The 118,848-nt window shown below is 36.5% G+C and overlaps 3 protein-coding genes and 4 long non-coding RNA genes across 16 annotated transcripts; 3 read left to right on the top strand and 4 right to left on the bottom strand.

Annotated features, from left to right (window-relative positions):
* Positions 1-9,687: 9,687 nt before the first annotated feature.
* Positions 9,688-41,862, bottom strand: septin8a (septin 8a). 3 transcript variants are annotated; one of them, XM_073871066.1, is made up of 11 exons: positions 41,704-41,862; positions 33,210-33,324; positions 32,914-33,109; positions 31,523-31,709; positions 27,561-27,722; positions 26,143-26,239; positions 21,047-21,215; positions 19,569-19,699; positions 18,810-18,981; positions 16,546-16,591; positions 15,493-16,296 (listed from the first exon to the last, which is right to left on the bottom strand). In XM_073871066.1, the coding sequence occupies exons 1-10, from the start codon at positions 41,731-41,733 to the stop codon at positions 16,588-16,590; spliced, it is 1,263 nt and encodes a 420-aa protein (XP_073727167.1). In that variant the 5' UTR covers positions 41,734-41,862; the 3' UTR covers positions 15,493-16,296; positions 16,546-16,587. The 3 variants fall into 3 exon arrangements, with proteins under 3 accessions (XP_073727165.1, XP_073727167.1, XP_073727166.1); XM_073871064.1 differs by lacking the exons at positions 15,493-16,296; positions 16,546-16,591 and adding an exon at positions 9,688-12,287; XM_073871065.1 differs by lacking the exon at positions 16,546-16,591.
* Positions 41,863-44,274: 2,412 nt separating this feature from the next.
* Positions 44,275-48,327, bottom strand: LOC141366036 (uncharacterized). 2 transcript variants are annotated; one of them, XR_012370976.1, is made up of 4 exons: positions 48,165-48,327; positions 47,845-47,918; positions 45,906-45,991; positions 44,275-45,268 (listed from the first exon to the last, which is right to left on the bottom strand). It is a non-coding gene; the product is annotated as an uncharacterized lncRNA (long non-coding RNA). The 2 variants fall into 2 exon arrangements; XR_012370975.1 differs by lacking the exon at positions 47,845-47,918.
* A 100-nt stretch (positions 48,328-48,427) lies between these two features.
* On the bottom strand, positions 48,428-55,212 carry LOC141366037 (uncharacterized). Of its 2 annotated transcripts, none has more exons than XR_012370978.1 (4): positions 54,969-55,212; positions 52,284-52,499; positions 51,264-51,296; positions 48,428-48,510 (listed from the first exon to the last, which is right to left on the bottom strand). It is a non-coding gene; the product is annotated as an uncharacterized lncRNA (long non-coding RNA). The 2 variants fall into 2 exon arrangements; XR_012370979.1 differs by having other exon boundaries at positions 51,264-51,293; positions 52,368-52,499.
* LOC141366034 (uncharacterized) lies at positions 52,457-72,718 on the top strand. Of its 4 annotated transcripts, none has more exons than XM_073871063.1 (17): positions 52,485-52,639; positions 57,208-57,268; positions 59,695-59,910; positions 60,035-60,131; positions 60,453-60,673; positions 60,745-61,014; positions 61,089-61,148; positions 62,268-62,345; positions 62,446-62,499; positions 62,971-63,039; positions 63,472-63,537; positions 67,322-67,390; positions 67,473-67,532; positions 68,424-68,480; positions 68,563-68,771; positions 68,925-69,084; positions 72,508-72,718. In XM_073871063.1, exons 3-17 carry the CDS (start codon positions 59,718-59,720, stop codon positions 72,609-72,611), a joined length of 1,767 nt encoding a protein of 588 aa, XP_073727164.1. In that variant the 5' UTR covers positions 52,485-52,639; positions 57,208-57,268; positions 59,695-59,717; the 3' UTR covers positions 72,612-72,718. The 4 variants fall into 4 exon arrangements, with proteins under 4 accessions (XP_073727161.1, XP_073727164.1, XP_073727162.1 ...); XM_073871061.1 differs by having other exon boundaries at positions 60,742-61,014; XM_073871062.1 differs by lacking the exons at positions 52,485-52,639; positions 57,208-57,268 and having other exon boundaries at positions 59,571-59,910; positions 60,742-61,014.
* Positions 72,719-72,834: 116 nt separating this feature from the next.
* On the top strand, positions 72,835-74,333 carry LOC141366035 (uncharacterized). The gene is made up of 5 exons (XR_012370974.1): positions 72,835-73,001; positions 73,105-73,146; positions 73,442-73,510; positions 73,654-73,698; positions 74,233-74,333. It is a non-coding gene; the product is annotated as an uncharacterized lncRNA (long non-coding RNA).
* A 783-nt stretch (positions 74,334-75,116) lies between these two features.
* On the top strand, positions 75,117-76,249 carry LOC129415918 (uncharacterized). Its single transcript, XR_012370977.1, has 3 exons — positions 75,117-75,272; positions 75,385-75,488; positions 76,028-76,249. It is a non-coding gene; the product is annotated as an uncharacterized lncRNA (long non-coding RNA).
* A 4,923-nt stretch (positions 76,250-81,172) lies between these two features.
* shroom1 (shroom family member 1) lies at positions 81,173-118,580 on the bottom strand. Of its 3 annotated transcripts, XM_073871058.1 has the most exons (9): positions 118,394-118,580; positions 100,799-100,971; positions 94,630-97,181; positions 93,055-93,107; positions 92,306-92,731; positions 91,419-91,931; positions 88,506-88,614; positions 86,530-86,802; positions 81,173-83,728 (listed from the first exon to the last, which is right to left on the bottom strand). In XM_073871058.1, the coding sequence occupies exons 3-9, from the start codon at positions 97,045-97,047 to the stop codon at positions 83,474-83,476; spliced, it is 4,047 nt and encodes a 1,348-aa protein (XP_073727159.1). In that variant the 5' UTR covers positions 97,048-97,181; positions 100,799-100,971; positions 118,394-118,580; the 3' UTR covers positions 81,173-83,473. The 3 variants fall into 3 exon arrangements, with proteins under 3 accessions (XP_073727159.1, XP_073727158.1, XP_073727160.1); XM_073871057.1 differs by lacking the exon at positions 100,799-100,971; XM_073871059.1 differs by lacking the exons at positions 100,799-100,971; positions 118,394-118,580 and adding an exon at positions 98,816-98,952.
* Positions 118,581-118,848: the final 268 nt, after the last annotated feature.

The raw sequence follows: 118,848 nt of genomic DNA, 5'->3' as shown, positions 1-118,848 counted from the left end.
TGTCTTTGTTCTGATGAACATTTGAGGAAGATATTTTGAGGAATGTTTGTAACCAACCATTCGTGTAAGCCCCATTTACTTCCGTAGTAGAAAAAAAGAATGAAAGTGAATGGGGCTCGCGAATGGTTTGATTATGAACATTCCTCGAAGTGTCTTCCTCGGTGTTCATCAGAACAAAGACATTTATACAGTTTCATAACAACTTGAAATTAAGTAAATGATGACAGAGTTAAAAATTTTGGGTGAACTAGCCCTTTAACAGTTAATGCATTAGCTAACATGAACTACACTGCAAAAAATGATTTTCAAGAACAAATGTTCTTAGTATTTTTGTCTTGTTTTCAGTAAAAATATTCAAAAATTCTTAAATTAAGATGCTTTTTCTTGAGCAAAACGACTTAAGAAAACAAGTCTAGTTTTTAGACCAAAAATATCAAATAAAACAAGCAAAAAATCTGCCAATGGGGTTAGCAAAAAATCTTGAACATTTTTCTTAAACACTAAATGCAAGAAAAATTTGCTTAGCCCATTGGCAGATTTTTTTTTGCTTGTTTTATGCACAAAATCACTTACATTTGATATTTTTGGTCTAAAAACTTGACTGAAAAAGCATCTTAATTTAAGAATTTTTAGATATTTTTACTGAAAACAAGACCATCATCCAAATCATTTTTTGCAGTGAACAATATATATTTGTACAGCAGATATTGATTTAATAAGATTAGTTAATATACATACAGTTGTTTATTAGTTTTTTCTGCACTTTGGTCTATGAGCAATATTTATAGAAATACAGTGAAAGAAGATGCACTGCAAAAAACTACTTTAGTATTTTTGTAACTTAGTATTTTTGTCTTGTTTTTATTAAAAATATCTAAAAAGTCTTAAATCATGATGCATTTTCTTGATAAGCAAAATGACCAAGAATTTGTGAAGAATTTGTGTCTGAAACAAGCAAAAATATATCTCGGTGAGGTGAGAAAATTTAGCTTGAATTAAGTGATTAAGAAAAAAGAAATCTTATTTCAAGATTTTTTTCTCACCTCATTGGCAGATATTTTTACTTGTTTTTTGCACAAATTCACCTAAATTGTATATTTTTGTTTAAAAAAACTACTCTTATTTTTTTAGTTCATTTTGCTCATCAAGAAAATACATCTTGATATAAGAATTTACTAAAAACAGGACATTAAATACTAACAAGAAAGTAATTTTTTGCAGTGTGGGATTTCTGCACAGAGTACTATTTGTGTTTAAGCACATTATAATGGTTCACAGACTGCGCAACCAGCAGGTCAGGTGAGGATCTCTGTTGTTGTTGTAATGATTACAGTTCCTCATGAGATCAATTGTGAACCCTTCCTGTAAAAACCCAGCTAAAGACATTTTATGTGATTTACTGTTTTCTACATCCTAGATAATAATAATGGCAAAGAATATTTTGTTAAAACATAACCTTGGTATCTTTAACATTGACCGAGATTAAAGATTTTAATGCTCAGAGATAATTATGAGACTTGAGGCTCACGGACAGGCTTGTCATATTTTAGACTGGCCATTATTTTCATAAAGTGTGTGACACTACACATATAAATAAAGTTCCTCACACTGTTCAAAAGATGCCTCTGAGTTATAGGTACCACTGTTGGCAGGAAATTATTTTGATACATTTATCATAAAAATACACAATTATAGTACTGTAATACCATTGTGTGGTATTGCTTGACCTGTGAATACGTACAAATGGTAAAAGTGAAGAGTTTGCTTCCAAAACCAGATAACTATGTTTTTAAAATGTTTGTTATTATGCAATCATGTTTTATTGTGCTCCTTAGCTGTATTATTTTTTTAGTTATGAAGCCTTAACTCAAAACAAACCAACTGCAGTTTGATTGATATTAATTAGAATGCCCATTAAAAATAGATTTTTGAACAATTTAAAAGTTATCTAGTTGAGTTATGTAGTTTTGGAACCAAAGTATTATTTTTAATTCAGAAATGTTGACATGTGTTAATCATCATGAATTGCTGGTGAAGTCTGGACACATTTGACTGAATTGGTTTCATTTTTATTTAAATGCTAGGACACTGTATCAAGAAGACATCTATGTCGACAACAACATATCTTAACACTGATATTACCTGTGTCTCCTGTGGAAATACATGATCTTTTTGTGGAGACTCCTGATGTGTAATGCACTTTTTTGTGATGCCACATGTCCATCTACTTTACAAAAGCATGCATTACTGCAACAGTGCTGTAGATTCACACAAATTAAACCCAGACTATTGAATGATCTCAATACCCTAAGGTAGATGGATGTCTAGCAAAAGAGTCATTGTTATCATTGCATGTGAGACTGCAGTTAAAGAGAGCCTGCACAGCAAACAGATACCTGTAGGAGACAAAAAGTGTCAGGATGAAATTTGTATATGAAATGGAGGTGTCATGTCTTGCTCTGCTGTTATATTATAAGGTATTGACTGTTCAGATATTTCTGCAGTTTTCCTGGGTGTCTGGAGAGTTTCACTATGAAAGAAATGTCAGATCAGTTGTTTCTGTTGTTGAAAGGAAGAGAAAAAATATTTTGCAGCACAAGGTTGAACTAAATGTGACATAAATGTATATTTTAAAGAAAGTTCTCAGCACAGCAGTAACAGATTCATAGGAATTTAACCCCTTGCTATTTATTATATGTGCAAAACAAAAAAAGTATTTTTATATGAAACATTTATTTTCACACCCTTCAGTAAAATAAGAATAACTTTTGAATTCGACATGCTAAGGATATCATTCTTTTTTGGGGTGTTTACTGTCTGATGCTGGTAACGACCAGAAATGTCTGCAGTCTGCTACACAGAACCAGAGTTATACACTATCAGAGACAGTGTTTACAACATAAAAAGCACATTTGGTGTTTCATCATATGAAAAACAACATAAATAACAATATTTGTCACAAACAGCAGCTTTTATGTAAAATGATACCAAACTTTTGTATGTACACCTCTGCATGTATGGGAAGCTTTTGAAATTGGTTAGGCCAAATCCAGGCCTCAGAGTGTAAGAAGTGTATAACTATAATCTGTTAAGCCTTTATATCTAACACAATTTTGATTGAAGGTTATTTTAGTGTGAATATCTGAAAATATACTGTGGGAAAAAACATTTTAAATATGACAAACGGTTAAACTTTATAATAAGGGCCATGAATCATAATGAACTAAGACAAAAATGTATTTTTACTTAAACATGAACTTATGCTGTGTTAAGGCATGTATAACTAATGAAGAGTCATGATTAAGTGCAACATGTTTTTTTGGGTGTTAGTTAATGTGTTAATTAACAATGAATTAATTTGTTGATTTATGAGTCATGTTGTAGTTAATGATGAAGGATGATTTTAGTACATGCCTTGCCTTAACTTAGTAAGAATTATTTTAGGTTTTCATCATGATTCATGGACTCTTATTATAAAGTGTTACGCATTAAACAACACTGCTGTGAATTTTAATCATTTCTTTGTTTAATTGCATTTGTAAGCAAATTAACGTGTTTAAAATGTAAGTCAGAGTCAACAATAACGTAATAAAATAAATATTGTATCTACAGTATGACTGAATGCATGCAACCTGACAAGGCCTTTACTTATATCTGATGTCATGACATAACTTCCCCTTGTTCCTCTGTCATGTTTTATGGTTTACTCATCATGTGTACAGATGTTGGTGACCGTTTGTAAATTGAAATGGTTGGGTGGACTTGCTGCATCTCTTAACCATTACAGATGCATTCCTGAACGATTTGCCTATATCCTCCTGAAAAATAACTCTGTTCTGTCTGGTAACTGTTAATCTGCTGTCATCAGTATTGTTGAATAAGTTCAAATCAGGTTTTTGATGCAGCTCTCCAATGTTTTTCTCCTGTGATAGCTGTGATAGGCCATTCTCCAGCAGCCCCAAAGAGGATACAGTATGGATGCATGGATGGATGGGGATGGATAGATGGGTTTCTGAGCCTTTGTGCGCCCCCTGGAGGAAACATTTGCGCCCACTTTTAGATAAATAGTCATTTTAGAAAACGTCCACTAGATGTCAGTAAACACACGTCAGTGTAGAGAAACTGCATTTATCTGTGAAGGCATGATTTCAAGGTTAATAAACAAATCTATTAGTTATTATAATATTTTAAATAATAAGTGATCAGAGTCAATATATTTGACACTCTGTTGTGAATATCAATATATATGTCAATAATCTCAGTATTGTGAGGCAAATCCCAAAATGTGATTTATAAAAACAGATTTTTTTTTAAGTAAATGGACTTTATTATAATGTCTTCTCTCACAAAGAGAAGTTTATTTATTATTTATAATTCATTAGATATTAATCTTATAATCATGTTATGTCACCGTGAAATCTGAGTAAGATAAACGGAGGCGTCTGCACTCAAAACGCCTCCTCATTTCAACCATTTTATATAACAAGACCCGTATGTGCGACCCACTAACACATATCTGTACGTGCGTGACGAGTGTGTGGGCGGGAGGAAAAGATGGGAGATCAATGTGTGGGCGGGGTTTGGCGCGTGACGTCCTACAAAAAGGCGGTATCAAGAGCTTGGCGTTAAATATGTGGGCGGAGTCGACCGCGTTCAAAAACAGGACGATTGTGAGTAGCTGTTGAGGTTTTTACGCCGTTTCCCTCCACAAATCATACAAAGGTGATTTTTGATTTATAATCTTTGTTAGTTTGTATATATTGAACTGTTTTCTTCAGCAAAATGTCTTTCGTTTGGTGTCTAAAGCTGAATAATTTTTCAATCCTAATTTTATTTCTCTGTAAGCAATGCAGTTTGTTTTTTCAGATATGGTGGAATTACGTTTTGCACACAAATGCAGTGAACTCCAATGACAGCAGCTGTGTCTCCTTTTTCAAAGGTAATGTTTTGTGCTAAAACTTTTCATGTCTTTGTTTACAAGTCGATGCAGATTGACCCGCCCATACAGCTCTCGTGCAGTTAGTTGCAAGTTGTGTTGCACAATAATGTTTTCTTCCTCCTGGTGCACTTATAATATTATGCATCTTGCAAAATAACTCAATACAACCTTCCAGAAATAAATAAGAATGCATTGATTGTATTCATTGCGCTTTGTGTAATGTTAGGCCTGGGACAGTTGTAATGTTGCAGTAAATTTACCATTCATGTTGTCATAGATGAAATAAAGGCTTTTATGAACAAAACCCCAGTGACATACCAAATTTGCAATTATACTATGGCTTCTTTTTATTTTATATTTATCCGTCTTTCAATTTTTATGCTGTTTTTGTCTTGCATCTGTACTCTTTGTGCTAAAATGTATTTTTTTTCTGAAGCCACTATGCAACAATGCAAAATTGTTAAAAGCACTGTAGAAATAGATTTTTTTAATTAAATTGAATACCATTTGCCTTCATTGGTCAAAGATTTGGGCTGGTAAAGTGCATTAGACCAGTGGTTCTCAAATAGGGGGCCACGATATTGCGCCAGGTAACCCAGTTTTATGACATTTATAAAATACATTCATTTATCATAAATGTTGTGCAATTAAAATAAGATTACTAACCAACAACCACTACATTTGTATAATGAAATATGTTTTGTTTAATTAAAATCTTACAATGTTTTATGCTATTTTCTTTGGGGGGGGGGGGGGGCAAAGGGATGCAACGTACACAAGGGGGGGCGCGCGCCGAAAAATGACCATCAGACCCCGTCTGTGAAACTTCATAATCTAATGATGAGATTAAAGAGCATCAAAGTTGATTTTCACATTGATTTCAATCTTTGACATGACCTTAACCAATATTAAAGATATCACGGTTATATTTTCACAAATGACTAGCTGGGTTGTACAGACCTTGTGGATTAAACCTCATGTTACTGCAGACTGTTGAACCTCTCTTATTTTGGATAAAAGCAACTATTAATAAAATTACTTTTTTTTTAAAAGGCGTTCCTTCCATTGGAAAAGAGTTTCCAGAATAGCCATGAAACCCCCTGGCGAAGAAGAAAATCAGCGTCTGGGGACGTTGCTGTTAAACACCTTGGCGAGAGAAATGCGTCTGTGGAGGACACCGGTCTTAAAGAATGGCTTCATTCAGGTAGGAAAATATCTTCGTAAACAAACTTATTTTAACACTTGGTAAACTGCTTGTTAACATTAAACATAATTTCACTAACCACTTATTTAAGTGTTGAATATTACATAAGCTGAAAATATTTGAAATATTAAAGGACTTTTTAAAGGTTTTTGGGGCACTTAAGGGTGCAGTAAGCAAGATGTAGTTTCAGTGTTTCTTTCTTTTCCCAACTCGCGTCTATGGTGCTACCAAATGAAGTACCAGTGGGCACCCCTCACAAATTTTAGTCAAACGTTTTGAAACACTAGACTGAAATGTTAAAGAGCAACAATGTTCTGATTCACGATTTTACATTTCCTTTGGTGTGTAAGTGTGTAATACATGTTAGCGATATGCAAAATCCCAAAGTAACCGATGACGTGAGTTATCGTCTCCAACGTAAATCTCTTTTCTTGGACTACAACAAACAAACACAGATTGTAGGGATCAGTTTACTTCCTGGGCCTATTGTAATGGACACGACGGTCATTATCATAATTTTACGTGCTTCTGTCTCACAGCCTGTAGGTAGTCGACGTTTCGATCTTGTGCAACAAGATCTCGCGAGAATATGTCACAAGATTTTTCGTGAAGGTGAAATGCTGGCCGTTTCTCAAACAGAAGGCTACATCTTTCGGAGGTCGCATTTGTAGTCTGCATACGTCTTAACGCTGTCTTCTTACAGAATATTAACAATTATAAAGTTTACTGTCATACTTAGTTAATCATAAATTGTTGTAATATGCTTATGACTTGCTCAGTTAACTTAAATGAACCAGGCTTGATGACATATGCGACCTCCGAAGGATGCTGCTTTCCACTTCGGCTGTCTCCTGATATCAGCATAAAGTTAAGTTTGTGGCAAAACCTTTTACAGTGCATGCATTACATGTACAAACATTAAAGGAGTAGTCCACTTTTAAGATGGGGTCATTTAACTTTTTATAGTAGGAAAAAATACTATGGTAAGTCAATGGGCCCCATCTTTAAAGTTGACTACTCAATTAAAGACTAAAATAAATTTAAACGTTGTTTGGCTAAAAGTAAGCATTTTCTCAATCTAAAGTGAAAGTAACAGTTAAAGAGCAGCGCTAGCAGACCTGCTTCTATGATCTTAAAAATCATTTAATCTGAAGGTGTATGGTAAAATTACTTACTTTTGTTGACAAAAATATACCTGTGCCAAATTAATTTCTGTTATTAAGACACTAAAATTGTATTTTTAAATATACTTTTTGAAATAGATGACAGTAAGAGCCCATCAAATGTGAACTCCTTCAATATTCTTTAAAATTAGTTCTAAGGTGAAACTTCAAAAAGCTTCTTCATAAAGTCTTGCAATTTTTACGGAAAAGGGTGACTGCACTTCAGGTGATAAAATATAATCTTTTTGATTTATTTTAGAAGCTTTTAGTCATCATGCCCACAGTTCAGTTGTGTTTTATGCCATAGTTTGGACAATTTTATTATTATTATTATTATTTTTCTGTAATGTGGAAAATGTATAGATGAAGAACAAATGAGTGTTTTTAAAACTTTTGGCTGGTAGTATATATTTATACCTTGTGTACACCGGTTAACTCTAGTTATTTGTTGTCATCAGGGTTCAGATATTGGCCCATCGCAGTACCAGGAAGTGATCGTGTGGTTGCATGAAATGAGCACAGTTTTCCAGTTCAGCTCGGAGACGTTTGCTTTGGCTGTGTGTGTTGTTAATAGTCTGCTTGCAACAGTAAAGGTAAGTGCAAATGAAGCATGTTTACAATGTATAGTACTGCCTGTACAACGTCTGTGGTTGTGTTTGTTACAACTTCGGACTAAATTTCTTCACAGGCTCAGTTGAAATATCTCAAATGCATGGCCATCACCTCACTGATCCTCGCAGCAAAAATACACGAGGAAGACGAGGCAAGATTTGCATCTGTAATTTGTTATGTAAGGGATCATGTACAGGCAGTCGGTTGTTTATTGCAGAAATTAGCCCTGACAGTGTGATCAGTGTTATATTTCATGATAACAACCTGCTGCCTGTACCTTATCCTGCTTATTACACGGCTATTTATCTCATAAGTAAAGCAAGAAACAATAAATATTGATTTTAAATCATTTTTAATGAATGCAAACACGTTTACCTTAAGATCTGACAAGACGTTTAAATGTCATGAACATGCCATTTGGTTTAATCATTAGTATATATAATGTCATATATGTTATTAAAAGAAATATTTATATTAAATTTTTGTGTAATATTAAACCATACCTGATTTGCAGCATCAGGTTACCGTGTGTTTTTAGTATTGATCAGTTGTTATCTGGGAATAACAAACCTGCAAACGTCACAACCAATCAGAATCAAGCATTCCAAGAGCCGTGTAATAATAATGACACCTCACATCTGTTTGAATCATTCCAGTGCTTTTATTCGTGTGTTTTTATTGGCTTACAGGTGATCGCATCGGTTAAACACCTGCTGGAGCAAAGCGGATGCAAATTCTCCACAGCAGAGATTCATCGCATGGAGCGAATCATATTAAACAAACTGCATTGGGACCTTTACATCGCGACACCCATCGATTTCATTTACATCGTGAGTGACATCTTGACTTTATTCAGACCAAAACATAACGGTACAAAAAGCACAAGAAAACACGTAACGTTTTTCTTTCTTTTTTTCTTTTTTTGACGCGGCCATTGCAAACATTAGCAAAAAACTACTTTTGGTCCTTGACATTGTGCATGTAAAAACTGTCAGCCGTAGGTGATGCGAATCCTCATCACCATTGGTCTTTAGGGCAATGAGTGCAGTGCATATTTGGCCAAGGCACTAATCTGTCTTTAACTTTAGCAGTAAAGCAGATAGATGACCCTGCTAAGACGAGAAGAAAACCCTTTTTAAAGCAAATAAATCCTCTCGGTAATTATCAGCATTATCTTCCAACGAATCATAGATGGCACGAGTTATTTTAGTGCAGACATGGGTAAGGAGTTAAGGCCATGAACAAAACCATAACATTTGAATCTATGTTTCTTTGCTGCGTCTGTAATTGTGTTGAATGGCTAGTTTGGCACACCATAGAGAGCCATAAAACTGCTATTAAAAATAAATGACATTCAAATAAGACCCCATTAAAATACCTCTGTGATCTTAGAAAAAAACTGATAAAAACATCAAATTAATTTACAAATGGGTGAAACTTATCGCACTTTCCCCCTGTGTGGTACAGCTCGCTTAACTTTGACTCCGTTTGCTTTTCCACTTCAGTTTAGTACCACTTCAAAGTGGGTGGGATTAAATAGACTTCTCTTTACAGTTGCACCACCTCTACTAAGACACAAACACAGAGCAATGGAGCATATCCATGTTCTTGATTCTCACTAGGTACATTTACATGCAACCAAATAATCCGTTTGTAATCGTATCGATGGCTCAATCGGAGTAAAAAGTCTCCATGTAAACGCCTTAATCTATACGATTGAGGTTGATTGGATGCAAATTTCAATCGTATAAAGAGGTGGCGTAGTCCGATTTGTTATCCAGTCATCAGGAGAAAAGTATGCATGTAAAAGCGTAAACCGTAGTATTTTATCAATCGGGGGCCTTGAGCACATGCGCAAAACATTTGTGTTTAAGTTCACGTCTTATATTTACCTCTTATTTACGTATTGCATGATTCACGTCAATGGCAATGGCAACACGCATTAATAAAGTAATGGGGTCACACGCTGTACATTTTTCATAACATTACATAAAGCAATAAAATAGCATTGTGTCTTTTCGAAAAGTTTTTTTTTTTTGCCTATATCTGATAACCTCATAAGAACTTTCTCCAACTCAACTTTGTACTTTAATCCAGAGATAAAGCATAAACTTGATGAGAGATGCTGTGCGCTGCGTTGCCAAGTCCTCTGCTTTTTTGCAGACTTCAGATGTGGGCTACTTTTAAACCGTTTTAGCGAGTTTATTTTTTTCTGTGGGTTAAAGATGAAAGGATTTTGTTGATGGCACTTGGTTTGCTCAACGGCACACAAGGGTTAGATAATCTTGCATTTAGCAATGACGCTGGTTGTGGTGATTCTCTCTGACCAATCACGCACCACACTCTCAAAAAATAAGGTACAAAAGGTGTCAATGGGATGGTATCTTTTATAAAGGTCCTACCATTTTGGTACAGATATGTACCTTTGAGGTACCAGTATGCACCCTTTAGGCCTTTAAATGTATTTTTTGAAAAGGTACTGTCCCAGTGACAACTTTTGCACCTTTATATCTGTGAGTGCAGGTGGAAAATCCCCCCAAAATGAGCCGTACTATGACGTGGAAAAGCACCATTACAAAACTTTTCAAGACTCGTGGTGTATTACTCTAAAATCTAAATGAAATAAAAGTTTTTATATTTTATTTTTATGTACGTGCTGAGATTCACCCATATAGCCCGTATATGGATATTTACTTTTACCCTAGAGTAAATAAATATAATTGCTTGCAAAATGAAAAAATATCTAACAGCATAGAAAAATAAATATCCTCAAAACTTCTCAAATAAATATCCACCTTTTCGATTGATTTAAATATCTTCCTGTTTAAGATATGTGTGACTCTCCTTTACTTAAAATTTCCGGCATGCCTTCACATTACGTTTCAAAGGAAAATCACATTTCCACAAAACACAGAATGAACAACCAGTCACATCTCTCCTATTAATCTGCATGGCTTTTTCTGTTCCCAAGAGGTTAAATCTATAAAACGTCAACATGAAATCAAATTGAACCCCATGTACTTTCTTCATACACGTTTAGATTTCACTGTAAAGGAAAATCAAGACCTTGTGCCTTTAAAGCAGGGGTGTCAAACTCATTTTAGGTTAAGGGCCGGATGGTAAGTAACGCCACCATGTGAGGGACGCTTTTTTTAAACCTTAGTGTGCTGATAATCTGGTTATATTAACTAAACAAACTACAAATTATTTAGAAAGAAAACTAGAAAAAATATTCATAAAGAAAATGCTACAAAAAGCATTACAGTACCTAATACAGTTTGAAGTCACAAAACGCAGGCATTATGCTTTTAATTCGTGCTTTCTTACATTTCTTCGACCACTGGATCAACACCAATTTTGGGACAGGTGCTACTCTCATCTAGACCTCTGTGTGTGTGAGTCCAGACCAGCCATGACATTTAATAAAAACACTTTTCAAAACTAGAACCCAACAATAGAAAGAGATTTTTTTTATTTATTTCTTCCAAATCTCACCGTGCGGCTGCAAAGAGCCATCCCGGCGGAAACGACAGGCTTTTTGGATGCACGAGCACCGCGTTTGGTCTGTGCTCCCGCCTGTGAAACCCTCCTTTGCCACACTTCTATTGAAAATGAACTAGACACACGGGCTGGATTAGACGCCTTTGTGGGCCATGTTCAACCCGCAGGCCGTACGTTTGACACGCTTGCTCTAAAGCTACTTTCCTGTTCTGCTCATCACACGTTTAATAATGTTAACCAATAGCAAGCAGTTTGAGAGGGCGGGCAGTCCTCCATAATCCACAGCATTCACTACAAGATCCACACTTTTCATCAGCCAATCAAATTTTCTCATTGAAAATCTTATTTTGTTAGAAAAATGCGTCACACTGCGAAAGTACAATGGGTTGCAAATGCGGTTTCATGTTGACTCCGAGATTAAAACTGAGACGGTCACCTCAAATGTTAAACTTCAAAACATGGAGACCAAAAACACGACAACATTCCAGTTTTTCATGTCTCGCTCATCATAACACAGAAAACCGTTTGTCACAGGAGTAAAAGTAATACAGATCCACACCTTTGCAGTGAATGATTTGAGTTTGTTTGTTTGTGTCGACAGTGTTGTTGTCTCCATTGGTTCAGCTTTTGTTGATTTGTTGTTAACTTTCAGTTCCACGGGCTGTTGATGAGCAAGTATCCACACCTGATGTCAGTGAACTCTCAGAAGAGCCCTTGTCTCCAGGCTTCATTGTGGACCAGACAGGTACAGCATTGTATGGCTTGCCACCAACTCTGGCAGTTCAAGGGCTCCATACTGGCTTTGGCCATCATCACTTTAGAGTTGGAGAGGTCGACACCCGATTGGTTCTCGGTTTTTACTGGCCTGCTGAGGAAAGCACAGGTATATGCATGAAGTACACATCAATATCAGCAGCGCTAAACTCTGTTGCTCACTATTTAGTCACCCTTGTGTTGTTTCGAACCATTTGTAAGTCTTAAAAATGTCTACTAAGTTAATAAATGTAAATGTAGATATCATGTGTGTTGTCATTTCACTCACATTGGTGGTGTTTGAATTTGTTTTAGATTGAAAGCACAGAGTTCATTTGTTGTAAGGAGATGGTGGACGAGTACCTCACGGGTCTCGAGCTGTCGCTACCCAGCAATGCAGTGTACATTTTGGACACCACCAGCATGCTGATGTTTAGGGGATATGACATGCAGGATGAATACGGAGATGGGAACAGAAAGGCAGACGTCCACGAGGACCAAGAGATGGACGACTTCTGTGATGGATTCTGGTACCTTTATGATGAAGCCACATCAATGAAAGCTGATAAACGTGGACCTGAAGATACGAGCGAGACTTTTCAAGAAAAAATCTCACCGTGTCCTCCTCTCCAGCCGCCTTCTTGTGAATAAGCTAACAGTCATTTTTGTAAGTCGGAAGCGGATAAGTCGCTGAATAGCACTTTCATTTTTATTTTATGAAACGGCACTTTAAGTTTTTTTTATTTTATATGAAGTTACTTCCTTTTTGTATTTTGGTCAATTTTTTTATTATACTTATTGTATGTATTATATGTATTGTGTGTTTTTCAGAAGTTTCATTATGGCATAATGCTTTAATGTTAATGGTGCTTTAACAAAAAATGGTTTGGATTTATTTTATGTTATTGTTTTTGTTATTTGTGTGTCAGTTATAATAAAACGCTTTAGACATTTCATAACTTCCAAAGCAATATAACTGCCTTAAATTTGATGTGTAAGCTCAATGTGAAAGTGAAATGACAGTCTATGCAGATGTTACACTCGTTGTTTTTCTAATGTTTTAATGAAACTTTGTTTTCTTCCTGTTTTTTTTTAAAGGCAGCTACAGTTGACATTTACTGCTTTGAAATGAAGCAAATGTGACTTGTATTATTTTTCCCTAAACCGTTACAGAAGGGTTAAACTGAGAATGACTGTATTTCATTAAAAATTGCAGTTTTATTTTACTTTAATAAACATTAAATACAGCTTTTTTGCACCTCACATTGTGTATTTGTTTACTGTACATTTGAAGAGTTTGGTTCCAAAATGCAATAAACGCCTTTTTTTTAATGAGTTACTGCCAAAATCAGTATTATATCAGGTCAGTATTATTCTGTCATCTTTTTTCCCAAAACGCAATAAACGCCACTCCTCCTTTTCTGCAGAATGCAATAAATCCACTCCACAAATCACAGAGCACCATTCCACGCATTGTAAACAATAATGGCGGTGTGTTGAGTACACGGAGTCCTAGTTTTCCTCATCTTGTACTTCGTGATCAACAAACAAACAAAATAATACTTTAATGGCATTGATAAATCTGTAGTGGGAAAGAAACGCAAGACATCAACATCTAATATTTTACGTGAGGCGAAGGAAAAATGTCAGCCGTTGCTTGTTCCCAACAGCATCAAGCTTCTGTCATGCTAACACATTGTTTTGATTAATGACATTAATGTTTATTTTTTTAGTCAGTGTATACCACTAGTCAACTAAACTAATATAACATGGCAAAGATGAATGCACATTTATATATTGATTCAATAGATTTATAGCATTTAGAAAAAAACTTGTCATGGATTTATTGCATTTTGTGGAAAAAAATCAGTGTTGTAATAAATCTTTGAAAATCAAATTATGCATTTGAATTTTTTATGTTTTTATAACCTAAAGATGCTATGTTAATGTTTGTAAAAGAATATAGTGGTTTTCATCTTGTCACTTTCTTGGTATAAAAAACACGTTTTTACAGAAATTAGTCATATAAAAGTAAATGGTATAAAGCACACTATTAACCTGCAAAATATGAAAAACATCCACTGCGACGCTTCGATCACAAGATCCTCCCCAGGCGCATATACATGACTATAGTCTCACAAAGCCCCCAAAAAGTGCATTGACCAATCACATGAGATTTTGCATGATGATTATTTATTCTAATTGTTCATGCAGTATGCCTATTGTGTTTTGATGTTTTTCTATTGTCATTATAGACCTTTTCTGATTTGTGTATGATGAAGGTTGTTGATGTGATGAGAAAATTAATATACAAATGTGATTGGTCATTGAAGGTCTAATACTGTGACTAGTCGGTGACTATTGTCTCATGCGATTGGTCAATGCACCCCTTAAAAACTCCGTGAAACTACAATCATGTATATATGCCTGAGGAAGATCTTGTGATCAAAACGTCGCAATAAATATTTTTCATATTTTGCAAGTTAATAGTGTGCAGGATACCCTTTGTTTTTATATTTGGACGTCATTGTCTCTTTATCCAACGCACCTATCCGGAACTAACATGTGTGCGACATTGTTCTTCTTACCTTAATTAGTCAAAATGAATTTATTGCGTTTTGGAACCAAACTCTTCATTTCATATTTACTTAAAATAAGCTGTTCCCAAACCCATTCCTAATACAAAACCATTTTTATGTCATTGTATTTCTATAATATATATAAGTCCCCCCATCATTTCTAGGTCATCCAGACTCTGACACAGAAAATAATTGATAATGCAAATATGTAAAAAATGTATTCTCATGTGGAAAAAGTGCACTAACTACAACCATGTACTAAAATTTTGTCTCTGATACTTAATATAAACTGATCTTTAGTGTGTTTACATCAATAGCGTCTCAAAATGGCAAAGTTGAGTAAACTTTGATATTCTTAAGTTTAAGTATATGCTACAGTTTCTTTGGGGCATTTCTCAAATCATTTTTAAAGTTTGCAAAATAATGCGTGCATTTCTCAAAATGACTCTTACAAACTGCACAACATGTCCCTGTAACCTCTCAAAAGTACTTCAGTAAACATGTCAGTCCTATCAAAATGACAAGTCTGTGTGTCATTGTTCAAGTGTGCTCAATTCTGTAAAACCGGGGGTAAATATATTTAGCGTATGAATCTTATATCTGCATGTCAACTTTAAACTTTAACTATATTTTTCACACTGTGCTGGTTTTGGTTTTATAAATGAAATAAATTCCCTACGGTGCTGCTGGATCTAAGATTGTTTAAGGTACATCAGACGACACAAACCATGCTCCAACTGGTGAAGGAAATTAGAAAAGTGTTTATTTTTAATATCAGTTAATACAACCGTTTTCATACTCTTAAAGATGCTCGACTTGCAGTCATTGCCCCGTATGCAAATTAGGACGTGCCAGAGGATACATCAATAGTTCAGATGTTTAAACCTCTACATTATGGCTTGAATGAACACTGTTCAGTCTTGTATGCTCTACAAGTAATACAAAAAAATATATTTTGCATATCTGTTATTCTGACAATAAAGCTATTAATATATCGGTCCTGGATTACTATCAAAACAGTACCAAAAATACCATTAAGACGGTTTGTTGAAGCTATACCAAATGCATGCTTATATAAATTCACAAAGTATCATCACTGTACTGTGCTACTGCATTTGGCTCAGATCTTAAATACTACTGTACATCATGGCAATAGAAACATGTGTGTAACATGTATGTCACAATATTGGCCCAACTATAACACAAATGGGTAGTACCGAAAACAACTATGACCACAAACTGAATGTTTCAGTCTGGTTAAAAAAATAACACATACACACAGTTAGAAACAAACAAATCCTAAAAAATAAAAATGAGGGAGATTTAAAAAAATAACCAAAAAATGTAACCCGAATGAATAAACAAACAAATAACTGTGGCAACACAAGACGTAATTCAGTCTCCATAATGCATCTCTATGGCTTCCCATCAGGATCTTTGGTCCATTTACACAATGTCAAAAAAAAAGTTTTAAAAAGTATGCTGACGTTGCAATGATGGTGAAGGCCAAGTCCATGGTCGGCCTGGAATGAGCTCATAAATTAACTGAAAGAAAATAGACACAAAACAAAATGAATGACAAAAAGAAAATGGAGTGGAAACAAGCAAATAAACAAAAACAGACAAACGTGTCCTGATGATGTGTATTATAAATTAACATGAAATAAAAGTCTGACTTGGTGACAACGGGAGCATAAAAACTTTATGAACTAAACATATTAAAGCAGTAATGACTGGAATAACCTGCTTAGTGATATTTGGTTAATAATGTTGAGTTATTACATCCATACATACTGCATACAATACATACTGCTGGTCCTGGTGTCAACAGTGGACTCATCTAAAAGATCAATTACAAAATGAATGCCTTGTAAATAGCATCAATAACCACAAGATGGAGCTAATGAGCTTTATTTACAAAGACAAGCAGCACGAGAAACTACATTTCCCAACACACGACTAAAGGTTTGTGCATGTATTCACTTAAATCCTTATACATATTGCCTATTTTAATGTACTGTATCCATACTGTATACAATACATATTATATCATCTATAGCATACAAAATAAATAAGATTCTGTTTATCAATCACTTAATCCATTGTTATCTTCTGGGCATTTTAACTTTAACTTGCCCATATTTTAAAACTGTGGTGTGCATTTAGTAATTAGTGAGTGGCAAATTTGTATTCTGTAAACAACATAAAGATGAAAAACATATATAGGAGAAGAAAGCAGACAGGAAGTATTCTCGTCTATGACATATTTCATTAGTATAGTCGTATGCCCCAAGGAATCATAACAGATTCGTTTTAAGATAATAGAGAAAAAACATCCAAATGTATAAAATTTTCCTGCTATAGAGGGTATGCATTGACGTCACTTTTCCACGTGACCACGCGAGAGCTCGCGAGTGGCAAAACGTGCAACAAAATGGCTGGTTTTCATAGGGGCTGCTGCGAAAATGCCAGTTAAACTGACTATTATCAGCTTAAATTTAATTTAGTTGGACTTGAAAGCAAAGGTGGACAATACTTAGTTACATTAATAACATTTTCCAAGCATCTGTGCTTTATAAGGATGTTTGACTTGGGAAAATTTTTACTTCCCTACATTCTAAAGCATATAATCATACTGTGTATTCTTTAATATTGCATATTAAAATGTATTTAATACCTAACTACATTAACGTACTTTTACTCAAGTAAAAGTACACGATTTTAATGTAATTAGGTATTAAATGTAAAACAAAAACGTATTATTTATGAAATGTAATAGAATAGAAATAATGAGAATATGCTTTGGAATGTCTGTTTTCCAAAGAAAAACACGGATAAAATACAAATACTTGAAAAGTAAACCCTCTGCTTGATAGTGACCCTAGCAACTTATCAACCCACCTGTGGTCTGTGGACATTGGCATGAATGATCAATTTACTTTTTTTTGGCAGTCTGTAAAACGATAGCTCCAAAATCTTGTTAATCTGTTAGGACAGTCTATCGCACAACAGCTGTTTCCCATTTTGACACGGTTTCATCACCGATGTCACGCTGTACTCAAATGCTGCCGCTCTGTCTTTTGCCACTCATTGGGCGTAACCGCAGTCCCTCTTGCCGACGATGACATCATGTACATACCCTCTATTTACTTTGACCACAAGATGGCGCTGGCCCTAAACTTTGCAAAAACATTTAGGCATGGTGCTGAAGAATCATACTCATGCCTTTTCAAACCGCATTGAGGTACAAAACGTGAAACTAATCGGCGCTTAAAATGGCCGACCATTTACTGCATAACATTCAACTCAACATCAAGCACCACTCTTACATTTTGGCTAAAGTCTTTAAATGATATTAAAGTGACAGTGCGCTAATAATGTGCAAATGCTCTCAAGACATGATTATAATGACATACAACAACTTCAATGTCAATATTGTATTGACATATAACCTCAGGTCCATTTTGGCAAGTTTGCGGTCAAATTTGTTGACGTGCTATACAAGATCAGTTTGTTTGGCCCAACACCTTTTGATAACTTCTTGTTGTGTTTCATGATGCTAAATGCAAAACTACATGCAAATCGGACAAAGGTGTCAGAACACTCTTAGAAAGGATGTGTTAATTTTTTACACATCTTTGTGCGTTAAGCTTTTAACACATTATGTGTAGTTTTAACACATTATGTGTCATTTTGTGTTAAAATAAAACACAAGTTGTGTTAAAAGTAACACAAAATGTGTTGTTTCAAAATAACACAGAGATGGGTGGATTCTAGGACAATGCATTTAGTGTGTTGTCCCAGAATCAACACTAATGTGTTATTTTTAACACAATCGTTCTAAGAGTGAAGATTGAAAGAGTAAATAAAAATTTTTGGGCTTATATGCATTTTAAATGCATGTTGAAGATGGGCGGCACAATCCTCAACTATCAAGACATCTGACACCGATGTTGTATTGAATCTGATGTCTTGATCCATCCATCTCTACATCACTGCAGGTTATCAAATGAAGTGTGGCAGATGACAGGACAACAAGACTGAACTGAAAAACTCACTTTTTCTTGTCTTTATCCTTCTTAAGGGGCTGTGCGAGGGACAGAGTTTCGGCCGCCACCTTCCTCCTGTTAAAGGCGTTCATCTCCTCCTCCAGATCTCGTCGCTTCTCCTCCACCTTCCTCTTCTCTTCCTGATGCATGCGCTTCAGCTGCTCAAACTTTTCATGTAACTGAAGAGAAAGAGACGAATGTTAATTGTGTGTTTCTGAAAGCTTCTGGTAAATGGAGGCGAGTGCTCTTAATGTTTTAAACATGTCTGCTTCCTAAACTACTTCCTCAAGCAGGACACTTCATTATCTTTCTACATGTGGATTTTCAAAAACACAGCTCGTGGCTAAAACTTAAAAAACATAACTAACTATAAAGGAATGTTTCAGGTTTATTACACAGTTGAGTCTTATGAAGAACATCTATGGAATGTTGTCTTTTATCTCTTAAAATATTTGTACTCCTCCGTGTAAAATCCCAAGAATTTGTTTACATTTACTTCACATACAGCAGAATACAAAAATGGCACCCTTTAATGGAGCAAGCTGTGCCGTGTAAAATAAATAATAAAACATTCACAACTAATAATCAATAATAGTATTATTAGTAGTATAATAATAATGGGTGATAAAACCTTTAAAATCTTATAGTAGTCATGCTCAATAGATTTCCATTGTGAACGCATTCATAGTAAATGTGTTGTATTTATACACCGAGAGATGACTGGACACTATCGTGTTTCAAATAAAGCTGAATTTATTGATCGTAACTCTCTCTCCTTCTCCTTCAGTTCAGACTCGGTCTCTTTGACTTTGTTAACAAACATCTGTCTCATCTCCTCTTCCTTCCGCTGCAGATCTCCAAGAAACTCCTTCCTCTTGGCTTCATATGTCTCCTGAAGACTGTAAGATGACCGCATACAGAAAGATTACGTTGCTTTGGGATACATTTAAACATGAATACTAAGATAATCTGAAAAAAAAATAAACTTGAAGTAAAAAATATTTTATATGGATTTAATAAACTACTATAAGGGTGATTCTCGTGAAATTAAACTTATGAGGTGTCATGAAACACTTTTTTTTATAAAAAAAAAGTAAATGCAAAGTAAGAGTATCAAAATAAGAAGCATACAGTTACAAACATCTCTTCATGTACTATTTTGCACATGATTTCAAATGACATCATACAAACAAATGTTGTTGTTTTTCCACATTTAAGGGGAAAATTTTCATGTCCATGATTGGATTTTGGTTCTTTGGCATGAAAAATATTTATAATTAAAAATCTAAAAAATAAAAAGCTTCAGTGCATGTTATACTATAAACATTTACAGTAAAGAAACATGTTGTATTTGGTGATCATTGGTAAATGTAGAAAAAATAATAAGGAATATAAATGTGTCCAAGAAAAATGTTCTCATCCTCCGCAACAATTTTCAATCATTGTTTAAACCCTCAATGAACTAATATTTAAAAAAAAAATAGTCGGAAGGGACATAATTGACTGTGACACTCAAGATGGCTACCAGGTAAGCAGTTCTTATTTTTTTCTCTCTAGATAAAAGTTGAAATTTTGTTTGTCATAGTAACTAGACAACTTTTTAGTTCTTCTTTAATGTAATATCGTGTTACGGTAATGATAATTTTTTATAAATGATAATCTAAAAAAATTAAATAATTCTATAGGAAATATTTTTTAAATCCTCCAATAATGGTTATAGTAAGTTCAGACCTTAATCTTAAATGTGCCATAAAAATAGCCTTCAAGGGCTTTTAAAAAAAATCTGATGCTGGACACCTTCTAAGTCTGGATTTCATGAGAATCACCCATAAAGTATAGCTAGGCTGCGTGCACACTGCCAACAATTGTGTCCCTGTGTGTCGCATGTCTTCTACAATGAGGTCGCTAGGAGCCCCAAAAATTCTGTCATCATTTACTCACTCTCACGTTGTTACAAACTTTTATAAATGTCTTTGTTCTGGTGAACACAAAGGAAGATATCTTGAGGAACGTTTGTAACCAAGCCGACAATGAGCCCCATTCACCTCCACAGTATTCTTTTTTCCTACAATGGAAGTGAATGGGGCACATGATCGGTTTTAAACATTCCTCAAAATATCTTCCTTCATCAGAAAAAAATAAATGTATACAGGTTTGTAACAACATGGGGTTGAGTAAATGATGAGAGAATTTTAATTTTTGGGTGAACTACTGTATCGCTTTAATAAAGACCATACTGATCTCACCTAAAGGGCTGACTGTCTGGATCTGTGTCTTTAAAGCCCATCTCCTCCAGTTTACAGCGTCTGTAGAGCTCATAGTGTCTGGCATGGGTCTGCTCTCTTAGGTCCTCCATGTTCACTCTGATCAACATCTCTCTCAACTTTACAAAGTCACAGTGACTCTCATTCTCCACTGCAACATACAAGCACAAGATCCACATCAATACAGACATTCCTGATCGAACACAGATACACACAGCCACGGTTATCGATAGTTTACTTTAAAAAGTCAAGTCGTGAACACACACACACACAACCGGAGCAGTGCCAGCCCGACTCTCTAACCACTAGGCAACAACTGCCCAATAGATTGGATATGATCCACAAATCTGTAAGCAGGAAAAAGCACACCGATTCTGATACTCATATCAGTTTTTCTTCTCGGGTTCAAAGAAATGTACCCGACCCAAAAGAACCCGAAAAACATTTTAAAAACCCCAAATTATTTTTTTTTAGGAAAAACCCGACCTGAGATAAACCCAAGAAAAGTAGACCCGAGTCCGACCTGACCCAGTGTAATTTTTTTTTAAAAGATGGCATTGTTATCGGAAGCTAGTTTTTATAGCTAAAGGAATATACCATTTTTTCACCACCATGTCATCCAGGGTGTTGATGTCTTTCTTTGTTCGGTCGAGAGGAAGTTGTGTTTTTTGAGGGAAACATTGCAGGATTTTTCTCATTTTAATGTACTTTGGGGGAGCCCAGCATTTGATGCTTAACTCAACACTTAACAGCTTTTTTCAAAGGACTATAAACAATCCCAAACGAGGCATAAGGGTCTTATCTAGCAAAACGATTGTCATTTTTGACAAGAAAAATAGAGGATGTGCTCTTTTGGACCACAACTGTTCGTCTAGATCCGGTCCGGCGCGACCTAACGTAAATGCGTAGTGACGTAGGGAGGTCGCGTGTTATATATATAAAACGCACATTTGCGGACCATTGTAAACAATAAACTGACACAAAGACATAAGTTAATATTATTCGACAACCAACAACGTAGGAACGGTCCTCTTTCTCAACACTTGTAAACACTGGGGCGGTTTCGCATTCGTCTTCTGTGACCTCTTGACGTCATGACGTATTGCGTGGGGTCACGCTATCGCATCACGACCGGATTTAGACGAGAAGTTGTGCTTCAAAAGTGGACATTTTCCATTTCTCTTGTTAAAAATGACAATCGTTTCGCTAGATAAGACCCTTATGCCTCATTTGGGATTGTTTATAGTCCCTTGAAACTCCGTTGAAAAAAACTGTTAAGTGTTGAGTCAAGCACCAAATGCTGGGCTCCACCAAAGTCCATTAAAATGAGAAAAATATAATTTCTTCTCGACTGAACAAAGAAAGACATCAACATTTTGGATGACATGGTGGTGAGTAAATTATCTGGATTTTTCTTTTAAGAAAATGGAATATTCCTTTAATAAAGTTTAAAATATGGATATTTTTCTTACAATATCGCATCAATTACCCGCAAAGACCTTTATTAAACCCTTGAAGGCAGGTGGACTATTTCTGTGCAGGATAGATGCACAAGTCTGAAGTTTTTCTATTGTTATAGGGTTGGAAAAGCAAGGAGATTTACTAAAACTCCAATGTGTTTGTCTAAAAGATGATGGACATCTCAAATTGCTTAAGGGTGAGTATATCATTGGGTAATTTTGATATTTGGCCGGAGTATCGCTTTAAGTTTTATGTCCTGTTACAGAAATAAAGCTGTATAATAAACCTTGTATACTCATTTTGTCTGCTTCCTTTGCACATTTTCCTTCCTGTGTGGCCTTGAATTGTTTGCCAAGTATGTAGTGTAAATGCAAATATCGTATAAAAGTCACTTGTAAAAGATGATGTGAGTCATCAAAAAATAAAAATAAAAAGTTAGTCATCAAGACTTACAGTGTAAAAACAGCCTATGAGGCATCACACTAATAAATAACACAAAATGTATTATTTTCTAATTAACAATATACCTTAAGCAAAATGTGCCATTGCAGAGTGAAATGAATTAGTACACTAATCAGGTGTTGTTTGGTGGTTTACAACACCCTAACGCACAAAGATATTTTGGTCTCTACAAGTTCCTCCTTCAACATGAAACAAGACACCTTTAAGCTAAGTAGGTGTTACAGTAATAGTGATGCTTGCTTTAGCCGTCTATTAAAGTTAGGTGTGAAATGAGAAGTTACTCTTGAGAACATGCCAAACATGTGCAGGAAGTCAAGCAGTTATGAAAGGCTACTTAAGTTTACCCATCTGGATATAATAATGCTAGTGTCTTCATGAGAAGATCCTCCCCGGACTTTACTGTAATGCCAAAACATTTAATCAAGTCTCAGATCAGCGCCTTCCAGATAAAGTTTCCTATGCGAGTAGGAAAACTTTTTAATGACCGAATCAGATTTTGATGACAAAAATGCCATGCAGAGCGAGTATCACCTTAGTTAAACCATCACGCTAGCCGACTCCTGCTTTAGTATAGTTTGTGCACTTGAACTTTCTCACGGTTAACCAAAAGCATTTCCTGTTAAGTGATATCAGTGAAAGAGAAGTGTACAAATAACCTACATCACATGACATCGGTCAAGATGGACTTTACTGAGATAAATGTGAGTGGCGGCTTGGTTTTGTCAACGTTGATTGCTCAGAAAAGTGCACTTAAGTGATTCTTATGGATTGCAGGGAGTATTATGGGGTGGATGGTAAAAGAATTGTAAGAAAACACATTGCATAGTTCGTCTTGAATGGGCGTTTCGCTCGGATCGAATTCCACATTTGAGAGCCTGAGAGCAATTTACTGACTGTTGACTAAAAGACTCATGGGAGCCACCGTCCCCAAAGACAAGAGCCGAAAATAGCAAAAAGAAAAGAAATACCAGCTAGCGTTTATCCATCTGTCATACTGTCAGGACACAACACTTTAGCAGATAGTGCTGTAACATTTACAAGAGCATTAGTGTTTCGAACTAACGCAGGCCTTAGCTGAAAGTTCAAATGGCACAAAGAATGTTTCTTTTTTAGGACCTCCTTTCTAAGATTTATTACAATGTTATTTTGTTAGCATTCCACTCTTAAAGGAAAAGTGCACATTTTTGGATAAGCAAAACGCAACTAGCACAATTAGCAAACGATAAAAATGTGTATTATTTTTTGTTTTAATAAAATGAGATGCTATTTCATATCTTGTCCTCTATTCACCTCCCAAAAAGTACTTTTTTGGTATAACAAATGTCTTGGGTGTACCGTTTGCTTTAGCTGTGTGTTTTATCATTTTTGTGCCACCAAAGGGATTAATGGAGAATGTGGTTTTATTACACAATACTGTTAAATTTATATTTCTGTTTATGTTTTCACAATGTCTTTATCAACAATATATAAAAGGCCACATGCTAAACTGTGTAGTCATTGTTAACAATGTAATCATTTTCCAACACTGTGGTGTTTTTCATATGCATGCATTTATGACATGAAGTTTTATTACAACACTACGAGAGCGTCTCTGTGATGCAGTCTAAAGCCAAACGGCCAATTAAACTGAAAAACATTTGTGGTTAATGATGTGACCTTATCTGTGGCACATCTGTGAGAACACAACATCATTAGACGCCGTCTATAGTGCTATTTATCATCGCTTTGATTGATGAGTTTCACATGAAAGTAAAACAACCCTCAACCAACATCCTCAGGGGGCTGAAGAGATGAAGAAAATGAAGAGTAGGGTTTCAATAAAAGTCCCAGTGTGGTTGACATATTTAGCTCATGATAATCACCAGTGACAGACTAACTGAACTCAACTGAGGATTACACCACAACAATCTAAAATAAATATAAACACTCCTCAAGGGTCACTTGTGTCACTTCTGGGCCACAGCCGCCACAAGGAATTGCAAAAATAAAAAAATAATCCAAATGTTTTAACAAAACAACTAACCATAGGTTGAGCTAAAAGGTTGACAAACAACAATGTGTTTGAGAATCACCATAAAGCCGCAGAGTTTCCAGCCCTTATTAATCTATGAATGCCTTTCTTACACAGTCATACTGTCAGATTTTCATGCGGTTAAAACCATTTCTCATAGCTCTGAAATAGTTTAAATATTTATATTATCAATGACACAACATATTTCTATATGAGTGTTAACATACCAAAAAATATTTTTAAGGGGAGCACATCTTCAGTTGCCGTCCATGAATGATTCATTATTTACCAACTTACAATGATTTTTTTACATTATTACCAACTTACAACTTACAATTTACTTCTAAAATATATTATTAAAAGCAAAAGAGTTCCCACACCTTAGTTAACTTCAAATTCAAGGACCTTTCAAGGACTTTCCAGGTCCAATACCCTCAAATTCAAGGACTAACTTAAAGTGAGAGCAAGGTTACATCGTGTTAGCTTTTAAGATATATTGTTACAGTTCCCTTTCGAGGGAACTCGCGCTGCGTCACTGCGGTGGCACTTTGGGGACGCCTCCAGGGGTAAGTGCGTCTGAATGTGTATATCAAATTCAACCAATGGTGAGGCTTAACGTCAAAGACAGGGTGACGTGGGAGCCAGTCTGAAATATTGCCAAAGACGCGTTACAGGGACGGATGAAGTATGGCAAGGGAGATGCAGCGTCTCGTTCCCTTCTCAGGGAACAACAGTTACATACGTAACCCGAGACGTTTTCATGTGTCAAACACAACTATGCAAAAAAGCATTTTGGTATGAATCAACATTTGCATTTAGAAGATATAAGAATTTAAAGTGAACAGTTTAGCATGTGTGCTTAAAAAGTCTAGAATTTTTATCCTACACCACACAGTGAATAATATGGATTTTTTCTAGAAAATATCTTGCATAAAATAGATTCAAGCACTTTCAATGACCTGTATCTTTGTATGTATATTTTCAACAACTTCCCTGGGCCTTGAATCCCCCCCCCCAACTTTCAAGGATTTCAAGGACCCGTGGGACCCTGAAGCAAATACAGTATTGAACTACAGCTGGCATCAGTGTAGTAAAACCATGGTAAATGTTTAATAAGGGATCATTGAGAATCTGTGACACTCACCTTGAACTACACCCCATGGGTACTGCCTGGCCCTCACTGTCTTATTGCCCACTTTCACCTCCTCCACACTGCCTACCACAGCAAACGGAAGATGGGCCTAAAATAAAGACCAGTAGGTTCAAAACAACTTTAGTAACGTGGTTTCCTGTTTTACAGCATTTTTACTAATACCCAAGAGCATCAATCTTGCTTTACGCAACTTACAATGTGAATTACACTGAGTTTTAACTGTAAGAAATTTAATAGACACTTTTATTCAAAGTTTTACTTTTGGTTTAAAGCAGTGGCTCTTAAACTTTTCGGCATGCAATAAATAAAATTTGATTTAAAAAATAAATAAATAATAAGGAGCATCCCTTAAAATGCTTTGCACATGGCCCTGAAGGTGCCTACAAAATGCATTGTAATAATCTGTTAAATTGTTCTCTGATATCTACACAGAAGGTTTGTGACTTTATTAAGTGCAAAATTATCCAGACATGTTCATTTACAACGCTAGGATTTGCCTTTAGAATGAAATGGTCCATTATTACCTTATTTGAACAGGTCATGAATAATAATGTTGAGCTCTGCTCTGATTGGCTGCTTCTTAGAGCAGCTCCTTCAGTAGCTCTGTGTTTATATAAACATATCTTATGTTTGAGTCTGTATCAGATGAAGATACAGATTTTGAAGAATAATCAATTGTTTGGATATTGTTAATGGACGTTTCTGAGTGGTAAGCTTTTTTCAGAAACTTTTTTCAAAGCGTAACTGTAACGTCAATTGTAGAACTTCAGCCTAAACGTTAGCATATAGCATTAACTAGCATTTAACCCTAACTCAACAGGGGTGTACATCTCGACTGTAACATCACAATCAGTGTTATGCTGAGATTTGTCTGTCTTTTGCATGAACAAGGTTTACATAAGAAGAAGGAAATAAACCTGTTTGAGGCTTACGATATGTCCTTATAGGTAAATACAGTTTTAAATTCTACGGCACCTTTAAAGCTCAGGACTACAGTTGCTCCTCATGGGGCTCAAACCAGCAGAAACATTTCTAGTTAAAAGCCATGAGCCACAAAGCCAAGCAACAAACAGGTATACAGTTGTATTTCTTGTCTGTTCAGGAATGGGATTAGTCTGGTGTGTGAATAAGCCAGATCAAGTTTTAACATATATTGAGACAAATATCAGGTAAGAAAAGGTCTGGTAGAAGTTCTGATCTAATGGGATATAAAATGCTTGAAACAGATATTTCCTCTCTGGCTTGATTCAAAGCTTAACAAGGACAAAAAAAAACTAATCTGCAGACACAGAATAAAGAGAAGAAAACATAATAGTTTGGCCTACATTGCTCCCATCATTTAAGTGAGTAATGAAAGTTTGCTTTCCACTAAGTGTTCCTTATGAAACGATAAACAGCACATGACTTACATTCATAGAGGAGTTGATTTCTGTGACGGCCTCATCGTCTGTTGGAAACTGATAGATCTGAACACCATTGCTAACCAACTCGCTCATGATTTTGATCTTGAACTTGTGCAGCTCACTCTTGGAAATTGTGTCAGCTTTAGCAATAATAGGGATTATGTTCACCTAAAAAAGAGAAAAGTACATTTCACAATGTGTCATGTATGTTTTCAGTCATATCTATTATCCTTCAGCAAGCTTACCAGATATGGAATAAGTTAAATATGGGGTTTCAATTATGGTTTAGATTCAACATGTAATTAAAGAGCTTGTGCTAAATAAAATGACACTAGTAATAAATTAAAAACTTAAATTAATGACCTTAAAAGATCTTAAAGGAACAGTACACATAAATAACATTTCCCCAGTGTTGTTTCAGACCCTAACATGAAACAAATGAGACATTTTAAAGAATTTCATATACAGTAGATACACCAAACAAGAAAAAACAACAACAAACAAACCTCATTATTTGTAATTTACCAGGTATTTATGATTTTCAGAAAACAATTAAAAATTAGTCATGTCCGAACACAGCTGTTGTATGCCTTCACAAGATCGTGCATCAATGTTTCAAAGCTTCAAAAGTGCATCCATCCATTAGTGAAGTAATCCATACATTACCCAATGATTTAATAAATGTTTTTTGAAGTGAAACATATATGTTTTTAAGAAAAACATGATTCATATTTTGAGCTTTTATTAATAGTTAACATATTTTTCTAGATTCATAAATGGCGGCACGTTAAAGTAAATTGGTATGACACAGAGAACGGCATTTATTAAATACGGTGCTCTGTGGTTACATTGAGCCGGAGAGCTGCAGATGGCTGGTAAACAAAGTAAACAATAAAAAAAGCAATTGCTCCATATTAGTTGCGAGGTGTTGTTAAATTAAGTTCCTTACTTTGTACAGTCAGCAATAAGGAATAAGATGTCAGCTTACATTTTTGAAAAAAAAAATTCATATATTCTTGTTAGTTCCTGGAAAAATGTGGAGCGGTAAATGTAATTGTTTTTCTCAACAAAAACATGTCAAACTAAATAAACAGGATAACTATAAACCGACTTGGTTTTAAACGTGACATTGGAGTAAAAAAAATCTAAAGTTTAGTTTCGCGTGCTCATGTGAGACGTTCGCGTACTCAGTGCAGATTTTTTTTAAAGCTCACGTAACACGCGCTGTTTCTGCATTTCTGATGTTAATCTGGAGTACCTATAGAGTAGTAAGACATCCTTTATATCTCCGAAGAGTGTTTAGTTTAATCAGATTTATAAAAGAAAGATTAGCTTTACCGAATCTTTCCGATTACGTACGAAAAAATGAAGAAGGAGGAATTATACTGCGGGAGGAGCGAGTACGAGTCATGCAACACTATACAACACTGTTTTAACTTATGATTCACTACATGTTCGTGTCATTTATATAATATGAACGCGCCTATTTCCAACATAAGACAGAAGTCTTACTTACTGCGTGCAACTCATCATGACCCGGTTGAGAAAATCCAGCGCATCAAACACACACACAAAACTCCGCTGCTATCCCGGATAATAAACTATATCCATTGTTTTCATAAGGCTGGATTTCTTCTCCTTACATCCAAAAACACACTTCTTCTTTTGTGCCATTGTTGAGTTTTGAAATTAAACAAAGCTGAGTGGCGTGATAAGATGTTTGCAAGCTCCAGCGTCTCCCGCTGATTGACGGGTGGGCAGGGTTTTCTGGGGGAAGTGCCCATATAAAGAAGTGATACGTATAGAAAACCCCTGAAACGTCAGCTGGACCCGTAATCGGAAAAAAAACTTTCCGAAACTTGTAGGAACCCTGGCGAAGTGCATTCGGCACAGAAATACTCTGTAACACGCCCAACTGCTGCTTTGACACTTTGCCTACGTTTAGCATGAGGAAACAACTCTATAACTGTGTTAATAAGTCAGAATGCTTGAAATACCATTAAACCCCCCCTTTAAAGCAACACTATGTAGTTTTTTACCTTTAAATAATGTCTCTAAAATTATTTCAGTGATAGAACAACTTTTAACTGGAGAAATTGTACTGTTGCTGCAACCTGAGCAGCCTCCTAGCTGCTACAAGCACGCTCTGAAAGTGGTGGTGGAGGGTAGAGCACACACCCCCGCCCCTCCCCTTGCCTGCAGAAGAGTGTCTGATACCAGGCACTGTTGCGCTTTTCAACCACATGGGGGAGCTGTGAGTCATTTTTACATGGAAACTACATAGTGTTGCTTTAAAGTTTAGTTTTGCTCCATGTCCCCTTAGGGGCTCCATAGTTTTTCACTGTTTTCAACAAGGAATTTTAAAATGATATAAAAACATAAAAACACATATACAGAATATAATTTTAGCATCTTATGGATATTTCCTAATCATCAACTTGTTGTGAAACAATTGTTGTCTTAAATATGTCATTTAAATAAACAAATAATCGAATATAACTTTTTATGAACTCAAATATTCAAATATAAAATTACTTGAAAACTAGATCACTAGTCACAAGCCCTAACTATAGTTTAAAGATCAAAATATGAATTTTGTTTTTTTTCACGATCATTTTCGTTCAATCGTTTATTTACCCACTGGGTTATATATGGATTACTTTAATGATGGATGAATGCACTATTAGACCCTTTTGATTCCGTTCATGCCAGATATTATTTAATATAACTCTTTGGCTGAAGAAGAAAGACATAAACATTTTGGATGACATGGGAGTGAGCAAATAATCAGTATTTTTTATTTTGGGAGTGAACTAATCCAGTACAAATGATGGATTTCATCTGCACATAGTTGAGCTTGTGTTTATAAACTGATGCTTCACTGGCTCTGATACATAAACATTAGCCTGCAGAAACTCTCAAAAGATGTTTTTCTCAAATAAACAATTAATAACAACGGTCAAACAAAATGTACAAAGACAAATATTACGCCGAGTCAGCCCTCTAAACATGTGAAGATGGGGCTCAATAGAGATGTTTAATGTGCATGTGAGGTTGTGGGGTCTGAGGTCATATCATTATAACAAGTCTGTTTGACAGTCACTGAATCATCTGTGCCCTGTACGTCACCTGAAAAAACAGACACCCACCGCTCCTCTCATTCAGTCTATTACTATCTGATGAAATGAACGATTGATCGACTCTTTTTCTGCAGGCATACTAAGGGAAGCTACTGCCCACTGCCCTACATTTGGCCATATTAAAGATTATCAATATACTCATCAGTACAACCTTATGACCCAGACCCTCATTTACATTCAGACACAAAGATGAAGTTTCACAATACAGATGGACGTTTATTCTGTTTGTAGCTATACTCATCCACAAAGTATTACATTGGCTGTATGTAAAGTATAGAGATGAGTATAGTCGTATTACAATTGACTACAATCTTTATTTCAGACTAGTTTTAACAACACGAGGCACTTCAATATTTCCAAGACACCATTTAGAAAAGAGTCCTAATATCAGTATCAACATTATAAAAACTATACTGGATCATGCCAATATATTGTGACATCTGGCATGTTTAGGTCAATAATATTTTATGATATGCCATTTCAATAATTTTGTACAATATATTTGTGATTTATTGTTTAATCTTTGGCATGTGATTTTCAGCAAAGGCCAATAAATATAATGGCTTATGAGTAAATATGCAGTGTTTGGAAATTCCAGCTCCAGCTCTCTTTTTATTTCCTGTCACTTCTGTCCCTGTCATTGCAAACTTTGAAACGTCTAAAAAATGTAATTAGAAAAGTGAAAAATGAACCGTGCACCCTTCTTTTATGAAATGGCTGACGCCCATCTTAGTCAACCACTGCATAAAAACAATTACTGATTTTTCCAGCAAACAGATCACATTCATCCAGAAGATCTGAGATGAAACCACACAAATGCGCCTTTACCTTGCTGTCCAACTTCTTCATGGTGACTAAATCCAGAGATTTGAGTGAGTGTCCTGTGGGAGCGATGAAGTACAGGCAGATGTGGATTCTGGTGTCGTGGTAGTTGAAGAGAGATCGTTTGATTTTCAACTCTTCCTGCAGGTAGTTCTCAAACTGTGTGTCAATGTAATCCACAATTGGCTTATAGCTAAAAAAAAAGCAACAAACAAACGCACTGTGTCAGGGATTTTGATATGCTGGCATACAGCGCTTAACATATTTATTACAGCACATGTCTATTCGTTTCAAACACCATTCAGCTTCATGAAGTGCTCTAATGTGGACTTTATTCTTTTCAGAAAGCTCTCAACGTTTTACTTTTTTTAACAGGAGTGATTCAATTCAAATTGATTCACGTTTTTCTAAGCAAATTTGAGGTGGCACATTCAACTTCTCTCAGACGTCAGAAATTTATCAAGAGTAACATTCAACCAATAAAACTTTTTTTTAATAGAATAGCAAGTAAATAACTGTAATAACTACAAACACATACAGCTGGATTAACCATTACAGTAATGTAACCAAATTATTTTGGTAATACACCAAAGCGTTTAAAAGTGGCTGAAAAAGCCAGGCGAATGCCGACTGTAGGTGTTTGCCAGCTGTTTTTTCAGATGAGCACTATGGTTGCTCTGATACTTCTGCTTTGTTTATCAGTCGTTGAACGATGCGCTGGTTGGTTGTCGACTCTGGGCAGATCCAATAGGTTTAAACTTCAACAGAGGACCCTCCTTAATAGAAGTAACGCTTTGCAATGGAGCGTGGCCAGACTCTCTTTACAAATAAAATGAATGTACGAGAGTCTGGTTGGACCAGGCTACTTTTTTGTCTGGTCACTGTATGAATTAAAAGTTGTGTCATAAATTTCGGGGTGCTCACAGACAGCTACAGCAATGTCCCCCTTCATTTTCAGATATAACCACACGTCAAACCACATGTGTCAGTAAGCTCTTTGCTGAACGTCATGCAAACTTCCCGCTCGGATTAAAATTTTTCAATTTGCATGAAAGACTCAATCTAATATATAGATAGATACTGTATATATATTACACATACAGCTACGAAATCAGCACTGCGTTTAGTTTGTATATATGAGCAATTTATTTAAAGGCGGGGCTAGATGATCACAATTCAGTGTAAAAGTGTTTCATGATAATCCTGATATGAAAACAGTTTGCTTCTCATTTCTAATAAACTGGGACATGTGTTTGAGAGTGAGAGAAAGCCCCAGGACCATGTTTACAATGGATGACCTTTCCTTGTTTTTTTCGGCATTTTCCCAGCATGCCCTTTACGCTTGAGCTTTCATGACTGTTTCTAGCTTCTGGACACGGGGACCTTTACATTCTTACCTTTCTTCTTTGTTGATCTGGTCCCCAAAGCCCACAGTGTCAACGATAGTCAGCTTGAGGTGGACGTTGCTCTCCTGCAAGTCGTACGTTCTCGGCCGAAGGTAGACGCCGTTTTGGTAATGGCTGGCCTCCTCATTTTCAAACATTGTATTAAAAAGCGTGTTCATTAATGTAGATTTGCCGATGCCGGTCTCACCTAGATGAATGAGAGAAATTCTCAGGAAATGTTTCTACTACAAGGTCAGATTGTGCGACATGATGTGCAGGTTTAAAAAGCGAAGTTAACAGTTGCTTACCCACACAGAGGATGTTGAAACAGAAACCCTGAGTCACCGATTTACTGACCAGCTGATCAGGCAGACTGTCAAAACCAACATGACCGCCAAGGCTGAGGTTACGCTTTTCTTCATTCTAGGAAGGAATGAGTGAGATGTGCTTTATGAAAAGTATGCACAACAAAAAGCTCATAGAAATATTGCACATGTTTTAAATATTTTTGAGAATTTAATACATTTCTAATTGCATTATTCATATTACACACTGGGCATTACAGAAGTAAGAAAGCATTAAACTTAAACTAGCATCCAAGACAGTGAGCCACTTAAAACATTTCCAACAGTATGAAATACAAATATCATCATTCAAAAGGAGGCATAACTAAAATATCACTAAAAGGTTTTTAATTACATTAACAACTGCCCTAAAATGCCATCCTGAGATCAACGCACTCCTCATTTGCCTGGCTTCGTCTCGTTCCCCAATGCAGGCACATATTTGCCGGGTGATGTCACCGAGACGTGCTACTGAGCAAAGCAGCACTTCTGCAGGCATAACACGCATCAGGCACAAAAGGAATCCTAGCTGAAAAACCTGCACCGGCCCCAGTGTTATTTCAAAGCAGAGGCACCAAAGGGGAGGTTACAGACGAAAAGTTGCAGACGAAACATTACACTTGAAAGCCGGACATTGTGCTAGCTGAGGTGAAGGGGAAATGGCCTCTCAAAGTGTTTTTAGAAAACAGGCAATCTGGAGGACGAAAAAAACTTGGGAAGGCCTCAACAATATCCTTATAGGGGCAGATAGCAAATGCCCCCGCCGCAAGGGCAGGCGAAACATTTCCCCTCAGGGGGCAGTAGATCAAGAGGAAATGGTGCACAGTTTGGAGCACTGAACAATATTTTCTCAACCCGCCCTCAAAGTGACGGCCCTAATTACATTACAAGAACGCTGAACGTTGTGTGTGAATCTGTGAACATGCCAGATGTCACTTTGAGAAACAATCGCCCCATAGGAACCGTATGAGAGACACAACATAAATCGGATCTGAATTACTACCGTTTTGACCAGCGACTAACAAGAGTACGATCATAAACATAACTCTACAGGAAAATCTGACGACAGCCAATCGTCGGGGGTCCAACACAAAACAGATTGTTCAAGGCAGATGGGTACTCCAAGCTTTGGTGGAGGAGAGCCAAACTGGGACGAATCCATCTCCACCCCCTCCAAACACATATGTATGCCTGTTTTAGTAAACTCTCATTAGAGATGGAGATCGTAGGCACCCTATGTGGCTGAAGGAGGGGCGGATGTGAAGAATGCAGATGGTCCAGATTTGGTCTCAGCGTGGCATCCGCGGCGCTGAACAAAAGCCGAATGGCCTTTATCTGTTCCCCTACTAGAGTTCTTCATGCATGCACATGCAGCCGTCTATCTGGCTGCCAGTCCCCACAAACACGCCTTTTAAACGTAAAGACGTGTAAAGTTTTGCATTTAACCTTTAAAATTACAAATGAGAGCACAATATACAGTACAAATTTCACCATTAACACATGAAGAGCTAAGATGCAAAAGCTGCTAAACACCACGTCCGTCAAAAAAAAAAAAATGATCGTAACGGCACATACTATACGTTCATCAAATACTTTTGCATCAAATCTGCAGTATCTCGCCCTGAGGACATTCAGAAATGATTAGTTTTAGGCAGAATCCATTAAAGGAATATTCAATTTTCTTAAAAGAAAAATCCAGATAATTTACTCACCACCATGTCATCCAAAATGTTGATGACTTTCTTTGTTCAGTCGAGAAGAAATTATGTTTTTTGAGGAAAACATTCAAGGATTTTTCTCGTTTTGGTGGAGTTTGGTAGAGCCCAGCATTTAATACTTAACTCAACACTTAACAGTTTTTTTCGACGGAGTTTCAAAGGTCTATAAACAATCCCAAACGAGGCATAAGGGTCTTATCTAGCGAAACGATTGTCATTTTTGACAAGAAAAATAAAAAATATCCACTTTTAAACCACAACTTCTCGTCTAGATCCGGTCGTGCTGCGCCAGCTTGACCCCACGCAATACGTCATGACGTCAAGAGGTCACAGAGAATCAACGCGAAACTCCGCCCCAGTGTTTACAAGTGTGGAGAAAGAGGAACGTTACGACGTTGTTGTATGTCAAATGATACAAATTAATGTCTTTGTGTCAGTTTATTGTTTACAATGGTCTGCAAATGTGCGATTTATATATGTAACACGTGACCTCCCTACTTCACTACGCATTTACGTTAGGTCGCGCTGGACCGGACTTAGACGAAAAGTTGTGGTTTAAAAGAGCATATTTTTTTGTTTTTCTTGTCAAAAATGACAATCATCTAGCTAGATAAGACCCTTATGCCTCGTTTGGGATCGTTTATAGTCCTTTGAAACTCCGTTGAAAAAAACTGTTAAGTGTTGAGTTAAGTACCAAATGTTGGGCCCCATTAAAGTCCACCAAAATGAGAAAAATCCTGCAATGTTTTCCTCAAAAAACACAACCTCCTCTCGACTGAACAAAGAAAGACACCAACATTCTGGATGACATGGTGGTGAGTAAATTATCTGGACTTTTCTTCTAAGAAAATGGACCATTCCTTTAAGAGTCTAATAAAAACTGCTAATTAATGCTAATCAAATCTTATGTTTACGGGTTTATTAATGTTATACACAGGATGTTGGCTCATCTTGAACCCCATGTATATTTATATAATAAAAACATCATCCATGCCCTGAAACTAGGTATGGTGCAATAAATGAATTTAATGTTAAACAGGATAGTCTTGTTTCAAACCTTAAGCCTCAATCTTACTTTAAATTTGAAGGAATGGTTCACCTAAAATCTACTGGACTGATTGTTTGTTTAGATTTTAACGTAATAATTGTTTTACTTCCGTAAAACGTAGACCAGAAAGTCACGTAGTGACATGACAAGCTTAAATGTATGCAAGCATGAATGAGATCCCAATGTAAGATCCAAATACAGCTTTTGTCACTTCCTTAGTGCGGGACTAACAAACCAAACCACATCTCCTGGTGTGTCAAGAAATGTAGCTGGCACTACCAGCTATCTGCACAACAATTGCATAATGCTATAAGGTCATTTTAAATTATTACTTTAAAAATATAAATAATGAAATGAATGTAATTTTAATGCATAAAGAATACAAACGATAAAGCAAAGCAGAATCAGAACAGTATAAGATGTTATAACTACAAAACAAGCACTTAATACAGCAAACAAAACTTATTGTTGATATTGTAATCATAATTATTAATGTCAAATAACAGAATAATACAGGCCATATTATTTAACACAGACAAAACAAACTGAGAAGTGTTTATGGATGCTATTTAAAGCATTACTAAATAAAGTTAAGTCTATAGCTTTATAAACAAAATGGTTATTTAAACTGGGAATAAATTGTATGAAAGCGATCAAAGAACGGTCATTGAAACATTCAATGGCTTTAATTAAATCTCACAAAACTCCTGTAATCATGAATGAATCATTCTGCACATATCTAACTTTCATCGTGATAAACGTTGTTGTTTTGATGAAAGCATGAGTGCGCACTTTTATCTAAACACCGGAGTGTTTGTTGGTCTGCTCCGGTGATTCATTAAAACACTTCTGATTGGCCATTACATTCCTAAGCACAACAAATGCGTCTGTGATTGGTTTAAATGCTCGAAGGTGAAAAAAACATATTAAGAAATATGTGATGCAATGTAATACACATTTATGCAATAAATGTGTAATGCTGTAATCGACACTTTTTTTCATGTTTACAATTCATTGAAATCACGAAGGCCTGGTTTGGAACTTGGCATTTTTGTTTATCTTTCCGACCCTGCTTGCCACTAACTTTTAAAAAATGCTCATATTCATTTGCATGACCAACTTTCACATATCTGACGAGGTTGGAAAATTTTTAGGGTGCTTTCAGTGTCTGTGATTTTCTTAGCACAAACATTGCACATTGCAGAACTGTCCCGAAGCCTGTGGTCAATGTAGTCATGTCAGTAGATGGGTTTAACTTCATGCAGAGCTGTGCAGACTGACAGAAGTAGCCTATGACAAAATCACAGTGAGAGCAATACAAGAGCAAACTGCTCTGTATGCTTACGAATCACTCTTGCTGAACTTTGCTGCATGGCGCTTCATGTTGTTGAAGACGTCTAACTTAACAATGAGTCTTGTGAGTTTTGGGTCATCTGATCTGCCTTTACAGACGATTTTAGTAGTAACATCATAAACAAATAGCTGTCGTGGAATGTAACTTCTATTATATAACAATAGAGTCCTTTTAGAGTAGTTTAATTCTGATAACAATCAAAATAAATAACAAGCAGATTACCTGAAATTATAGCTATAGCGTATCAAAAACTACACAGAGCTAACGTTAGTGTGTAAAATGAATGTATACAATGTAAACTACAGCTCGGCTGCCAAAACTCCCTTCCATCATCTTTAGGAAACCAAAACATTTGTTATTTTCGGCGAGGTATTTGTTCCAGAGTTCAGTTTGGCCACTGAACTATGGATGAGAAAACTCAGGTTGCGAAAAAAAAACAGGATGAGAAAAAAGGGGGAAAGATGAAGACAAAAGGGAAAGGGGTAAGACAGAGAAATGAGATTGGCCCTAAGTCCATTCGTGAAATTTCCTCACTACTGAATATTCCACAGTCAACTGTTAGTGATATTATAACAAAATAGAAGCAACTGGGAACACAGCAACTCAGCCACGAAGTGGTAGGCCACGTAAAATCACAGAGCGGGGTCAGCGCATGCTAAGGCACACAGTGCGCAGAAGTCGGCAACTACAGAACTCCAAGCTTCATGCGGCCTTCAGATTAGCTCAAGAACAGTGCGAAGAGAGCTTCATTGAATGGTTCTCCATGGCCGAGAAGCTGCATCCAAGCCTTAAATCACCAAGTTGAATGCAAAGCGTCGGATGCAGTGGTGTAAAGCATGCCGCCACTGGGCTCTAGAGCAGTGAAGAGTGTTCTCTGGAGCGACAAATCTTGCTTCTCTGTCTGGCAATCCGATGGACGAGTCTGGGTTTGACGGTTGCCAGGAGAACAGTACTTGCCTGACTGCATTGTACCAAGTGTAAAGTTTGGTGTGGGGTTGGGCTTGGCCCTTGAGTTCCAGTGCTTCATAATACCAAGACATTTTGGATAATTTCATGCTCCCAAAATTGTGGGAACAGTTTGGGGATAGTCCCTTCCTGTTCCAACATGACTGCACACAAAGCAAGGTCCATAAAGACATGGATAAGCGAGTTTGGTGTGGAGGAACTTGACAGGTCTGCACAGAGTCTTGACCTCAACCCAATAGCACATCTTTGGGATGAATTAGAGCGGAGACTACGAGTGAGGCCTTCTCATACAACATTAGTGTCTGACCATACAAATGTGCTTTTAGAAGAATGGTCAAAAATCCCATAAACACACTTCTAAACCTTGTAGAAAGTCTTCCAAGAAGAGTTGAAGCTGTTATAGCTGCAAAGGGTGGGTCAACTCCATATTAAACCCTATGATTAAGAATGAGATGTCATTTCAGGTTCATAAAGGCAGGTGTCCCAAACTTTTTGGCAATATAGTGTATATCATTATGTAGCTTGCTATGCAATTACAAAGAGAGCTTTGATATAAAGTTTTCTGTCCAACTATTTTATGTAACATTAAATAGCCTAAGTTTTAGAGTCTTTTTACTTCAACTATTAATTAATATTTTTCCACAACTATAATAGCAAATTGTTTAAAACTATGGAGCTATGAAAGTGAATACTGTGACTGAAGAAATCCATTAGTTTGATACCCTTGCATTACAGCATTTTTCACTGACTGACGTTCAGGTTAACTCTATTAATATTCCAGGTGAGCCTTAAAGTCCTATGTTTATTTGACAGTGAGTTTACATTTAATTTATATGAAGGCTAAATACAAAATAAAGATTAACATCAAATTTTATTCAAATTAAATTTTTTTTAATATTATATAGTTTTATATGAGGTGGCTTCATAGACTTGTCAAACTCATTTGTTCAGAAGCTTGTAGGTACAAACATTAGTTGTGGGCATTTTTTGCACTCCCAACCAAGTTTATTTTAAAATCCATACTGTTATCAGATTTATACAGTATCGATCGAAATGTAGAAGTATACCGGCGATAGAAATTTTGGCCATATCTTCCAGCCCTAACTACGTCACAGACTCCTATGGCATTGCTATTTGTTTACACAGAATGCATTCTGGAAATGGGAATGTTACTATGTCCCCAATTTTATGCCAATTTTCTGGAATCAATGCGCTGTGTGAAAGTGGTTCTTGTGTTCTGTAAAAGAAATAAAGTCTAAACTATGGAAAAAACATACCGAATGTGAGCAAATGATGAAACAATCCTTATTTTTTTAGAGGGCTATCTCTTTAAACTTTTCCCACATCATGTAATTGGAATTAACATTGATCCTTTACAGTTCAATGCAGTTGATCAATAACGCTGTAAAACCACACAAACCTTTAATCAGAAACAATGACTGTGAAAGCATTATACTCAGCAAAGCGTGAGGAAAACACTTGGACATAAAAGATGAGTCCATTTAAAAAAAAAAAAAATCCAGATAATTTACTCACCAACATGTCATCCAAAATGTTGATGTCTTTCTTTGTTCAGTCGAGAAGAAATTATGTTTTTTCAGGAAAACATTCCAGGATTTTTCTCCTTTTAATGGACCCCAACAAGTAACAGATTTAATGCAGTTAAAACTTGCAGTTTCAACAGAGTTTCAAAGGACTCTAAACGATCCCAAACAAGGCATAAGGGTCTTATCTAGCAAAGCGATTGTCATTTTTGACAAGAAAAATAAAAAAATATGCACTTTTAAACCACAACTTCATCCTGTGACGAGCCAGCGCGACCTCACACAATACGTCATCACGTCAAGACGTTCCGACGTTGTTGTATGTGAATAATACAAATTAATGTCTTTGTGTCAGTTTATTGTTTAAAATGGTCCGCAAATGTGCGTTTCATATAGGTAACACGTGACCTTTCTACGGCATTGCGCAATTATGTGAGGTCACGCTGGCATGTCACAGGATCGGAGATGTGGTTTATAAGTGCATATTTTTTATTTTTCCTGTCAAAAATGACAATAGTTTCGCTAGATAAGACCCTTATACCGCAGTTGGGATCATTTAGAGCACTTTAAAACTGCATTGAAACTGTAAACTGTTGGAGTCCACTAAAGTCTAAAATATTGAGAAAAATCCTGGCATGTTTTCTTTAAAAACTTACATTTCTTCTCGACTGAACAAAGAAATACATAAACATATTGGATCACATGGGGGTAAGTAAATTATCAGGATTTTTGTTTTATGAAAGTGGAATATTCCCTTAAACATTCCTCAAACAAATCAGCAAATCACGCAATAGATTTTTCATCTATCCTGAACGTACTACAAACGACACAATACAGCTCTTCTACAATCCGTGTCCGGCTTTCAAATACAGAGGGAATTGCTCTGCGTTCCTGAGCATTCCCGGGAAACCTTCCTGTGGAAACAGTGCTTATTTGTGTGCGATTGCTCAGTACTCACGCCACACACCATGCAATAGGACAATAGGTTAGTTTGAGCTCTCACTTAACACCAGGAAGTTTAAACTTGTTCCAAGTCAGGAAACTCAACTTTCATAGAAGCAAGCATGACTTCAAATCACCTACGGCAAACTTTGCTTCTATGATTTCTTGCATCTCACAATCTACTAATCCTGTGCAGGTTATCACCCTCAAAAGATCCTATTACTGTCTGAACACCATCCCATCACCAAACCCCCCTTTGTCACCCTTATCTGTAATCTCACACTGAAGGGAAACACAAGCTGACCCCTAACTCTTGTGTGAATACAGTGAGTTCAAATCCCACATGCTTCTCCCAATCCTAATGTCTGTCAGATACTCTGCGTTTATTCCTGTTTGAATGGGGGTTTGTGTGAGTAAACAGTAAAGCTGTCAGCAAAGTGGTAAATGAGAGAGGAGTTCTAGCAGACCGCCCCAAAACCAGCTCTCGTGCGCTGTGTACTAGTGAAATATTAACGTTAGATTGTGCAGACATCGGTACATAAAAATGGTTTGCATATGTAAACAACAATAAAAAAAAGTCCGAAATGCATTAAATTGACCGTTTCAGATCACCAGCATTGTAGAAATACCTGATCTCTATAATCAAGTTCAAAAAGACACAAAACTAAACCTGATCTGACATGTAGTAAACACACCACAAAGTAAAGACCTTATAGTACATAAACAGCGTTAAATAACTGTGCTGGTTCATGTTGATAGAGTCAGTTAGGCTAAGCTAGAGTAGCGATCGTGCTAGTCCCAATTCATTATAGAAAACCTAAAGTGAGTGTGCATCCTATTAAAAACGGCTCTCTGAAAATTAGAAATCATTCAAAATGAAACTTACAGAAAATATGTCTACATCTGTGGCCGCCATGATGAGGAATGTATATGTTTACTGCCGAGAAAAGGCAAAAGGGAGCTGCCTGCCTTCGTCTCTCTCACGGTCCGCTGACACACACTCTCTGGGTCGGTTGGAGAATTCACTGATGTTACTATGGTGAAGGTCTACCTCATGAATATTACTAAAGTAACGTGACGTTCTTACATTAGAATGAGTTGATTGGCCCATAGGCAGCGGTTATTAGGAATAGCGACCAATCAAAAAATACGCCCAAGGCTTGGCTCTTGAATATTAATTAGGTTGCGTGATGCAAAAAGTAATATTTATGAGATAGTCGTTCGTAATAGTAGGATTCGCGATCGTCTCACTGCGTTAAATATGGCTTCTTCCTGGAAACTCCTATTTTCTTTAGGAATGCATTTTCTCGAGACTTGGAAACAGCCTTTCAATAACGAAATACGCAACTAATCAACAGTTATGCTCTACATCAAACCGTTAAATGAAATTCAGTCGTGGGAGACTCGACTGTACTGTAAAGTTACATAATTTTCATTCAGTTCATTCATACACGCACACAGGACAGCACATCTATTAGAGAAAAACTATATGAACACCTTTATGTAAAAAGAAATAATTTATTAAAAATGTCATATTATTTCTATATACTAATTTTTTAAATAATTATTTAATTAACTCTATTATTTCTTTCCGGCCAAAACTGTACAAAAAAGTACATTTAAATTGTAGAAAAATAAATTCTATATTCACACGTATGCAACGCTAATTAATATACCATTTGTTGTATGATGACATCACAGCACTACCCACATTTAGTTCTGCACTGAATAACTATTTGTGTTCGACTTCACTCGGCGCTGTGACATCAAAGTACCGCGAGACTGATTCAATAGTCTTAAGAGCAGACTGCACTCGAATCCCTCTCGCGGTATCTTGATGTCATACATCGATCACTCTGCGCAGCGCTGAATGAAGTCCAACATATCGGCCGTTTCTCATTATGAAGGCTGCAGCCTGCGGAGGTCGCATATGCAGGCTACATACGTCATCAAGCCGGGTTTATTTAAGTTAACTGAGCATTACATTCGCAATTCATAAGCAAATTACAACAATTTGCGATTAACTAAGAATAATAGTCAACTTTATACTTGTTAATATTCTGAAATAAGACAGTCTTGATGACGTATGTAGTCTGGAAATGCGACCTCCGGAGGCTGCAGCCATCGTGCTTTCATTCCGGAAAACAGGTAGGGTGAGGGCGTGGCTTCAGTTCAGGTGTCGCAGAGGACGGAAGCAAGAGACGTTCTATATGTTAACATTTGGGACGTATTAAAAAAATGGATTTGACTCAAGAGGCGATTTTAAACATATTAATAGAGGGGAAAGGAAAGGTGAAAAACTCTGAGCTTCTGGGCAAGTATAAAGAGCACCTGAATTGTAGTGATCCAGAAGAGAAGAAGAAAAACCGAGATCTCTTCAAGTCTTTTGTCAACAACCTTGCTGTTGTGAAAGATTTTGAGGATACCAAGTACATTGTTCTGAAGAAAGTGTACCATCATTTACTAGAAGCCAATACAGACCAAAACATTCAAAGAGAACAGAAAGAACAGGATGATGAAGATGGATCGCACTCTGAAGAAGATAAGAAAGAACAACAATACGTGGAAGATAGGAGATCAGACGTGAGGAGATCTTCCAGCACGGTGGGACCTTCCCAGATAGCACACGTACGTCTCAGATACGTCTTGTAAAGATCTTTACATCTGCTGACGATCGTCTTTGAATAATACGTCTTCCATATCTCTACAAGACGTATTTAAGATCTTTAAAAAATTCTAAATCCTACCTGCCTGCAATGCATCTCCGTTTGGTCTTGAATCCGATCAAACGCAGACGAATCAGCAAAGACCTCCAACTCATTTCATTTTTTAAATAAATGTCTTGTTTAAATGTTTTAAAAATATAGTCAAACAGGTTTTTAAGGTTTGGCATTCATTTTGAAGCAAAAATATAATTAAATATAATTAATAAAGACAATATCACGTATAAAAAAGCAATAAGCAGTATGTAGACATTTTGCGTTTAGTCCAAAACGTTAAAAAGGCACTTGGAGAAAGCACAGTGCACAAGGAAAGGTGATATCATATTCTTTCTGGCCACAAAATGTTAACAAATACAAAACACACAGGAACATCATTGCCAACAGCCACTGCCCCTCTGACTGTTTTATCAGTCTGAAATGAAAAAAGCTATACATTTAAATAAAACAATTGCCAACAAGCTGATTATCTTAAGGTGACCCTGCTTTAATGCTTACTGCAATTCCTGCTTATTATAATTACGGGGTGTGACTTGAGTGTGTCTGTCATCAGTTATATCACAGTATCTTAGGTTGAAACTTTTCTGACCCCACGGCATCCATTGACATTGTGTAACACACCTTGCATTTTCACATCATTTTAGTTTTAAAGATCATCTGAACAAACCAAAAGGTGATATTGCAAATGTTTATATAGATGAAGAAACCTCATACAAAAAGTTAAAACACAATACACATTCATTTGACCAGGTTTATTCCAGCATCACAGCATGAATTATATTGACTAGTTTGTTTACCAAATTTGAATAAAATGTTTAACCTATGTGTTAATTTATAATACGATTACAGCCACAGTGTAACAAAAATACTGCAAAGTTATTGATCACATTCTCATTATATTACTTCACAAGACCAAAAGTTGACCAGGACACTTTAAGAGCACTGTAACGTAGTAACTGTTGAAAGAATCATGTTACACTGAATATAATGAAAAACTGTTACATAACACAGATGTGACTTTAATTACAATACAACATACTCTTACACCGGGGTTTTTAAACTGTGGGTGAGGACCCACTTGGGGGCACACCATAAGATAGTGAGTGTTGCATTGAGTGATGGTTTGCCCAATTAATTATTAGCAATGGCAATGGTTTTGATATACTGTAAGATTACACCTGTCTAAAGCCTGTAATACACAGCAAGATTTTTGGCTGTCCCAGATGAAAGATTACCAATCGTGAAGATTTCTGTGATCATTTATTTTAATTGGTGGTCCTATGTCATACAGTGAGTGAGGTTTATAGACGTCCGTTTTCCCAGTCATGGGCCCAAAGACACTTACGATAGTTTTATGACAGTGTTAGAAATTCAGCATGATCAACGCACATCAATGTGTTTGCAGCTACGACCTGCGTACCTGTATTTGTCTACCACTTGCGCATGCTGATGATGTGTGTCGCAGCCCCCGATTCAACAGGTGTCTTCATCAACAGTCTACATGCTTAAGTTTAAACAATCCTTGTCACACAGCTGTGTATCCTGGGCTTAATATGTTGTGGAATGAAAGGTTTGGAAACCCTTTCTTTATACAAAGTCTCATGTAAAGTTTATAAGAACTTTTGCAATAGACCGACATTAAACTAAACTGATGGCAGACGAGGTGTTGGGATGACAATGGGCCAGAATTGAATCTGTGCATCCTACCAGATCACATGCTGGTTTGAAGTGCTGCATGAAGAAAAGAAGAAGACGTTAGAACATTTTTAAGGAAAATTTAAATAATTCTCACAATCAATATTGGACTATAAACAATAAATTATTACTAATGCATTTACCTGTAAACAGACCTTTCAACCATCTAAATAATAGATACTACGTGGTAGGCATGGGCCGGTTATCGGTTTTAAGGGATACCGAGGTTTTAAACAGTCAAGGTTACAAAACCACTAAAATGGTCCGTGATACTGTCTCCAAGGCATGAGCTGTGTTTATACAAAATTCATTAAATCATTAAGTCATGTGATTGATTTGATGTTTACATGTAATATACATTACTAAAATATATACTTTTTGAAAGCATATTATAATTTAAAGGCTTAATTTTTACCTGGCATTTGAAAAACAACACATTTTAGAGTTGCAATGGCAATACTGTAACACTGTGAAACCGTGGTATTTTTGCTACCATACTGCCAGAATCTTATACCGGCCCATGCCTACTAGGTGAATGTACCATGTGTCATGATCATCAAGATTCTCAAATTGTTTAGGGCTAGAGCAATACCACAGTTTGGGCAATTCTTCATGTTCTCTAAGACAGTTATTTTGCACCAGTGACAGAAACAGTGACCAAATAATTCATTACCTTATCTACATGTGGGAAGAGGCTCACAGGTGGAGGAAGATGTTTGGCCTGCACTTTCACAGCTGGTAAACATGGATCATAGTGGGCTAGTGACAGAATTAAAAAGATTAGTTTAAAATTTGCTTTACAGCCAGAGGTTGCATTATTTTGACAGACAAGGGCTGTAAGAAAACTGCCAAAATCAATAATAATAAGAGCCAACAGCCAAACAATTACATATAAACTCAAATAAACTCAATCAACTATCTTCATCTGCCTGAACTCAAATCTTGTGGTCTATAAAGTGGGTGTTTATCGGTGTGTAATTCAACCATCATGTTAGACTGAAGGAGTTGCAGTTATCATTAGATTTCACGACTGCACTGGACAAATTACTTCTCACACTCAGTGTGACTTGAGACACAGGATAAACAAAGACATTGAGTATTTTTACATGCACATAATATTATGATCTTATATAATATTATATACTATAAAAATCAGCTTGTTACATTAACACTTTCCAGCGTTTTCTTATACTTCCATTTGTGAAGTTTATCTATCACAGGCGGAGACATGCGGACATACGAAACAGCAAGAAAGATGTTAAGACGTTTACATGCAATGTTAAAATCGGGGTTGAGAGCAAAAAACTACCTGTGCTAATCAGTTTTTGCCATTTATGGGCTTTACCCTATAAAAGAAAACTGTTTTACGCGTTTAAATGACCTTACACGTTATCAGTTTATTAAGCATTTAGACTATGTAGAGTTGTAGACAGTCATTTTGCACCAAGATAAAAATGACCACTCGTGGTGGCCTTCATTCAGAGGTTGGGGTGCTAAGAGTTAACAAATGCTATCCCAGGTGAAAAAAGTGCACTTAAATAAAATACACTTTTTAAGTACTCTTAAAAGTACTCTGGCAACACTACACTCTGTTTTGGGGGATGGACTGGGACTGCTGGATTATTTATTACTTTTTCATGCAGCAATGTTTAGTTTTGTAATCATTTTAATAAGCAATATTATATATAACAAAAACGAGATTTTAAACAAAAAACTTGTTTAGTGCTCTTATTGTTTTCAGCGTGAGTTTGTTAAAGGTTAACTTTTAAATTAAATGAAATAAGAGAATTCTAAATGCTTATGTTTTGTTGAGATTAGCTTTGCCGTTTAACACTACGTGTTTTAACATATTTGGCATATTTCATTTAAACCCAATTCTTCTACATCTTTGTACCAGAGTTATTTTCTGTTTTTCGATAGTGTTGTTGATACTGTTGATACTCTTACGGACACAAATATGATGATTACTGCTTTTATCTTACCGAATGTAGTATTAGCAATAACCTGCTCGCGCTGAATGATGCATCTTATTTGATAACTTTCAGATTCAATGCTGCCCGATATTAGTACGAAAAACAAGCAAAAATAATTGGCCTTAAAAAAATAAGTTTGTCCAAACATTGTATTTCAGAAATAAATCGCTAATACTAACCTTCACCTAACAATCACTTTATAGATAATGTCAACGTGTCACATTTATTGCTGAAAAGAGGATTTTTAACAATGGGATCTGGCAACACTACAAATTCTGTACCCGCGATGTCGCAGCTTAAGCGAATCTTCGTCATTTTACACTAAACTATACAGTAAACTGTCCAAACTTAATTATAAATGCGGATTCGTTTTGAAAAACTAATTTGTCATTCAGAGTACTTCAAAGTTTATTTTTTTATATGAAAAAATTACAGAGGTCCAGACCCCATAGATGGCAACGGCCATGGGTGGACTTAACATCAAGCCAGAATTCTGCACGATTCAGGTAAGCGGAATGAAATACATTGTAAATAAACATTATTAAAACAGATTGTTAAGTCATTCATTCAAAACTTCCCATGACTTAACACTTTCATATTCAGATAAATGACTTAATTTCTTTTTTAAATTAAGACAACCTCAGCAGGAGAGCCCCAGCAGTAACTTTCTCCCAAGCAGATAAGCAATAAGTTGCTTTGTATGAACACCAACCCTAACAATCAAGGTAAAAGAGCATTAAATATTAAGTGGAACATTTATATAGCATGCTGCTTATAGATGGTGAGAGATATAATCTGTGATCTACCATGCATTTCCTTCAAAAAAAAAATTATACATGTTCAGTTGTTCTGTTATGTAATTTAAAATGTACATTATTAATAATAATTTCTAATAATATTCAATATTTGTGAAAGTATTTACTTGTAAATTAATTGAATTTGCAATGTTTATACATTACCTGTTTTTAGGTAAACAGATTATCCATCAGTAGATGCCATGCAAAAAATAGCCTCAAACTTCTAGCTTCAAAACACCATGGCCCGACATAACTTACAAAAAATAATTGATGTGAAAAGGGTTTGCTGCTGATATTGCTGGAAGTGATGTAAGGCCACAGGCACTAAAAAACCTAGGAGATATGAGCAGATTAAACAATTGTTATAGGGCTATGACAATATGTAATGGTTGTTGACAATGTGTAGAAATGGCAAACTGTGATTGACCTGCCCTAGTCCAGAAGCTGCCAAGGCTGACCTCCATGAGAAAATGATGAGATGCTCACAGAAGCTGCTGCACACCCATAGCTGTAGGTAGAGAAAATAAGATAAGAGATTCAAAAATGCACAGGAAATAATCTAATGAATTATTAATGGTGAACGAAGGGTGGCCATGGCAGGGGTAGGAGTGAGCCAGAAAAAAAATCTATATAGACAAAAGTATGTGTTGCTTGCATGCCTTACAGTATGTAATATTGAGATCAAGATTTCATATTGCATTATCGCGATTGTGAAAAGGCTGAATTTTTGGAATTTGTTTAATCAAATCTAGAACGTGTGTTTGTTTTGTTTACCTACCAAACACACTGCGTAGGCCTATAATCTTACCAAGAAAAGTAAGATTTTACAACAAATTTCTGTTAATGTTTCATACCTTTTTCTAAAATCTACTAGGACCATACATCTCCTTTACTCCTGAACAATGATGTCAGGTAAGCCGTATTATTTATTTTCTATTGACATAATTCGTAATTATTTTTAAGGCACGTTTACAAAAAAATATTGTAACAAGTTTAAATTATGAATAGCATGTTGGCAACAAAATGACTAGCCTCATCAAAACTAAAAGTTTTTATTTCAAACAAAGTGGACATGCATCTTTTATATTTCGTTTTCTATTGCTGCAGCTAACATATATTTTACATGCTAGACAAAGCAATATAAACAACAGTTGCGCATGCTCTCTTTACATCACTTTTGTAAAACAATATTATAACTGCCTTGCTGAGAGCTCTTATTTACAGACAGCAGTGGACTGTAAAGGTATCATGTTTAATTACTAAAGGTCTCCAAGTTTGATGAATTGTCCCAGATGAGGTCGCTGGTGCAAGGTCATCACGCGAGCCATTTTATTTACGGAAATCATATATAGGTACACACTTTCAGCACTAATTTCTTGTTTGTTCATCTTGATTACAATCGGCATGCTGAAAACTTTGTGTTGAGTTTAATAAGAGTTGTTAAAATATTGAAAATCAAAACAATGTGTGTCAATTTATTTGCTTGTCAAGTTAAAATGCAATGGACTCTTTACTATCTGCATCACCATGAATATAACAAAGTATTTAAGTCATTTTTACCATGGATGCTTTGCACTTTATTTAGTATTTACTTTTTAACCATAAAGTATAACTTAACAAATGGTTCACCCAAAAATGAGGGTGAATAAATGATACACAAGTTTCATGTTGTTCTAGACCTGTACGAATTTCTTTATTCTGAACACAGAAGCTATTTTGATAAATGATGGTAAACACAGAGTTAACAGTACCACCAGCCTTGTGTTTAGCATCATTTGTTAAAATATAATTTTCTGTAATAAAGAAACTCATGTAGGACCTGAAATCCGGAGTCATCTGACCAATCAGAGTAGACTGGACATTTAGGAAGGCTGGTTTTAAAGAGACTTGAGCTAAATCAAAGCGTTTTCATAGACTAAATCGGGTAAGCATGTAAGCAATTTATAATAATAATAATAATAATAATAATAATAATAATAATAATAATAATGCAATTTATTAAAGTTTCAATCACATATTTATTCTGGAAAACCACAATATTACAATAATGTGCTTATTTTTACCACAATAGGTGAGCTAAGTAATCAATGCTGTGTAACTTCAATGGTTGAGAAACAGACAAAGTTATGTTTACAGTCTGTTAAATACTCATGTGCCCATGCTGCCACTGCAAACTAATGTTGCTAATTACAACTAATTACTTGTTGACATAGAGACAGAGCGCAGCGCATCATAACCTGAAAACCACGCCCACCGGGGGGGGGAAAGCAATCCAACAGTCTCAATTGACTTTGTATTGCAAGAGGCCGCCTCCTTGTCATTTCTGGCTTATAACAAAAAACTGAATAATGCCTAAAAGCTGCTGTGTGACAAGATGTACAGCTAACAAGCCAAAGAACCCAGAAATAAGTTTTTATAAGCTGTCGAGCCGTAAAACCCAGCCTTTAAGGAGAATAAAGTGGATCGCCGACTACGTTTCCCCCTATTGGACGCAGTTTTACTAATAGGAGTACTATGAAAAGTTGCCTGTTTCCATTTCTGTTTCTAAACGCTCATTTTTTTGAAGTCGACAGCTTATAAAAACGGTTTTTGGTTTTTTTGGCGTGTTAGATGTACACCTTGTCACACAGCAGCTTTTAGGTATTATTCTGTTTTTAAGTTTAATCTGTAAATAAGTTTTTATAAGATGTCGACCCCAAAAAACGAGCGTTTAAAGACACAGAAATGGAAACAGGCAACTTTTCATAGTACTTCTATTAGTAGAACTGCGTCCACTAGGGGGAAACGTAGTCGGCTATCCACTTCATTCTCCTTAAAGACAGGGTTTTACGGCTCGACAGCTTATAAAAACTTATTTCTGGGTTCTTTGGCTTGTTAGCTGTACATATTGTCACACAGCAGCTTTTAGGCATTATTCAGTTTTTGTTATAAGCCAGAAATGACAAGGAGGCGGCTTCTCGCAATACAAAGTCAATGGAGACGGTTGGATTGCTTTCCCCCTCGGGTGGGCGTGGTTTTCAAATTTGCATAACTGCGCTCTGTCTCTATTGTGGGTTTTAAAGTAAAGTAAAATAAATCCACTGTATCATGGTTGTCAATGTCCATCTGTTTTATACATTACAATACATTAAAAGCTGCAAACCAGAAGTCTCAATCATCCTGTTTAAATGGGTAATTGGGACTCCCTGTCTGCTTGTGGAAAAGGTGGATATTATGATGCAAGCATAGACATTTTAATGAAGGCATAGAGCAGCAACATACCTTTCATTAATGGCATCTCTCCCGAGTAATCTGCTAAAAACAACAGAATACTTGGTTATTTATACAATCATTATTTCAGATCTAACAGAATCATCCTTTTAATCTGTTAACTGCTAAACCAGGAGTATCCAACTTTTTTCTGAGCAAGGGCTACCACGTTGGATAAAACAATCTGGAGGGCTACTTTTTTTGATCGTCTAATCACATTGTTTTTGTTTTACTTGTTGATTTTATTTTAATTGTTGATATGTTTTATAATTGTTTAAAATGTTAACATGCATAAAAAAGCCAAGCTAATATAAAAATATGTAATATATAAATATTAAAACTGAGGCTACTGGTTGGAGACCACTGTGCTAAACAATTTATTACCCTATCTACAAGTGGGAAAAGGTTTGGCAGCCCTAACCCAATGATTTTCCTGCACGTTATCATCATGCTCCCAAATTTGTGGGGTGGTGGGGGAACCATCTCAATCTACTTGACAACATAAAATGTTCACATTTACCCATGCACAGCAAAATATCTTGGGCAACATAGCCATATGAAACCCGTTCCTGTGAATTGACTGTTAAGCCAGAGTTTACTAAATAAGATGCAGCGTTGACCATTATAAGGTGGTCATTAAGGCAGTGACACCACTTTATACTGCTACACTGAACACTGAAGATCAAGTGAAGTCAAATGTACAGCATTTGTTTACTTCGTTAACCAATTAAAATGGCACTTTTTAAAACTATAACATTCTGTATAAAGAATATGGAAAAAATCATGTGACAGGACTAGATGTTATATTTATTTGGGTACAAGTCAAAGAAGCACTTTTGTAGTACAAACTTGCATCCATTTTGTCTGCACTGTTATTGCACTGTACAGGGTCTTGAATTATGTTTATATAATAATAATAATAATTATAATAACAAACTATATTATATATTATTATAAATTTTGTTGTTGTTAAAAATAAGTCACAATTCCAAAACATTAGAACATTTAAAAGGTATGAAAAAATACACTTACTACTATGTAACATTATTCCGGCAGGTATCTAAGAGGGATAAATATATCAATTAAGTATATTGACACGGTTACCAGGCTTCTTACGTCACTTTAAGATGCCTGCATGGATTGGCTTAGAGTCTGCAGAAAGTGGCCCGCTGCACTCTCGGAACGGAGAGACGTCAGAGGCCAGTCAGATGACCACAACGGAAGATCGTTCATCGTTTCATTATATATCTTAAAATTAAGAAATCAAAAATAATTTGTAAATATTAATTTGTATATATCAGTTCATACTCACCGACATCGTTTACGATTTTTACGTTTTAATTTGAATTCGACTCTTATTTCAGTAGTTGCTTTGTTCATCATTGTTGGTAAGTATTTACTTCAGCTAACTAACCAACAGAATACAAGAATCATAAAAAAGCATAAAAATAAAGATCATCATATAACACGACAACGGTTTTATGATTGTAATAAAAATTTGAGATAGGTAACATTAAATTCACCTGAGGGGAAGCTGACTGACGTCATTGACACAAGGGCGGGGAAATTAGTGCCGGAAATCTGAGGTAACAGCTGCTGCTGCTGACAATCATTTGTAAAACTTCTAGAAAATAAACAGTTTTTTTCCAGTACCCGTTACTTCTAAGTAGTGTGATCATTTCATGTTAACAACTACCGTGACCGCGCGTTAGTTCACGAAATGTCGAGACACATTTTGGTTATCGGAGTTTAGCATCTGCAAATCGTTTGTACGCTTAACTTCCACTTCCCAACTCTCGTCCCCCCCCCCCCCACACACACACACACATAATGGTTTACATCTCCCAAATATGAAACAGATTATTCAATTGTTATAACTAAGATTTGAGTCGATAAACGCCAATTTAAACAGAGAATCTGTGGCAGTATGTGAAAATCGTTAAACCCGCAACGTAAACCGAACTTATAACTAAGTTAAACATTAAATATTTTAACAAAAATAGTTACCTTACCAATTAACACACCCGCATTATCCAACATCAACGTAGAATCAAGAAGTGTGTGTTGCGTTTTTTATGGATCCGATTGAAAACCAGCTCTGACGTCAAAACCACTAATAGAAACGTTTTTATAATTATAAAAGGAGCGACTTAGAAAAACTAACCGTGTGTCTCAATCAGCTCCCTTGTTCAGTAGTCAGGGCACTGATCAGGGAGTCGGCCATTTTAAGGGCTGTCTCAATCGCAAAATCCGTTCAGTGCACTGGAACGTTCGTTCCCTAAAAATTCTCACAATGCAACGCAAAAACCAGTGAGCATCGATGATCCCTTTGTTCCCTAACCGGAAATCACGTGACCTTTTCTGAAGCTCGCCAACCGAACATCACGTGATCCAACTCAATAAACTTTATGAAATGTTACAGAACTTTTATAAAGACAAACGTTTGTTTTAGTTGTAAATATAAACACACATTGCTACACAGTAAGGGACCACAATCTACTCAATATTTAAAAGAATAATATTTAAAATTGTAAATATATTTATTACATTTAAAATGTAATTATATGCCTCCAATTTTATGCACAGATATGTAAGAGAATAATGACAGCATTTTTCACAATGTACTGTTTTTAAAATCAAGTCAGAAAGATGTTGGTTTTGCCGGTTGTTGATGAGTAACAGCTGTGAGTGATTACAACGCGCTTAAGCAGCCGTGACAGAAAATTAAGTGAACATCGTCCCAATGTGAAGTGAGCCATAGGTCCTTACCAGTGCCCGAACCTGTGTACACGATATACTGATTCACGACCTCGGGAGCTAGGGAACTAATTGAGACACACGGTAAGTCAAAAGCTGGATTTCCAAAATTATGTGAATTGAGATGTTCGCTGCACCTCACAACATGTCCGAGGACACTGATCATCATGGGGGTCAAGCGGAAAATCCTTCCGGTGCACTGAAACAAACATTTCCACGATGCAACCAAACTTCATGCAAGAGTTAAAATAAATAAATTAACAAAGAGAGAAAAAAACTTGCGACATAACTTTTTTATAAACACACATTGTTAGACAGGAAGGGACAACGATCTAACTTAATATTTAAATGTAATGTGCCTTCAAATGTATATACTGAGATGCAAAATAATAATGAAAGCGTTTTTCACACGTGTTTAAAAATCAAGTCACAGAGACGATGGTTTTGCCGTTTGTTGATGAATAACAGATGTGAATAATCACAATGCGCTTATAGCAGTCACGTTAAAAGAAAAAAAGTGAACAGTTTTCCAATGTTAAGTGAGGGTCCTTACCGGTGCCCGAAACCCCATGGACGATATACTGATCCGACTGAGACACACCCTGAGAGTCATTTTGTTTTAATGGCGGTTAGCAAACCAACTTTTGGTGCATTTCATGTCCGAGTTTTACACACAGATATGCAGAATAAAGTCTGTCTCGCCTGCACCTGGCGGCCATGTTGTCACAGATCAGCTCGCACACGCCTAACATTGTGTTTTAATGGAGCTTTTAAATAACTATAACTTTGCTAAATTCTACCGATTCTTAAACTGTTTGTTATAAACGTCAGAGATGTACTTGTGACAATGCATATATGTTCATAAAACACGTTTAAGCATCCAGAATTATAGCCACGTTAATAACGTTTGTAAGAAACCGAACCATTTGCAAATCCGTCAAGATCGTGCAGATCACTCACCTTACATCATGTACAACAGCCTTGCCTGTGACAGGATGGCCACCGGTGATGATGTTGGAGACTCCGCCCTAAGACATCTAGACTTTATTATGTAAATCTGTGGTAGATGCCAGCCTGTTATTGAATAAGCATCGAAAAAAGCGGCAGTCAACTTCCAAGTGTCGCTCTCGCGATACTTCAACTTCACATTGAAATAGATCTGCGCAGCCAGTCAACGCATGGTTATCAACACAATCTGCAAATAGGATATGCATTTGAAACGTAGACAACTGTACCTGGCAAAGGTTGAACCGCTTGTTGAACAATACAAACAGTTTAATAATGTAATTCCTGCAATTTTATGAAACATTCAAACAATATCACAAAACTAAATATTTAAATACCATATATAACAAAAACATAGGGCTTTAATGCATGTTCTAAATCATGACCAATAAGTCAATGTGATGGTTTACCAGATAGGGCTTAAGTCAAGTCCCTGAAGTAAAAAAAATGTTTGCGCCATCAAGACTAAAATCAGCTTGTACAGACATATCTTAAAAGTGCTGTAGTATTTTTCTTTTTCTAATGTATGTTTGTAAAAGATACTTAAAGGGATAGTCCACCCAAAAGTGAAAATTCTGTCACAATTTTTTTGACCCTCATGCTGTTCTAATACTGTATGAATTCTTTTTTTTCTGATAAACACAAGAGTTTTGATAAATGATGTAAGCACACAGCTGATTGTCCATAATAAGAAAAACAAATACGATGGAATTCAATGGGTACCATCAACAGTGTGCTTACAATCATCCATCAAAATATCTTCATCATCATTTATCACAATTCTTCCATATCTTGTTTTCCTACTACTAAAGTTAAACTATCTTCTTTTGTTCTTTTGTGTCAAAAGAAACTCATACAGGTTTATAACAAAATTATGGCATAATTTTCATCCCTGGGTGAACTCTCCCTTCAAATGTCCAGATATAACTAAGGTCTAGTCGTGGATTAATCTTAACCCTGTCTAGGAAACTACCCCAATATGTATGAGATAAGTTAATATTTTTACTTATAGTACATTAGTAATACTGATTTGTAATTGTGGGTAACATAAAAACACAAATCCCTTTGAACTCACTTTTAAGTGAACAACATAACAGATACCTGAAATAAAACAATGTCACTTAATTGAAACTAGTGAATCAATGAAAGAACTGCAAAATAATAGAACAAACATGGTTGTTTGTATGCCAGACATCCTTTTGTGCATCTTTGAGACATACTTTATCACCAAGACTTGCAAACTGACATTAAATGGTTCTGTAAGAGTTTCTTTATTCTGTTGCATACAAGAGAAGATATTTTGATAATTGATGTTAACTACGCAGCCGACGGTACCCACTGACTTCCATAGTAGGAAAAACAAATACTATGGAAGTCAAAGGGGGGACCATCAACTTTGTGCCCACAATCATTTATCAAAATATCCTCCCCTCCACTCAACAAAGGAAAGAAACTCATAAACAGTTAGAACAACATGACACTAATATGATTATTGTTCCAGTTAACGTTCTAGTGACCTTTAAAGTGTAAACAGCCCTATAAACTTGGAAGGGTTGCTGCCCTTCAGGAAGAGTTTAAACAATTATTCTGTAGTCAATGTAACTAGGAAGAATGGTTAAATTAAAATCCACATTATCTAAAAAGACCACAAAGATTCCATTAGCCTTTTGAATACGTATGAGCCACAACAAAGGCTGCGTCCGAAAACTCTAAATTGCTGCCTTCTGAGGCAGCTTTCCAAGGCAGCAAGGCATCAAGGCATGTCCGAATTCAATGTTTGGTTTACTTCCTGTCTCCTGAGATACCTATGCGTGGACGTACATTAAGAATGTGATTGGTCGAGTCCGGTCGAGTTCGAAAAAATAAAATGGCGGCCAAGGACGCGACTGGACCACCAATTTAGTGTAAATAAAGGTATATTTGTACTTTTTACACATTTTAATTGCATTTCTAGCGAGAAATTAGTATTGTAGTTTTCAAATATGTGATTAGTTATCACAAAAGCGCCCTCTGTTTAAATTTCAAACACGCTGCCTTAGAAGTGTGTCCGAAAGTCTTTCTCTGAGCTACCTTCATGCCTCCGAAGTCATTTCCTCATGAGGCAGCGAGGCAACGAGTCACTGCCTTGAGTTTTCGGACGCAGCAAATGTAATTACAATGATTTTTGTGTGTCAATGTTATGTTGTCTTCCCAGTTATAGAAAGTACATTATATTCTACAACAGTGACCGAAGTTCAAACTGTCGAAAACAAAAGGTATGTACACTTAACAGTTCACTGCATACAGCCTGTGGTTCTTAAGTCTGGTCTTGGGAACACGCAGCACTACATTCTAAATGTCTCTCTCATCTATTATGCCCTGTTCAGTTCAAAGTGCCTTATTATTAACCCTAAGGGGTAACTCTGAATTACTAAACACCCTAAGTTACTAAATGAAATATCCAAAATGTGAAATGCAGAATTTTTGCAAAACTGGAATTGAGAACCACCACATTACACAGAATAGGTCAGTTCAACTTTTGTATTTTTCTTTATCTTTTACAAGCATGGCTTGCAAAAAAATGTCTTACTGGACAATGCGAAGAAAAGCTAAAGCTAAGGTGGACAAGCAACTGCAGTCACTGCAAGAATCGTCATCATCATGGGAGGATGAGTTTGGTGGCATGCACAGTGACACTAACACAGTTGAAGATGATGAATTTATGGATTGTCTGTCTTATATTGATGAGCCAGAATGTGTCAATACCGCAAGTTCTTTAAATGACAGCGAGTCTGACACAGACTCTGACACAGAGTCTGAAATGTGCAATTCTTTACAGGATGACTTGGCAACTTGGGCAACAAATCATAAAATTCCACATGTTGCATTAAATTCTTTACTTGGCATACTCCGTCAGCAAAATTTGAACCTGCCAAAAGATGCCAGGACGCTGTTAGGAACAGTACGTTCCAGCACAGCAGAAGTTCAGAATAAAGCAGGTGGCCAGTACTATCATTTTGGACTTCTGCCATCCCTTTCAGGCATACTCCAGAACAACATGAGTATTTTGAGGACCACAACCAATTTAGAACTGCAGGTTAACATTGATGGTCTGCCTCTTTACAAGAGTTCGACAAAACAATTTTGGCCAATTCTTTGCACTGTGCAAAACTTGGAACAAGTCGAACCTGTGACAGTAGGTTTATTTTGTGGAGCCAGTAAACCCAACTCACTGGAGGAATATCTTGGAGATTTCATCTGTGAAATACAAGAATTAAGCAATGGTTTTGAATTTGAAGGAATTAACCTAACTGTACAGCTTACTTCAATGGTCTGTGACGCACCTGCACGTGCTTTTCTGAAGAGCGTAAAAGGTCACACAGGCTACCATGGGTGTGAAAGGTGCATTCAGGATGGCGTTTACCTAGAAAACAGGATGACATTCCCAAGACATGACATGCCCCTTAGAACAAACGACAATTTTAGAGAAAAAATTGATTCAGATCACCACCTTGGCACCTCACCTCTAGAAAGAACCTCACTGGACATGGTCTATGGATTCCCCCTTGATTATATGCACCTTGTGTGCCTTGGAGTCATGCGGCGGCTTCTCCTCTTGTGGCTACGGCTGGGTCCTCTAACTTGTAGGCTGTCGGGCTTCCAAGTCAGCGTATTAACAAAGAGGTTGCTTAGCGCCCAAGCAAGTGTGCCCATGGAATTTGCTCGCAAACCAAGGGCACTGAAGGAAATTGATCGATGGAAGGCGACTGAGTTTAGGCAGTTTTTATTGTACACAGGCCCTGTTATGCTGAAAGACCTGCTCAATTCAGAGGTGTACAAAAACTTTCTGCTGTTTTTTGTGGGCATTTTTATACTGTGTAACGACAGCCTAATTGGAGATCACATTGACTACGCAAATGAAATTCTGCACCTTTTTGTTACACACTTTGGACAACTATATGGCCCCAAATTTCTTTCCTACAATGTTCACAGTCTTATACATCTTGCAGAAGATGCAAAACACCATGGCGTCCTCGACAACTTTAGCGCTTTTAAATATGAGGATTACCTCAATAAACTGAAGAGACTTTTGCGAAAGCCTACATGCCCCCTTAGTCAGATTGTCAGAAGGTTTTCTGAAATGCCACAAAACAAAAAATCAAGACAAACAGTCACAAAAAACAAGCCACAAATGCTCAGAAAACAACATGCAGCCGGCCCTTTACCCGAATCTTTTCTGGAAGCCACACAGTATAAAGAACTAACAACATCTTTATACACAATCAAACTGGACCATGCTAACAGCTTTGTTTACATGGGAGGAAAAGTGGCAAAGGTTCAAAACATTATTTCACTGGGGGAAGACATTTACATTGCATACAGTACCTTTAACAACCACAAAAATTTTTTTGAATATCCCCTGCCATCCTCAGCACTTGGCATTCATCTTGTTGACACCATTGCAACAACATCAACAGAATTCTGCAAATTTGAAGAGATTGAGGGGAAGGCTTTTTTGGTTCCATGTGACCATTATTTTGTTTCAGTTCCTCTTCTACATACACAGTAGTTATTCATTTGTTTTCATTAGTTATTCATCAATTTATTCATCAAAAATCATTTCTTGTTTTATATTTGTTTGAAATAAATGTTAATTATTTATATAAACAACTAAAATCAGAACATTGTTAAACATTAACAGTCCCCGGTTGGTGCAGATAGAGAATGTACCTGATAGTTGAGTTTATAGAAGAGGGAACAACCGGTCCTATAGCACAACCATGGATCTCTGATGGACTTGCATGGTGGCCTCCATACAAAGATTTGGACCGGCTGCTGAGGAGTGTAAGGACGATGGAGACACCACAGCCTGAGAAAGGGTGGACCAAACATCAGGCAAGAATACTGTACGAGTCAGGTAAGCAGTAATTGTCACTGTAAATGGTACATAAAGATCAATAAGCAAATGATGGCAAACTTATTAATGTGTGACCTCTAATGGCTTAACCCATTAATAAGTGAAGATGCTTAATTTGTTTCAGCATCTTTTGAAAGCATTGCAAAAAAGTGGACGAAGGCATGCTATACCTCTGACATCAACTCTGAGCCTGAAACACCCAGCGGAAAAAGAATTCCAAAGTAAGTTACACCAAAAGCTATATTCATAAAAGCTATATAGTATATTTTACAAAACATTCTTTTCATTACGTAGTGTGATGTCATGTAAATAAAATCAAAAAATAAATCCTTGGCTGGAAATTCACATGGAAAGTCACACATAGGGAACATAGAATCTTTGTAAACAAGGTCTTTCAACTCGAGAAACAGGAATCAGAATTAAAATGATTTCCAAATATTCCAGAATCGAAAAGCCATATTTTACTACAGTATATAGTACATAGACTAGAACATTTTTACCATATATTTTGCCTCGAAAAATATATTGCTTTTTATTTTTAGAAAAAAAATTTACTCATCAGATGAAGAGGAAGATTTCCCCCTAAAAAAAAAAAAAAAAATTAAAGCTTTACCTGCGCAGAGTTTGAAGGTTCCACCAGCTCCGACTGCTCCACCAGCTCCACTGAAGGCTCCAGCAGCTCCACCTAAGGCTCCACTGAAGGCTCTGCCGAAGGCTCCAGCAGCTCCACCAAAGGCACCACCAGCTCCTAAACACATCATAGGTAACAATGATTAGTTAAAATGTATGTTACATACATGTGTAACTACTAAGCAGTAAAAAAATTTCCAGCAGCTCCACCAAAGGCACCAGCAGCTCCACCAAAGGCACCAGCAGCTCCACCAAAGGCACCAGCAGCTCCACCAAAGGCACCAGCAGCTCCACCAAAGGCACCAGCAGCTCCACCAAAGGCACCAGCAGCTCCACCAAAGGCACCAGCAGCTCCACCAAAGGCACCAGCAGCTCCACCAAAGGCACCAGCAGCTCCACCAAAGGCACCAGCAGCTCCACCAAAGGCACCAGCAGCTCCACCAAAGGCACCAGCAGCTCCTAAACACATCATAGGTAACAATGATTAGTTAAAATGTATGTTACATACACGTGTAACTACTAAGTGCTAAAAAAATCATTATTTTCAGGTCCTGTTGTGCAACCTTTGCCAAGCAGTTCAAGCAGAACAGGAAACTCTTTCAGCAACTGTAAGTTTGAAACAAAACTGTTAGAAGTAAAAACAACAATGGTTTAAGCACTTTGTGCCATGCCCAAAACACTCCTTACCAATGGTAAACTGTATTGCATGGGATCTCTTTGCTTGAAGCTTGATTATGTTTTATTAGGCCCACTTCTGTTTTTATTTGTTATTGTTTGAACAGAAACAATGCCTATACTATAAAGCTAAAACTCCAGCTTTAACAAACACAACCTCTGCTTTCCAAGTGCAAAAGTAACACAGTCTTGCAGCATCTGAATATACAATTCCCTTTGCTAACATCAGTGTCTGGCTGTGACCTCTTTTTTTTTTTGAGGGCACACAATGCAAAGTTTGTCACAACATGCGTTTAGCCCATCAACATATCTGTTCAGTGCGTCATGTAAACTTGTGGGCATCACATGTCATTTCAAAGGGGTTTATGATAAAAGAGACACTCATGTTTGCTAGATACTTGCCTAACCTCATGTGTAATCAGTGTTAAGTTAGTATCTTGCGAGTATTTTGTGAACAAGCCCTCATAAACCCTTTTGACGCCTGTGCAGCTGGCACATATTTTGACACATGCTTTTGACGCATGATGCACACAGATTCACATGACGCATAACACACATTTTAAATTCACGCCGCTCAGAAGAGAAGTCACTGGCAGACACTGGCTAACATAGATCTGTCACTAAAGTGAAAAACGCCCGCATGTGCACCAGGTTTAAATGAGGGGTCAGAGTCACGGTGGAGCACAGCGACTGACGGCAGGCATGTATGTAAAGCACCTGTTGTGTTATAGTGAAAAACATGATGTGCAAAAATGTATTTGTTATGGTCAATTGATTTGGTGAAATCAAAATGAATGAATGGGAAACACTATAATAATAACTGCTTTAATGTGATATAGCATTTTTTTCTATACTAACCTGCCATAACCAGATTCACACAGTCAGAAATGTCATTTTTATCTCTCTGCAAATAATTTTTTCTCAGAAAAGTAAATTTGTCATTTACTAAGGTCAACCACATGACAATGGTTAATGTCAAGCCCTAAATTACCAGTCATAAACAAGGACATTTGCATAATCACATGATTAACCTACCAAATCTACAATTTCAGCTTTGGACTTCATACCAACAAACTTATATGAGGCAGACCAGCCTGAGAATGCTTGGGGTGAACACACATATAATCAAGGTAAAAAAGAGCATTATTTAGCATTTGAAAAACCGAAAGGTATTTGCCCATGAAAAACACCCTAACATTAGGTGATGCAATTTTCTTTACAATACATTAGAGAACACCATTTCTGTCCCAAGACCCTCAGGTTTCCAAGAAGACACAACACAATGTAAGTTATTAAAACATAATTACAATTACAAAAATAGCTACATACATTTAATATTTAAGGGCCAGTTTTCCAGACAGTGTTTAGATTAATCCAGGACCAGGCCTTCGTGGATCAGGCCAGGTGTGCATTTTGAGACTAAACAACCGCACCAATATGTAAAGATATATCAATGCAAGGTGTTTTTAAAATTAGGGCAGCTCAAACTTACATTTTAGTCTAGAAATAGAATAAGCCCTGTCTGGCAAACCACTCCCAAGTGTGTTAAATATTGTTTAACACAAAGCTAGAGGCACAATTTAATTTCAGGTAGAGAATTAAGGCCTTGATAATATCAAGCAAACATCTTACCAATTGCTCTACTTTTACCTCACAGCGCTCAGACTTTTTGCCACTTGTAACCGCAGTCTTGTGCATACCTTCTATATGTGGATTTTGTCATGGTAGCAATTTCAACTCTTTCATTGGCTTCAGGTGGCCCAGGCTTCATTCAGCAAGATGAGCAAGGACATGCTTGGAGTGCATATCCACTTGGCAATCAAGGTAAATAAGCATTAATACTCCTCAATTAAAGTGGTCACAACATGTGTTTTTATTTGTATTGTTTTATTACGTTCGCTGAGGTGTACATGTAATATTACTTAAGTTTGTTTTTGTCAAAAACACAGTAATTGAAGAAATGTAGACCATGTTCCACCCTGTTTTACCCACTCTGGTTAAAAAATTATTTGTGTGCTTCTGTATGGCCTCACTTTGTGTCCACTAGTTTTCCACTGCCAGCAACAGAACAATATTTGTCTGACATTGCAATCTTACATTTAAGTCACTCTTCTAACTGAACACCAGTGGGCTGTTACTATTCCAGCCATTCATTTTAGTTAAGAATGGTTTCAAAAATGCTTTTGTTATTGAAATCACAACATAAATTACATCCTACCACAAAAGGTAATACAACTTTTTTGTATCATCTATTAGAGATAACATATTCTGAACTGAGACCCTTTCAAGACCTGAGAGGAACATATGAAGAACGAACGCCGAGTAAGTAATAAAAACTGTAGCTATTGTCCCAGCTCTTTAGAACCTCAAATTGTAAACTTACATACAATCACTGAATCATAATGAATCATAAATCATTAGTGTGTTAAAATCAGTCGTAGTCATTCACTAGGGCTGGGAACTGTGACCAATTTAGCAATACGATTCTTTTAAATATGCTTTCAGTTTTATTTTGAGTGCAGGGTGTCTGCAGGTTTCACCAACTCTAATTCAAGACTTTTAAAAGACCTTTTTAAGACCATTATGAATGCAATTTAAGACCTACATCACAGCAATGCGGTGCAATTTTATAGTCCAGTGTGCATGCCTCCATGCATTTTTTTTACCTTTTATCTTTCATGACAAATAAGCAGGGCCAGACGGAATCCGCAGACTTTTTATGCTTTTTCTCTGGAAATTTTTTGGAAAATTCTGTGGAATGATTTTAAATGTTTTTAGAAACATTTTTATGTGCTGCTGAGTGCTGACTGTCGTGGCACATAGATGACACAGAGACAAGTAATATCTGTTTAACTCAGTGGTAAGTTTTATTTCATCTCAAATTTCAAATGGTTGGTGCTCTCTATCATTAAAAACAATCACATCAAACAACACGCGCAGGGTTTATGTACTTGTCACATACACGCGAGGCTACCTATGTGTGCTTGTCGTCAATGACGGTTATGGTCACAAACACGCTCAAGCGTGGTTTATGTGTGATTGTCAATCACAGGCATTAAATTCGCGGGTGCGGATTCCGTTTGGCCCTGCAAAAAGATGTATTTTATAGGGGTGTGACACGAGACTGGGTTCACGAGATATTTAAAGTTTGTGGATATTACAAGATATTTTTCACCTTGAAACTTAAATCCTGGTGCAAAAGAAGATATTTGTTTAATACATTTTTGCAATATTACTTGAAACTGTCTTTACTAACTGATAAAAGACTATTTATTAGGTGCACTGAAAAAACATCAGCCAATCGTTGACGCAATCATCGCGTCAACGATTGGCCCTCTGGCCTGTCAATCACTGTCATTACGTTCCTTGTGAGAGACGTGCACGCTCCAGTAACTTTACACAAGCGACGCATGCGCATAGCGCATGAAACTCCGTCTTTAGTTTCGGTTTGTTTTCATTGTCGCTCCGGCTTTCCTCCTTGAATTTGCACCATGGAAGATAAGAAACCCGAAGGAGAACGCAAAAAAAGACTTTTTAAGTTGCTGAGAAGAGGAGAAAATTGTCAGAATAACGTAATCTAACCAGAGTCGTTCTTGGAGAAACATTTCAACCTGGAGAGAAATGAAGGAACAGAGAGGTGTTAAGACAGACGCGCAGTTCGCAAAAATTCTCCTCGACAGGTAACAGTGATTATTCTTTCTTTGTGGAATAATTGAAGAGTTTGGTTCCAAAACGCGATAAACGCCATTTTTGAAAAAAATGAGTTACTGCCAAAATCAGTATTATATCAGGTCAGTAGTTAAAAGTAAATAATTAATTTTACGCAAAATCCAATACCCGCCGTGATATTCTGTCATCTTTTCTCCCTTTTTTCCCAAAATGCGACAAACGCCACTCCTGCTTTTTTACAGAATGCAGTAAATCCATTTCTGATATTACAGCGGACCATTCACGCAATGTAAACAAACATGGCGGCGCGCTGAGTACACGGAGTCCTAGTTTTCCTCATCTACTTTGTACTTCGTGATCAACAAACATAACAAAATAATACTTTAATAGCATTGCCAAACCTGTGATGGTTTTCTGTGACGGGAAAGAAACGTAAGCCATCAACAGCTAATAATTTCCGCGAGAGGCACGCGGGTGCTTGTTCTCCCAACAGCATCAAGCTTCTCATGCTAAAACATTGTGTTCTTAATATAACAAAGTAAGTGTTTTGGTTTATGCCATTAATGTTTATTTTTTAATCATTGTATACCACTAGTCAACTAAATAAATATAAAATGGTAAAGATGAATGCACATTTATACATTGATCTAATAGATTTATAGCATTTTGAAATAAAAAAACTGTCATGGATTTATTGCATTTTGTGGAAAAAATAATTAGTTTTTATAATAAATCTTTGAAAATCAAGTTATGGATTTGAATTTTTTATGTTTTTATAACCTAAAGATGCTATGTGAAAGTTTGTAACAGAAAATAGTGGTTTTCATCTTGTCACTTTCTTGGTATAGAAAACACGTTTTTACCGAAATTTGTCAAAATGGATTTATTGCGTTTTGGAACCAAACTCTTCAATTATTGTTGTACTGTCAGGTATATCGACGTTGTTCTTGTACTGTAGTTGTAAGTAAGTGACCAGTCTGCTACACGCTAGTTGAAATGGGAGTAGCGTCGACTGATCTAACGTTACGTCTTATGTATTTATTATCATATCATTTCACATAATGAATCCACTGATGCGACACAGCATATGTGGTAAACAAACACTCGTGTTCAAATACTCGTGCATGAGTTTTGGAAGGCGTTCCCTAGAAATGAGCTGTGAAGGAGGGGGGCTGTTCTTACGCATGCGCTTGTTTAAAAAACTCAGTAACGGTCTTTGGATTCAGTTGGCGAAAACATCCTCTTTTGCGCCTTTAATGATAAAATGTATGCATAAAATATAGCCTTTTAATTTACTAAAATCACAACATTTTGATGTTTCAACCAATCTAGTGTTTTCAGGACTGAGAGATTTCTGCAGCAGCTTTGTTTCTCTCACACTGCATGTGTGCCTACAACGCTTTGATGCCCATTGTTCCGAGTTTTAAAACTTTCTTGCAAAATAAACAACGAACCTTGTATACAATCAATGTTTCATTAAACATTTTAGTTTTGCAAACATGGAATTTATTTGGTGTGCTGTCACTTTAAAACCTACATTTATAACACAGATCAAATATACTGTTACACATGCGTTTTCTTTCGGAATTGTTGACATTTACATAACAGACTGAGGATAATCGTGACAATTTGAAATGCTGGGTTAATATGTCCATTCAAGTGCAAGGAAACATGAACCCAGTATTTGCATGTTAAATCATTGAGATGCGGCTTTGGACTTTTCAAACTGTGCATAAGTATTATGGGTATTAAAATAAAAATCTAATTTTGAACATTCATTGAATTTAACAATAAGAAAATGAATTTTAGGACACACACACACACACATGATGATGACAAAGCTGACAGGGATTTTTATTCTTAGTGCAAGCAGTTTTTCTTACTATTTCAGAATTATTTATCCTTTTACCACGGGCCTGTTGAATGCTGTATTCTGATTGGCTGAGAAATGTTACATGGGTGTTGATGATTTTTCTGTAAACCTGATGATGTTACTGAGCCAGAGGTCAAAGTGTTGCAAACTAAGTGCTCTTCCGCCTTACAATATAGTTCTCATTTGATGACCGCTTAAAAAAAAGCCACGTTTTATTTTGTGCCACCATACTTGGAATGAATGGGCTAGACTAAATGCTAACACATTCAAGGTGCACTGTGCGAAGATGAAGTGGACGCATTGAAAAAAGAGTATTATATATTATATTAATTTGTCTAAGTTGAGGTAAGAACATAGTAAAATATTGAAAAACGGTGTCATTTTCCTTTAAAACTGATGCCATCGATCCGGGCGCATCCTAAAGACCAGGCACATCCCTAATTTCTAGTTGTTTTGAATGCTTATTACAAATTTTTTTTCCATTTTTAATTTTATAAAACATTGTGTGTGTAAATTTGTCATGGTTGCAATTACTACTTACTGTGCCAACTCAACCCCTTCCAGCTCCAGCTGTCCCAGTGAGCTTCTACCAGAGGGATGATGTTTGGGGTGAACATCCATCTAACTTTCAAGGTAAAACCATTAATTAGCTCATGCAGGAAACACATACCCGTCAAATAAATAACTCAACATTTAAAATGTTTTAATCCATTAGAGAACACAACCTCTGACCAGAGACCCAGTACCCACCAAGGACATACCAACAGAACACATAGTAAGTCAGTTGTTTAATATGGATGGGATCAAACACTTGGACTACTGGGTCAAATGGGAACTTAGGATCAAATGGGTGAAGTTGCTGATTTATTAGAGTTTGATTAAAGACAAATTGTGATGCACACAATCTAGGAAATGGTGCACCCTGTGACTACCTTTTTCTTAACGTGTTTTCCTGTTTTTCTTTTAATCGTTTTCCTGTGTCATTCAACTTTATGGACTTTAATGCTTTGAATTCTTTATATTTGTTGATTTCTTGAGTTAATACTGATGTCTGGTGAAAATTTAATGTGAATAACCTTATTGGAAATATATGTACTGAAATAAATTGACTCGTTCAATAATCATTTCCCCTACTGCATGTAAATTATAACCACCTTTCCTCACACACTCTGACACCGGCTGCTCTGTGATGTGACCGACGTTCACTCACACTGAATTCAGGCAACAGACACATTCAGTTTTTAATGTCTGCCCTCTAACAAAACGAAATTATTTTATTACAAGAAAAACATCAAAACTACGGTGGAAGACGGTGCCTCAGTGGGCAAGTGACCTAATGAGAGGTTAAAGCACTGTGTATCACCGGTTACACAGACCATTGCAACAAGCCTAATCGTGGATTAACTGTATTTTTGCATCCCAACATGCCATACCACAATTCAGGCCTGTGGCACACCCTACACAAGCATTAACATGCATAACAAAAACGAAAAATTCTAAAAATAGGTTAATTCATGTTGACTGGGACACTTTTTGACATCTCAATGTAAAAAAATTTACATAATTGTAACATAAATTTTTGCATGAAAAAAAAACATTAGCAGATGGACACCATAATAAAGAATAAAAGACTAAAACCAAATAATTCAAGTGTTTGTGCTTGCAGGTGCTTGTAGTATGAGACAGGCATGTCGGTGGAGTTCTGTCTCTGAACAATGTACACGTAAGTTAAATTGAACTGTTGCATTTAGAAAATGATACATTTCATTGTCTTCCAAAACATTTTAATCTTACTGCAATTACAGCTGTTGAGAGGGCAATATTGGTGGCAATAGGTGAACTGGAATTCAAAATCAATCACCTGACTTCAGTAGTCCAGTCCCTTGCAGGAAATAGACAGCTCATAGCACCCATGTCCATGGAAAGTGAAGAAAATGTCTTTCCTCTCACATCCATGGAAGAACTGGACAGGCTGGAGGAACAATTATCTGAAAGAGAGGTGATGGAAAAAATGGTGAGCATTACTGATAGTTTCTATTGTATTACATACTAATGTAAATTACTATAAAACTCATTACTATTGTAATGAAATTAAAAGTTAAAAAGTATGTAGTATGTTGTTTGTGTTTTGTTGGTAATGTTTTGAAATTATCTTTAATGTATTAAGGTAAACAAATTATCTGTTCGTGGAGGGCACACAATGAAAAAAACAATATGGAGAATCTGCTCCAAAGTCTTTGGCCCAGTTCTCGCGACACAGTTAAACTGGTGTGGAAGGGGAGACAAACGTGGGATTAGACAAACCAGAATTAAAGAACTGCTAATAGGTAGGTTCAAAATGTATTATACATATTCAATAATTTGAAAAATGTAACTGTCAGTACAGTACACTGTCCTTTGCATATAGGCTTATGACTTGCAGTTTAAACCATCATGTTAAAAATGGTTCCACACAAGGGTTTGAAGTTGTCATGCGCATCTCGTCAGTAATGCCGGTCCAGTAGTAAATCGCCATCACCTGCTTTCAGATGGAGATTAGAACGGCTGCCTGTACATTATCCCGCTTATTACAATGTACATTATCACTCGTACAAGTAGTACCGGCTATGCGTTATTACTTTGGAGTGGTTATTATTTGAAAAGAACGAACCTGCAAATGTCTCAACTGACCAATCAGAATCAAGCATTCCAGAGAGCCGTGTAATAAGCATTGTTTAAATATTTTTTTCTCTTTCAATAGAAAAATACAATAAAAAAAAACTAACCAGTATTACAAACTTTTTTTTTAAAACATCTCTTGTCAGCAGTAGATAGCTTCTTTTTTAAAAACAGACTATATAAGACCGAAAAGTGTTAGTATAATAACACTATTTATTATCACTATCCTGACTCCTAAACTCAATCAGGCTTTATTCTATTAAATATAATAACATTACTGTAATTATATTGGTAATATTTTAAAATAAGGGTCCATGAACCATAATGAACTAACCTAAATTAATTTTTACTTAAATATGAAATAATGCTGAGTTAAGGCACTTATCATAAACTAATGAAGAGTCATCATATTGAGGTGAGGAGTTGTCGTCATGGTACAGAGCCCCTCCCGTTGTCAGGATTCCGGCGGCAGAACATGATCGTTTTGTTTGTTCTTAGCTCGGTAGTAGAGGAGGTTTTTCGCAATTCTACACTGTTTTACCATGCCTGGCAGTTACTACTGCATTAAAAACTGCTTCAGTACCTCACACAGTACATCTGGAAAACATAGGAACAATGGAATACACAGTTTTTAGGTTACCGAAATGGAGACACCATTATGCATAACAAAGCCATCTCAAACAATGGCATATTTGCATCAAAAATGTCATAATTGAACGAATGACACTTAATAACAGTTGTCATAAACATGCATACAACCTCCTTCATATTCATGACATGTGTCATGTCATAATTATGAAGGTTTTATGTCAGTCTTTTATGCACACCCCTTCAAATAAAGTGTTACCCACACTGTTAATGGCTTTAATATAACCAGGACATTTACATCTTGCAAGCACACATACCATAGCCAACCCAGAACTGGTTTGTCCACTTCGCAGCCCCAACACAAAAACCTGGTACAACAGTATGTGTCATTGGACTAAAATCAAATTACAACTAAATACCTAAACATTCTACATCAAAACATGTTGGAAACGTTTGTGTACATTGAACATCTCGTTACACTCTAGTGTTTAGAAACCGTCGCAGTTAATTACTCTGTCATTTTGGTCAAGAAGTGTCTGCTAAATGCAATGTAATTACAATACACTAAACGCATGTGAAGAAACTTAAGTTACCTTTGCCAGTACAACGCTGTTTGTGAGCTTTTTTCTGTAATGTCCCTTCCTTTCGCCTTATCTTTTGCATTGTTTTATTCCTTTTCTTTACCGTATTTGTAGATCGTCTCTGTCCTGCCGAAATAATAAATGAAAGAGCTCTGGAAGTCGCGCCTCTGTGAAGTTGCCCCTGGCAACCGATAGCGCTTCCCACCGTCATGGCCGACCGGCACAGACCCCGCCCAAATCGGCACGTGACTCCTCACTCTCAATACTATAACATGACCCAACAAATGAACTCAATTCATTGTTTATTAATACATTAACTAAAAACATGTCAAGTTGTACTCTTCATTAGTTTATGATTAGCACATAAAGAGATTAACCGCTGGTTGACGTAGCTCCAGCTTGAGAACACTGTACCTCTCACCGTCTACTATTGTGCTGTGGTATTTTCTGCATTACACTCTAGCGCAGCGGTTCCCAAACTTTTTTCCTGCGCACCCCAATCCCACTTAAAAAAAAACCCGCAAAAAAGCTTTTTTCTCGCCATACAGTTTAATCATACGCAAATAACCAGAACACGCAATAACAACATCAACAAAGTTTCAATTTAATGTAACAAAGCTACGCACAAGCTTCCACTTTAAAGATTTCAGCAAGTTAATCATATTAAATAGTATATATGGAATTAATAAAATGAGTTGGCACGCATATAGCGGCTGCAGTGCATAACAGAAGATCAGTGCGTAGAAAAAGACAGCAGCTGTCTTCTACGCTTCTATCAAAACTAATAAATTATACTTTTTTATTTCAAATAAAAGCAATTACAAAGGAAATGTTTACTGTTCATGTTTTTATTCATTTATTGTATGGAAAAATCCCACTTAAAGACTTAAACTGCTCTAGCGCTACATTGTCGCAACCACAGCGCAGCGTGTCAAATTACGACATTGCAGGCCCTTACATTACGTTAAGTGAAATCAAACTTGACAACCAAGATATTGTCGACAATTTTTTATTGTCGACGTTATCGACTAATCGTTTCAGCCCCACACATACAGCCAATACTAAATGAAAATGCCACTACTTAGCTTACCTTTTCCCGTTGACAATGCCACAGCGCGAAAAACACGTGTAGTTGACACGTGCCAGTGCGTGTATCATCAGGGCTAATGTGACTAATAATGTGTGCCTGCTAAAACCGCAAAAAAATAACTTTTTTAGATTCTCCTACATAATATAAAGAATATTCTGAGAAAATAACTTATATCATTGATATCTTTAACCGAGTAAGACCATGTCAGATATTAAAATCATACTGAAATTATTGGGTGAAATCAAACTTTCATATTATAATCTCAGAATTAGATTTTTTATATTCGACGCTGGTTAAGTTTTTATAAAGTTAATATGTAACGAAATAAAATAAAATATACATACACACATCCTTCCCCGCTCTGACAGGTGCCTCCACAGCGCGAAAATCACGTGTAGTTAAACGTGCACAATAGTATAATGTGATGTCTAAAAGTCTAAATTTGTTTAGATGCATACTGCCACCTGCTGTACCGGGGTATTTAGGGCTTTACGTCATTCGGTATACTAATAATTTTACAGAGACAGACCTTGGCTTAATTGCACCTTAATGTTTGTTACTATTGTGTTATTGTATGTTTCTGGTTTAATGTATAATGCTTTGTCAATATTGTAAGTGACACAATCATGCCAATAAAGTTCTTTTAATTGAAAATTGAGAGAGAGAGAGAGAGAGAGAGTGAGAGAGAGGGAGAGAGAGGGAGAGAGAGGGAGAGAGAGGGGGAGAGAGAGAGAGAGAGAGAGAGAGAGAGAGAGAGAGAGAGAGAGAGAGAGAGAGAGATCTTAACTGTATGTATTTCCTGTTAACCTTAGTTCTTATCTTTTAACATGCAGCTGCAGCTATGAGAAATACTGGGCTTCCATCCCCTACTGAAGCAGAGGCGGAGAAAAGCATTAAGGATTTTCTCCGTTTGGCCCCTTCAAGAATGTCCTCTTAATCAGTTTTATGTTTTAAGTCATGTTTTTTAATATGTTCTTTTTGTTGTTTGACATTTTAAACAAATGAATTTATTGACAGTTAATAAATTGATAAATCATTTAACAACTCTGTGATTTCATTCTGAGTAGAAAAGATTTGGAATTATTTAAATCATCACTTTGAGTTTACTATTTGTATTAACATAAATAACATTATACATAGCCAACATTGATTTTAAGTGCATGTCTGTCGAACATCTGACACGGATGTCTATACAATTCATATGAGCATTCATTCGAGCATAACATTTTTCAGATTAACTGTTTTTCAGATGAAATGGAAATCGGAATGATTACTTTGTACAGACATCTCCGCAATGTGTGTTTGCTACCATTACCAGCTCCAGTGGGCAAGTTAAAGAGTATAAATACAAGAAAACAGGAAAACATTATCCATGGCATTTAAAGACAAAATAACACTTTATAAAACTAAATTTTCTGTTTAATCCATAGAGCACTCGAGATCCTAGGGTGACCAGTAAGGACGAATGCAAAGTAAGTTACCTACAAAACAGAAACATTAATATTTTGAGCTTATTTCGAAATCAGTACTCTGCATATCTATAGCAATAAACATATTCTTGAGAAAGAATTTCTCCCTGACAAAACAAATAAGACGTTTGCTTAAAACTCATATCCTACTACCATTCTTGGTTGACCTTTTTTAGTTGAACTATTTTTTTCATGTTAAAGTTCTTACACACACATTACCAGTCTAAGAATGCTACAAGAAAACTTGCCCCCACAGAGGTTTAATGGGTTGTGCAACTTACCTTATTCCAATTTCCAGCTCCAGTGAGTGTCTCTAAGGCAGATCATCATGCAGATGGATGGAGTTTTAATCCACCTTACACGTAAGGTAAAAAAGCATATTTTTAGCATATTGGGAAAACTAATAGAATTTGTTTTTCTTTTCAAAGCATTTTTAAAGACAACATAACACTTGCTATTACATTGTTACATATGACATGTTAATGTCTAACTCTAATCCATACAAAACAGATCTTTTGTCTCGAGAACCTTGGCTGACCATCAAGAAAGAACACAGTAAGTTAGCAAAAATCTGGCCTCAATTTTCACAAGTATAGTTGTAGACTGCTCATTTAAGGATTGTTATCTTCCACTTGATTAAAAAATACCCAAATGTCCTTAAAAAGCCGCACTGCTTGGTAATTGGGTGCTAAAACATATTTGCTACATACAGTGCTGCATGCACACCGCCGGCGACCTTGTCACTGTTTGTTACCAGTCTCTTTATAATTTGGAGCCCTTACTTATGTCACATTAACAACTATAAACAAATGAGTAACCATCCTCTCGGTAATTAGTCACTCCCAAAAGTCTCTTGTCATTTGCAAAAATGTTCTCAAAGTTGTCGTGTAGCTGGACATGCCAACTTCCTGTTGTTAAAAGTCAATGTAACTCGTGTTGCTGGAAGTCGCCAAGCTTCCACTGAAATTAATGAGATTGCATTGCTCCGTCGTTGCTAGTCACTGGCAGTGTGCATGCAGCATTAGAGTGTTTTTTTTTTAATACAGTATAACAAATTCAAATGACCTCATCCCCTATTCCCATCTTCAGTGGGCATCCATCATCAAGAGCATGCATCATCATCATCCATCATCCATCACCATCCTCATGCAGACGGTTGGAGTGTTGATCCACCTACAAAGCATGCTGAAAGAGCATTATAAACAGAAACACATTATTCATGACATTTAATAATGGGGTGACCAGCAAGGACAAATGCAGAATATTAACATGTAAATGCAAAAAATGCAAATTGTAACATGTCCAATGCAGATGCAGGTCTGATGGTTCATCTGACATTCAAAACCTCAAATTAAATCTACAGTCTTGAGTACTGTTACAAATCCATCCCATTATTTACGTATAAATCGCATGCAAGTCGTGCAATACATACACCAAATTCCATTTTACCATGCATATGATAAGCCAGTCCTTCCCATTCACTTAATATGGCGCATCTTTTCGTTTTATGTATTGTTTTCTCTTTTTTTCTGTTTTTTTTTACCATTGTCGATCCTAACCCAAACCCCAATTTTAAGCCCAAACCCATGGTTTAAAAATAGACAAAAACATTAAGAAACCTATTTATTAAATGACATCATAATGCAGATGCCAAATCTAACCCCAAACCCAAGTGACAATGGTAAAACAGAACAAAAAATGTAAAATCCAATACATAAAATGACATGAAAAGATGAGCCATATTAAGTGAACAGGAAGGAAGGACTGGCCTATCATATGCACGCAAAACTGGAATTTGTGGTATTGCATGACTTTTTACACTACGTGCTATTTATACACACTTAATGAGAATGGTTTGAACAAATCAATGTACACATATGCTTAATATCAATTTAAATGAAAAAATAATCACTAGTATAAAATAGAATAAAAGCTCACTATTAATTAAATTATCTTTTGATATTGCAGCTGAAGACACCAATCTTACCTGACGTAATTGGTCCCGAGACTCCCGTCTCTTGTTACCCCAAATGCAGGTGGAGAGCATAGAAGAGGATGGTGTCTTTTATCCAAAATCTATTGAAGATCTAGACAGGCTCGGAAAAAAGTTAACAGGCAGAGGGTTTATGGTAAGAACCATTATATCTGTCAAACTTATTACCAATTATTGTAAACAAAAACAATATTACAGGGCTTCATTTCTGTGTACACATTACTTCAAATGTACTGTATCTGTTTTAGGTGAGCAGCTGCACAAGAAAACGACATGAAGAATCTGCTCAGTGTTCACCAGCAACGTAGAGCAAGAGGAAACACAAGCAAGTTTAATACTTAACATGTTGTAGGTATGTTCAAATGTTGTACAATATACATTGGTGGACCTGTCATTGTAGCATAAGTCATGTACAACTGAGTAGATTAAGTTTACATAAGAGAATACAGTAGTAGAAATATCACTGTCACAAATATTAGTCATACTGACAGTAAACATACCTATTGTTTTTAATATAGCTTTAGAAACTTAGCCTACACGAGGCTCAAACATCAGTTAAATCAACGATCAACAACTACATTAACCACAGTTACGTTCGCAAAATGTTGAGCTACACATTCCCAATTATCAACGCAATTTCTAGTTAACTGAACCCACACTGTAAGTAAAATGTATTACCTTTACCTTAAGCAAATGTTTCCTTAAATCGCCAGAACAGGTGTCTTTCACACCCATTCTATTTCTTGCCATTTCAATTTCATGTGCATGTTGTAGTACGAGTACCCATAAATACACTTTCGTGTGATTTTATCGTTGTCTAACACCCTAATCGGTGTTATACCGAAGAAATAGAGAAACATGACATTATAGCTTATTTTTCTTTTCTTTTAGAATGCAGCTTCAGTTATGAAGAAACTTCCGTCTACCTGGAGCAGAGGCAGAAAATCCATCCAAGATTTTCTTTTGCCGCGAGAGCGTTTGATTATTATTTTTTTTCGTTTGTATGTTACATAAATAAGAAAACGTTGCTATTTTTGCATACTCTCATGTAAATATGCATCTTATGAATGCTTTTCTTTGTCCAATTTTAATAAATGTATTTTATGCATTAAACTGCCTGTTTTATTGAAAATACAGTTTTAATTGTTATTTGATAATCGATTGTGTAAATAAACGTGTAACTGTAGTTTAGAGCAAGTTATTGTGTTAATGAATTATCTTTAAATCTTACAAACAACTGTGAAAGAGCTGCTCGCTGTAATTTAAAGCTCTCATAAGAAGCATCTGTAAAAGATATCACAGAATTTGTTCAAAGCTCTTAGAAACATCTTGGAAAGATCTTAGAAAGATTTTTAGAAAGATCTTGGAAACATCTTCGAAAGATCTTAAAAACATCTTCGAAAGATCTTAAAAACATCTCAGAAAGATCTTCTAACCATCATTCTAAATAGCAAGCGTCTTGAAAAGATCTTAAAAGCGTCTTGAAAACGGCTGGGCTCGTACGTCTCAGATACGTAATTCATATGGGCAAACGACCTTTATAATACGTTTTCCAGACGGAATGGAAATCTGAGCGATTACCTCGCAGATACGTATCTGAGACGCATGTGTGCTATCTGGGTTCTTTTATAGAGGCTGCTTTAGAAAAAGCCAAGAATGTGGACTTTAAACCTGTTAAGTCTTTACAATTCTCTGTACCTCTAAAAACTGATGAAGACAACCATGGAGCAGTGTTTCCAGTCAAGAAAGAGACAAATGCAAACAAACCATATGCGCTACCTTTACGCATGCCCCTGGTAGATGTCAGTCATAACAAGCAAACTGGACAAAATCCTCATTCCTCACCTCAGTCTAAGAGGAAACCGTCTACAGAGAGTTTTCTCAGCACCATTGGGTCTCCACAGTTACGGAGACACTTCAAGACCCCTAAACAGGCAGAGGAGCCAAAGTACTCGAACCATTGCCCACTGGATGCCCTTGAACATGAGTGGCTTGTGAAGTCTGCCACAGGACAGTGGAACCAAGTGCACGGTCTCCTGTTAAAAGAGGCTCAGCTTGCTGAGAAAAAAGACTTCATCTCTGGTTTCACGGCCTTACATTGGGCTGTCAAGTGTGGAAACATTGATATTGCCAAGGTTATTATTCAACAATCCCATGCGGTGGACATCGATGCTAAATCTTATGGTGGCTACACACCACTGCACCTTGCTGCCATTCACGATCAGCTTCCTCTGATTGACCTTCTACTTAAATTTGGTGCCAACAAGAATGTGAGAGACAACTGCGGTAAAAAACCCTACCATTATCTGCAAGAAGCAGTACCAAAAGAACTAAAGGAGCGTTTGGGAGAACCCAAGATCCGCTGTCAGGAAGTTGTTCATGTCAGGGAGGAGTTTGACCCATATAAACATCTAAAAACACCTTACCGCCTCTTCCAGAATAATCCAGGGGTGCTCAAGAAAAAGAGCAAGACAAGAGTCGTCTCCTTGGCTGAAGATGGCAGAGATGAAAAGAGTGATCCTTTGTTACATAAACAGAGGCCCATTTCTAATGTATTTTATTAAATGTGCTTAAAAATAATAATATATATTGTATGTATCATATTTATCATGCTTTATATATATATATAGATTATGAAATGTACCAAACAATTGTATCAAAGCTACTTTTCTTAAGGTGGTGGCATAATTTACACCTAAATCTTTCTAATTGCTTTCTGTCTGTTTATGCGCCAGGAATGTTTTGCACATGTTCTACGAGATATTGAGAAAAAAAACAGTAAAATGCTTTTCTGATATGTTGTAGATGTCCAAAATTAAAACAAGAATACATCAGGAGCCATTCTGACTTTTATTTGTCATTATTGTTAAAAAATTGAAATATAATTGATCAGAGAATGTTTTTTATCATCAATATATTAAACCATCTGTTTATATTTTCATAAACCTCTAATGACAGAGTCAGAAAACTATCAGTCTAAACCAGGGGTTCTCAAACATTTTCAATTCAAGGTTCGCTACAAAATTTGATAGCCCTCACATACATAATTTGTACCCAATAAAATATACTGGACCTTGGCATAACTACACAAATTGTATTTTTATTACAAAGGTAACCAAACACTATAGAAATATCTTGATTTTGAGTTGCTTTAGCGTATGTTAATGTTTGTTTGTCTTATTCTGAATAATTTTAGGTAATCTTGAGTCCCCCTAGTGATCCCTGGCACCCTGGTTGAGAAACACTGGTCTAAACTCATGTTTACACTAAAAATGCTGGGTTATTTCCAACCCAGCATTGGGTGAAAAAGGGACAAACCCAGCCCAAAGGTTGTAATTTGGCCTATGCTGGGTTGTTTATTGGGTCAAATATAAACATTTTCTGGGTTAAATTAACCCAACAGCTGTTTTGTCCCTTTTTGAGCATTTTTTGAGAGTAGATAAGGGGAATGTGACAGAAAAGGACATATTTTTAGGTACACTGTAAAAAAATTATGTTATTGCAGCATGGGTTGCCGGTAATTTACCGTAGATTAAAATGTATGTTTGGCAAGAGTTTGTTCAAAGTTAAATAAATTTTAAATATTAAAAAGTCTTTATCTTTACAGAATAAAACTATAAAATAACAGCCTCATGCAAAGCATTCTGGGAACCAGAAATATTCATTAACCTTTTTCTGTTTTTGCTTCAGATTTTGTTTCCCAGAATGTTTTGCTTGATGTTGTTTTTTTAGTTTTACTCTGTGAAGACAAAGACTTGTAAATGTTTAATGTTTATTTAACTTTGAACAAAATGTTACCAGTAAATAACATAAATTTAAATATACAGTGAGTTACCGGCAACCCAGCTGCAATAATACTGTAATTTCTATGGATTTTTTTACAGTGTAACAAAATTCTTTGTAAGAAATCTGTGAATAAAAATCACAACCCAGATGGAATAATATTCAACAAATGCAGAAGGGATGACTCTTCAAAGAACAAATTATATTTATTTCAATTTTTGTGTGTGCATTATGAGGAAGAAGTGCTGTAAAAAATGTCTGTAGAAATTACAGTATTACGGGCAGCTGTTTGCCAGTAAATTACTGTAGATTTAAACTTATGTTATTTACAGGTTGTTCAAAGATAAATGAACAATAAACATTAACAAGTCTTTATCTTTACAGAACTATAAAATATTATAAAAAAATTATAATAAAACAACTATTATAAAATAATAGCCTCATGCAAAGCATTCTGGGAAACAAAGTCTGAAGGAAAAAAACAAAAAAAGTTGATGAGGATTTCTTGTTCCCAGAATGCTTTGTATGAGGCTATTATTTTATTTTTATTTTTTAAAGATGAAGACCTTCATTTAGCTTTGAACAAATTGTTGCCAGTAAATAACTAAGGGGACATATTTTTCCATTTTTAAGTGCTATAATTGGGTCCCCAGTGCTTTTATCAACCTATAAATTTGAAAAAGATCAACCCAGTAACTTAATTTTGGTAAACCATTCTCTGCAAGCATGCGAAAAATAGGTAATTGAAATTTGGCTCTCCTTGTGATGTCAGAAGGGGATAATACTGCCCCTTAATCTGCACTATCCAACTACAGCAGTGCCATTTAGTGCAGAGAGCTCATTTGCATGTTAATGGACACACACAAAACGGCACAATTTTGCTCACACCTACAAAGTGGCAATTTTAACATGCTATTATAAATTATCTATATGGTATTTTATAAAACGTTATATATGTACTCTGGGGACACCAAATATTTATTCGACAAATAAAAAAATCTTGTGAAATGGCCCCTTTAAGTCTACAGTGAGTTACTGGCAAAAAGCTGCATAACTACAGCACATTTTACAGTTTGACCTTTCTCCATTATGCATGTGACAATTCTGAAATCTGTTCTCACAACTTTTAAAAAATGGTTAAAGAGACCTCACATGGGTAGTTAAGCCACCAAATGTTGACATCTGAGAAACAGTGTGGTAAAAAACATTAGTTTGAAACCTCATTTTTTTTCATGGTACTGTAAACTGTAATTGCTCAATATGTTTTTATGTCAACATTTTGAATTTTAGTCACATATGATGCAAAAAAACATGGGATTTTGAAAATGTCTAATTTCCAGGCCTAAAGTCACACGGATTAATAAACTCTCAAGAAAAGTTGTGTTTATCTATAGTTTCATTACCTAGAAATAATTTATTAACTGGAAATCTCTCTTTGTTAGTGTATATATACAACTATAATTTTATACACATTTTTCTAACTCATCTAAATGGGTCTGAACTTTAACATTATGGTTTTAACCCCTAAATGCAACACTATATTTCAGTGAATGTATCACCCAGGGTTAGAATATAAAAAAAGTGTTTTGAATCTAATCTTTGAGAACGGCACCCTTTATTGTCTGTATAAAGAAACAGGCTTGGGCTTGTAATGTTGCAGTGTTTGTTTGCTTTGAAATGGTCACGTGAGCTAGTCAGCTGAATAGATGTGGTTAGTCTGGCTTGGTGTGTGCTTAGTTTGGGAAGGTCAGTCTATTGACCCGAGATCAGGCGTATATAGTAGGAATCTGTAATGGAAACTTGGTTGTAAACTAAAGCTGGTTGTTTATGCCAACATGGGCCCAATGGACTGACAAAATATGAAGTGAGCGGTCTTGCTTACGGCTGCATCTCACGTCGTTCCCATGATGTAATAATATTTCCTATTGGCTGTACTAAACTCTGACTCTATGCCCTTGAGACATGGCACATGTTTCTTCATTATGCAACAAGATGAATTAAGACACAGACATGAATGATTATTGCATTCACGACAACACTCCACTGCTACGGTTAGACTAAGAGAACAGCGCTATACACTTTTCAGAAATTAGTACCTTGAAGATTTAACTGTATTTTATTAATTTCATTTATATGATATTCAAAGAAAAAATAAAATAAAAAATTAACTAAATCCAAGCCATATATTCATGACACTATAATATCTTAAAAACATGAATATGAACACTTATGAAGAAGTAAAACCACTAGATGTGCACAGTAAGGTTTTGCTTTATTCGCATTATAACAAAAGTAATGGAATTGATATAATCCAGATATCAAGTGAGCTGGAAAGAGCAAAGACAAACCGTATACTCCAAAACCACTAGAGGGCAGCAACACAAAATGATCCAAACACTATACTCACAATACACATTCACAACACACTGTAGTACTCAAGGTTTCATTGACAATAAGTTTGATGGATGGGTTTCAAACAGTGCATAGAGTCCCACCCTTTTATAATTCACATACAGCAGTTCTAAAATCCAAGCACAATGATTTCTCAATGACAGATCAAGCAGAATGATGGTGGCGTACTTGTATATATACATAACAGGAAATAGTTTCAGCCTTAAAAAATGTCTGTATGTTATTGTTGGGTGCCGTTGCTCTGGAAAACTAGGTCTTTCACATGACTTTGACGAAAAAGACTCGCTTAACCTTTCAGGGGCCGCACTCTGTACAAAGGCCAAAACAAACATGAATATGTTTTGCCACCAAAAATAGCAAGTGATCATATATTCCCCAAGAAACGCTATAGAATGTTGAGCCCGAGGGCTTCTGAGAAATCATTTTTCAGTACAATTTGAAGCAGATTTGATGGTGAAAATGAACGGCTGTAAAGTGCACAACATTCACAATGACATATATTTGCAGTGGAACAAGTGAACGTGTCAATAAGTATTTGTAATAAACATAATTGGTGACAAAATAAGTACTTTCTCAAATGAATATGGGTCAAATACAAAATAAGTCAATAACAGTTTAATGCAACATCTAACAAAGTAGTTTATCAGAATAAACGGTGAATTCACGATTGTGCAAAGAAATCATAAAAAAAGTGATTAGGTCCATTTTTTATGTCTGATTGGATAAGTCAGGCACTGCCATTTAAAAGTTTGGACATGTTTTATAAATATACTCTATTGCAGTAAAGTAATCAATACTAAGTAATAACACATGACAGAATAAGAATTATACAGAGACCAAAAAATTTACATTTGAAACGAATCACAACTTTTAATATTTTGGTTACAATAGTGAACTTTTATCTACATTACATCTATGCACATTCTTGCAAAAACCAGCATGAGTATTTAATTCTTTCAGGTCTATATAATCCATTAAAAATTACATGATACAAATAATTTAAAATTTTGGTTTTGTAAAGAAATGTAATTTGGGCATTGTATCAAAATATCTTTAAAAGAGTAGTTTACCCCAAAATGATCCCCATTATTCCTGCTATAAAAAAATTAATGGGCCCCATTTTTTGGGTGTACTACTCCTTTAAGATCATTTTAAGAGATCAGAAAAACAGATTTGTTCAATTATGTCCAAACTTTTGACTGGTAGTATGCACCAAGTTGCTTCAAACAGCCTACAAGTTTGCAAATAAATGATTTTTTAAATTCTGTTTGTTAATATTAATTCATGTATTTACTGAAGACCGGTGCTGCTTTGCTATTGTCAACACTTTATAAGAGCAAAAAGCCATTTGAGATCATACAGTACAGTGATTTATCACGATTAAGAGGATCTTCGTGTGCTTTTGTGTTTCAGCTACAAACAACATTGTTGTTATAACCTTTATGAAGAATTTTATGAATAGCACAAGCTGAGAACTGACAAACGTGTGTCAGTAATTCATTACCGCTAATTCATAGTCTCACTACACAAAAAGTGTAATGATGGCACTTAAATAAACTTATAATACACCCCAAATCATTTAAAATGCTTAATACCAAAAGCAACTTTATAAAAGAATCTATAAAATTCAGTACTTTATCATTAAAATATATTTAACATGATACCATCAAATGAAATCACTGGACAAAAAGCGCAGATGTAAGGCTATGTTACAGATTCAATTGCCAAATGAAAACGATTAAGACCTGAATAGGATATAGTTTAAATGTTTCTAATAAGTAAGTATGTGCATTTTAGTGTCAAAAGTGCTTTTTTCTTTTTTTGGTCATGCATTCAGAGTGCTCAGCAAGTAACAAAAACCCCAAAATACAAACAAACACCCCAAAGTTCATATTTAAGCTCACTATAAACCACAGATCTTAAAGCTTTCAACGATTTGAAAAATCCTGTTAATATGATCTGCACAAAAAACAGGATAACGTAGCGTCTGTAATTCGAGTCGAAGGCGTGCTCATACTTTAAAAGGCACCTTGAGGCTTTACAGACCCAGCGTCAGAGTGGTTTAACCTTAACCCCAGTGCTGCTTTATGGGAATCTGGGGATCTCTCGCTCAGAGGGTCTCTGGAGGTACTGGACCTCCTCTCATCGAGGTATACTGGTAAGCAAGGCCTCAATCTGTTCCTCTCCCAAACGCTGCTTCTCATCGAGGTCCTTCTGACGAATCAACAGAGAGGCCTTGGTCTGGACGAAGCGGCGGTACTCCTGAAGCTGTGTGTCTGTCAGCTGTTTGGAGAGGAACGCTGAGACCACTCGCTCCCGCCGGTCCAGGTTGTCCTTTAAGTCTTTGGCATCGTCCCTCTGTTTGCACAGCAGGCGGTGGCGGTTGTCCAGTGATTGCTATGAAACGAGGAAAGACGTGGTTATTTTTATTAGAGGAGATTAGTTAATGACCTTTTATAAGCGCAGTAAAGCTAGATTTTTTTACACTTTTTGTATAAAATGATGGTTTGCTTGCTATTGCCACATTGTTACAGGGCACTGTTGTTGCCAACTGTACCATGGTCGCTGGAGTATTGGGTCCCTTCCTAAATGTAGGTTTACAGGTGTTTTACTTGTTTCTCTCAACAAGTGGCATTATTTAAGAAATACAGATCAGAATCTGCTGCCTAAATGTCACTGTGCTAAAGAGGTTTAGCTCTGGCCCCGATTAAATGCATCTGAACTACAGTATGTAAATCATATGCTTTATCACAATTCACATATTAATACTACTACAGTATGCCTTAAAAGTATGTATTTACATTTAAGTGCATCATAAAGTTATGAGGGAAACAAACGCATATCGGAAGTGTGTTATTGTTAAAAATCACGTGCACTAAAATACAACAACTCTTTCTTGAATTTTAGCTTTTCTTTATTTATTATTTCTTGTGTAAAGTTTTTACTTATTGTTTAGTTTATTAATTCATCACTAAAGGTGTGTCCCAGATTGCATACTTGTGCACTATTATACACAGTTTTGTGTAAGTAGCTTGTTCACATTCAAAATTCCAAAAAATAAAGTGCACTTTAGGTACCCGGATCATGCACTCATGTAATGCTAAACACTTCATGCACTTAATGATTGCAGAGGCGGAGCTACCAGATGCACTTAAAGGAAAGTTCACCTGACGAGACGAGTTTGTGGGTAACATTAGCTGTTAAGAGTGTGTCTTTTCGTCCGAAAGACTTTTATCACTAAAACAATACGTCCGAAATGTTGTGATGACTCAAACCGTGACCTGCACTTGCTTGTCTGAAGCAATATGTCTGTGGTGTGGACTTATTTCAGTAGGCTATCCCTATGTCTCAATTCGTTCCCTGGCTCCTGAGGTCGTGTGTAAACTTTAGAGCGATTGCGCTATTGTCTCATACTGTAGGCCATAAACATACATTTGGCGAATAGAGTAATGAAAAACAACGTAATGTTTTTATGTGGAGGAACTGTGGGCTGTGCTGTTTGGAATTTGGCCTCTGTCTGTGTGTGCGTGCGCGTTTAAGTGCCCTCAGTAGTGCGCACACGAGAGAGACGTGTTTCAAAAAGCAAAGAAACTAAATCGTTCTGTTCTTGACAGGCCACATACAAAATAAATGATCTCCAATATATTATTTTTCTAATAAAAACATTTGTTTATATATCTTAAGTGTATGTATAGATTACAGTCAGAAACCAGTCTGTGCTTATTTGGTCTTAAAACGACAGTAACCTCTATAAACCAACTTAAGTCTGTGTCATTAATGTTAATCAAACAACCCAAGACAAAGAGAAAATCACTTCTGCAGCTCTAAAAAAGAATAATTATATTTAATTTATACAATAAAGACAGTGTTATGATTCATTTAATTTGATTTCTGTACCTAATGCTTATTTCAGACCTTATTAATGTGCAACTTTCTTCTTTTTTTATAAATGTTTGTAATTTCTTAATTTCTCCCACCACTTTTTGCTGATCCTTAAAATAATCCGATCCATGCCTCAAAAACTGTGATGTGATCCGAGTTTTGTGAGCCGTCCCACTCCTAGTAAAGTTAGTACACAGTCATAAATGCAATGGTACTAATAATTGGCATAATTTCTTTCGGTGTTTAGTTTTCGGCCTTGGTTTCATTTTTTTTCGGTTTCGTCCAAGAATTTTCATTTCGGTGCAACCCTACCATTCACTATCATAGTATTCTTTTTTCCAACCATGGAAGTGAATGGGGCTCACAAATGGTTTGGTTACAAAAAATATCTTCTTACAGAATTTTTTTGGGTAAACTATCCCTTTAATAATTGGGAGGAGAGAGTTTAACACCTCTGATTTACAATACAATTCACATCTGTAGTACAATCAGTCAAAAAATAGTTTTTTTAATGCCCGACTCAAATTATCATCAAAATTAATAATGATCTCTTTACAATAATAAACAACCATAAAAATAAAGTATTTGTGATTGTGAAATATCTGCTAATGACTACTAACATACAAACAACATCTAGTGCATTTAGGATACTAACAACCTTTCAAAAAAATAAGATTTAAATATGACACAATGATGGCAGGCTTTGCGTTTTGATGACGTTCAAATAGTTGTCACAAGAGGGCAGTGCAATAGCAAAACTTATCGAAACCAGAGCACAGTTTCAGCCATGCAATGTTAATACCAGCAACTCATCTGAACGGACGTGATGAGACTTAAGAAAATGAAAAAGACTCTCATCTTCACTGAGAAAACACAAAACAATTTCTAAAAACGGACCAGACAAACACATTCTTTATCCACAAACAAAAACCTTTAGTAAACAAGAAAAATGTCAAACAATTTGGGCCCCTCCTAGTTTTAACACGAGTTATTTAAACAAAGACACACCTAACATACCTGTCTCATTTCTCACATCTCATTTTTGGTTTGACCTTTTCACTTATTGAATACTGTTTAATAATACAGTAGGATAAGCTGGGCCACTCTTTATTTAATAGAAATTTACAACTATTCTTTAGCAATAAACAATAATAACGTTTTAGTTATTGATAAACTTATGAATAATAATTAGTAATAATAAAAACTCACAGACAGACATATGACTTTTGGAAATTGTCTAGTTTTTTACATTGGGGGTGACACATCTTACCCCACTGTCTCTTATGGTGTAACCAATGAAGTAACTGATAACTCACTTTTTCTTCGGTGTCTGTGCTATCATCCACAGTACTGAGGGCGTTCTGTACCCGGGCTAGACGAGCTGACAGACAGAGGAGCAGACTGATCACCCGCTCCAGATCTCCTATAAACTGTGTGTAGCGCTCCAGCTCAGCGGGCATACAGCTCTCGCGTACCAGAGTCTCTATAACATCACCTCGTCTCCCATTCTCCTTATCCTCACTGTGTAGGGTGGAGCGAAGTTCCTGTAGAGATGTCAAATGCTCCTCTATATGTGATATTAACTGTCTCTATACATGAGAGAAAGAAAGAGAGATTTTCTTATTTTCTGTCAGCAACCAAAAGGTATTTCAATTACAATAGATAATATAAGCATAATAGTGGACTGACGCAAGATGTTATCCCATTTCATTCGTTTTTAACAGTTTATATTATAATTGTTGTTGATAATATATATACACACTAGTCAACAATGTTGGGGAAAAAGTAATGCATTACAATATTAAGTTACTCCCAAAAAAGTAACTAATTGCGTTACTTAATTACTTTTCATGGAAAGTAATGCTTTTTACTTTTTCTTTGTTTCTGACTCAAACTGTTCCCAAACAGGCGTGTACGCATAGAGTGCATAATGTGACTACTTTAATCAAATTAATTAAACTAAAAAAGTAAGTTGCATTACTTTTTTGAAAAAGTAACTCAAATATTAATGTGTACATTTAAAAAGTAATGCGTTACTTTACTCGTTACTTCAGAAAAGTAATATTACGTAACGCACGTTACTTGTAATGCGTTATCCCCAAAACTGCTAGTCAACATTTGAAGTGAATCAAAAAAGTTCAACAAAGACAAGAATGGGTATTGTTTCTAATTTTAAGACAACTTTTTATATCTACTTCAAAATTTTGACTAGTATACATCTATATTTAACTATTTTAAAATATGGATATGTGTATATATATAATAAATGCTAAACAGAAACACCATCTCAACATTTGCCACACACACTCTTATAAATCATTGCAAATAATGTAAGAAGTTGTTGTACAATTTCAAAACTACTTCTATACGTGTATACATCTGAATATTTACAAACATTTACCCTTCATACTGTAATCATAATTATTAATGTCTATTAAACATCAAAACCTTTTATACATCGTATTCTTATAGACTATTTTAATGAAAAACTTCTTTGAAAAAACAATCAAGTGATGTCTGTGACTGGCTGTATAGATCAAGACTGAAAAAACAGTGAATATAAAGAAACCTTTGATGGAGCATAAGCAGATCTAAATGTAATGTTGTAGTCTACATGTTTTGTTTTATTATTTATTTAATTGCATTCAAAGCATATTATTTTAAAAACCTATAAATAGCCTATAAACATATTGGTAACACTAACACTTTACAATAAGGTTGTATTAGTAAACATTGGTAAATGAATTAACTAACATGAACAAACAGTGAATAATATAGTTTCTCAACATGCATTAATTCATGTATTAATGTTAGTTAATGTCAATACAGTTGTTCATTTAGTTTATGGTTATTAATGTTAACAGTTACAATGCTTGATTTTATAAGATTTATAAATGCTGTAGAAGTATTGATCATTGTAAGTTCATTTTAGCTAATGCATTAACTAATTGTTAACAAATAACCTTATTGTAAAGTATCACCAACATATTTATATAAAATTATTAAAGGAACGCATTTTTGCATCACATTTGAGCCTTGAATCAGAGCACATAGTGATTCTGTGCCCCCTCTAGGGGTGAATCTAGATATAAACATAAGAAATCATCTTTAGCCAGTGCTGCTGCATCTGGGTTTGTGTAATTTATTAATAATTCATTTAGTCCAGAATGAAGCACACAAACGTGATTAAAAGTGAAGAACTGATCATATTTTGCCAATGAAACAAAGTAGATGAAAAGATGCTGAATAAATTTTGAGGTTATGTGGTCTGAATAAAGACCCTTAACATTACCTTTTTCTCTGTGATATCCATTTCTATGTTGCACACTTTTTGGTTTGGGAGAGCTGCTCCACTGTCCAGAGATGGGTCTAGTGGTTTGTCCTCTACAGGCGCTTTAGTGCTTTAAAAAGAAATTAAACAAAAATAAACAAATCAACTACTGTGCAAATACAAATATTTTAAAACTGATCACAGCATATTTTAAGAAAAACAGCAAGTAAAACAAGGCATATGAGATAGAACAAACATGTTTACATTAAACATTGAATTACATAAACACTGCATTAAACTTCAGTGAGGATTGTGTACAGTTGTGTATCAATCGAAAATACACCCTAGCTCTGTTTCAAAATATTGTGATGTAACTTGAAACCTCACAAGTAACTGAATTGAATCCAGAAGATATCTCACCCTGTAAAACACATTTCAGGGAGCTTACTGACCCTGAAAACTATAATAATTTATACATTAATATCATTTATAAATTATTATCTAATGTTATTACTGTAGGGTAGCTGTTTTAATAACTAGTCAGCTATGCTATTGAAACGAATGACAATTAATAAATGAATGACATTTAAAACCTAATCTTATTTTTGACCTTTGATAGGCAGGGGCACATTAATGTACTTACAACGTAATTATTGTAGCATTTTCCTATTTTTTTGGACACAGTAGCTGGGTTTCCATCACACTGATTTTATGCACATTTTTAAGTTTCACATAAAAACGAGTTAAAGGAACAGTGTATGCAGGATTGTGGCCAAAACTGGTATTGCAATCACAAAACTTGTGGCTACAACTGGTACTGCAACCGGTAGCCAATACACAAAATGACAACATAAACATCAGTTGAGGGCTGCAACTCCACTTTTTAAATGACATTAGTCCCTTTCACCCATACAGTATTTACTGGTAATTTACTGGTAAATTGCAGTTAACAGGTCATGTGTGAACAGAACCGGTAAATCAGTGCTCCCAATTTACCATTAAGACAGGCTGTAAGATTACCAGTAATTTACCGGTAAGCGCTGTGTGTGAACGAAAAATATAGGATTACCGGCATTTAGAACAGACAACGTCAGACCACGCTGACAGCTTCGGGCCAATCATAATGTTTTGATACAGATGACACGTTTACCCCCGCACTGTTTTACAGATGTGTCCACACACACGCTGCTTGAAAGTCGAGAACACCTGAAGTTTGCATCCACATTTCTTCAATAAAGTTGTTTAAAACAGCTTACCACCTACTTGTCGAATTGCTGACGTCCTTAGCACGCCCTCTGTGAAGCCTAAAGTGCAGTACTGTTGTTTAAAAAGCATTTTCGGTTTGACGTCGCCTCATGCAATGTTCGTTATAAGCAACTTCGCAACTGTCAGAGTTTACCACAGACGTGAAAACAACAAAATACGGACCGTGGTTATGAACAACGGGGATTGTTTACAAATACAACACTGAGCTCGCCGCGCGCCACAGGTACCTTTCGCTTTCTCAACGAATTTACCGGTATTTTGATACCGATGTGTCAATGATGTCTTACTGGTAAAAAGACGGAATGTCACTGCGTGTGTGAACAACACATTTTTGTATTTACTGGTAATTTCATTCTGGTAAATTCATGGTAATTTACCAGAATTACTGTGTGAAAGAGGCTAATATCCTGGCCAGACCACTGTTGTCAGTGATATAAGTTGAAATGAAAACTATTTCTTAATGTCTAGTGACATATCAGGGGCATTTTATGATTAATTGATATCAATTTCTTACATACTGTTCCGTTAAAGAAACGCCAAATTAAAGATAAAAATCCCTTAATTCGTAAAATTATATTTTAATTAATTTTTTTATTTATTTATGCGAAAAAGTTAATGCAAATATTGGGAGATGGAAACACATTTGCCGAAAGAATTCTGACATAGCGAACATTAAACCTACGTGACTGATTGTCTAGCAGTATCAGCTGACGTTGTTTTTCTCGTGGTCGTCGTACACTCTTAGAACGAATGTGTTGAAAACAACACATTAGTGTTGATTTTGGGACGACACACTAAATGCGTTGTCCCAGAATCCTCCCATCACTGTGTTATTATTGAAACAACACATTTTGTGTTATATTTTAACACAAAATCAACACAAAATGACACATAATGTGTTAAAATAGCACGTACTGTGTTAAAAGCTTAACGCACAAAGATGTGTAAAAAATTAACACATCCTTTCTAAGAGTGTAATGCCCTTGCTGATAGTGCACGCATAAAAAATTCTGCATTTCTTTTTTTATGCACAGCATTCAGTTTGGCCATTACAAGTTGCACTGCTAATAAATTTTTAACTTGCCAAATCGTAACTAAATGCAGTCCTGTCTCCTTTTTGGAAGCGCGCCTTGTTTTATTTACTGTTGGTTATTAGGTTACCAATACCACCTTCATTCGCTTGAACAACTTGATCCAATTTGCATTTGTTTGTTTTTTTTTTTTGCAAATTTTGAAAAGATTCACTTCATGTTTTGATGGAAACCCAGCTATAATAACCCACAATACAGTGTAAATTAACTACAGTGGTACACTAAACTGAAAATAGAAAAACAGGTCAATTGCACAGAACCTGTCCTCTTTTATATTTGATTTCCAAAATATTTCACATCATTTGTGGGCCTCACGGAGCCATAAGGGTATATAATTGCAGCCAGATCTCCAAATGGAGGTGAGAAAGACAGCATTGTGCCTTTTTTAGAGATAGACAGCATTGTGCCTTTTTTAGAGATAGACAGAATTGTGCCTTTTTTAGAGATATCGCCCACTTTTAGAGTACATGTCCCTATTTGGAGAGCTCCGGTTTGCAGTTATATCTACCCATTACAAATAGGCGGGGGTAGGAATAGTTATATTTCAAGTGTTAATTTGACAAATGTGAAGTGTCACCTGTGTGCAGCTTCTTCTGAACAAACAACTTTCTGCTCCTGTTTCTTCTTGTAGTGTTCCTCCATTAGAAGTGTATCCTCAGACAGCAACTGCTCCATTAGCATGAGCGCTGTCTTTCGATTGGCTATCGGGTAAAAACTGCAAGCTAATGATTGGTCAGCTGAAACCACCTCTTGAACAAGCAACTCCCATTCATGCATTGAACCATTCCCAAGAGGTCCATCTTCCTTCTTTTCATTCCCATTTTGTTCCCTGTTGTCTGTAAATTCATGGATTGACTCTGCTTCCTGAATCTCAGCAGAAATGGGTTCTCTAATACTACATGAATTAGGCAGTGTCATCTGAGGCTTAACAACAGTCGTTGCAGAAGATGGCTGATCGTCTGTCTTTGTCTCATTTAGGTCAGTTGTTGAAATCCATAGATTGGGATCTGTTGTGATTCCATGACTGAAGGAAACTTCCTGATTAGAGACAGACATCTTATTCACATCTTGAAGAGATGTTTGCTCTTTGCTGCAAAATACAATAAAGCATTAGTACAACTAGTACTAGTACAACTCTTCTCAAATAAACTGCACAAACTGCGACGGCAAATGATGAAGGTAAACTATTAACAGTAACTACTTGCACATACTGGCCATATGCTAAGTGCACACTCCACGGCTCTTAACTAAATGTCATGTTGCTGCCATAAGCATACAGTTTGGTTAAACAAATGTTTGCTTTGGTTTGTTTAGGGGAGAATTTACAAAGGACAAATGTAATGTAATTGAAACATCCTGTCTTTATCATCTGTGTAGTATACACACCTAAACCAAGACATTGTGAGTCATGTTGTGTGTACTTAACATTAGCAAAAACATCTGCAACAATGAATTAGGCTATACCTTCCAGCTTCCAAATTGATCTCATCAGCTTCACCGGAATGACCGGACATGGGCGTAACTGTGTCATCTCTATTTTTAGATCCATTGCTATGTGGTACAATATAGATGTCACCCTCGTGTGAGGAAACATGCTTTACTGAAAAGGTTGATATATGCTTCTCAGCGTCTGTCTGAGAGTTATCCGTGTGTTGTCCAGAGTTAAACATCTTTGCGTGGGTTCCTGCAGCTAGAAATGACGCTGATCCTTGCAGTTGGTCAAGCTGCTCCGAGCTCTTGCTGAAAACTTCAGGCTTTGAGATCTTAGACACACCGAGTTCTTCCATAGATTTTCCTCTTGGTGCTATTTTTCGTGGCCGTCGGTCATCAGGTTCGGATACTGTATGACTGTGACAGACTGCTGTATCTCCCTTTGCTATTCTCTGAGCACTGAAAACCATGTTACAAGTTTTTATTCATTATCTAGTTATTATTTCAGAGCTAAAAATGAACCACAAAAATATATTTATCCAAATTCATTATAGTGACAAACAGAAAATGAGAAACCAAACTGTTCCACGGTTTAACTTGAGGTTAAAGGTAAAACTCAAATCACATTCAAAATGTTGTGCTTACTAAATTATTACATTTTTTTAATATAATGTTAATTGCTCAGAATTTTAAGTGTGAATATGGGTGGGTGCTGTCTTGCTCAATCAAAAGAGCCTATCTGTGTCTATATGTGTATATAGATCTTAAAAATAATGGGTTACCTTGAAATGTCCTTGTTACTAATGGCTGAAAATTCATTTGCATGTTTCCGAACCTACGAAAAACAAAAAATTATGTCAAATCTTCAATATGCAAAGTAAAATGTAGGTGGTGAATGCTTAAAATGTTGTAGAGTAAAGGGCCGTTCACACTATGGACGATAACAATGAATATAACAAATATTGTTTTCAATGAAAGAGATTAGCAGAGTTTACACCACAACCGTTTTTACCAACTGTTGAACAATATCCCAAAGTTAAAATACTCTCATATTTGAAATGGCAGACGACACTGTGAAGAAGCTTACTGCCGAGGTCCATAACATAAAATTATCTCAGGTGTTCAGCGCTGTTGCAGTTAAACTATGTAATCTTTTTATTCTACTACAATGACTACACCTGCAGACAAATTATAGATAACACAAACTAGATTCACTTTTTTTTTAAATACTGCTGTTATAGCTACTGTAAAGGCAAAAAATTGTAAAATTGTAAACAATTGCAAAAGTTTTTATTTAAGGAAATCTACAATATTAGTTAATGCCTTTAACTCTTTCGCCGCCATTGACGAGATATCTCGTCAATTAAGAGAAAACGCTTCCCCGCCAATGACGAGATTTTCCGTCTTTCCGCAATACCGCTATTTCCGCAACTTATACAACCCGGAAGTAGCGCCTCACGTGAAAGAGAAACTTCGTGTATGTTTTAAAGATCGCTCTGCATCTGATCTCTATCAAAAGTCCTTCGCAAAAATGGAATTATCTCAGCTTTTTACTCAAAATTGGGTGTTTTTGAAGAAACCTACCCATGTTTAAGAGGTGATTACAAGAGAACTAATAAAGGTAGGATGAAACGTTTTTTTTTGTTTGAAAGCAGAGGGTCTGTTCTTTCATCTGGTACATTGTTTGTTTATATATTTAAAGAAGAACATTTTCTGGAAGGTATTAAACTTTTGTGAAAATCATGAAAAATGCTGGCGCTGGCTGGCAACTTTTTTTAAAAAACGCTGGCGGGGAAAGAGTTAAGGGTAAGTGATTACCGTGAGTACTGCAGTGCATCGTTATTATCTGATGGCATGGACGTTTATATAGTAATCATTAAAGTGTGAATGGCCCTTAAATCTTTTCCTTTAAGCATTTAAAAAATGTTGCTAGTCAGTGCCAGCATTTTTTAAAATAATTTTCACAAAAGTTTAATGCCTTCCAAAAAATGTTCCTCTTTAAATAAAAAAAAAAACTGTATTTTAAATGAAAGAACAGACCCTCTGCTTAAAAAAAGTTTAATTCTATCTTCATTTGTTCTCTTTTTATCACCTCTCAAATATGGGTTGGTTTCTTTAAATAATTGCATTTTGTGAAAGACTTTTATTAGAGATCAGATTCGGAGTGATGATCAAAACATACACAGAGTTTTTACTGTTTTTAGATCAGTGGATGCTTCAGTGTTTTGTAAACTGGGTAAGAGCGCCATCTACTGAATAATATCAGAAATATGGATTGCCGTAAAAACTCATCATTGGCAGGGAAAGAGTTGAAACACAAGTGTTATAAATGTATTGATAACATTGTTAAATTATACCTGAAAAGCATGAGGATTTGAGGTGCTGCGAGCCCGGAAAATCTCAGGTTGTTTAAGCTCGTCCAAGAGATCCTCCGCAGAGGCCGACTTCCCTGCCGTATGGGATTCTTCCCTTGAGCTGGACTGCCTTGAGTGGCTGCTGGGCTGAACAGGAAGAAACTGGGTATATTTAACAGAACTTGATACAGAGTCAAGAATTCGACCAGCAGAGAGAGGCCTGTGGAGCTTCTTGGAGTTTCTCGAACTTGAATCAGACAGCCTTCCTGCAGCTGAATTTCTGTGGCCGGGCACTTGTAGAACTGGCTGCTGAGGCTCAGCTACTTTTTGACCAGTTTTACGTTCAATGTACGCTACCAACGCCTTTTGCTGAAGGTGCTTCAGAGTTGGTTTTGAGAAGTTGGAGGCAGAGAAAGCACGTCCCCGTATTTCAAACATCTTTTTCCTTGAAGCTACTAGACTGAGATCCATCTCTGCAACTAGACCTTCAACTTCGTTTCCAAGTGAGCGGCAGGTCATATGAGAAGGTTCATCTGCCAGCTGGTGTAGCTTTTCAGGCTCAGAATGAGACAGTTTTTTCTGATCTGCTGTCAAACGCTTCCTAGACCCAACTCGAGGCACCTGCGGTTGAGCAATATTTTGTGGTTTTTCTTTTTCAATTTCTTTCTCAATCTCCTGACCCAAGTCTCTGGTGTTTTCTTTTTCTGTCATTTGAAGCTTGTGTAGTTGTGAAGTAAGATTGTCTAAGCTGGATGGCATATTTTGTGATAGAGGACCAGCAGGTAAAACAGAAAGCCTTTTGCCTGTCTGTTGCTTGATCCTGAGTGGCAAAGAGAGTTGCAAATCTCTCCTTTTAAAAGAAGTCTCCCTCAAAACCTTGGACTGGGCATCTTTTAGTTTCTCTTTGTAATACTTTTTATAAGAGTTGTCTAAGGTACCACAGATGTAGGGAAAATCAGGTTGTTGTTCTATAGATATTGTACTCTGCTGATGTTCACTGCTAGGAGATATTTGTCCATCATTTCCTGCCTTCTGCTTATCTTTATCACAGTCTGGAACTTCAATCCCCATTTCAGCTTCATTTTTGTTTTTGAGCTTGCTTATAAATGATGCCCTATTGGCCCCTGTGAGGTGGTATAAAAGTGGGGTGGTCTCCTTGCTGATCTTGTCATTTTGAACATCCAACTGGGGCAAAATTCTTGCCATCTGTTCATCTTTCTTGGGGTTACCAGGATGGTCTTCTTTAATCAAAGCTGGTACCATAATTTTACCAACGGCACTGTCCTCAGGACCACAGTAGAAGATAGGGTGGCTAGAAGAGTGATGTCTTTCAGTTTCTTTACATGTGATCCTTTGGTCCTCTATGCCTTGAGAGGTCTGTTCTGACTGATAAGGTGGGCAAATTGCCTTGTTATTAGGATCCACAAAGTCATTCTGATTGTTGAATTTGAGTTCCTCCTGGAAAAACAGTTTACCACTCGGACCATCCGGACAGCTTTGTCTTCTACGTTGAGCTATATATGACCATTCACTGGGGGCTTCTATGCTTGCACAATCCCCAACATCTTGCTTGACACTAGATTCAGAGGACTTTAAGACACCTGTAACAAAATAGAACTGCCCTTTATTGTGGACACTCCCACTGGTTGATTTCTGTGGCATATGGCAGGAGTTGACATAGCATTTCTGCTCAGAAACAGGACGAACATAAGCTGAATGTGACCTCCTCCGCTGAGTTTCAGAATGATCACTTCTTGACTGTTGCACATGCTCTGGCTGAAAGGTTTGCAGGGGCAACCTGTTTGAAACGCAAGAAGGTTCTTGTGGCTCAACCATCTTGTCTGTAAGGCCTTGGTTAGGCTGATCTCTCTGAAAATGCTGTGAAAACACATAACCACAAACAGGCTCAGCCTGGACACCACAGACCTCCACTTTTCTGGTCTGCTGAGAAACAGAAGTGTCAGCAAGGTGTCCTTGAGGACTCTGACGTGCCCTTGAGTTCTTTAGGTTCTTTGTTGTTACTAAGCTTTCCAGACGGGCAGGAGGTGGTGGGGGTAATTCAAGATGTGTAGGAACTGTTGGTCTTTGTTGCTCGATGGCTTCCATAGAACGGTAAATGTGGTCCATGCTCTTTGAATTGGAGTCAAGAAAGGTTGGGCTATATTTAGCTTTTGCATATTTCAAATCAGTGTATTGCAAGCTGTGTGACTGTAGATCATCCAGTAAAAAGGGTGAGGGGTAATCAGGAACTGTGGATCCGCCAGAGAATGAGCTATAGGCAGAGTCTCCTTTGCTGTGGTGATGGGTATACTGATCAATACTGCTACTGGACTTTGCAGGTGAAAGTCGACTGACTGGAAGACTTAGAGGGTGCAAATCAAGATTACTCATTCTCTCAAAGTGGAAATGATAGGAATCCATCCGGATGGCAAAGTGCAAGGATGCACCCAGGTGAAATGAAGAGAATTAAAAGCTGCTGAGCTCTATATTTTCCAGTTATTTCTTCATCTTCTCAATAAAGTCGTAGAACAAAAGCCGCATGGATCTGGCAACACCTAGGGGAAAATCAAACACATTTTTAAAACAATTAGTTTAGCAAAATGTCCTAATAAACACAATACACACCTCTAACTGCATTTTATAATGAGACAGTTCAGAAAATGTGAGCTAACCAATTTACAGCATTGCAGAAATTTGGGGCTAAACAACTCTAGTCTTGATAGCCAACTGAGTTTAGCTTAATTCCCCAGTGAAAAACACTAGAACAAGCAAATAAATGTCTTCTGTTTTACTTTAAAATTACATTGGGTGTGTAATTGGGAATTAACTAAACTTTTTAGAATGTGCTTTCTTTACAGCTTTTCTGTTGACTGAAAATAGCAGTAGAGTTTTGCAATTACTAGTATTATGTGTCCACTAGAAGTATTTTCTGAGTTTGCCAAACACTGTAATCTATTTTTTAGTGTGACGGAAACTGCAAAATTTTATCAAGTAAATGTTAATACAGACATTATCTGATAGCGCTATGCCAATGACTTTTTAACTACAGGAATGTGTTTGAACACTGTTCAAGTCTATAACAGTGCAGCACATTGAATCAAAAATCTGATAACGGCTTTCAGTCAGTTCATTTAGAAATTCTTCCAACTCAAGTCATTTCCTTGATCTTTATTTACCAACTCACTATGATTTAAACTGTTGATTTAAACTGTTAAGATCTTTAAGAGAGCAGGAATTGAGGAAACTGACGCATTAGGTGTGTAATAAGAAAAAAAATCCATCTGCGGCATAAATTTACACTGAAGTTGTTTGAGATCACTTTCAAAATTACTTTTTTAATCAAATGTAAGGAGAAATAAAATAATGAACAGATGCACAACCATCAGCAATGACAACACTAATGAGTCTTGAGGATCAGGTGGGTGGATTGGGAGTGATAAAAAATGCATGGAATGCCATTTCAACCTGGGTAAAATATTTCAATAATCATGTGATAACTCTTAAACAGATTAGGCACTGATAAAAATGCAATGAATGTAGAATAAAAACGTTTTGGTTTGGTCATGGCCTTTGGTTGATAAACTTCACACCTACATTTTACACACTTTAAATATTCTCTGTTGCCTTAATTTTTTGTTAAATCAACTCATTTCAACATACAATTATTTATCTTGAATAGAGATGAGTTGTTATAATTTATAAAATATAGTTAAAAAAAAAGACAACTCATCTCTTGTAAAGATAAATAATAGTAAGTTGGCATGACTTATCGGAGTTGATTCAACAAAAAAAATTTAAGGCAGCAAACAGTGCAGATTTCACAAGATGCAGGTGAGCATGCCAAGTTCAAACCATGGTGATTTCCCCAAAGTTATCTAATCTCAGATGCTGTTACCTGACAACAACCATTTATGTAAGAAAACATTAAAGCTTCAATAAACACAAAAGGTGTTGCTAAATGAAAAATTATGCCAAAATTACATATTGCTGTATGGACACATAAGTGTTCATGTAGAGGAAATGACCCGACCACAAACGCAGAGAAACATTCTAGTGGAAGGAAGGCAATGCAAGCAAGTGACAATAAGCACAAGAGCCTGAGGAAGCAACATCACTTCTCTATCCTGTTTATGCGTTTGATAGTCAGCCAGCAAAGCATGTTAGACTGCATCAGTGCCAAGCTACTTACCTCTCTTACATTAATGTTTAAAAGAAGTATACTACTCAACTCCAATGAGGATTAAATGTTGCCGAGCGTAGAAACCCCTATTAATTCCAAAATAAAGAAAAGTGCTGTAAAGTATTTAAACTTCTCTGCAGGCACATCCTGGAAAACATTCTCCTCAGGAGTTTCGCTCCGATTGGCTGTTCAGTCAGCATAGCAAATCTCTCCTCAGACAAACGGCAGGAGGAAGGGCCTCCGTGCCTGTGACGTCCACCCTGCAAGTGCACAATGGGTGCAGCAGAGGGAATATTTCACCGCTGATAATGGCGTCTGAGGAATGAAGAAAGCCTTGCATTCCTGGCCGGCTTCAGAATAAAGAGGGCCCCGGTGCCATTAATTCCCAGAGTCCTCTACACAGGGACAAATGCCAAGCAGGAGGGGTAGACTTTTCTGTCCAGACCCTCTCAGAGATGGGCCGACCCTCCCCTTCAGTACTGTAAAGACTTCATCATCCAGCCCATTATCCCATTCAAAATCATTTGAGCTGGAAGAACACGTAGGACGCACGCAAAGCCGCTGTTATTGTGCTCCAGCAGGAAAGAAAACGAACAAATGAGATCTTGTTAACATCTCCATTGTTTCTCCTAGACAGTAATGAGATTAACTGGAGAGCATACATATCCCAATCTCTGAGCAAAAATTTGCTATCCAAAAAGTATCGTTGTAAATATTCACCAACAGAACAGAATGGTAATTGGAATTCTGGAAACGCATTGGAGAAGTTCATGACCAATTTATTTACTTTATTATGAGGAATCCTCCGGCAGGTGTACTCATATTGTAACTGTTTCTGCCACTCCCACCTGCATCTGAATGTGTAAATATACAAATGCCCCTAACAAACAAGAGCAAGCTATTCTTAACCTGAAGTACTCAGACGTGCTCTGAGTATCATCCACCTGCTACACGATGCTACTTATAAAAACATGCATTGAAGAGGCAGATTCTAACATTTGACACAATTGCTCTCAATTAACTAATAAACTTTTAAGTGCGATATTTTAAAGGGGGGCGTTTAGATGTTCTTGGGGGCATTTGCAAGTTTACACCAAAAATCAAGGCAAGACTATATAAACTTTAAAAGCTGTCTGCAACCATGTACGTAGCAACCGCAGGGGACCAGGGGGCACATCCCAGCCACACACACTGCCACTATTCTCGTCCATGTTCTCTGATTTGTTACTTAAATTTGAGTGAACTAACATTCAGCCAATCACAAGTGAGCGTATGATACAATTATTTCTCGTGCACATGCGTGACGCATCTGCTGGGTTACAATCTGTCTTGTCTCGATTTGCTTATTCATTGAATTTTTTATGATCCATAAGTTTTGGTTTCTATATTTGATCCAACCGGTGTTAGTTATTATGACCCAAGACAGAAGCCGAAGGGTTGTTCTGTATTTGTATTTAGAAAAGATATTTAGCTCATTTTTGGTGGGGGGCAGTAAGGGACCTGGATAATGGATAGGGGGGTGCTGGCCCAGTAAAGATTGAGAACCACTGTGTTACAGGCAGTCCCGGCGCCATGGGCGGGCTTTGGGGGACCGGGCCTGCCCTGTGAGTCACTAGTGCCCGCCCTGGACGAGCCTGCGGTCTCCCTTCACCTGTTCACCAGCTCCATGTCCCACCCCCACCAACCAACAGTTCTTGCTTGTTTGCACTTTTTTTGAAGTTATTGTTTTGTATATTGTTTAAGCATAGCGCCACCGCTTAACGTTAAGACACGATTGAGTGTTGCAGTGAGAATGATACGTTATGGTTCTGCTGTGATCTTTGAACTATTTTCGCTACTGAAACAACAAAAACAATCAAAATTGCATCTAAAATGTTAGTGACTAAATATTAATTACTTGTTTAGTGAACTGTCATATGAAATCTGTATATTTTAAACCGTGATGTGATGCTGCTTAACTGTATCATGTTATTAAAAACTCCAAATTTTTACCTGATTAGCGGACAAGCGTTGATTTCGAGACCTGCGACGCGTGTTTGCCTGCTCAAGTAGGCTAACCGTTACGTCCAATCTTTACGACTCCTCTCGGTTGTATTGCATATGTCAGTTCTTAATAGTTTTGTCCACTTAATTGCAGTTAGGTTGATCTCATTTGTGCATCCCCCCTGAAAAATGAAATGCCCGTCCGTAAATTTTGTGTCTGGCGCCGGGTCTGGTTACAGGTAGGGCTGCATAACAATTAATCGCAACTAATCGCTTGGAAAATAAAAGTTTTTGTTTACATCATATGTATGTGTACTGTGTATAATAATAATATATATATATAATTTATAAATATGAATGCTTTTTCTTAAAATTATACATGCATGTGTGTGTAGTTGCATATAAAACTTTTATTCTTCAAACGATTAGTTGTGATTAATCGCTATACAGCCCTATAAGTTTACATTTGTTTCACACCAAATAAATATTTAGATGATAGTATGAAGACATTGACCAGCACAATCAGCACACCCAGGTATCTTTGGGTTTGGGCCATAGATTTATCAGTTTTATAACTACATAACAAACCTCCAACTCACGTCTCTGAAATGTTACAGCTGTTGAATTCAAGTCTTCTTTTTGCCCCTGCTATGAAACGCCAAGTTTTAAAATTTCAGTCAATTCCTTATAAAAAAGTAATGCCCTTTGTTTTTCCTGTTTCTCAGAAATGTGCTACATTTTTCAAGTTATTAGGATTTCAGGATATGCAAATGTCTGGAGCTTTTCATTAACAAACACCAATTAATACAGATTCATGTGACAATAATAATTCTGACCCAGTCCAGTTGCGACTTGCATCTGGGATTATAAAGAACATATACAGTTCAGTGGTTCTAACCCAGATTTTAAGTAAGCGTATATAAAGCAGGATCAAGATCAGTTACAAAAGTATTTGCATTACTTGTTATGCACAATTCAGCAATGAAAAATTATTGCTAAGACTCAATGGCAACATTCCAAGTAAGTCATTTTAAAGGAGAAATCTCTTTAACTACTGTATGTGCACATGCAATAACTGAACTTAAATCATTAATACACAAGTAGCTGTGTTTCCATTGCAGATTTGAGAAATGACGGTGTTTCTATTAACTGATTATTAGCAACCAAAACAAAGTTTTTCTTCTCGCGATAAGGCATTCCAAACATCACGTCCACGTAAGAGTGTGATCCAAACATTAAAGCCAAGGAAAGCTCCTTATATGAGCAGCAACATATTCTGTGTTTCTTGTCGGGATATATCTGGCCGATTTTTGCGAGTTTTATGTGTATCGGCATTGGCCGATATGTGGATGCTGTGTTCGCCATTATTTACAGACTAGGGCTGTCACTTTTTATTCGATATTCGAATATGCATTCGAACATGACGTGACATATCCGTATTCGAACTATAAATGAACCATCCGGTTTTTAAAATGCCATGTTGAGCGCATTTTTTACAGTAAAACCTCGTAATGGGAAGGAGGCTGAGAGTGAGACCGACGACGGCAACTGTGTGCAAGAGAGGGAATCAAACTGGACCAACATGAACCTAATGTGCATGTCAAGAGGGAATTATAGTTTGTATATAAAATGACATTATTGTTTATAGTGAATATTATAGCAGAATAAAAAGCTTGTGTTAATACGATTGCATTATGAAATAAACATGTATGAAGATAATTGTTTTATTTTTTACAACGCAATGTAAACTTTATATTAAACATAACAACAGCATTTGTCTTGTAAACGGATTTGAAATGATCATGTGCTGACTGTCGCTCGTCACATAGACGACAGAGTCAAGTGAGATCTGCTTAACTAAGTAAGTTTTATTTCATCTCAAATATCAAATGGTTTGTGCTCTCTGTCACTAAAAACGATCAAGCAAACAGCACGCGCAGAGATAATGCACTTGTCAATGATGGCTCACAAACACACGGGATAGTCTATGTATGTGTGCTTGTTGTCAATGAAGGGCATTAAATCCGCGGAATTTCGCTGAGTTTTCTCCCGAAATCTGCGGGGCGCGGATTTCGTTTGGGCTTGGCTATATCTTACTCCTGCTGCTGTTTAAGTTGTCACCTGTTCTGAGTCGTTGTTATTCATATGTTGATAACCTGCTGTGTCAAACATTAAGTAAAAAAAACCTTGTTTATGACTGTCACTGTTAATAAAGTGAATCTCCATTACACCGTTTTTTATGCACGTGGGGGGGGCACCTAGGTATTCAAATATATTCGGATACATTGCATGATATTCGATATCCATTCGAATTTGATTTTTCTCAAAAGTGACAGCCCTATTACAGACAGAGTGCTGGAAGCCGCAAGCGATTGCAGGTCATGTGACTAAAAACAACCAACCTTTCCATGACAACATCGAAAGCTCGGCCTAAAAGCTGATCATAGCTGGACAAAGCGGGTTTTTATTTCTCATCTCTATATATATATATATTTGTAGTAGTAAAGTGCTAGAAATCAATATCCTTTGCTGATAGTTCTTCGTCATTGTGGAGAGTGCAGTTCATGGTTCATAGCACAATCACCTGTTTTTACTATTTGTAAATATAGTTTTTTTAAGTTCAATAAATGTTACTTTTTAAATTGAGACTTGTAACATTTGGCATCATCGTGTAATTTTTTTAATGATGTAAATTGAGTGAGCAAAAGCAGTATCGGCTTCAAATATCGGCTCAAGAAAATCGGCAGCCTGAATCGGTCATTGGCTAACGCTGATGAAACAAAAATCGGTATCAGGATCGGCACTAAAAACATCCATAGCAGTCGATCCCTAGTTTCTTGTAGGTAAATGTACATTATTTTAAATAAAAAAAGATGTAGAAGTGTTATCCAAACATTATTGGCAAGGAAAGCCTCTTATACTTGGGAGCAGACATGTATTGAGGTGTTTCTGTAAGGTTTTAGTACATACAGCGTCATTTTCAAATAGTAATTATGTGACTTACATCAGGTGACCTAAAAATGCGAAAAAATGTTTCCATTGCAGTTTTGAAAAATATACTTCCGAATTGCCTGAAAAACCACCTCATGCGAGTTTTTGCAAAATTGACGTGTTTACATTGACCGTATTTTTAATTCGCAATGTCAATTTGCGCAATTTGAAGGGTAGTGGAAACGCAGCTACAGTACAGTAATGACCAATATTCATCATCAATGTTAGATTCCACCTTAAACACCTAAGTATTTTCATCCATATCTTTATTAGACAATAATAAAAAAGGTTCACAGGCCCCCATAGAGCGGACAGTTATTGAAACATTCCTGTGTACATTATTATCAGTTAAAGTAATTACTGTAGTGGCCTAAAGTGATGTCTGGGGGGGGGTTGTGCAATATTTGCTTTTAATGACAAAACACTAAACCTTTAAGGTATTTACTGGACAAATATTTTTAAAAAGGCAAACCACATTAGATGCATACAAAAACAAAAAGCTCACAGGTAGAAAAAACATATTACATGGAGTAAAACTGTATCTGCTACTAATATTTATTGATCCTCTTTTGTGGTGATATTTTGTAGTAATTGTCCTGGCTTATGTCTTTATAAACTTTGCACACGTGTTGTGCCACATGCATACAAATTCTTTATGTATCTTAAATGAAATATTTAAATAAAGAGTGAAGATGTTAAATATTTACAGTTATAAATCACTTTTTGCCACTACTGCGGAAAATTACTGCATCTCCAGGAAGATCGAGTTTTAAACCATAAAAGGTCCAGAAAGAAGTAAACTTTAACCAGAAATGTTTGTGCCAAATTACAACACATTCCTAACATTACCTCACTAAGGTAACAAGACAGATGAATGAATCTGTGTAACCAAAGACAGTAGAAGGATGTGAAGAAGTGTGGAAGTGGCCTATACTTATAAAAAAGGGTTAATGTTACTCAAAGAGCTCTCTGTATAAACGGGCTATCAACAATAGCCAAGAAGCAATCCAAGAACTGCCAAAGTCTCAGAGATGTTTTATGAAATGCAAGGCGGAAAAAATGACGTTAGAAGAGGGAAACCATTGTCACTCATGGTAAGGACACTGGAAGACATAATGGTTGACCTTAATGTTCTTTTCATTACCTTTAAACACAATTAGACAGCATTAGAATATAAAACCAGGAAATTACACCAGACATAAAGGAAGGCAGAATCCTTAGGGATGTGCACACAAAGGTGTCAGGATTAGACAAGGTAATTTACCACCATGATGCAATCTTTTCTCATGGGCGTTCCAATTATATAACTTATACAACTGTATGCAAATCACATGAGGGGGAAAGGTCTTTATCTGCTTCTGAAAATTGTTGTAGTGATCAAGAGATCTGCTAATCTAGAGAACATGATAACAGTAAGTCATATGGATGAAATCTGGATTTCTAAAGCTTGTTTCCAAAAAACTGGAACAAAAAACACAGTTTTCAGTTACCACCTACAAACTACTATGCCATATATATATATAAAACATTTCACACAAAAATCGTAACTTTAATCTATAACTGGGTAGTTTCTTGTGTAAAATAGAATTATGAACCTTCGTATGTACAAAAATCAATGGAGCATCAATGAATATTAACAATTGGTAAATTCTACATTTTTAGGAAATCATTATTCCCTGGTTTCACAGACAAGGCTTAAGGTTAGTACTAGTACTAGACTAAGACACATGTTTGAGTTGTCTTAACTGAACTATAGTGCCATTCATTTGTCTCATGATACACACCATTAACATCTTTTTCTAAGGCATTTTTACAAAAGACGCTTAAACATCTTAATTTAACTAAGGCCTATTCGTGGCTTTAGCTAAGCCTTGTATGTGAAACCAGGCCTATAACTTGCATTATATTGGAGGTTATAAATACATTATGAATTGCATTAATAAATAAAGAGATGCAATGTCTTATGTAACCCAAACTGGTTAATAAAACCAATACCTTTCCCATTCAAATAACAAAAAAGTCCCGCGTCCTTTTGGCCATCTAGGAGCTTTTAATGGTTCCCTATCAGAGAAGAGGTGATTACATTGGGGCAGGAATGTGCAAGATAAGCTAAAACAGGTAAAGCAAATAGGACCTGGATTGTATTATGTCATGTGTCTTAGAGCTGGACAAACATTGATCTCTATTACTGTGGGTTCATACCAGACGTGTTTGAGGCATCAAATTTGCATCTACCACACGTAGTTGAACGCTTGAACATTTTGAGTGTACTCAAATCAAAGTCATGGGAGGGGCTTCTGCAACTCCGCTCGCTTTTCGTAATCACGTCATTACTCGAGCAAGCTCCTGATTGGTTAACGTGATGTGTTTTTCCAACAAAGTTCAGATTTTTCAACTCGCGCGTTTCTCGCGACATTCGCACGAACTAGACGCGCGAATGAGGCGGAATCGCATCTACCACCCCACGCTAAATGCCTCATTCGCGGCACGAGATCTCCAGACGCGCTTTAACGCGTCTTTACATTGACTTAACGTTGAAATCACTCGCGCTTGCTGCCTCTACCGTGGCTGGTGTGAACGCAGCATTAGAGCTTTCCAACCCTAAATTTAAAATGTGATCTGTGCACCAAAATACTTTGACAGCTTCATTTGCAGAGATCTAATATTAGGGGAGTGAATCGTCACTGGGCTCATGATTCAATTTGTTTACGATTATCATGTCAATGATTCGATTCAATCTGATATCTCGTTGCAGACTCAATTTGTAATATTTCTGCACATGTAAGTCTGTCTCCTTCACTGTTGCGCCTCTCTCGTCTTTCTTGTCAAAGACCCGCATTAAAATTTAGAGGTAGCCGGCTTCATTGATAAGGCACATTATGTCCAATGTCTGTTTCTCACACAAAGCTGCAATATGGCAAAAAGTCATATATACTACAATAATGTGTTTTAATGGTGTTTATACAAGTTTGAGTGAGCAAATGATGCCAGGATGTTCACTATCTCTTTAAAAGCAACCCAAAGGTTTCGTCTACAGCCATAAGGACAATGTTTCATTTGTATTCTCTCTTACATATGTAAGCCTTGTCTAGAAACTCCAAGAAAACCCAGAGTAATACTGCAAATCAATGTCATGGCAATGCCAAATGATGTGCTAGGCAAATCTCAAACATTTTCCTAAAAGTTTTAGGCCTGTTAAATATTTTAATATCCTTGAAAGCACAAAGACAAAAACTTTCCAGGTGCACTTTCCTGCATTTGCAACTCTGTTGGAAAATAAGCTGGAAAACAAAGTAACTTGATCCGGGCAGTGGAAATTGCTGAAATTCTCACTTTACATGCACAGAGAGGCCATGGCAGGTAGAGATGCTATCAGGTGACAGATACCTGTCAATCAAACGCAGCACTGTAACAAATATTTCAGCTGACTAGCTGTAACAAAGCTGACATTATTGATACATCCGCATAAAAATACAACCTATAAAGATTTTTAACTTTTTCATCACAATAGAGACATATATACAAGATTGCAAAAACCAAGGGTCCACTTATTCTACACAAGAATAACTCACATGTGGTCTATCAATAGCAGGCGTTATTTTGTACAAATGTAGAAAGACTTCAGTATAATTTGAATTTGAACATAAGTTGCACATTGTTACTCTCGGCTGGGACGAAAGTAAGACATTAAAAAATTCATTTTTTGTCTTTAGTAAATAAACATGACTATGACAACTGCAAACATATTTTGTCCTTTACCTTTGCAAAAAATAATGAAATTTTTTCATTTTAAAGTAACACTATGTAGTTTCCATGTAAAAATGACTTACAGCTCCCCCCGGTGTTTGAAAAGCGCAACAGTGCCTGGTATCAGACACTCTTCTGCAGGCAGGGGGAGGGGCGGGGCTGTGTTTCCTACCCTCCACCGCCACTTTCAGAGTGTGCTTGTAGCAGCTAGAAGGGTTGCTCAGGTTGCAGCAACAGTACAATTTGTCCAGTTAAAAATTGTTCTATCACTGAAATAATTTTAGAGACATTATTTAAAGGTAAAAAACTACATAGTGTTGCTTTAAATTTCAGATTCATCAAATGTTTTAAAAGCAAAGTACTGAAAAATTTTAAGGCGACAAACTTTGAGATGATTTACCAGTCTGTTACACATGAAATACAACTTACGATTACAAGAATGATCACAGTTTCTGTTAATTAACCAAACTGACTATATTTGCACGACGTGACAATAAACTCAAATGGGCAAAATTGCTTAGCTGGCGACTAAGCTATTCCTGTGGGCCGAGTTTAGTCAAAAACTCTTATAAAGAAAATATATCACCTGACAGTGAACTTTGAGCTTTATCATTTTACAGGTATTATTTATGCTCTAACAGCAACATACACACTTACTAAAGTTTGAAAAATATGGGATCAGGAAAAACAGGACCTTTAATCGAAACCATTATGATGCTAAAGAACCAACACTAGTAAGCGTTATAAACCGATTCCCTTTCGCTGGTTTGAAAAGTCAGTTAATTATTACGAGTGGCTCTAACACACTGTCTAACGTATCACTTACCTTCCACAACAACTCCACTAGCATGCTGTCAACATCACAAAGTGTCATGTTCTCTAAAGAGTATGAAGATGTAAGATAAGAAAACATTCTTCATTTTCTTGAAGCAAAATATAATTTCTTAAGTTTCTTCTTTTGATTTGTTTCGGACATTCCAGATTCATCCAAGTGTATCTCTAGTCCTTTGTTAGTTAGCATGACCTCATCTCTCATTGTTTTAATAATCCTCTCTGGATTCCTTTGCAAGAACCTTGAGACTGACAATCATGCCACAAGACAAAGCTGATGTCATACAATCTCACCACCTTTAAACATAAAGACCAAAAGGTTTTGTATTATCTAAAAATGACTGCACAATACAAAATACTTCCTTTACTACCTAATGCTCTGCCCTATATAGTATAGTGTCCCAAATTTTACTAACATGAAACACGTCAAAGAGTAGCATTCATTGTTGTCACATGACCTCATTACACATTTAATTCTCCAAGTGGTATCCAGGTATCTCAGATGTAATTGATATATGCAATGTCAACAAGCACGCTTTATTAAGGGATACAGTACACAGTGCAATGTATCCAGCACATTTTAGTAACTGCAGTACGGTATACAAACTATATACTGCAGAGTGCTATGGTAGTATGCAACATGGCTATACGTTTTGGGTTAGCTGCTAAATCAACAAATAGCAACAAATGTGTAAGCAAAACTAAAGCAGGCTATTTGCACCTCTCAAATTTGACTTGCAAATGAAAACCGTATGATCAACTGAAGAGACAGCATGCATGCAGTCCAAGTCCCATACAAATAAGTACAACCTGGATGCTTTACGTGTGCAAGAACATTGCTCAAACACTACCGCTTGTTTGCTGACAACTAGAGAAATATTATCTAAGCAGATCAAACCAGGGCAGAACATCATGCCACTTGTTTACATCGCTGGTCAGGCATAGCAGATACTGTATGCAGGGACTAGCTCTTATAGTCACAATACAAGTTTTTCCCCTTGCACTGCATAAAATCTGAAAAGTTTTGTGATGAGTAAAGATGTTAAGATAACGATCTCAGTTACAAAGATGCACTAACTGAAAACTAAAACAAACTTTAATAATGGCTGGTCCTTTTCGCTGCATAGGACGTCTGAAGTTGAACACAAAAGCCTTTAAGATAAATGCTGTTATTAAAATCTTAATATAGAAGGTATGTGATAATCACTTTCTCCAAAGAACTGCTTTTCATTTTAGCAGACGACAAAGAGCAGCCTATAAAGCAGGTACCCCATACTCAGTATTAAGAAAAGTGTTCCTGAGTGTTCCTATAGCTAACTGATACAGCACTGTGTTAGCAACACAAAGGTCATGGGCTCGAACTCCGGAAATACACAGTGATAAAATGAATGGCTTGAATGCACTGTAAGATGCTTTGGATCAGGGGTGGGCATCGAGGGCCACAGTCCTGCAGAGTTTAGCTTCAACCTTAATCGAACACACCTGAATGTCATTTCCAAAAAGTTCTGAAGACTTCAATTAGAATTTTCAGCTGTGTTTGATTGGAGCTAAACTCTGCAGGGCTGTGGCCCTCAGGACCAGGAATTGCCCACCCCTGCTTTGGATGAAAGGTTTTGGGATAAAAAGCAAATAATTATTTTTTGATTGATTAAAAACAGCAGATGATGAAGTCAGATTATATCATGGCAATCAGAAGTGGTGAAAAAACACATTCAATGACAACAGCAGCTGCAGTTTGTACGCTCTGAAAATCTCAGATTTCAAAACATATTCATTTGAAAAAGTAAAAAGCAAAACTAGTATCGGTTTTGGTTGATGTCATTAGAAGTAATTGAATATCAGTATTGGCACAGATATTTTGTATAGTGCATAATATATTAATTACACGGCTCACTAAGGGTGTACTCACACTATCCAAACCAAGCCGCGCTCGGGCGCGTTTGACCCCCAAAGCCTGGTTCGTTTGACTAGTGTGATCGCTCTGTACCCCGGCCCGGGCACGGATTGGTTAATCGAGCTTCGGCCGGGTTGCAGAGGTGGGCTGGAGCACAGTTCACTTGGGCTCAGGCGCGGAAGGCTATGGTGTGAACGCAACCGCGCCTGAGCGCGATACAAAAAGTGGAGATGTCAGTTGCGCGACAACTCACCTTCATCTGCCACCGTAAAAACCTTTTTATGCATGCAGCACGGTTACGTGAATATTCGAGCTGCGCACGTGACAGATCAACTAAGCAATATGATGACATGTGAGAAGGCTGTCTGTAATCGCGCACCAAATGACTCAGAATAAAAAAAAACACAGAGTTAACCTTACGATGGGTTCCAGTGTTAAGAGAGTGCTTTACTTCCTGCTTTTTTCAAAACAATCGCATCTTAATGACGAAAGCATGCCTGGATTCAGATCGATAAAAGTACAGTGTGTGTGCGTGCATCTGGGGGAGTAGGGAGGGGTGACAATCGCGCTGGGGCATGGTTTGGATAATGTGAGTGCGCCCTAAAATGCTAGATTCTGGCATTTGAGGAAAGCAGGCAGGATATCTGGAGCTACAAAAATACGGTATGTGGAAAATAATGTGTTTTTTAACCATAATCCACGCAAACACATTGTATTATAGGAGTTATTCGATCTACGTCATCAATGTTCGCGGCGGCCATGTTGTTGACATAGAACTGTCAGTCTGTCAATTGACAAGCGAGGCAGCGTCGGTATTATCCATGGTATTATCGATGTAATTTTTTTAAAACCGCGCGATGGTGTGTGTAATACACGGCTGTTCTAACAACAGCAAAAAGAACCCCGGAATTAGTTTTTATGCGATACCAACTGTCAGAAAACATGAAAGGAAGGAGACAGAGGAGTTGAACCAGCGAAGGAGAGACTCCCAACAGCAAAGTCTGTCCCCATCATTTTACCACAGGTAACGTTAGGGATATATGCCTCACAGCAAAGTCTGTCTCCATCATTTTATCACATATGGTAGCTGTAAGCATGATGAAACTGCTCTTTCAAATAAGCTGCCATAAATTGAGACAATTATTAAATTAGTATTAATAACTATATGAACATAATAGGTCTGGCATTGATACTAGGTAGGGAAGTAAGGGCCGTTCACATTATAACAATAACTATAAAAAAATATAGTTTTGAAAATCGTTTTATATTAAACAGAATAGCGGAGCTCACACCAAAACTATAACGATACAGATACAACGAACGACATCATTGGGATCACTTTCTGAGCGATTTTTCCCACCTGATGAAGGATAAACCATTGATAACATTAAAATCTATTTGAACTTCAAGTGCACAAGCACTTAAAATGACAGTGAAGCTCATTGCTGAGGTCTATAACATAAGATTACATGCAGTTGCTGTGAAAATTGACTACGTAATGCTTTTTAATCTATTACATTAACTAACTGTTATGCCAAAAGGTAAGAGATTACACAAACTATTAGATTCACTGTTTAGAGTTATGCGAAACGCAGCGTGTTGAAGACATCTGCAAAAGTTTAAAATTTAAACGTATTGGTTTGATGATGTGGACGATAATATTATCGTTATAGTTATCGTTATAATGTGAACGGCCCTTCAGTGCTTGTATGATGTATGCGGATACTGTATGAACAATATATTTATAAATATCCGGATAAGTTACGGCTGGCAATAAGGACGGATCTTTACTTAAGGCTATTGGGTCTATTTGATATGGTTCCACACCAATCAAGCTCATCTTCTCTTAATACAGACGAGATTAAGCCATTAGGCTACTGCTCCCCTCAACTCAAATCTACGTGCGGCTAGGGGCAGGACAGATGTCATGTAAACAATATGGCCGCGGTTAGCTACTTCCGGTGTTTGCGAATAAGCCCTATACTAAATACACAAAATAACATCAATGAAATATGTGCACTTTAAAGAAGCAGTATGTATTATTGACATCTAGAGAGATTGAACCGCAGTCTAAATACAAAACATTGGAGACAGTTTTTCCCAGTTGTGGCTAGAAGGGATACAGCAATGACCGAAGTCTCCCGGATGAGCACTGTTTTTATCCTAAACCTACCCCCAAACCTAGGCGCGAATTGAGCGTTGCCCCGGGGGAAACGCGCAAGTTGAAAAATCAGAACCTTGCTGTAGTAGTGACGTGATTACAGGAAGCGAGCGGAGTCTCAACAGAGTCGCAGAAGTCCCTCCCATGACGCGGATTTCCGTGTGAATGTCTCGAATGACTAGAATTTCATGCGCGAATAAAGCGAGTAAACTCAAATGTTCAAGCGTCCAACTACACGCGAATAGCGCATTTTTGCTGCCTCTACCGTGGCTGGTGTAAATGCAACATAAGTTTATCTTCTACAATGATGCAAGTTATTGTCTTCATCTGAAATCTCTTTTCTTGGGCTACAAAGAACACAAGGATTGTAGGCAACAGTTTACTTGTACAGCCCATTGACGTGGACTCGATGCACATTATCATAATTCCTCTTGCTTCTGACTTACAGCCTATAAGTAGGTTATGTTTTCATATTTAAAGAATTTACTACTGACTAAACCATGATTCAAACATAAGTTTTGAGCAGTGGAGAATAGTGCTTGCTGTTTGTCGTTTCTACGATCACAAATGCAGACATGGTTTTATGTTTTATTAATCCTTACCTTATCAATCTGTTACGTCCTGCTCAAGCCACGCTGGCAAAGTTTGGGGCTCATATTGATAAGGTAGGAAAGACGATTTTATCTTATGTTGGGAGCTGATCTTTCAAATAAGGTAAGGAGTAGGGCTGGGATAAACGATTATTTTTTTAAACGATTAATCTAGCGATTATCTAGCGACTAGACTTGTAAGGAGTGTCAGATTACTGAAACGCCCTTTGAAGTATTCGGCCAATCACAACGCACCAGATAGCTGGCCAATCGGAGCACACCGGGCATTCTCAGAATGATGAACTTTGTAGACATTGACGCGTTTCAGAAAGTTGGGGACATAGAGAAGCAACAATAATGTACAGTATGCGGAAAACAATGTGTTTTTGTAACCATAAACCATGCGAATACATTGCTTTACACAAAATAACTTTCTTTTAGCAACGTAATAGGGGCTCTTTAAACAAAACACACAAAGACTGACACAGTTTCAGCATTTGTGAACTTTGCTACTTGGCATTAATTCAGAGGTGCAGTAACTGGAGAGGAAAAACAGAGAAGTGGAGAGGCAGATGAGAGATATACAGTACAGGAAACAAGTGGAATGAGAGAATGAGTGATAAATTGTGAAAATGTCAAATTGAAGTACCACCTGCATCACTGCTCACTATGTTAAATGCGCTTAGTGAAATGCACCTGAAACACAATCATGGGATGACCGTCTTGATCCTGTCAAACTGCATACTGTAAACGTCTCTTTTATGCGCTACAATGTTTCATGTGAGACGCAGGTGTATTGAGGGTAGTAACAGTTTATCTCACACATTCTTAGGGAAGGTTGAAATCTTACCTTGTGACAGGGATAGTACTGTTAATCCACCAATGAGGGGATCGTTTAATGCCCTCCAGAATGTTCAGCTAAGATTTGTATTACTATCGCTGGACCATTTATTTCATAATCAAAGCTTATATTATATCAAAGCTAAACCCAGTTTGACCTTTATAATATATTAAGTGAAGATCACTCTTCTTACACAACATAAAGCATAATAAATGTAAAAAAGGATGTCAGGCTTGCCTGTGTCAATTGGACAAATTAAGGGAGTAAAAATCATAAAGTTCTTTGTATTTTTATTCTTTTCGGAAGGCGAGGAAGATGCCTGTTTTAAACAGGTTTCATGAAATCCACTCCTAAATAACATTTTAACAAAATATTTTGAAAAAGTTAAATATTCCTAAAAAATTCCTTGTTGTACTTAAATGTTTAAGTTTAAAGGTGCAGTGTGTAAATTTTAGCGGCATCTAGTGGTGAGGTTGCACATTGCAACCAACAGCTCAGTTCACAGCTCACCCCTTGCTTTTGAAACACATAGAGAAGCTACGGTAGCCGACACAGGACAAATATGTCAGCTGGAGACAACTTAATTAAAAAGTTTGCCGGTTAAGAGCTTCTGTAGAAACATGGCTGCACAAAACGCCGTCTTCCATGTAAGGGGACCCTCTGTGTATGTAGATAAAAACGTCTCGTTCTAAGGTAATAAAAACATAATGGTTCTTTATGAAAGGTCTTTACACCCCTGATAATATAGTTTTGTATATTATTATGCATTTCTGTCAAGAGATCCTTCTAAAAATTACACACTGCACCTTTAAACAAACTGGAATTAATAAGTTTTTTGACTAGTTAAAAGTTGATCAATGATAAAAATAAAGTTAAGTGGCACTTTCTTCATAATGTATCCAAATAAGTGCATTATTTATAATGTCAGACATGTTATTGTCCTACAGTGAGCTTTTGTCATGCTTGAGCAGTCAGTGAAGCTAAAGCAATATGTCACATTCTGCAGGAATTCACCCAGGGAGCCGATGTTCATGCTGTTTCCTCTTCATGAGTTAGTTATACAAGTTAATGTAGACAGCTTTCTCAGTTGATGAATTACAAGCGGTCCACTGATCGTGAATTATGAAATAATGAAAGGAGAAATGATGACTAAATAAGTAAATGTTGATAGTTTTATTAGTAGTGTTTGCTTAGGCAGCCATCACTATTGCCTTTGAAATACTTAGGGTTGGAATCTATTACAATTTTTACAATTCATGGAGTATAGTCTGAGACAAAGTTATATCCTTCTGGGCCTCTATTTGGTCTTCCTCATCACAGTGCAAGGGACAACATTCCTGACTGCGCCTCCTTGGCGACAGCCCTGACAAGTATTAAACTTCCACGTAAAACTGATTTTGCTACAGACATGAAAGATACATCAAAGGAGAGGTTTGATCGTTTTCTAAACTATGAGACAAATTGAAGAGTTCAGATGCAAAAACCTCCAAGTGTGTCTGACATGTAGATGACTCTACTGGATTCTGCCAACACTGAATACCAACTAAGTCCAAGAATAAGCGGTCTTTAATTAAAAGTATTTGACAGATGCGTGCCTTCTAGAGAATTCAGTTAACTCTTTCCTTGCCAGTGACAAGTTATCTCCTCAATTAAGAGAAAACGCTTTCCTGCCAAAGAAAAGTTTTTATGGCAATCCATATTTCCGCTATTATCCACTAGGTGGCGTTCTCAAAACAAATTATAAAACACTAAAGCATCCACTGATCCAAAAACAGTAAAACTCTGTCTATGTTTTGATCTCTAACAAAATTCCTTTAGAAAAATGTAATTATCTGGTGCAAAATGTGGTACTTTTGAAGAAACCCACCAATATTTAAGAGGTGATAAAAAGAGAACAAATAAGGATAGGATTAAACTGCTTTTTTAAAGCAGATGGTCTGTTCTTTAATTTACTATATTGCATGTTTATATATTTAAAGTAGAACATTTTATGGAAGGCATTAAACTTTGTGAAAATCATAATGAAATGCTGGCAACTTTAAAAAGTAACACTGGCGGGGAAAGAGTTAATATCATTATCTAATTTTGACAGAGATGGCATCTAGAGTTTTTTCCATCTAATCTCCTTATTCCATTTTTGCATGGCAGATGATAAAACTGGTCAACACATAAATCCCAAAAACTTAATATATCTAAAAGTCATATCTACCAAAATCATAGAAACAGGTTCATTCAGTTCCTTGATGATATTCTCATTTCAGAGAGACACAAAAGAAGAAATGTGGAGGAACATATTGGCCACTCTTTTCCAGTAAATGTGAACTCAAGACTTCATTCACTTTCCTTACAATGAAAACAGCAAGCAAGATATTCATTAGCATTCTCAAATACATTTTAGCATAATACTAATTGTTTGAAGCTACTCATTTCAAGAAGAGCTCAGGTGACTGGATCGGTTTACCCTAACGCCTGACTAACATCTGCCTCACCCTCACGACAGATTCCATCCGTGCTAGCATGCTAGCGTTTAAAAAACGGCTAACTTTCTTTGTCCAAGAAGCTCATGAAACTGACGACAATAAGCAGCAGTTCAAAATAACAAGCTTGATTTGTGTGAAAAGCAAACAGGTTTGTCATGGTGAGCCTGGATAAACCAGTTTGCATTGTGGATGTGTTAAAGTAACTACGCTAACACCCAGACAATAATTTGTTAGACAAAGATTGTCTACACTCATAAAGGCTATTTGCCGAAAATGAGGCACAAATGAATACTGTGGAAGACACTTCCCATGTTAAAAGAAATATTCTCTGAGCCTATTTGAGTTATAAAAAAGTACCCATGGTAATATTGTAAAGTGTAGCATAATTGCACCTATCACCTGCTTCATAGAGGCACTAAATGTATCTATTCAGTGTTGCCAACTATTTTCAATGGAAAGGAGCTAAAGCTTGCTTGGAAAGTCGCTAAAAGTCGCTAGATTACGTCATTGCGTCATTTGCATAACAGTGACGTCATCGAGTCGCATTTGCATTCTTACTGCATTGGCTTACTACATTATTTCACGTTTCTCTTTCTCTCTTAACTGTCAAAAATGTTATTTTAATAGACATGAATGCTTGAAAATGTTTTCTCGTTTGTTTATCTGCTTATGTTCTCATAAAACGAAATGTGTGTATGTTCATGTTTATATGGCCAAACAGTCCAGTTTCAAAACATACACTGCCCACAGAAGCAGTGGTAGCTGCTCATTGAGAAGAGTGAATGTCACGTAAAAAGTCTCCAACAATGCCAGAAAAAGTCGCTAGATTTGTCGCTAGTCGCTTTTTTAAAAATAAGTCGCTAAGGGGGTCTGAAAAGTCGCTAAATCTAGCGACAAAGTCGCCAAGTTGGCAACACTGTATCTATTTTAAGTGATCATGATCAGCAATTACAATGAATTATTGTTCTGTAGATACATTATGTGAATTCGGGAGGGGTGTCTCACTTGGCAATTTAGTCTGCACTGTATGTGAAGGCTTTTAAGTTTATTCATGTAGGTACAGGTGAGTTTCAGTGCTGTGTTTATCCCGCAATTCTGCAAAGTCTGCAACCAAGTTCACGTCGAGGCACAGTGTTCACCAACAAACTGATAAGGTTTCAGTATCTGGACAAACCTCCAGTGTCCAGTTTCCTCTGAACAATGAATAGCAATACTGTCACCTTTCACCATTTTAAATTCATCCTGCAATTATAACTATGCCAGAGGCGCGATTAATAATTCAGGAATATCCACCGTAATCCATTTGATAGATGACAGTGATGCAACATATTTTTATGAACTGACCTCATGACAAAAATGCATGCCAAAATCTGGCAGCCCAGCAAATCAATAAAGTTAACTGACTTATTAATATAAAAAAGGAAAACACTAAAAGTTTAATTTTATAATTTTAACAAAAATCTAAAAAAAATGAACACGGAAAAGTAACGCAAGTAATGTAGGGAATAATTGGCGATGGGCTTTGGTGTGCATTATTTTCAAATAATTCATAGTATGGGAGTCAATTATTCCTCTTTAACCACGGTAACCACAGACATTGCCCTGATGGTTATTTTAAGACATTTGACGTTTATCGAACATTTCTCCACCAATCACAATAAAGCATTCAACAGCCCCGTGGAATATATTCTTATTAGTATTATATTAATGGGTTTAATGTTTTTAATACGTTTTTAATCTGTTTTACTGATAGATAGATTTGTTCTGCGTGATTACCTCTTTCCCTGGTGGGACAAAGTCCCCCAACACAACGCACTTGAGTATAAAGAGACCCATTGTGTAATACTTTTAGAACAAATGATACTTATGTCTTATTAAAACACGTGTATCTTATTTTGGCATGCTGTAATAACACAATGCACAGTCACTTTTAAAGTAAAACTCGACACATTTGTTGTCTATAGACGGACATCTTCATATCCACCTGTTGCAGTGAGCCGTTGACCGAAACTATCACATTTACAAACCGATACTAACATTTGACATAAACTCATGCTACAGCCGCTTACCTGAACACTCCTGTTAGGATTTATTCCGACTTTACAACACGATTCAAGTATGTTTTATTCACCAGCACCTCTGTGAGATCGCGCAAAAAGAGCGTTATGAAAACATTTCTGCGTCTCCCGACACAAACTACAGCGAGAACTGCTGCCTACCACCTCTGTGTAGAGAGGAGTGACGTAAACCAAGACCTGACCAATCAGCCACCAGAAGGGTAGGGCGATTTTAGTGGGCGGAATATTATACGGCTCATGTGGGCGATATTAGTTAGAAGGACTAATTAAACATTTTAAGATATTTAATCAGGGCCGCCAACTTTTGAGTTTAGCTTGGAGTGAGATTTACTGGGAGGAGAGGGTGTTTAGGGGTGCATAGAGGGTTGGCATCTTGGGGGTGGTTATAAAATTATTTATTAATACTTTTTTTCACTAATTGATTATTATAAAGAATAAAATTATGT

The sequence above is a fragment of the Misgurnus anguillicaudatus genome, chromosome 9 (assembly GCF_027580225.2).
Source record: "Misgurnus anguillicaudatus chromosome 9, ASM2758022v2, whole genome shotgun sequence".
Taxonomy (NCBI): domain Eukaryota; kingdom Metazoa; phylum Chordata; class Actinopteri; order Cypriniformes; family Cobitidae; genus Misgurnus; species Misgurnus anguillicaudatus.
The sequence above is the reverse complement of the archived record's forward strand: the minus strand, read 5'-3'. Positions and strand labels throughout refer to the sequence as shown.

Bases quoted from the DNA above. Each gene is read 5' to 3' on its own strand.
- septin8a (XM_073871064.1), bottom strand. From the start codon at position 41,733: ATGGCGGCCACAGATGTAGACATATTTTCT. The intron at 33,110-33,209 runs GTAAGCAACTGT...TCATTCATCTAG, and splicing joins TTTCAACATCCTCTGTGTGG to GTGAGACCGGCATCGGCAAA. The intron at 27,723-31,522 runs GTAAAGGCGCAT...TCTCTTTTTTAG, and splicing joins TGAAGAAGTTGGACAGCAAG to GTGAACATAATCCCTATTAT.
- LOC141366034 (XM_073871060.1), top strand. From the start codon at position 57,559: ATGGCTTGCAAAAAAATGTCTTACTGGACAATGCGAAGAAAAGCTAAA.
- shroom1 (XM_073871058.1), bottom strand. From the start codon at position 97,047: ATGGATTCCTATCATTTCCACTTTGAGAGAATGAGTAATCTTGATTTG. The intron at 93,108-94,629 runs GTATAATTTAAC...TGTTTTTCGTAG, and splicing joins CAAATCCTCATGCTTTTCAG to GTTCGGAAACATGCAAATGA. The intron at 92,732-93,054 runs GTAACCCATTAT...CATGGTTTTCAG, and splicing joins AGTAACAAGGACATTTCAAG to TGCTCAGAGAATAGCAAAGG.